The 144179-nt window shown below is 48.0% G+C and overlaps 1 protein-coding gene across 1 annotated transcript; it reads right to left on the reverse strand.

The window, feature by feature from the left end:
- Positions 1–61093: 61093 nt before the first annotated feature.
- On the reverse strand, positions 61094–105358 carry LOC115081397 (cilia- and flagella-associated protein 20). The gene is made up of 6 exons (XM_029585854.1): positions 105014–105358; positions 101832–101911; positions 79341–79452; positions 72795–72983; positions 72270–72380; positions 61094–61257 (listed from the first exon to the last, which is right to left on the reverse strand). The coding sequence occupies exons 1-6, from the start codon at positions 105095–105097 to the stop codon at positions 61252–61254; spliced, it is 582 nt and encodes a 193-aa protein (XP_029441714.1). The 5' UTR covers positions 105098–105358; the 3' UTR covers positions 61094–61251.
- Positions 105359–144179: the final 38821 nt, after the last annotated feature.

The raw sequence follows: 144179 nt of genomic DNA on the forward strand, positions 1-144179 counted from the left end.
TCTTCTCTGACCTCTGATCCGTGTTTCTCTTTCTTTTAATTCAGAGAGGAGGATGGATCCTGGCAGATATGCAGGTAACTACCTCTGATATAACTAATTATACAAATGATCCAGTCTATGAATGAGAGCTGCTACAGGGTCTCCTCCAGCCTCAGCCTTCCCCTCCTGCCCCCTGCCTGCTTCCTGGGAGGAGAGGGGTTGGGGCAGGAAGCAGAGGGCAGTTCTCTCTTACCTGAGATTCAGGGCACGGGGGCAGAGCCCTGGGTGCTCATGCAATGGGTCCCCTGCTGGGCAGAGTCAGAACATAGGTAACCCCAGCACTCTCCTCCCTCATACACCAGCAGTATCTTTACCCTCTTCCTCCCTCTCCCCTCCAAACCTGATCTAAACATTCTCCTCCTCTTCCACTTCCAACCTCAGCAGTCTCTTTTCCACAGACTCCCACTCTCAGCTGTGAAGCTGCCGCCCCTACAGCCTCCTGAGCTCCCCTGGCTCTTCCTCCATCACTATCACCGTCCCTCCATTCCCTGCCCCTCACCCACCTTCTGCCTGAAATCATCCTCCCCCTCCCCTCTGCATCCCCAGCCCTCTCCCCTTCCCCCTCTCAGCTGTGAATCTGCTGCCCCTGCAGCCTTCACTCTCCTCTGCCCCTTGCTCTGTGCTGGCCCCGCTCTTTCCTCTCTCTGCGTCTCCTTCCCGCCTGCGTGGCCGGTGCAGCTTCTCCCAGTGCAGACCCCAGCACCAGCACCACTCCCTCCTGCCACACGGTGCAATTACTGCACTTCCTGCCCCCGGAGCGCATGCAGGGAGTGACACAGACCCCGCCCCTTATACTAAGGACTTCCCCCTGGCTTTATTGTGGGGGGGGGAGGGTCATGGGGGGAAGGGGGTTCAGGGAAGGGAAATATAAATGGGAAGAGGAGGCCAATGGGGCTGTGAGTTATAGGAAGCCCGGCAGTGAATTAGCCAATTAGAAACTCCCTGTCACTGATGATGTCAGGAGAATCAGTCCAATGGGAGATACTGGAGTGCAGTAAATCAATAGGATCGCTGGTATGGCTGAGCCCTGTCAGTGAGTGACAGCCAATAACAGAGCTCCTCTCATAGACTAAGTAACTGACTCAGGGAGCAGCCAATGAGGTTTACTTTTATTTTATTTTGTCAGTTTTATATACCGAAGTTTGGTTTTTTAGACCTTCACCACGGTTTACAAGAATAAAATAGAACATGCATTAAAAATACAACCAACATAAATTACAAAGTATAAAATTATAAACTATAAAATAATTTAAATCCTTAGAAAAAAATATTAATAAAATAACTCATTCAACACCCTAATCCACATGGTTACAGTTCCTCGTATCATTCCACATTGGCTCTGTCTACGCTATATTGTTACAGTCATGTAAAAAGTCCAAATAATATAATGCCTACAGTAGTTTGCTCTACTTTACACTGTTGATATAGCGCCTACATTAGTATAATCCTTGTAAAAATGTTTATGTGTATCTATACCACTCCTTACTGCAATTATACCATTTCATTTTAATGTTAAATATTAAGACCTAGAAACATACTATATGTCATTGTATATTTATGTATAAGTAACTGCTCAATGTTTTTATAGAATTGTGTGGCCTATAAACACACTATTTAGCCTTGCATTCTGTGAACCGATGTGATGCCCACGGTGAATGTCAGTATATAAAAGCAAATAAATAAATAAATAAACAACAATTAGAATCCTTAAAATCCATAAAAGCAAAATAAAAGTATAAATCACTGGCTTGTGGCCATACTGTATGCTTTGTTAAAAAGCCATGTTTTTAACGCCTTCTTAAACAGTTTCAAATCTTTTTGAAGTCTCAAATCAGGAGGCACGATGTTCCATAGTTTTGGGCCCGCTAACGAGACAGCTCTTTCCCTGACCGATGTAGGTTTGGCACTTGCCACAGAGGCAACAAGAAGGAGCCCTTTATTGGCAGACCGTAAGTTACGTTGAGGGGTATGGATACGTAACATTGCATTGAGCCAGTCAATAGCTTTGTGAATTAAACATAGCGTCTTGTATTTCATTCTTGCCTCTACTGGAAGACAGTGTAATGCGATAAGTAGGGATGTGAATCATTTTTTGACGATTTAAAATATCGTCGGATATATTTTAAATCGTCAAAAAATCGTTAGGGCCACGATACAATACCAATTCCCCCGATTTATCGTTAAAAAATCGTAAATCGGGGGAAGGGGGAGGGCAGGAAAACCGGCACACTAAAACCCCCTAAAACCCACCCCCGACCCTTTAAATTAAATCCCCCACCCTCCCGAACCCTCCCCCCAATGCTTTAAATTACCTGGGGATCCGGCGGTGGTCCAGAACGGCGGAGGTCCGGAACGGCCCCCTCAATAGAATCGTGTTGTCTTCAGCCGGCGCCATTTTTCAAAATGGCCGCTGCAAAATGGCGGCAGCCATAGACAAAAACGATTCGACGGAGGAGGTCGTTCCGGACCCCCGCTGGACTTTTGGCAAGTCTTGTGGGGGTCAGGAGGCCCCCCCAAGCTGGCCAAAAGTTTCCTGGGAGTCCAGCGGGGTTCCGGGAGCGATTTCTTGCCGCGAATCGTTTTCGTACGGAAAATGGCGCCGGCAGGAGATCGACTGCAGGAGGTCGTTCAGCGGGGGTTCCGGACCGCCGCTGAACGACCTCCTGCACTCAATCTCCTGCCGGCGCCATTTTCCGTACGAAAACGATTCGCGGCAAGAAATCGCTCCCGGAACCCCGCTGGACTCCCAGGAAACTTTTGGCCAGCTTGGGGGGGCCTCCTGACCCCCACAAGACTTGCCAAAAGTCCAGCGGGGGTCCGGAACGACCTCCTCCGTCGAATCGTTTTTGTCTATGGCCGCCGCCATTTTGCGGCGGCCATTTTGAAAAATGGCGCCGGCTGAAGACAACACGATTCTATTGAGGGGGCCGTTCCGGACCGCCGCCGTTCTGGACCACCGCCGGATCCCCAGGTAATTTAAAGCATTTGGGGGGGGGTTCGGGAGGGTGGGGGATTTAATTTAAAGGGTCGGGGTGGGTTTTAGGGGGGTTTAGTGTGCCGGCTCACGATTTTAACGATTTTTCACGATAGTTTACACACCCAAACGGCAACAATACGATTCCCTCCCCCTCCCAGCCGAAATCGATCGTTAAGACGATCGAGGACACGATTCACATCTCTAGCGATAAGTACAGGGGTGATTTGTTCTCTTTTACTTATTCCTGTCAAAACTCTCGCTGCCGCGTTCTGCAAGATTTGGTGTGGCCTTAATGTTGTTTGTGGAAGGCCTAAATATAAGGAATTGCCGTAATCTATGATAGTAAACAAAAGAGCTTGGAGCACTGTTCTAAATTCAGCTTGGTTGAGGAGGGGTTTGAGCCATCTGAGAACCAATAACTTATAGTATCCTTCTTGAATTTTTACTGAGATATGTTGTTGAATGTTGAGTTCCGGATCTAGTCAAAAACCTAGATCACGTACTTTTCTTCCCAGGACAAGTACGGAGTTTTCCATGGTCATACTTTTGACTTGGTCAGTAGGTAATTGTTTAAGTTCAAGTAACATTATTTCTGTTTTTACCACATTCAGACAGAGCTTCATTTGATTTAATGCTTGTTTTATAATGTTTAAATACAGTATGGTGATCTTAAAGGTTTTTTCATCTGTATCAGAAATTGGGATGATTAACTGGATATCGTCAGCATAGATATAATAATTTAGCTGCAGACCAGATAGCTATTGACAGATAGGTAAACATAGCCGAAAGAGATGATCCCTGTGGGACTCCTGTTTCTAATGGGAAAATTTCAGACATTGTATTATTAATGGCTACCTGATAGATACGATGTTTCAAATAAGATGAAAATTATGTCAGTGTTTTATTTTGGAGAGTCTATTTAAAAGTATATTATGATTCACGGTATCAAAAGCTGCTGACAAATCAAGAAGGACTAAAAGATAACGCTGGCGATTATCAAACCCTTTTAACACTGTGTCAGTAAGTGACAACAAAACAGTCTCAGTAGTGCAATGCCTGCGAAATCCAAATTGTGTTGGATATAAGATATCATTCTTGTCAAGGTGCTCCATCAATTGCTTTAGCACCACTTTCTCTGTTAGTTTAGCAACACAGGAGAGATTAGAAATTGGACAATAATTATTCAGTGTTAAGGGATCAAGATTCTTTTTTTTTAAATATCGGTTTGATTATCGCTTGCTTTAATTGCTCTGGGAAAGACCCTTCATATAATGATTTATTGATTAAATTGGCTAAAAAAGGTGCAATTAATGAGGAAATTTATTTAAGTGCTGAAATCGGAATTACATCAGTCGGATGTTTCGCAGGATTACGTTTTTGAGTAATGTTTCTATTTCAACAGCTATAGATATAAAATCTGACCAGACACAGTCTTTTGAAATTAATTTAATTTCTTGAATAGGAATGTTATCAAGTTCATTGTTTAACTTGGTAATTTTGTTCCTAAAATAAAGGGCCAATTTTTTACTTAATTCTGGATCAGAATCATTGTTTGTTACTGAGGGATCATTCGTAAGTTGTTTTACTAATTCAAACAGGACCTTTAGATTTTGAACAAAAGTAGATATTTTCTTGCTATAATAATCTTTTTTAGATTTATTAATCAATCTCTAGTAAAATTCCAAATGTTTTCTATAAGAGGTAAGGGCTTCTACAGTCTTTAGTTTTCTCCATTTTGTTATGAACCCTCCTGTAGCGGTGCTATGGGAGGCTCCTTACCTCTTCCTGGAGGCCGCTCCGAAGCTGGGGTCTCGCCTACGAACTATCCAGTATTTGCTCCAGGGCCTGGGAGGCCTCGATGTCCTTGGGGCCTGCCTGGGGCTTGCTTGTGTCTGCGTGAACTTCCTGGTTTGGCCACGCCCTTCTCCTAGGGGCCGGCCACAGCACTTCTCCGTAGTTATAGGGCCAGCTAGGTGTGGGCCTTCCAAACTCCTCCCAGGGAGTCGCCTGTCTGCAGCCCTATAAAAGGACTTCAACTTCCAGTCAGCCTTGCATCGGAGTTACTTCACTCTGGAGGCTCCTGCCTGCCAGAACTCCGTCAAGCCTTCTTCGTGGAGCTCCTCTTCGTTTGTCTTCTCGTCATGTCATGTCATAGAAACTTAGAAACATAGAAATGACGGCAGAAGAAAACCAAACGGCCCATCCAGTCTGCCCAGCAAGTTCCGCACTTTTTTTTTCCCTCATACTTATCTGTTACTCTTGGCTCTTAGTAACCTTTTGGTTCTATTTCCCTTCCACCCCCACCATTAATACAGAGAGCAGTGTTGGAGCTGCATCTAAGTGAAATATCTAGCTTAATTAGTTAGGGGTAGTAACTGCCGCAATAAGCAAGCTACACCCATGCTTATTTGTTTACCCAGACTATGTAATTCAGTCCTTGTTGGTTGTTTGTATATAGATCCACTTTTCTTCATTCCCCTTGCCGTTGAAGCAGAGAGTTATGCTGGATATTCATTGAAAGTGAAGTATCAGTCTTTCTCCCCTGCCGTTGAAGCAGAGAGCTATGCTGGATATGCGTGAAGTATCAGACTTTCTCCCCTGCCGTTGAAGCAGAGAGCTATGCTGGATATGTGTGAAGTATAAGTCTTTCTCCCCTGCCGTTGAAGCAGAGAGCTGTGCTGGATATGCGTGAAGTATCAGTCTTTCTCACCTGCTGTTGAAGCAGAGAGCTGTGCTGGATATGCGTGAAGTATCAGTCTTTCTCCCCTACCATTGAAGAAGAGAACTATGCTGGATATGCGTCATGTCAAGTCAAGTCTTTGTGCCTGAGGTCCTCGTCCAGGTGTCCTGGTGTTTCGTCTTGATCCTCTGCTTCCTGATGTTCCAGGTTCCTTGGTGTCCTGCCCTTCTTGGTGTTCACATCTGCGCTCCTGAGCCTTCTGGTACCTGTCAGACACGACGTCCTCGGATGATGTCTTTCCTGGGCTGGAGTGGCCTGCAGGTGGACTGGTGTCCTGTGCTCCTGAGCAGTCATGTCCTGCCAGCCTTTGTGGTGCTTCGGAAGACTTATGGCTCCGTCGTCGAAGTGCTGCCTCAGCTGGATCCTTCCCTGCGCTTATCCTGTTCTCAGCGTGGTCCGTGACCAGCCTCCTCGGGCTGTGTAGGGCACGCAGTGGGACAGGGTGGTCCGCGACCAGCCCATTGGGTCCGCCCGTGAAGGTGGGCTGAGGAGGACGCCCTGAGAGACAGTGCCAATGTCCTTCCGCCCAATCTCTCGTCTTGTCTGGACTTCAAGTTCCTCGTCTCGTCCCGGATGCCGTTGCATCAGTCTTGGTATCATGTCAACATCTTGTTCCTGATGTCGTTGCATCGACCATTGGTCCATGATGTCTTCGCATCAGGCTTGGTGTCATGTCGCATCAGGCTTGATGTTATGTCTTTTGCCAGCCCTCGTCTCTGATGCCGTCCACATAAGCCTTGGTGTCATGTCTTCGTCTGCGATGCCGTAGCATCGACCTTGGTGTTATGTCTTCATGTCAAGGCCCGTCTGCCCTCGACCTCAGGCCAGGCCTGCTGCTCCATGTCGATCCAAGTGGCAGGTCCGAAAGGGCTCGGAATGGTCGGAGGACCATTCACATTCCAACATCATCCTGTTGTTGGTCTTTTGAGCTTGCAGGCCTGGCGGAGGGTAAGACCGTCTGCCATAGTGGAACACGCCGTCAACCCTCGGTTCGGTCCTGGATCCGTCTGGGGTCGAGCTGAGGCCCAAGGGCAAACTAAAACCCCCGTTCGTAACACATTTTCTTTCCTTTGAACTAAGAGAGGATTTTACTTCACTGATTTCTTTATTAAACCATGGGTTGGGTTTCCTGATCTTTTTTGAGGGAAATTTAGCTTTTTCAGGATTAATTCTATTAGCAATTTCAATTGTGATATTTATCCATTGAATCTAAACAGTCCACTTTATTAGTATTATTTAATTTGGTATTAATTGCTTCTTCAAGTTTCTCTATGTTAAAAGGAGTATGAAAGGTAAAAGTTTTTTGTTCTCTTATTTTTTTATTTATCTTATTTGTTTGATTTTATATAACGACATTCGATTGAAATATCACATCGGTTTACATGTAACTGAACATAAATAAGGCAGTAGCTGCTTATTTTTTACATTGTAACATTGTCACTTAAATAATAATTTAGAAAGGAGGATTTACATAGTAACTTAGAAGGTAAATGATATAATAATTTTGAGAAATAACAGTTGACATGTGACTTGGAGAAGATAAGGGTGGCATGGGGTAACATAGAGGATTAGATATGTACAGTTATTTTACAAGTAGTTTGTTGTGGAGCTAAGAATGTAACTTTAGACTCAGTTAAAAAATGATCAGACCAAGGAACCTGCTGAAATTTTAAATCTGAAGAATGTAACGATAGTTGATTTACAAATATCAAATCCAAAATATGCCCGGCCTTATGGGTTGCATGATTGGTTAGAAGACAATAACAAAGGACATTCATGGCATCATTTCAAATTTGACAAGTGGATGAAAAAGGTAGAATGTCCATATGTAAATTAAAATCCCCAAGTATGATTTTTTTTTTTAAATTTAAATTAGTTGTAAAAAATTCTATTAATGGAACAGCCTTGCAGGAAGGGAAGCAGCGCGGTTGAGCTGCTTCAAAGGCATTGAGCCGAGTCCGTCAGGCAGGCAGCAGTGTAGAGACAGCAAGAGCCTCAGTTGACAATCAAGGCAAGCTAGAAACTGATGTTAACAGGTCAGGGGCCTTTAGAAGTGAGAGCATAAGGAGCAAATGAGAGTTAGAGCCGGGTGTACAGGGAACCAATGGGGGTTAGAGTTGTGTGAGGAGCCAATGAGGAGAGTGTGCTCATGTTTATTAATGTCTCCTCCTCTCTGCAGTGCGTGTGACTCTGGATCCTGAAACTGCGCATCCCGGGCTCCTCCTGTCTCAGGATGGGAAAAGAGTCAGATGGGGAGGGACAGGGAATGGCCACTCCCACAGTCCCCGGAGATTTGATCGTTATCCCTGTGTGCTGGGGCGTCAGGACTTCAACTCGGGGAGACATTACTGGGAGGTGGAGGTGGAGCTGGAGGAGGAGGAGGGTTCCTGTGAGCTGGGGGTGTGCAGAGACTCTGTGAGGAGGAAGGGGTGGATCTCACGAACACCAGAGGACGGATTCTGGGGAATGGAGCTGGAGTATGGAGGTAAATGCTGGGCCCTCACCTCCCCCAAGACCAAGCTCCACCTGAGAAGGAGCCCCCGGGCAGTGGGGATTCTCCTGGACCAGGAGGAAAGGGAAGTTTCATTTTACAATGCAGAGAATAATTCTCATCTCTACACCTTCTCCCACATCCACAATGACACTCTCCAGCCTTTCTTCTGTACTTCTAATGCAGCTCTGAGGATCCTCCCAGTGCGAGGCTGGGAGTGAGAGACCCCGGGCAGTGGGGATTCTCCTGGACTATGAGGCAGGGGAAGTTTCATTTTACATTGCAGAGAATAAATCTCATCTCTGCACCTTCTCCCACACCCTCACTCCCTCTCTCCTGCCTTTCTTCTGTACTTCTAATGCAGCTCTGAGGATCCTCCCAGTCCCAGGCTGGGAGTGAGAGATCCTGGGCAGTGGGGATTCTCCTGGACTATGAGGCAGGGGAAGTTTCATTTTACAATGCAGAGAATAAATCTCATCTCTACACCTTCTCTCACACCTTCATTGGCTCTCTCCTGCCTTTCTTCTGTACTTATAGAGCAGCTCTGAGGATCCTCCCAGTGCCAGGCTGGGAGTGAGAGACCCCGGGCAGTGGGGATTCTCCTGGACTATGAGGCAGGGGAAGTTTCATTTTACAATGCAGAGAATAAATCTCATCTCTACACCTTCTCCCACACCCTCACTGGCTCTCTCCTGCCTTTCTTCTGTACTTATAAAGCAGCTCTAAGGATGCACCCAGTGCCAGGCTGGGAGTGAGAGACCCCGGGCAGTGGGGATTCTCCTGGACTATGAGGCAGGGGAAGTTTCATTTTACATTGCAGAGAATAAATCTCATCTCTACACCTTCTCCCACACCCTCACTGGCACTCTCCTGCCTTTCTTCTGTACTTATAAAGCAGCTCTGAGGATGCACCCAATGCCAGGCTGGGAGTGAGAGACCCCGGGCAGTGGGGATTTTCCTGGACTATGAGGCACGGGAAGTTTCATTTTACAATGTAGAGAATAAATCTCATCTCTACACCTTCTCCCACACCCTCACTCTCTCTCTCCTGCCTTTCTTCTGTGCTTATAAAGCAGCTCTGAGGATGCCAGGCTGGGAGTGAAACCGCTGGCCTTGGTGTTTTGAGCTGCATTCTCTGGGGGATTGTGGGATTTGTGTTAATGGCGTAAAAGGAAATCACTGCACAGCAATATGAGAGGATTTTATTTATCCCCCTGTATACAGATTAATTTCTTTCTTTCCATCCCAGTGTTAGTGTTTTTTACAGGAATTTACTGGATCCTAAGAGACTATAAATAATATATTTGTGGGCTCTCTCACTTAGCATATTTCCCCTCTCTGCTTGTCTCAAAGTGTGGGTCCTTTCTGTGGGGGGGAAGGATGTCCTGCCTGGCCCTGTCGCTGGTGAGATTTTCCTTCCTGTGTGTGTGGCTGACCTTGTCTCTCTCCCTTTAAATCTGTGATGGTGCTGCAGGGAGCATATGGCACAGTATTGCTTGTTCAAAATTAAAGTTTACTGTGATTCTCTTCAATGTAAATAAAGTTCAATCAATCAGGAATGCCTGGCCCACTGTACAGCTGTATTTACATCTGGGTTACAGCTGGCGTCTGTCACTGCAGTCTCTCCACGCTGTGTATGTGTCGTCGGTCTCAGGTCCCGGGGTAGAGCTTATTCCTCAGACAGTGAGAGACTAAGATATCCCAGTTGGGCAGAGAAATTCCTAAGTGTGAGGGGATCTCTGAGGTCCACCAGAGTCCAATTACTCCCAGCCTGTGTCCTGCGTCCCAAAGGGTGGAGATCCAGTTGAGGGTCTCCCTACAGCTTGTCTCTTCTCTCTGGACTCCTTCTGGTAGGGCCCCTCTGGAGGAAAGTTCTGATGCTGATAGGAACCAGGCTATTACAGTCCAGCACCAGTGTAAGGAGGGGTGGGATGAAAATCTCCTCACCAGCCAAAAAGGAAAATTGGTTCTTAGCTGCTAATTTTCTTTCCTGTAGTACCACAGATCAGTCCAGACAAGTGGGTTTATTCATCCCTACCAGCAGATGGAGGAAGAGGACAAAAGCTTTGGGCACCGCTACATATCTGAAAGTGCCACCTGCAGTCCCTCAGAGTCAGTTGGACCGTTAGATGATCGAGGAGTTAAAGGGGCACTTAGAGAAGATAAGGCCATCGCAGAAAGATTAAATGATTTCTTTGCTTCAGTGTTTACTGAAGAGGATGTTGGGGAGGTACCTGTAATGGAGAAGGTTTTCATGGGTAATGATTCAGATGGACTGAATCAAATCACGGTGAACCTAGAAGATGTGGTAGGCCTGATTGACAAACTGAAGAGTAGTAAATCACCTGGACCGGATGGTATACACCCCAGAGTTCTGAAGGAACTAAAAAATGAAATTTCAGACCTATTAGTAAAAATTTATAATCTATCATTAAAATCATCCATTGTACCTGAAGGCTGGAGGATAGCAAATGTAACCCCAATATTTAAAAAGGGCTCCAGGGGATATCCAGGAAACTACAGACTGGTTAGCCTGACTTCAGTGCCAGGAAAAATAGTGGAAAGGGTTCTAAACATCAAAATCACAGAACATATAGAAAGACATGGTTTAATGGAACAAAGTCAGCATGGCTTTACCCAGGGCAAGTCTTGCCTCACAAATCTGCTTCACTTTTTTGAAGGAGTTAATAAACATGTGGATAAAGGTGAACCGGTAGATATAGTATACTTGGATTTTCAGAAGGCGTTTGACAAAGTTCCTCATGAGAGGCTTCTAGGAAAAGTAAAAAGTCATGGGATAGGTGGTGATGTCCTTTCGTGGATTGCAAACTGGCTAAAAGACAGGAAAGAGTAGGATTAAATGGACAATGGAGTGCCTCAGGGATCTGTACTGGGACCCTCACTTTTCAATATATTTATAAATGATCTGGAAAGAAATACGATAAGTGAGATAATCAAATTTGCAGATGACACAAAATTGTTCAGAGTAGTTAAATCACAAGCAGATTGTTATAAATTGCAGGAAGACCTTGTGAGACTGGAAAATTGGGCATCCAAATGGCAGATGAAATTTAATGTGGATAAGTGCAAGGTGATGCATATTGGGAAAAATAACCCATGCTATAGTTACACAATGTTGGGTTCCATATTAGATGCTACAACCCAAGAAAGAGATCTAGGCATCATAGTGGATAACACATTGAAATCGTCGGTTCAGTGTGGCTGCGGCAGTCAAAAAAGCAAACAGAATATTGGGAATTATTAGAAAGGGAATGGTGAATAAAACGGAAAATGTCATAATGCCTCTGTATCGCTCCATGGTGAGACCGCACCTTGAATACTGTGTACAATTCTGGTCGCCGCATCTCAAAAAAGATATTATTGCGATGGAGAAGGTACAGAGAAGGGCTACCAAAATGATAAGGGGAATGGAACAGCTCCCCTATGAGGAAAGACTAAAGAGGTTAGGACTTTTCACCTTGGAGAAGAGACAGCTGAGGGGGATATGATAGAGGTGTTTAACATCATGAGAGGTCTAGAACGGGTAGATGTGAATCGGTTATTTACTCTTTCAGATAATAGAAAGACTAGGGGGCACTCCATGAAGTTAGCATGGGGCACATTTAAAACTAATCGGAGAAAGTTCTTTTTCACTCAAAGCACAATTAAACTCTGGAATTTGTTGCCAGAGGATGTGGTTAGTGCAGTTAGTATAGCTGTGTTTAAAAAAGGATTGGATAAGTTTCTTGGAGGAGAAGTCCATTACCTGCTATTAAGTTCACCTAGAGAATAGCCACTGCCATTAGCAATGGTTACATGGAATAGACTTAGTTTTTGGGTACTTGCCAGGTTCTTATGGCCTGGATTGGCCACTGTTGGAAACAGGATGCTGGGCTTGATGGACCCTTGGTCTGACCCAGAATGGCAAATTCTTATGTTCTTAGTATTGACCTGTACCCAAGCCAAGATCTTTTTTTTTTTCAAAATAATTTTTATTAATCTTTCCGGGGGTTCACAATCAGTAACAGCAGCCCCAGCAGAGCTGGGTCCATGCATAACTCTTCCATGAAAAATAATTCAATCATCTAAATATAAAGTACAGTAGATTCAACACGATGGAAGGCATTCCAGAAGTACAGTAATATGCACTGTTCCCAACGTGAGTCCCCAGTTTTTATACCTAAACAGTCACCTCACTCATCCACCCCCCTAGAAACTCACACTCATAACCATGCACTCTTCCCCCTCCAATCCTCACGAATCCCCACCCCCGTACCCTACCCAGGAGACCAAGGCAAGTCCCATGTCCCGGGAACTCAGTGGAAGAAAAAATGTTTAGGTCTAATACGACTACCAGTCCATAGTATATCCAGCAGTACGTAGGCTCTTTTGCATGTTCTGAGGTAACAGACCAAAAAAGGCAGTCCAGCAGGCACAATAGACTTTGTCCGGTTTACAATGGCCGGCAACAAAGTCCAGCCTTTCAAGTTGCATGAGCGATGCCATCCTCTGGTGCCAGGCTGCAAGAGACAGTTGTATGGTCAGTTCCACACAAACCGATAGTATGGTAAGACAGGCCAGCAATATAGCACATCTACCAAAGCGATCCAGAGCAGAGCGGTGCAGGTGAGATCCATGAAGGAGAATCATGCCCACTTTTTTAACCGGCGCCCCCGTGCATTTGCTGACAACCTCCAACACTAAGGACCAGAACCCAGCCAGGATCGTGCAGTCTAATTTATTTTATTTATTTAAGGTTTTTTTATACCGGCATTCATGATAGCGTTCACATCATGTCGGTTTACATAAAAACAGGGGTGTGATGAATACAACCAAGAACATAAATAAACGTGATGAAGAGATGCAGTTACAGTTAACAAGGGCTGATGAACTGGGGTGGAGGAAATAAAAGAGAGATAGAGGAGGTAATTATATACAAGTGTACAGTATATATACAAAGTCCAATATATACAGCTGCTGTGTAGAGTATTTATTGGTGGGGCGTGTTAGGTGGAGTTCGGTATAGCAGATGCCCATCCTGGGATGCACACTTGATGCAAGTTGGGGAGGATAAGCGTTTCGGATGGAACCGCCGGACGTCATCACAGATAGTACGATGTAAAATATGAAATTGTAACTCCCTCAGGCCAGGGTTTGAAATCCGAGAGTACATGGTACTTACTGATAAAGGCAGAAGAGATCACATCACTCAAACACTTGCAGATTTACACTGGCTCCCAATAGAACAAAGAATGCAATTTAAAACACTATGCACAGTTCATAAACTAATAAATGACGAAAATGCCGACTGGCTTAACGCCACACTACGACTACACGTCCCCCAAAGAAATCTCAGATCGGCCAACAAAGCTCTGCTAACCATACCCTCAGTCAAAACAGCAAAGTTGACCCAAGTTAGAGAGAGAGCACTATCTTTGGCAGGACCATTTATTTTGGAACACATTACCACTGGAACTAAGACTAATGAAAATTAAAACTCTTCAAAAAAAGGCTTAAAAACATGGCTCTTCAAGAAGCATTTCACAGTGAGGTAGCTGAATAACAACACATACATACAGCTGAAAGTCACCTATAAAAAGCAGAATTGCTCATTTTTATTATTTTTCTCATAATTAAGTATGAAATTAGAAAGACAGTATAAACACATGATTATCTTAACAATCATAATGGTAACCTCAACTCATTCCCCATGTAGAGTATATTATTGAACTATGTAACCATACAACACTGGCACCCTATGGATAAGTTAGAAACCAAACCATACCTATCTGTCCCTAATTGTAAACCGTTGTGATGGTGCTCTACTAAATGACGGTATAGAAAAGTTTAAATAAATAAATAAATAAATAAGTTGAAAGTGCTTGGGTCATCATCGGATAGCCCAACAACTGTGTCCAGTATGTGGCCAGCATATTTGCCCAGGTTACTCCAGCCAACAATCGAACGAGGGTAAGTCAGTAAGTCACAAACATACATGGGATTAATATTCATGAAATTTATTTAAATGCAAAAGATGAATTATTTACTGTGAAATATACAGAATATAGTCACAAACAGTTTTTCTGGAAAAACCAACTACTTTTCAACGTAATCGCCGTGAACATTTATACATTTGTCCCAGCGTTTGAAAAGTCCGTCAAAACCTTCTGCGTAAAAGTCTTTTGGCTGGCATCGTAACCAGTGCTTCACCTCTTATTCCCCTTCTTCATCGCTGGTGAAATGTTTACCACCGAGATGGCTTTTCAGTTTGCCAAACAAGTGAAAATCGCTGGGTGCCAAATCCGGACTGTATGGTGGATGTTCAAGAACTTCCCAGTGCAGGTTCGCAATTGTCTGACGAGTCTCATTCGAAGTGTGTGGTCTGGCATTATCGTGAAGAATCAGCATTCCTCTTTTTTCCAGATCTGGGCGTTTTCTACGAATAGCTCCTTTAAGCTTTAATAGAGTAGCACAGTAGGAAGCCGAATTAACAAATTCACCACGCTTCTGAAAACTGGTTAAGAGTATCCCATCTCGGTCCCAAAACACAATCAACATCACCTTTCCTGCAGAAGGCACAAGCTTGAACTTTCTCGGTGTCGGTGATAGTGGATGCTTCCACTGCATGGAATCACGTTTCGCTTCTGGTTGATAGTGGTGCACCCACGACTTGTCACCAGTAACAATAAGTGCCATCATTGATTCACTTTCGTTTGCATAACGGCAGAGATTTTCCAAACAGACACCCATCCGGTTGTTCTTATTGTCTTCGGTCAGCTGTTTGGGAACCCATCTTGCACAGACTTTGCGAAAGTTCAATGCATCTTGCACTAAGGAATATGCTAATCCATGAGAACACCCAATTTCTTTGGCAACTTCATCAATTGTTACCCTCCGGTTAGCGCGAACCATCTCTTCAACCTGCTTCACAGTTGCCTCTGTCGCAATCTCTACAGGTCGACCAGGTCTGGTTTCGTCATTCACGTTGGCATGTCCTTGTGCAAATGTATCGGTCCAGTTATAAATTGCTTTACACGAGAGACATTTCTCTCCATATACTGGATACATTTCTTTATGAATGTCTTTTGCCACTAAGCCCTTAGCCCATAAAAATCGGATAACAGCACGATGTTCTTCGACCGTACAATCTGTCAACACGGCAGCCATTTTCCTTGTGTACACAGCCCCTGCACATGCACAGTTTAAATAACTATTTATGTACATAAGCACTTCTAAGGTGCTGCAATCTATGGAATATGACAACATTATAGATATATGTTTTATTACCTCGTATTAGCAACATAGGCAGTATTGAACAAGAGGTTTGCAAATGAATGTTCCGAGACAAAGATGTTGGTAGTCCAGTGAACCCCCTGCAAATAGTGCCGAGCTTGTAGATAGGCGAAGAAGTGCCGGGGAGATATCTGGAAAGTATGCAGCAGGGATTGAAAAGCTCGTATGGCTTGGACTTCCTTGTCATACAAATGAAATAAGAGGACAACTTGTTGGGCCCATTTCCTGAAGATAAGACTACAATCCCGTCCCAGTGGGAAGTCAGCATTGCCCAATTGTTGCACTCGGGGGTGGACCCCTGTCCTGTGGCAGAACAGGGACTGTCCACAGGGGGCTGAGCATGGAAGGAGACAGAGGCAGTGTAGGTCTTCACCACTGGAAGCCCGAGGTCCCCCCGGGAGGAGCCCGTAGGGACCCGGGCCACTTGGACTTAGGTGGGCCTCGCAGGGTCTCCTGGGAGAGTATGAGTCCGGAGTGACACAGGAAGAGCGTTATTGGGTTCAAGGCTGGAAACAGATTGGAGGACAGCGAACCAGAATAGAGATGGTGTTACGATTTAGTGAATCCTTGATGGTTAACAGTCTTACCTTAGGCCACGAGGAAGGATACTGGGTGGTAGGTAAGATGGTGTCCACTCAGCCAGCTAAAGCACCCCAGGAAGGTCCAAGTCTGGTCCTGGGTAGGCTGGTAACTGGCCAGAGAAGTCCAAGTCCGGTCCGGGTTGAGGCAGTAGCAAGGCAAGAGTAATCAAAGTCTGGTCAGAGTAATCAAAGTCTGGTCCGGGTCGAGGCAGGTAACAAGGCAAAAGAACAAAACGGAGAGGCAAACCAAGTCAGGCAGGAAGACAACAGAATCCGAGCAGAGCACCAGCACAAGATAGCCTGTAGCTGAGGCGAAGCTATGCTGGAGTCGAGGCTTTAAATAATGAAGTTCTCCCACGCAATTTGCCGTACTTCTGGGAGTGACGCGCTTAAAGGGGCGGGGCCTCAGCCCAAAGCGCGTAGTGTGATGCCGCTGCCTGCCGATGGCGCCGCATGCTGGAAACGCCGAGAGCCCAGGACCCTGCAGATCGTGAGTGGTAACAGTACCTCCCCCGCAAGGCTCTCTCCTCCAGTTCCCCGGACCAGGTTTATAAGGAAATCGTTGGTGAAATCGTTGAAGTAAATGAGATGCCTGGATATTCTCACATGGCTCCCAAGAATTCTCCTCAGGACAAAAATTTTTCCATGATATTAAATATTGTATTCTTCCTCTGATTCTCCTGGAGTCCAATATTTCTTTAATCTCATATTGTGTATCGTCTTACATCAGAGGGGGAGTTATTTTCTTGATTGTCTTGGAGGGCCAGGACAATATTGCCGGTTTATGTAAAGAGAAGTGAAACACATTGTGGATACGAAGAGTGGGAAGCAACTGGAGTTTAAAGGCGACTTCATTAATCTGTTTAATAACAGGAAACGGTCCTACATACTTAGGTGCAAATTTTAGAGATGGGGTACATAACTTGAGGTTCTTAGTGCTTAACCACACCAAATCTCCTGGCTGAAGGGGAGGTCCTTTTTTCCTCCTTTTATCAGCTTGTTTCTTGGTTTTACTGGAGGCTTGTAGCAACAGTTTTCGAGTCTCCCCCCAGAGTTTGGTCATCGATTGCACCGTGTTCTCCACGGCCGGACAGGATGAGGGTGTAGCAATGGGGAGAGGAATGCGCGGGTGTCTCCCAAGACTAAACAGAAAGGTGATGTTTCACTTGCTTTGGTATCCACAACAACAATAGTGGTTCAACTGGTCCAACTTAATTGAATACAATTCCTTAGCCAACTATATATATGTGGGCCCCTTACTCTAAGGGTCTGTATTTAGCACAGACTGATACTGTATAGGGTCACCTTACTTTAATTACAACTCCTTTTTTTTAGCCCATTTTTTGTTCATATGTTAAAATAATTATCTCTGTCTCTGAAATTTCAATAGAGTACTTAATAATTTATCCCCGCCTCTGGCGCAAAAATACAAGATACGAGAGGAAAATTAATACTCATCCAATCCAGCCTTGGTTAGCATCCCGACACGATCGCGTTTCAGACAGAGTCCTGCCTCAGGGGATTTTCTTCAGTATCTGTATTCCAATCATACAAGAACACCATCCATCTTCCGGTGCTGTAACATCTTCAACTTCCTTTTATTCTTGGCTACCCGTGTTCTTTGTTCTTGCGCGAGCTCACCTGAGCCGCACCCGCTCCTCACTTGCTTGGGTAACATGATTGTTATATGATCACTCTGCCCAAGGTAAAAGGGATGCCCAGTCATCGTGTCTTTGATTCACATAACATCGTAAGAAGGTCTTAAGAGACTGATTGGTGCGTTCAGTTAATCTGTTGGACTGAGGATGATAAGCTGATGAAAATTCTAACTTAATCTGAAATTTCTTGCACAACCTTCTCCAAAATTTAGCCGTAAATTGCACCCCTCTGTCTGACACAATGCTTGAAGGTAAACCATGAATACAGAAAATGTGTCGTATGAAGAGTTGGGCCAATTCTGAGGCAGAGGGTAGTCCAGGAAGTGGGATAAAATGGGCCATTCTAGGAAATCAATCAATAACCACCCAAATTTTATTGTTCTATTCGCAGTTTATTGTTTATGTTATGCTGTACGCTTTAGTTCAATACTCTGTTTTATTGTTTAATGTAACGCCTTACTTGCGAAAGTTTTGTTTTATGGAAACCGACCTGATTCGATTATGTATATCGAGAAGGTCGGTATATAAAAACTCTAAATAAATAAATAAATAAATAAATTACGGTATTCCCTTCAGACAGAGGAAGGTTGGTTATAAAGTCCGTGGCGATCTGTGACCAGGGTTTCTTTGGAATTGTCAGAGGCTGCAATAGTCCAGCCGGGCATTGTCGTGGAATCTTTTGGACAGCGCATATAGAACAGAATTCCATGTAACTCTTCACATCAGATCTCCATCGTGGCCACCAATAAGAACGGGAGACAAGGTTTCCAGTCCTGCTAATGCCAGGATGTCCCACGTACTGGGAGTCGTGGGCCCTTTGAAAAACTTTTTGTCTAAGCCGCTTAGGTACCAGCGTTTTCCCCACTGGAACTGTAAAGGTGGCTGCCACCATTATCTTAGCTGGATCAATTATATGGCGACATGGTTCCAGAGTATCCTCCGGAATGAATCGGCGAGACAATGCATCTGCTCTTACATTCTTCTTTGCGGCCCGAAAATGTATTTTGAAGTCAAACCAACTGAAAAACAACGCCCAACGAGCTTGTCTAGGATTTAAACGCTGAGCCTGTGATAGGTAGGCGACATTCTTGTGATCCGTGAAAATATTAACAATGTATTTGGTCCCCTCTAGAAGATGTCTCCATTTCTCCACTGCTGCCTTGACTGCCAATAATTCCCTTTCTCCTATGGCATAATTCCTCTCCACTGGAGAAAATGTTTTGGAAAAATAGGCACAGATAAGTAATGTCCCAGAGTCAGAGGGTTGTAACAGAATGGCTCCAACACCTACGGCTGAAGCGTCCACCTCCACAATGAAAGGCTTTGCTGGATCAGGTCGTATGAGGCATGGAGTTTTAGTAAATTCTTGTTTTAGCTGTTGAAAAGCCTGGATGGCTTCCATGGGCCAATTATGAATTGGGGCCTTTTTTTTTTGTTAAGGCAGTAAGGGGGGCTACCAAGGTGGAGAAATCAGAAATGAATTGTCGATAATAGTTAGAAAACCCCCAAAATCTTTGTAAGGCCTTCAGCCCAGAGGGTTGAGACCAATCCAAAATGGCCTTAAGTTTCTCCAGATCCATGCGTAGGCCTTCTTTCAAAACAATATACCCCAGAAATCGTATCTCCTCCTGATGAAAAAGACATTTGTCTAATTTAACAAATAATTTGTTGTCTCAGAGGCGTTGTAAAACTTGCTTGACATGAAGTTGGTGTTGTTGTTGATCTTTAAAGAAAATTAGGATATCATCCAGATAAACAATGACATGGGAATATAGCAAATCTCGAAAAATGTCATTAATCATATTCTGGAAAACTGCCGGAGCATTACATAGTCCAAACGGCATGACCCGATACTCGTAGAGTCCATCATGCATGTTAAAGGCAGTTTTCCATTCATCCTGTTCCCGAATTCAGACTAAGTTATAGGCTCCCCGCAGATCGAGCTTAGTAAAAATTTTGGCTCCTTTTAGATGATCAAAAAGTTCTGATATTAAAGGAATCGGATACCAGTTTTTCTTAGTTATGGCATTTAGTCCTCTTATAGTCAATACACGGCCGTAATGAGCCGTGTAATGAATCCTCTCGCAAGATTTTCTTGGACATATTGTGTCATGGCTCTCGATTCTGGTTCTGATAAGGTGTAAACCCTCCCCCTGGGAGGCTCTTTAACAGGAAGTAACTCAATCTCACAATCATAGGAACGATGTAGTAGTAGCGTCTGGCTTGCCTGCCGCCTGCCAAAGACCTCAGCTTGTTCCTGCCTGCCTGCCACCTGCCAAAGACCTCAGCTTGTTCCTGCCACCTGCCAAAGACCTCAGCTTGTTCCTGCCTGCCGAGGGGTTATAAGAGGTTGCTGAAAGGTTGGGGCCAACCGAACGGGTCGTTGCAGCGTGCCCCTTTCTCAAGAGCGTTCCTGGACACGTAGATCTAATCGAATGGCCAGACAAATTAACTCTTCCAAGGTGTAGGGTATATCACAGCTTGCCAGTTGATCTTTAATGATTTCAGAAAGTCCTTGTTGGAGGAATTCGAGCAGAGAAACCTCTCCGTTGAGAGGAGAGGCCAGAAGGGACTTAGTCTATGTGCTTTGTTCAACATCAAAAGCTGGTAACACCCGGACTATCCCAAGGCCACGCCCCTCTAGTGATGTCATCCAGGGGAGCCGGAACGCCGGATAAATTCGGGCCAGGTGCAGCCCTGAACTGGAGGAATTCGAGCGGAGAAACCTCTCCGTTGAGAGGAGAGGAGAGGCCAGAAGGGACTTAGTCTATGCGCTTTGTTCAACATCAAAAGCTGGTAACACCTGGACTATCCCAAGGCCACGCCCCTCTAGTGACGTCATCCAGGGGAGCTGGAACGCCGGATAAATTCGGGCCAGGTGCGGCGCACAGCCGCCAGCGCGCTGCCGAAGCCGCGCGCCCCTTGGTAAGAACTTTTGCATATAATTTTGTTCCTATATGGGTAGGAAAAGGAAGACTAAATTGTGGACTTCTTCGCCGGCTGTACAAGTGGCAAGGGGTCCCATAGACTCTCATGTAATAAGACGAGTGAGTCAATCTGCTCGCGAATCTATTCCTGATATATCTTTCTCTTCTGGTGCATCAGACAGCCCCGGCCAAGTGCAGCAACTTCAATCTTTGATGGAATCCCCCACCCAATCACTCCCAAATATCTCACAAGCAGTTGTAAACCCAACTGCGAGTGAGATTTCTAACCCCATACGGGGTAGTGAGATAGAATTAGATGGGGATTTGGTGAGCTCTGGACTACAGAGTGTAGTTCCAGAGCCCATAGACCCACAAAATATTACATTGGGAGATGTTTGGAGGGCAATAACTGAACTTCCGAAGATAGTTTCTAATGCCATAAGTCAGAATAATAAAACTTCTGTGGAATTTAAAAATGCTTTAGAAATACATGATGGTCGTTTAAAACAATTAGAAGAGATGGGTAAAATAACAACAGCGCAAGTCTCTTCTTTACAAGCTGTTAATAATTCTCATATTAAAGATAGTTTGGTAACTCACAGGCAAATGGAGAATCTGGAAAACGAATTAAGAGTTAGAAATTTAAGATTCTTGAATTTTCCTATTACCAGACTCTTATCTGCGACTGAGTTACTTAAAAAATACCTAATGGAAGTTTTGTCAATTTCGACAATAGATGATAAAAGTATATCAAAAGTTTATTATGTCATGAATTCCAGATTAAGGAACCAGGTGGAAGGGGAAGGAATGGACCTTGTCCAGCAGCAGTCACCTAATTTAACATCTTTTTTGGAATCATCAGTGGATGATATTCCACAAAGAGCTATACTTTTGGTAACCTTGTGTAGAGAAAATGATAAAAGCTTAATAATGCAAAAATATTTTAAGAACAAGGATTTCTTATTTTGCGGACAAAGGGTCCAGATATTTCCTGATGTGTCACGGAACACACAATTAAGGAGAAAACAATTTCTGAACATGAAGCCCAGAGTATTAACTCTGGGAGCCACGTTCTTTTTAAAATTTCCCTGTAAATGTGTGGTTGTCCTTCATAAGAATAAATTTATCTTCCAAGACCCCACACACCTGGAAACCTTTCTGGATGATAAAGAAAAAGATTGAGATATAGTCTGCTCAGTAAAATATTCTCCCGTATGTAACTTGATGTTACAGAATATTGTGTTTATTTTTTCTTTTTGAAGTTCCTCCCATGATGTGGACTAGGAGTTTTGATGCAAATAAGAATGTTAAGGGATAGTGGAGATATTGTTTTTCCTGCATACAAAATTTGTTCTTTTGATTTTACAAGTGTATTGTTTAAAATCTTTAATAAAGTATAAATTTAAAAAAAAAAGAAAGTCCTTGTCGAAAAATGGCCTTGAGACTGTCCTCTCTCCAACGTAATTCTGCAGCCAACGTACAGAATTGAACAGCGTATTCCCCCCACTGTCTTATTTGGAGTAATTCTGCCGATGCCGAAGCAGAACGACCAGGTTCATCAAAGATTAAACGAAAGTCTCTCAAAAATTGAGTCTCTCAAAAATTGAGTTAAATTGTCCAAAAGCGGATCCTCTCGCTCCCAAAAAGGAGAGGCCCAGGCCAAAGCCGGTCCCTCCAAGAGAGACAGAATAAATGTGACCTTGAATACCGCCGGCTGGAGAGAGAAACGCATACGGTACTGGTTGATAAAACCTCGACACAGCTGCGGGTTCCGTTGAATCGTGGCGGTGGTGTTAAACGTACTATAGGAGGAGGTGTAGGAGCAGCCGGGTTCGAGACTGACAGCGCATCCATTCTTGCCACCAGTCTCTCCAATACTCCTGTGACTTGATTAAGTTCCCTCTGCTGCTGCTGGATGCGGGAAGCTAGCCCGGGAATGGCCAGTAGTGCTATTAAATCCATGGGATCCATGGCCTCAGCTAACTGTTACGATTTTGTGAATCCTTGATGGTTAACAGTCTTACCTCAGGCCAAGAAGATGGATACCGGTCAGTAGGTAAGATGGTGTCCACTCAGCCAGCTAAAGCATCCCAGGAAGGTCCAAGTCTGGTCCTGGGTAGGATGGTAACCGGCCAGAGTAGTCCAAGTCCGGTCCGGGTCGAGGCAGGTAGCAAGGCAAGAGAACAAACGAAGAGGCAAACCAAGTCAGGCAGGAAGACAACAGAATCCGAGCAGAGCACCAGCACAAGATAGCCTGTAGCTGAGGCGAAGCTTTAAATAATGAAGTTCTCTCACGCAATTTGCCGGAATTCCGGGAGTGACGCGCTTAAAGGGGGCGGGGCCTCAGCCCGAAGCACGTAGTGTGATGCCGCTGCCTGCCGATGGCGCCGCGCACTGGAAACGCTGAGAGCCTAGGACCCTGCCGATCGTGAGTGGTATCAGATGGTGAGGACAAGGATAAGGACAGAGCCAGAATCAAGCAAGGTCATGCAAACAAGGTCAAAGTCCAGAATCAGTCCGAGGAGTGGTCAACGAAGCAAGGGTCAAGATCCAGAGCTCAGGAGAGGTCGAAGAGCAGACTGGGCTGGCGCAGGCAGGCAGGCAAGTCAGGAACAAGCTGAGGTCTATGGCAGGCGGCAGGCAAGCAGGCAGGTCAGGAACAAGCTGAGGTCTTTGGCAGGCGGCAGGCATGTCAGGAACAAACTGAGGTCTTTGGCAGGCGGCAGGCAGGCAGGCATGTCAGGAACAAGCTGAGGTCTTTACCAGAAAGTCAGTCCAAGGTAAGACCAGGGAGACGAACAACGAACATTGGAACAAGCAGGGCAAGGAAGCAGGTACAAGCAGGAACGGAACTGGAATGAGACTAGGAGCAAGCAAGCAGGAACACAAGCAAGGGCAATCTCAGGAACAAACCGACCCGATTGCCAAGGCAAGGAAGTGAGGTCAGGAACTTCCTTTTAACAAGAGTTCAATCAGGGTGCGCCACAGAACTAGGCCCCACCCTGGAACCTACTTCAGAGTGGCTGGTCCGCGCGCGTATGTGCGAGGCTAACTACTGAGATGGTGAGGCCTGGCGTGTGACAGAGGGCCTGGCAACCACCACTGCGGGACGCCGGGGTCTAGCAGAGCTCACGAGGGAGACAAGATCGAGACCCGCTGTGTGACCTTGAAGGTGAGCGGTCCCATGCACGGGATGACCGCAGGTGGGGCACGTAACAGTACCCCCCTTCGCGGCTGGGGTTTCTCAGGATTCTGTCTATGGCAGGTCTTCAAGAGATCCTTGTCCAGGATATTCTGAGAGGGTTCCCACGAGTTTTCCTCAGCCCCATAGCCCTCCCAAGTGAGGAGATACTCTCATTTGCCTCGACGTCGTCGGACATCAAGGACTTATCTTACCTGCAGAGAAGTATTAGTTTCTGCCGAGACGCGTGGAGTTGGAGGGTCTTTGTGAGAGGGCCAAGACAAGACAAGAGGCTTTAACAATGACACGTGGAATGTGTTGTGGATGCCCATGGACCGGGGTCGCTGGAGTTGATAGGGAACAGCTCCCACTCTTCTGAGTATTGGAAAAGGACCGACATACTTCAGGGCTAGCCGATGGGATGGAAGTCGTAGACAAATATGGCGGGCACTCAGCCAAACTTTCTGGCCAGATCGGAAGAGTGGAGCAGGTCATCAATGAAGATCCAAGGTGCGTTTAGCACATTCAGCAGCCTGCGAGAGACATTCTCTTACTTGGGTCCAGGCTTGGCAGATGGTTTGAGCCATGGATTGTGCTGCAGGAGACGGAACCGTAACAGGAACAGGAAGAGGCAGACGGGGCTGCCTTCCAAAGACCACTGAGAAGGGAGACACATTGGTGGCTGCTGCGAGATGCGTATTATGTGACAGCTCGGCCCAAGGGAGAAGATCTGACCAATCATTCTGTTGATAACTGACGTATGAACTTAGGAAAGTTTTCAAGGTCCGATTTGTTCTCTTGGTCTGCCCATTGGTCTGAGGGCGATAGGCTGAGGAATAGCTCAAGGAAATACTGAATTTCTGATATAGGGAGCGCCAGTACTTGGCGGCAAAATGTGATCCCTGATCGGAGACAATCTCCTTGGGGAGCCCGAGAAGTTGAATGATGTTCTTCAAAAAGAGTTTCGCTAATTCTGGGGCTGATGGAAGACCCAGCAATGGGATGAAGTGCCCCATCTTCGAGAAGCAGTTGATAACGACCCAGATCACCGTGTTGCCTTGTGATGGGGGAAGATCCGTGATGAAATCTGTTGAAATACTGGACCAGGGTTCTGTAGGCACAGGGAATGGCTGTAGCAAGCCCCAGGGCTTTCCTGTTGGCGGCTTTTGTTGTGCACACGTGGGACAAGAGTCCAAGTAACTCTGAGAGTCCTGTACCATGGTGGGCCACCAATAATGTCGGCACAGCATCTCGAGCGTCCTGGCATGGCCAGGGTGACCTGCCAGTTTTGAATCATAGGCCCATTTTAAGACCTGCTCTCATAGTCGGCGAATGACGACAGTCTTCCTGACTGGATCAGTAGTGGTTGCTGTGATTGATATACAGGCAGGATCGATAATGTAACTAGGGACTTCTGGGAGATCCTCGGGTTCAAAGGATCGAGACAGCGCGTCAGCTCGCTGATTCTTAGAACCAGGACAGAAGCAGAGATTGAAGTCGAATCTCTCAAAAAACAAAGCCCAGCAGGCCTGCTGGGGATTTAGAAGCTGAGCCTCCTTGAGGTGCTCTAAGTTCTTGTGATCCGTGAAAATAGTGAATTTGTACTGTGCTCCTTCCAACCAGGGATACCATTCCTGAAGCGCTAACTTCACTGCCAGCAGTTCACGATCACCAACTGTGTAGCGTTGTTCTGTGGGAGTGAACTAGTGTGAATAGAAAGAACACGGGATTAACTTGCTCGTGGACGAGTGTTGGCTTAAAACAGCCCCGGCTCCAATAGATGAGGCGTCTACCTCGATTATAAACAGATGTTTGGGATCCGGGTGATGGAGACACAGACTGGAGCTGAAGGCATCCTTGATCCTCTGGAAGGCGGCAATGGCTCTATCTTTCCAGACTCAGGTATTGGCCCCCTTCTTAGTCATTGATGTAAGTGGGGTGACCATGGAGGAATAGTTGGCAATGAAGCTTTGATAATAGTTAGTGAAGCCTAGGAACCGTTGCAAGGCTCGAAGCCCAACTGGCTGGGGCCAGTCATGGATTCCTTGGACTTTCTCCGGGTCCATGGAAAAGCCACGGTCAGATATTATATATCCTAGGAAAGGTAGACGAGTGCTTTCAGACAAAAATTTTTCTAGTTTAGTGTAGAGATGATTCTCTCAATCGTTGGAGGCCAGTACGAACATGTTCACGATGACTTTCGATGTCCTTGGAGAATATCAGAATGTCGTCAAGGTAGATGACAACAAACTTATACAGGAGGTCCCTGAAGATCTCATTCATGAGACGCTGAAAGACAGCTGGGGCATTACATAGCCCAAAGGGCATGACCACGTATTCATAATGGCCATCCCTAGTATTAAATGCTGTCTTCCAGATGTCCTCAGGTTGGATGCATACTAGATTATACGCACCTCTCAAATCTAACTTGGAAAACACTCTAGTGCCTTCAAGGCGATCAAATAGTTTATTTTATTTATTTTATTTAAAGGCTTTTCTATACCGGAGTTCATGTACTAGTACATACCACTTCGGTTTACACAGAACCGAGATTAGAAATTACATCAAACAATTGAACAATTAAACAATTACATCCAACAGTTCGGTATAAATATCAAGGCTAACTTTGTAGGAACTTAGAGTTTGAGGTAAGGAGAGAATAGGACCAAGTGGTAACAGAACATTGTAAATAGCTAGATAATAAATACAAATTCCTATAATAAATACAAATGTTTACAGATAACAGATAGTTTACAGATAAATAGTTCACTGATAAGGGGTAGTGGGTAACTGTCCTTGCGCGTTATGGCGTTGAGACCCCAATAGTCGATGCAAGGGCAAAGTCCACCATCTTTTTTCTTCACAAAGAAGCAGCCCGCTCCTGCGGGTGAATCGGATGGTCTAATAAACCCTTTCTCCAAATTTTCTTTTATGTAAAGGATACTTGCGATACTCCTTTACTTAGTAAATACCATAAATATGTAAATTTGTTCCTTCTGTTAATTTCCTATTGACTTTTCACTGCTCCCAGTTGAGTATTTCCCTGTTTTATTGTAACTGCTATGTTTATTGTAACTGCAATGTTTTTCGTTTCTGCACCTGTTATTGTTCTTATTGTTTATTCTTCTTACACCCCTTTGTTAATTGTAAACCGGCATGATGTGATACCTTTCGCAAATGCCGGTATAGAAAAACACTAAATAAATAAATAAATGCTCTCTCTCATACAACAATTCATACACACAGTCTCTCACTGGCACGTGCTGTCTGACTCTCACACACACAGGCTCTTTCTCACTCCCACATGCTGTCTTGCTCAAGCACAGGCTCTAGAACGGATAGAGCACAGGGTCTAGAACGGGTAGATGTGAATCGGTTATTTACTCTTTCAGATAGTAGAAAGACTAGGGAGCACTCCATGAAGTTAGCATGGGGCACATTTAAAACTAATCGGAGAAAGTTCTTTTTTACTCAACGCACAATTAAATTCTGGAATTTGTTGCCAGAGGATGTGGTTAGTGCAGTTAGTATAGCTGTGTTTAAAAAAGGATTGGATAAGTTCTTGGAGGAGAAGTCCATTACCTGCTATTAAGTTCACTTAGAGAATAGCCACTGCCATTAGCAATGGGAACATGGAATAGACTTAGTTTTTGGGTACTTGTCAGGTTCTTATGGCCTGGATTGGCCACTGTTGGAAACAGGATACTGGGCTTAATGGACCCTTGGTCTGACCCAGTATGGCATTTTCTTATGTTCTTATGATCGATCCTTCCGGCAAGCGAGATCAGGTCCTCTAGAGACATGGGAGTCTCACGGATGGAAAGCTCATCCTTTAGAGCAGACAAGAATCCATCTAGGAAGATGGCTTGTAGGCAATCCTCTTGCCAGCCAAGTTCTGTGGTTAAGGTTCGGAACTCCACTGAGTATTCAGAGAGGGTCCTTTACCACTGATGAAGATGGAGTAGGTTGTGACTGGCGATAGCATCCGACCAAGATCTCCAAATGTCTGCTTGAAGAGAGCAATGAAGTCCGACATATTGGAGAGGATGGGATCAGAGCGTTCCCATAAGGGAGAGGCCCATGCCAGAGCCTTCTCTTCCAACCGGGACAGGATGAAGGTGACCTTTGTGATCTCCTTCAAAAACAAGGAGGGCTGGAGAGCAAAATGCATAAAGCACTGATTAAGGAAGCCATGACAGGAGCGTAGATCCCCATTGAATCTAGGAGGTGCAGGAAGTGCCAATGTTGCTCTAGGAAGCATAGTGGCCAGGAGGCCCACAGGGTTAGCCACAGCAGTCTCTTGTAGCTGGGACCGTAGCTCCTCCACGGAAGAAGCCAGCATCTCCAATGCTTGGTGATGTTGCTTTACTGTAGCGGCCAGTCCTGGTAGGGCCCTGGAGGCAGGACACTCCGCCGAGTCCATGGCCTTGGCAACCTGTTGTGTTCGGGGGTGGACCCCTGTCCTGTGGCTACAACCAGTAGCAATTGTATAAGCACGGAAGGAGACAGAGGCAGTATAGGTCTTTACCACTGGAAGCCCGAGGTCCCCCTGGGAGGAGCCCATAGGGACCTGGGCCGCTTGGACTTAGGTGGGCCTCGCAGGGTCTCCTGGGAGAGTATGAGTCCTGCATGCTCACAGACACAGGAAGAGCACTATCGGGTTCGAGGCTGGAAACAGGTTGGAGGAAAGTGAACCAGAATAGAGATGGTGAGAATAAGGCTAGAGACAGAGCCAGAATCAAGCAAGGTCAAGCGAACAATGTCAAAGTCCAGAATCAGTCCAGGGAGTGGTCAATGAAGCAAGGGTCAAGATCCAGAGGTCAGGCGACGTCGAAGAGCAGACCGGGGTCTAGGCTGGGGGCAGGCAAGTCAGGAACAAGCTGAGGTCTTTGGCAGGTGGCAGGCAGGCAGGAACAAGCTGAGGTCTTTGGCAGGCGGCAGGCAAGTCAGGAACAAGCTGAGGTCTTTGGCAGGCGGCAGGCAGGTCAGGAACAAGCTGAGGTCTTTACCAGAAAGTCAGTCCAAGGTAAGACCAGGGAGACGAACAACGAACATTGGAACAAGCAGGGCAAGGAAGCAGGAACAAGCAGGAACGGAACTGGAACAGAAGGATCCTGGAACGAGTCTAGGAACAAGCAAGCAGGGACACGAGCAAGGGCAATCTCAGGAACAAACCGACCCGATTGCCAAGGCAAGGAAGTGAGGCCAGGAACTTCCTTTTAACAAGAGTTCAATCAGGGTGCGCTGCGGAACTAGGCCCCACCCTGGAACCTACATCAGGGCGGCTGGTCCGCGGGCCTCAGCTTGTTCCTGACTTGCCTTTGGCTAGCTGCTGAAACGCCGAGGCCTGGCGTGCGACCAAGGGCCTGGTGACCACTGCTGTGGGGCGCCGGGGTTTAGCGAGGGTCGCAAGGGAGAAAGGACCAGGACCCACTGTGTGACCCCAAAGGTGAGCGGGACGACCACGGGTAGGGCACGTAACACCAATAGAGGAATTAGCAAAGACGCCGTGCCCCATAGGCCACAGGCAGCGCGCATCCAATGCCAAGCTCTGATGCACGGGGATAGCAGTATCCTGGGAAAGTCCAGAGTGCGCAGTACGGCGGGATGTGCCTGTAAAAGGAACAAGGGCGACCAGAGAACTGTCAGAGTCAAGCAGGCCAGTTTCACAGTACACATAAGCATCAGTGAGCCACTCCCCCACGAACCGAGATTGGAGTGAGGCCAATGTCTCTTGGATATTCAATGCATATAAACACTTTAAATCCCTGGGAACCCACACCCCCAAATACTTAATTTTCCCCGGGGGCCTATGCAAATGGAAAAGTACCTCCCCGTGTATTTTGGAGCTGTGGGTCCATGGCTAAAGCCTCAGATTTAGAAAAATTAACCGTGAGCCCCGGAATATCCCTAAACAGTGAATAGATGGATGATTACTGGGACACTGATACGAGATTTCCACACAAGCAATAAAATATCGTCCGCAAACATGGCCAATTTCATCAAGTGGCCCCCAATGCTGAGACCCCAAAAATCACCTTCCCAATGCAAGCGGGTTGCCAGAGGCTCGATTGCCAAAATAAACAAGAGAAGGGGAAAGAGGACACCTCTGGCGGACCCCATAGTGTAGAGAAAAGGGATCTGTTAACATGCCATTAATCAACACACAGGCACTGGGCATACTATATAGGGCCGACAACCAATGCAGAAGAGGACAGAGAGTTAAACGCTTTCTCGCAGGGGCGGATTCCGGATGAAGATCAGCCCGGGAGTCTGCTGCCCAGGCTGGCCCAGCAGATACCATGTGATCTGCCGAGCGCGGCTCTGTCACGGCCGCGCTTGGCAGACCAGGTGATTAGAGCAACCGGCCCACCGGGGGATGCCCGATCTCCCGATAGGCCAATCCGCCCCTGCTTTCTCGGCATCCAGGCTTAAAATCAGGGCTTCAGCAGAAGATTGAGATCTCAAAGCCGCGATAAGACGCGGACATTGCAAACTCCCTGGCGACCCTTGACCAAACCAGTCTGATCCGGGTGAATAAGCCCCAGAAGTATAGGATTGAGCCTAGCAGCTAATACTGCTATGAATATTTTTATATCCGCATTAATAAGAGATATGGGCCAATAGGACGCCACATCCAAAAGGTCTTTACCCGTTTTTGGGAGAACCACAATCGAGGACTGATTCATGCTGGGGGTGATCTGGCTCACCATAGCCAAATTATTATAGAAGGAGGCCAAGGTCGGAAGAATAGGAAATTTCAGTATTCTATAAAACTCAGCCCCCAAACCATCCTGTCCTGCAGCTTTCCCCAAAATAAGGCCCTGTATCACCGAATAAATTTCTCCATCTGTAATTCGGGGCTTTTAGCTGAGGTAGTTGTCCAGACAGCACTTTTGGCCACGGAAAAGCAGAGAAACATTGCTCAGTCAATTCGGGATTTTGAGGGTGGGGGGCAATATAGGGCACTATAGTATTCCAGAAAGCAGGCCGAGATATCCTTGTGTGCAACCTGATGGACATTGTCCTTGTCTCTAATGCCAGTATTAATAGCTTTATGCCTCTGGCCCCGCACCAAATTGGCGAACAGCTTGCTGGGCCAATTACCATGCTTATGCAATTGATACTGGTTGTAGCGCAGATTTAGTAGCCTGTTGATGTAACAAAGCATTAAGGGCTTCGCGACATATGCAACAATATGTCCTCGGAGCACAGTCTTCCCAGCCTCCCACAATGTAGCTACAGGAATATCGGGCGTAGTGTTGACTTTAATGTACTCCCCCCAACAATTGGCCAGGTAGGTATGGAATACTTTGCCATGAATCAAATCGTGGCGCATGCACCAGGAGAAGGGGGCATGGGGCGAGAAATAGACCTCCACACTCATTGACGTGGGAGCATGGTCCGAGACATAGATAGTGCCTATACTAGCGCATTCCACCCTGGGGAACAGAACATGGGAGATCAAGAGATAATCCAATCTGGAATACACCTGATGGGGGTTGGAGAAAAAGATAAAGTCTTGTTCCCCTGGGTGCAGCATCCTCCACACATTGAGCAGGTTGAGCTCTCGTGCCAGAAACCCCACCCCCGTGGAAGTGTCCTTGGGACCCCCCCCCCAGGGGGCTTGCAATCTAGAGCTTTATCCATTACTGTATTAAAATCACCCCCCACCACCAACTGATAATCACTAAATTCAGTGAGGCGCGTAACTAAAGTGAGAAAAAAATGAGTGAGAGTACATGTTAGGTGCGTACACGTTACAAAACGCCAACATCCCGGCCGCTATGACATATCATCCCTCAGGGTCATGACATACCAGGTCTATTTGAAAAGGCAAGTGCTTGTGGAAAAGAATAGCCACTCCATGTTTCCGAGAAGAACAAGAGGAGTATACCCACTGTCCGACCCAATCCCTCTGCAGCTTTCCATGTTCTTTATCAGACAGGTGGGTTTCCTGGAGAAGCACCACCGTAGCTCGCATACGTCTGAAAGTAGAGAGCAATTTCCCCTTTTTATTGGCGAATGAATCCCATCAACATTTAAGGAAGTAATTTTAAGCTTAGCCATAAACTCCTACATGGTAAACTGAAAAGAAACGGGTCCACAGTAGACCCCAAAAGAACAATTAGGCATTTAAATTCTTAGGGCCTGCCAACCTAAGCCCCAAGAATACCAATTCTCCCATTTCCCTGCAATGACCTTGTGGCATATAGAACTCCCCCGGTCTCCGTTCCCTACCATCCCCTCCCAATCCACCCCCCCCCCCCCCCTCTTCCTCTCACACACACTCCCCATCACATTCACACACATACAACATACCCAATAAAGAACGAACATCCGTACTTAGCTCCTGGAGGCTCAGAGTATCTCCATCTACCACCCAACCAATATGAGAGCAGGCAGGGACACCCCCCCCCCCCAGACCCCTCCCCTTTTCCAGGTTACATTTGAATTTTACGCTCCTGGCACCCTGACCAACGTAAATATATTCTCTAGTGCAGGGGTACCTGAAATAGTAAGAACATAATATAATACAGGCATGAAACATTAATCAATGCCAACCCAATATAAGATCTGCAACAGAAACTTGAGAACGCAGACAAATAACAGGTCCTAACGCCCAGGGACACGCTGGACAAGGACCCAGCCATAGATACCATGGCAGGCAGCTTTCGCTAACAGTCACTGTACAAACAAAACCAGGGCCAAACACAGCCTTAGCTCCGGCTCATGGTGCAGCATTCTCGGGCAGCGATGTCAAAAACTGTGCCGCTTGGTCTTTAGTAGTGAAGAAAAGCACTTGCGAGACCTGCAATTTTGCCAGATATAAAAGGGCAAAGCGAATGCCCCTTTTATGAAGCTCCGTACAGGTGGGAGACATCTCTCTCCTTTGCGTCACTGTGCTGGCAGAGAAATCATTAAAAATGAGAATACGCTGTCCCTGATACTCCACTTCTTGTTGCTGCCTGTAGGCCCGAAGGATCAGGGTTTTTTGATTCCAGTTTCGAACTCGTGCCATCACCGGACACGGCCTGGCAGCATGTTCTCATGGTGGGCCCACTCTATGAACCCTCTCACAGCGGAGATGATCATTGGGAATCACGAGTTTGAGTTGCTTCGGGAGCCACTGCTCAATAAAGGCGTACACAGAGCCTCTTCTTTCATGGAATCCGGGAGCCCAATAATTTTTATATTGTTACGGCGATTCCGGTTTTCCTGATCTTCTATCCGGTCTAAGAGTGTTATTTGCTGGGCCTGTAGCTCCCGCAAGTGGTTTTCAGCCTCAGACAGCCGGTCCCCGTGGTCAGAAAGGTGCTGCTCCGCTTAATCTAGGCCGCGGTAATGCTGGCCGAAATCTGGCTAGGCGCTTCAGTAGAGATGCTCGCTAGCATCTTTGTTGTCTCGGGGACCGCCACCATTTTGTGCGTGCTGGGCCTTCTCTCTACCACGCTGCACGAGCTCCGTTGGCACATCCTGCGGCATCCCGCTGCCCCAGGCTCCCCGATAGCTTACTCTTCTTCGAAGTTACAAAACGGAGCGATGAAGTGGGTAAAGAACAGCTAATTGCAGCGAGGGGTCTGCGGAGCTCTGTCCCTGAATGTCTGACTCCACCTACGTCATCACCGGAAGTCCCAAGACAATTTAATAACAGAGCGAACCAAACCCCCGGGAAGGATATCACTGAACTGGATAGCAACCAACCAAACAGGCCGATACAGTACAGTGCGCTCCTTCAACCAGCGAGCAATGGTAGTCTTGGAAGCAGCATTACCACGACGAGGTCCACTCCAAAGCACGAAGAGATGGTCTGATACTCGGAAGGAGTTAGTAACTTCTAGGTAACGCAACAATGTCCGTCGGACATCCAACTGGCGCAAGTCCCCTATGAGGAAAGACTAAAGAGGTTAGGACTTTTCAGCTTGGAGAAGAGACGGCTGAGGGGGGACATGATAGTTTAAAATTATGAGAGCTCTAGAACGGGTAGATGTGAATCGGTTATTTACTCTTTCGGATAGTAGAAAGACTAGGGGGCACTCCATGAAGTTAGCATGGGGCACATTTAAAACTAATCGGAGAAAGTTCTTTTTTACTCAACGCACAATTAAACTCTGGAATTTGTTGCCAGAGGATGTGGTTAGTGCAGTTAGTATAGCTGTGTTTAAAAAAGGATTGGATAAGTTCTTGGAGGAGAAGTCCATTACCTGCTATTAAGTTCACTTAGAGAATAGCCACTGCCATTAGCAACGGTAACATGGAATAGACTTAGTTTTGGGGTACTTGCCAGGTTCTTATGGCCTGGATTGGCCACTGTTGGAAACAGGATGCTGGGCTTGATGGACCCTTGGTCTGACCCAGTATGGCATATTCTTATGTTCTTAAGTCCTTGGACAAGGGATCTGCTCTGTCCAAATCTGAAAACGAAGGCAGTTCTACTGTCTGATTTAAATGAAAAGCAGATACAACCTTAGGTAGAAAGGAAGGAACTGTACGAAGTGACACCCCATCTCCAATATTCATAAGAAGGGCTCCTGACAAGACAGAGCTTGCAACTCAGAAACCCGCCGTGCCGAGACAACAGCCACCAAGAACACCACCTTCAGCGTCAAATCTTTTAAGGTAGTCTTACGAAGAGGCTCAAAGGGAGCGCCGCACAAAGCCTTCAATACCAAATTCAGATTCCAGGAAGGACAAGGACTTCGTAACAGTGGATATAAATGCTTAGCACCCCTAAGAAATTGAACCACATCTGGGTGCAATGCCAAGGACACACCATGGACCTGACCGCGCAACAACGCCAGGGCCGCCACCTGAACACACAAGAAACTATACAAGAGCCCCTTTGCCAAACCATCCTGGAGAAAAAGTAAGACCTCGGGCACGGATGCACGAGTAGGCACCACATCTCAAATACAGTCCAGACCCGCACATAAGATAATGAAATAGAAACTTTGCAGGATCTTAGGAGGGTGATTACTACCGCATCCGAATACCCTCTGGACTTCAGCCTTCGCCTCTCAAAAGCCATGCCGCTAGACAAAAGCATTCGACCTGGTCGAAACAAACTTATCCTTGATGGAGAAGATCCGGTACATACGGAAACCGAATGGGCTCCTCTAAGGCCAGGTTTCGGAGATCCACAAACCAAGGGCGTCGTGGCCATTCGGGAGCTATGAGTACCACAGCCGTCGGGTGCAACTCTATGCACCGCAGAGTCCTGCCGATGAGGGGCCACGGAGGGAAGACAAAGTAGAACATCCGGCCATGGCAACACCAGTGCATCCACGCCCTCCGCTCCAATTTCCCTGCGACAAGCAAAGAAGCGCAGAGCTTTGGGATTCTTGAATGTCGCCATGAGGTCCAGAGCGGGCGTACCCCACCGTGTGCAGATGAGTCGAAACGCGTTGTCTGCGAGTTCCCACTCTCTGGTGTCTAGGCGATTGCAACTGAGAAAGTCTGCCTGAATGTTCTCTATCCCAGCAATATGCAAGGCCGCAATACTGCCCAGATGCCGTTCCGCCCATGCTATCAATTGTCGGGCTTCGCATGCTACTGGTTGACTCTTGGTTCCTCCCTGATGATTGATGAAGGCTACCGTGGTCACATTGTCTGACAGAATTCTGACCGACTTGCCCCGAATCAGCGGAAGGAAGGCCTGGAGGGCCAGGCGGATCGCCCTGGTCTCTAAACGATTGATGGACCAACCAGCTTCCTGCGGTGACCATATCCCCTGTACTGACTTTCGGAGGCAAACTGCTCCCCAACCGGACAAGCTGGCATCCGTGGTGACCACTGTCCACGAGGGAACCACCAATAGCACTATGTCCAGGCTCAAGTTGCCTGGACATAGCCACCAATCCATGCTGGACCGAGCCGACTGTGTTAGAGGTAAAGGTAGATGAAATTGTTCTGACACCGGATTCCACCGGGAAAGCAACGCTGACTGTAAGAGTCGCATATGAGCGAAAGCCCAGGGAACCAATTCCAACATTGAAGTCATTGACCCTACCATCTGAAGTTAATCCCAGACTATTGGCATGGGCTTGGCTAACAAGCGCCGAGCTTGACTCTGTAATTTGATCATGCGTTCCCGCATGAGAAACACCATTCCCCGATGAGTGTTGAACAAAGTTCCCAAAAACTCCAGAGATTGAGACGGAACCAGGTGACTTTTGGCCGTATTGATCACCCAGCTGAGCTTTTGCAACAAGTGAATCACCTGTTGAACCACTTCCTGACAGAGCTGCTCCGACTTTGCACGAATCAGCCAATCGTCCAGATACAGGTGTACCAGGAAACCTTCCCTGCGAAGATGCGCTGCTACCACCACCATAATCTTGGTGAATGTGCGAGGCGCAGTGGCAAGGCCAAACGGCAACGCCTGGAACTGGTAATGTTGTCCCATCATGGCGAACTTTAGGAATCGTTGGTGCTCTGCACGGAATCCGATATGAAGATACGCTTCCGTGAGATCCAGAGATGATAGAAACTCTCCCTCCCTCCCCGAAGCAATCACGGACCTTAGGGTCTCCACACGAAAATGAGGTATTCGCAGACACTTGTTGATGCTCTTTAGGTCGAGAATCAGTCGAAAGGTTCCTTCTTTCTTTGGTACCATGAAATAAATGGGATACTGGCCTCTGCGAAGATTGTGCGGCAGAACTGGCACAATCGCGCTGAGGTCGCGAAGTCATCTCAGCGTCTCCCATACCGCTCGGCGTTTTTCTGAAAAACCACAAGGCGATACCAGGAAACCTGGCGGGGCTGCCGTGCAAAATCTAATGCGTAACCTTGACTTATCACCTCTATGACCCACTGATCCGAGGTGATCCTGGTCCACTCCTCGTAAAACCGAGACAATCTGCCTCCGACCACTGGTACCGAGGAGTGGACCAGCTGTACATCATTGCGAAGGCTTACCACTCTGTGTAATCGGACCGGCCCCTGCGAGAACGTCTGCTGTCGGTTGGAACTATGACGAAAAGAGGAGACTGACCCTCGTGAATTCCGAGGCCTCCGCCCTCCCCGAAAATGGGCACGTGACGGAGGAACCCCACTAGACCTCGGTCTGTCCTCCGGCAAGCGATGTACCTTGTTCTCGCCTAGAGACTAAATCAAATCCTCTAGTTCTTTTCCAAACAGCATCTTGCCCTTAAATGGCAGCGAACCTAACCGGGTTTTAGATGACACATCCGCCGCCTAATGGCATAGCCACAACAAACGTCGCGCTGATACCGCCGAAACCATGGATCGAGTCGATGTGCGAGGTAAATCATAAAACGCATCCGCACTATAGGCAATCACCGCTTCTAAACGCCCTGCCTGTGAAAGAGATTCATTGGCCAACAATTGTTGAACCCACCGAAGTCCCGCTCGCAAAGAGAAATTACTGCATATGGCTGCACGAATCCCTAGTGCGGAGACTTCGAATATCTTTTTAAGCTGTATCTCCAGCTTTTGATCTTGTAAATCCTTGAGAGCCGTTCCCCTGGGAACCGGGCTGGTGATCTTCTTTGTGACTGCCGCCACCGCCGAATCTATCTTTGGGACCTTCAACAGCTCCAACGCGTCCTCAGGCAGAGGGTAGAGCTTACCCATCGCTTTAGCCACTTTAAGTCCCAAATCTGGGATATCCCATTCCTTGAAGAGTAAATCCGATGCTGAAAAATGCAACAGAAAGATGGATGGAGGACCTCTCAGGCCCAAGACCACCGGATCTGTCGCCCCTAGTCTGGAATCTGCCTGTGGTAACTGTATGCCTAACTCACCAAGAATTGCCGGGATAAGGGGCCCCTACTCATCTCGGTGAAAAAGACGTACTACTTTGGGGTCATCCCCGTCTGCCCCATGGGTACCACTCAGGCCACCTGTTAACCGCTCACGTCCCCCTCAATCCCCCTCGGGAGCTGAGAAGGCGGGACCTGGTCCCCCTGTTGCTCCTCTGGGTCATCGGTGTCTGTAGAGGTATCAGGATCCCCCCGCGGGGCCCTTAGTCTGAAGGGCCGGGGCCCCTCAGTGGGATCCGATGCCTGGGCGGGCCTAGCCCACTTCCCCGACTCTGTCGAAGGGTCTGATTCATAAGACCCCTGTGGCCTTTTTCTTGCTAATCTACGCGCCCTAAATGCCTTGTGCATTAATAAAACAAACTCTGATGAAAATGAAGAATCAGATGACCAATCCACGGGATCCCCTTCAGGGGCCTCTGAATCACTGGTACCGCGTGGCCTCGCAGGTTTGTCCCCCTCAGGGACCCTGCTTTGGGGTGATAAATGCGGCAGCGAGTCCTCCTCCCCCTGATCCTACAGGGGTGCGGGAACCGCGGGACCCGAAGAAAACAAAATGGTGGACATTCCCGCCGACGCTGCATCCCTAGAGCCCAAAATGGCGCCCGTTCCCACGCTCCGCGGGAACGGGCCTGATCCGGGCTTGCTCCCCAGAGCTACGGCTCTTAATGGCGCTCGACCCCGTGCTCCCTCCCGGGAGCGAAGACGCCCCTTTGCCCCCCGAAACACAGCTGGAGCACAGGCTGTCTCAGAAGAGGTGCCGCGCAACGCCGCAAGCGTGGCAAGCCGCCGTCGCGGCATGCCCCTCACTTAAAACTGCGAGCGAACAAGAGAAAAAAAAAACCAACCCGTGAAACTCGTTGACCCCCAGCGCACTGCCCCCAAACACAGCTGGGACACAAAGAGAAGGAACTTTGGCGCAAACGAGCAATACAAGATAAATGCAAACTTTTTTTTTTTTTTTTTAAATACCATTACCGCTCGCCGCTGGCTCCGGGACCACCTGGGGGGAGTGAGCCGGGCTCCCCGGTGTCACCACTAGTGAGGAAAAACAGATGCTGGCAAGGGAGATAAGCCCACACTTCAGCAGCCTCTGAAACCAGGGGGGATGGTCCCCTCAGGACCTCACAACCCCCTGGGAGGCGGGAGACTGTGACCTGCAGGCAAGCCATTAGGGATGTGAATCGTGTCCTCGATCGTCTTAACGATCGATTTCGGCTGGGAGGGGGAGGGAATCGTATTGTTGCCGTTTGGGGGGGTAAAATATCGTGAAAAATCGTGAAAAATCTAAAAATCGCAAAACCGGCACATTAAAACCCCCTAAAACCCACCCCCGACCCTTTAAATTAAATCCCCCACCCTCCCGAACCCCCCCCAAATGAGTTAAATAACCTGCGGGTCCAGCGGCGGTCCGGAACGGCAGCGGTCCGGAACGGGCTCCTGAATCTTGTTGTCTTCAGCCGGCGCCATTTTCCAAAATGGCGCCGAAAAATGGCGGCGGCCATAGACGAACACGATTGGACGGCAGGAGGTCCTTCCGGACCCCCGCTGGACTTTTGGCAAGTCTCGTGGGGGTCAGGAGGCCCCCCACAAGCTGGCCAAAAGTTCCTGGAGGTCCAGCGGGGGTCAGGGAGCGATTTCCCGCCGCGAATCGTTTTCGTACGGAAAATGGCGCCGGCAGGAGATCGACTGCAGGAGGTCGTTCAGCGAGGGTTCCGGCGCCTCGCTGAACGACCTCCTGCAGTCGATCTCCTGCCGGCGCCATTTTCCGTACGAAAACGATTCGCGGCGGGAAATCGCTCCCTGACCCCCGCTGGACCTCCAGGAACTTTTGGCCAGCTTGTGGGGGGCCTCCTGACCCCCACGAGACTTGCCAAAAGTCCAGCGGGGGTCCGGAAGGACCTCCTGCCGTCCAATCGTGTTCGTCTATGGCCGCCGCCATTTTTCGGCGCCATTTTGGAAAATGGCGCCGGCTGAAGACAACAAGATTCAGGAGCAGGAGCCCGTTCCGGACCGCCGCTGGACCCGCAGGTTATTTAACTCATTTGGGGGGGGTTCGGGAGGGTGGGGGATTTAATTTAAAGGGTCGGGGGTGGGTTTTAGGGGGTTTTAGTGTGCCGGCTCACGATTCTAACGATTTATAACGATAAATCGTTAGAATCTCTATTGTATTGTGTTCCATAACGGTTTAAGACGATATTAAAATTATCGGACGATAATTTTAATCGTCCTAAAACGATTCACATCCCTACAAGCCATTGCGGTCTCAATACTAACCTAACTAGACTTTCTTTCTATTATTATTATTTTTTTTTTTAAACTAACTAGGCCTCAGCTCAGACTGTAGGTTTTGCACCCTCTCCACCTGCTAGGAGACAGAAGAATACTGCAGGACTGTAGGTGGCACCAGCCTAGATAAGGCGGAGTTTTTGTTTGTAAACTTCTGTCTCCATCTGCTAGAGGGGGGGCAAAACCCAGGAGTCTGGACTGATCTGGGTACCTACAGGGAATAAGGATTAAACAGTAGAAACTAATTAAACACTTCTCACTATCTTACTAGTGCCTGGGGAGGTCGAGGAAAAGGCTGTGCACGGGATTGAACAGGGTCTCAGTTCAAAAGGTCGGTTCTCTCCGCACTACCAGCTGAGGCTGGAGAATTCCAGAACCCTCAGGGCGAGTTCTCTGCCTCCAAGGCCAATCAGGGCACACAGTATTAACAGTGAGCTTTCTGGCCAATGGCACGGCAGAGTGTTTCAGAGTCACATGTACTCGGGGCTTCTGGGATGTGTATGCTGGTTCAAGGCAGCATCTAAAGCCTCTGCTTGAACCACAGGCAGAGGTCAAACAGCACCTGCAGGTCAGCACACAGGAAATGAGCTCCTTGGGAAAACGTGTCACAGGGCAGGAAAATAAACTACAAAGCTTGAAAAATCCCGGTTTCACCACAACATAGTAATACGGACCAAAAGATTTTTACAGCCTATAATACCTACCAGTGAGGCTGGTGACAAGAACAGTCCTACACACATAACTGTTATGGCTATTTGAATACAGATGAAAGACTACCAGGACAGCTATTTCTTTAAATATTTGATATGGTGTTTCCCAGGTATCTGGGTTTTTCTTGGGCAGTTTCTGTGTGCTAATGTAATTCTGGCACTAGTCCATCTGGTTGGATGAGTCAAAATCTTTGGCTGCTTATCCTGTACAAAGATGGAAAAACACCATCAATTTGCAATATCCTACTCGGAATATTCTGATAGCAGCCTAACAACTTCCTTTAAATGCAGTGGTGAGGAAGAAAATTTGCTGGTGACATCCCTCAGCTCTTGCAGTGCAATCAGCTCCAGGCACTGCAATGAATTTGTGACAATGTTCTGAAGATGGCTGTTCCCAAAAGTGAGGGGAGAAGCTCAAATAATTTAAAAAATATTATTTGAAATGCTTTTTGATCAATATAAGATAGGTATTACTAATTTTGCAAACTTTTACTGGACAGTGCACAGTATGTAGGGACTTTCTCACAAAGCAAAATCACATGAGGCCTACTAATGAAGGGGTCTGAACGCTTCAACCTGACAAAGGACTTCATGTACCAGAATTCCCTGCTTCATGACGGGTTTACTTACAGTCTGCAATACAGCTGTAATTAGGACATTGAGAAACTCTCTGTCAGCACATTGCACATTTTCATTTTTTGGCTTCGCTGTTCTTATTCTCTGATAAGCTTTCACTGCTGTAACCTAGATTAGAACAATGGATGTATTATGTGATGGGCTGTATTACTGCAGACTCGCGAATTCCTTTCCAGAACTGCAAGTCCCAGCAGCCTCTCCTGCAGAACATGGGAGAAGTTTCACGAAAGTTCCAGGGTGTCTAGGGAGGGGGTCAGTAGCCCCTTCAGCCGGAATATGCTCGCTCAGCAATGCTTAGAACGCATGTGTAAAAGATAAGAACTGTAAAGTGCATAAGAGTCTGCTCCTGGAGGGGAGGGGCATGCAGTTGTACTGAGCCTTTGTCTTAGCTGCATCTTGCTGGCAATAAAAGTCTATCTTTACGGATCAGTTGTCTGGACCTCCTTACTGACTAAAAAGAGACGGTTACATTTGGCGAGCCTCAGCCAGGAGGTACCGGGGACGCTATTTTAGCCCCCCAGTTGGTCCAGGGGATTTTGTGGCGGAGTGATCCCCCAGACTTGCCTGGTGAGTGGCCACCGCTGAGTTCAGTGATCAGGTATCTGAGGGGGTCATTCCACGGAGATCCTCTGAGACCTTTGGGCTGGTGATCCGGGAAGAAGGCTTTCATGACGTTCGGAAGAACCCTGCAGGCGAGTATTATGGGAATGATGGGAAAAGTGAAGAATAGCTAAAAGAGTAGCAAATAACCGGTCCATCCGTGAGGGGACCGAGGGGGCTTTGATCACACCCCAAGCGGTGGTTTGGTAGGAATTGCATTCCGAAAGCCACGCGCATAAAAAGAGGAAAAAGAAGTAACGCGTACGATAGTGGGAATAGGTTTCTTGTTGTGTGAAAGAGAGTGAATGGCCTCGCAGTTCTAGGCCGGGCTGACCGCGTCCTAGTCGGGGCGATTGTGACCCTTTTGTGTCTGACGGGTACGGACCCCTTACCTATCCATCTTCCCTTCCCTCCTCTGTCTGTGAATTCTATCCTGATGGGAGGGGGCGGTTCGACTCCATTAAAAGTCATGACGGAGCACTATAGGGAAGTGTTCGATAGGCATAAATGTACTAAACCCGGAATGATTCAACGATGCACCCATAGGTGGCCCAGTTTGTGTGTAAATTGGCCTCCGGTAGGAACTTTCGATTTCCAAACGGCCACGAGGGTCCAGAAAATAGTTAGTGAAGAAGGGAATCCGGGTTGCCCTGAGGATATACCGTACATAACTGCTTGGATTGCAGTTATTGAGAATCCTCCGTCGTGGGCAAAGAAGTTAGTGGAGGGAGCCGCCCTCGTAATGGTGGCTCAGGCGCACAAAATGGGGAACTGGAAGTCCCCATTATTAATTAAGGATTGTAATGTATGTAACTGCTATCTGTGAATTGCAAGCACATGTACCAGGGATTCTTTGTTTTTAATTGTTTTAAACCCTAATAAGAAGAGATTTTGGTTTACAGATGCTGCACAAGACTACTATACAACAAATTAATGTACAGTGTTAAGTTAAAATACTGATTTGATTGCTGGAGAATGCATTTACTGGTGTTGAAGTTTAGAACTTGATGGCAGTTAAGGGTTAACGGCAGAGATAATTACAGGAGAGAGGAGGGAATCGAGCCAGAGGAAAAAAAAAAAAAAAAGACGTTGAGCCAGTGCGTAGTGCATTCAATATGGCTGTGCGTTTCAATGCTTGTCTCCTATATATTATCTGTTATTTAAAAGTTACATTGGAACGCATGATAAAGTATGAACTCCCTTTTGCTGACGCAGTTTATTTTGAAGCTGTCTCTGGGAAATTTAGAGAAATGATTAAGAATGGGTTCTTTGTTAAAGTTTTTCTTGTTGCTTCTTTGGCTAGCAGTAGTTAAATATGCAGAGCTACTCCCTGTTTTAAGGAACTGGCAAGATAAGACAGCCAAGCATGTGCAGCGCTGACTGTGGGAATTACAGGATGCCGTTTGTAAAAAAAAAAAAAAAAAAAAAAAACGGAGAAAACAAAGACTTAATATTAAAAATTTTGATTCAGTGGCAGGCGCAAGATAAGGATTATTGGAAGTTGTGGGCAAGAGAAAGGGCCACTATGCAAGATTAGGAACAAGAGCAAATATGAGTCGGCCCAAATGATAAAGTAGTAGCCCCCCCACACACACATATATATATATATATATATTGCAATTATGTTCTTTGACCACTGGTGGGGGCTGGGCTCTGGCTATTACCATATGTTCTTAGTGTTTGCAATGTAATTGATACAAGGCTTCCAAGGGTTTGATCATCACTCCTGCACACCTAAAGCGCCCCCCCTGGATCCTTGCCTGCAGATCCAGGTTGACTTTATTGAATTAACCCAATGCCAAACTTACAAGTATGAAGGAAGCAATGTTTTGCAGCTTCTCAGCCTCGTCAGAACTGATTTGCCTCCAGGCGCAAGTCACCTATTCAATTTCCAGATGGACTGTGATCTTTTCATCGTATTTTGAGATGTATGGGAACAGGGATCAGGAAGAGAAGAAAAGGGCCCGTCCCTGCAACCAGGAACTTAATAATAGAGACCCGACATCCGAAAGAAGCTGCAGAAGGCCGAAGGCTTTGAGGGCATGAGCCTCAGCCAGTTAAAAGCTATAGCAGACCAGGTATGTGGAAATAGAGAAGTGGAAGAGAAAAGAGAGAAGCAAGTAGAGACATGAAGGAGAAAGTGACTGTTAGCCGCCGCTCTCGAGGACACGCGGACGGGAAGGAGCCAAGACAATGGCAGACCGCGAAGAGGAGGGGGAACAAGACCCCCCCTTTGGGAAAGAATCAGTGTGCGTACTGCAAAAATGAAGGCCATTGGAAGAGAGACTGTGAAGAATGGCAAAAGAAATACGGGAGCCCTGCAGTGAATACTAACGACAAAAATGGACCTGCACCGACACAAAAGGGCCGAGGAGGAAGGAGATCGGACAACCCCCACTGGCAGATGGCGGGGGAGGCGACAAGGAGCATACAGCCTGAAGAGACCGGGAGGGAAGAATCCCCACTGACCCTCTGGTGGAGATCCACGAGGTAACACAACAAAAATCAGGGGCCTGTTGGACTCAGAGGCCAACGATCTGTCATGACTGCACCAATCGGCCCCCCCGACGAAAGAGACTGTTTCTATAGTGGGTGCCTCAGGTCAGGTACTCACTGCCCCTCTGCAGAAAGAATGAACTATACAAGTAGGCGGGACCATGGTATCCCTTATCGGATGGAACCTGCTGTGTAAGCCTCAGACCACATTGAGATTTCAACCAACAGGGGAAGTTAAAGCCTCCTTCGGGGACCATCCAGTGATACTCATCTGTCCCCTCCAAGAAGAATGGAGACTACATCTTCCCATAGTCGAACGAACCATCGAACATCGATATGAAAACAACACCCCCCTCAACAAAAACGAAGACAACTGATGGATAGTGTACCCCAAGTATGGTTCGAACAGAACCCGGGAGGAATAGCTATCGACGCTACCCCCATATGGATAGAGATGAAACAGAATGCACAGGTGATTAATCAACCTCAATACCCCATTCCATATATGGCCAGACAAGGAATCCAGATACACCTGCAAAGACTGTATGATTTGGGCATTCTTCGGCGAATCCGATCTGCTTGGAACACCCCTTTGTTGCCAGTAAAGAAGCCTGGATCTAATGACTATCGACCAGTACAAGACTTAAGAAAAGTGAATAGTCAAGTAGCAGATCTAGTAGCCCTCGTCCCAAATCCGTATTCAATCTTGGCTCAAGTCTCTCCTGCATCAAAGTGGTACAGTGTCATTGATCTCAAAGATGCCTTCTTCTCCGTCCCGGTGGCGGAGGAATGTCAGAAGATTTTTGCTTTCACATGGGAAGATGCAGATACTGGAGTAAAGCAGCAGTACACATGGACTCGGTTGCCTCAAGGGTTTAGGCACTCACCTACGCTGTTCGGTGAGCAACTGGCAAAAGACTTAAAGATGTATCAAGTAAAGTATGGGCCAGTCATACAATACGTGGATGACCTTCTGTTGTTTCGAGAGACGTACCTCGAATGTGCGGTATCCACTCTTCAGCTGCTAAAGACGTTGTACTCAAAAGGGTATCGTGCAAGTAAAAAGAAAGCGCAAATCTGTGAATTGGAAGTAGAGTATTTAGGCTTCCAAATACGTGGAGGAACCCGATGTCTGGGGATTTCTCGCACCAGTTCTATAAGAGATCAACCTGTACCCACTTGCAAGAAAGAGCTCCGGGTGTTCCTTGGAGCTGCAGGATACTGTAGGCTGTGGATTGCTAACTATGCAGTTATTGCCCAACCCCTGTACGACAAGCTGCGGGGTAAAGAGGCAGAATCTCAACCCTTCCAATGGGAAGGAAACGAACTGGCAAGCTTACGTCAATTAAAAGAAGCCTTAATTGAACCACCTGCCTTAGGATTGCCAGATGTGATGAAACCATTCCATCTATTCGTCGACGAGAAAAAAGGCATGGCCATAGGGGTATTGACTCAAACCTTAGGCTCATGGGAGCGACCTGTCGCATATCTCTCAAAAGGAATGGACAATGTTGCAAAAGGATGGCCTGGTTGCCTTCAAAGCATTGCGGCTGCATGCTTACTAATTCCAGAAGCAGTCAAATTAACTTTTGGTCAAACTCTGAACGTAACAACTCCCCACACCATTCAAGGACTGCTAGAGACCCATGGACCAAAATGGATGACTAATTCACGTCTTGTAAAGTATCAAGCTCTGTTATGTGAAACTCCTGAAATTCAAATACAAGACAGCAAAAACATGAACCCGGCCACTCTTATGCCGGCACCTGAACCAGTTGCCCATGATTGTGAAGAAGTCATGACTACAATACATTCCAGTAGACCAGACCTGAGGGATCAACCCTGGCAAGGAGCTTGGACTTTATTAACTGATGGGAGCAGCCAAATCATTCATGAGATACGTTCTGCTGGATATGCTGTTGTATCCGAAGATGAAATCGTTGAGGCTCAACCTCTTCCCCCAGGAACGTCTGCACAAAAAGCTGAACTAATTGCCCTTACTCGAGCACTGCAGTTGGCAGAAGGAAAACTGTAAATATCTATACAGACTCTAAATATGCCTTTCTTACAATTCAAGTGCATGGAGCATTATAGAGGGAAAACAATTGAACAATGCATCAGAAGTACGTGAATTACTAGACGCAGTTTGGCTACCTCGCAAGGTGGCTGTAATGCATTGCAAAGCACACACCAGGAAATCAAACCCTATTGTCAAGGAAATCAGAGAGCAGATGAAGCAGCAAAAAGGGGCAACTCGGGAACCCTTCCAAGCAGTATTAATTGCATCGAATCATCAGGCTTCAGGCAGTCCTGGAGCTCATCACCAACGACTGCTTTCGCTCTTAAACTCTGGGCAAAACAAAATACCAAAATTATGACTGCAGTGTACCAGAATAGATTGGTTTTAGATTATCCTCTGGCCCAGGAAGGAGGGTTTGTGGAACATTTAACCTCTCCAATTGTTGTTTACAGGTAGATGACCAAAACAAGGTTATCCAAGACATCACTGATCGCATGGTCAAGATGGCACACGTCCCTGTCCAGCAATGGAATAGTGCTTGGGACTGGACCAATGGATTCCGTGGTTGGTTTTCCATGATCGGTGGATTTAAGAGCTTGTTTGTTATCCCAGCCAGTTTAATTCTGTTTTGTTTTTTAGGACCCTGAATTATTCCTTTCTTGCTCAAACCGCCTTCGTCAGGTGATGAAGGACATTGCTGAATGCAAAACCGCCACGCAGCTTCTGTCACTGTACATGTATTCCTCTGAGCCTATAGAACCTGTTTAACCATCCTCATGTTTTATCCTGGGCCATCTTCCCATACATGACAAGTTCGGGCTACAAAGGGGGGTGGAGCCATTAGGGCCCATCCGTCTCAAACCCGTGAAGAAACCATCGGACTGTTTGGGAAATTAGGGCCCCCTGAGAACTCAAATTGCTAATTTTTCTTGTTTCTGTTTCTTTCAGCTCCACAGTTGCGTTGTGATGGTGTGATACTTTTCATAAATAATGATAAGTATCAAAGGGGGGAATGAAGGGGTCTGAACGCTTCAACCTGACAAAGGACTTCATGTACCAGAATTCCCTGCTTCATGACGGGTTTACTTACAGTCTGCAATACAGCTGTAATTAGGACATTGAGAAACTCTCTGTCAGCACATTGCACATTTTCATTTTTTGGCTTCGCTGTTCTTATTCTCTGATAAGCTTTCACTGCTGTAACCTAGATTAGAACAATGGATGTATTATGTGATGGGCTGTATTACTGCAGACTCGCGAATTCCTTTCCAGAACTGCAAGTCCCAGCAGCCTCTCCTGCAGAACATGGGAGAAGTTTCACGAAAGTTCCAGGGTGTCTAGGGAGGGGGTCAGTAGCCCCTTCAGCCGGAATATGCTCGCTCAGCAATGCTTAGAACGCATGTGTAAAAGATAAGAACTGTAAAGTGCATAAGAGTCTGCTCCTGGATGGGAGGGGCATGCAGTTGTACTGAGCCTTTGTCTTAGCTGCATCTTGCTGGCAATAAAAGTCTATCTTTACGGATCAGTTGTCTGGACCTCCTTACTGACTAAAAAGAGACGGTTACACTAACACTGTCAGGCCGATACAGTAAGGACGCGTAAGAAAGAGTGCGGCAGTGCCGGGCGCACCCTCGTTTGCCGCACGCACAGTTTGGATCACATACCGCTCGATACAGTATTCAAATGAGACGCAAATGCAAGCCACGTCCAAAGCGCATCCATGCAGCAGTAGGCGTGCGCAATCCATTTTACTATATAGAGCGGTATACAGCGCCTATACATTATCCTGGGTGCGCTGGTACCTGTCATTCCACCAGGAAAGTGAATGGTTCTCCTACAGACCCCGCTGCCTTGAGCGCCCGGCGTCAGGCAAGCCCCAGTAGCCGGCGATCGGCGGCAGGGAGCGCAACAAAGCACCTGTGCGCCCAGCTCCGATTTTCCGCCTCCTTCGGATGGGCAAGAGAGAGACGAAATTTCACAGGCAAACTTTCCCCCAAGCCCCTGCTCACCTGCCCTGGCCGCGGCCACGCAAGCCTCCAACAGCAGAAGGGCGTCCATGGGTACCGGTCTCCCGTGCGGGCACGCTGACAGATCCGGAGCAGCCCCAGTCCTCTCTCCCCTCCTCCCGAGGCACGCACCGCGGCTCCCCTGCCTCCCGTGGGCAGCCGGCGACGAGAGCGGCTTCAGCAGCCCGGGGCGGATCGGGCGCTCCCCATGCGAGGCGGCTTCCAGCAGCTCCCGCCGGCGAAGGTGCATGAACGCACGCCATGACCTCTGACGTCCAGCCGGGCGCTCAGGTCGCGGCGTGCGTTCATGCACCTTCGCTGCCTTGAGCGCCCAAATTGGACGTACAGGCGGGCGCTCAAGGCAGCGGGAAGGTGTTCTGTTTTGGTGCTGTGTTTCAGTACCTACAGTTTGATAGATTTTTTTTGTTTATTTCTTCATAGTTTCTTATATAGAAACATAGAAATGACGGCAGAAGAAGACCGAATGGCCCATCCAGTCTGCCCAGCAAGCTACGCACTTTATCCTTTTTTTTTTTTTTTATCTTTTTCTATCACCCAACTGTTACTATTGGCTTCCAGTACCCTCCAGCCCTAATTCCCCTCCACCCCATTACCAATGTAGAGAGCAGCGCCGGATCTGCATCCAAGTGAACATCCAGCTCAATTAGGGGTAGCAACCACTGCAACAAGCAGGCCACACCCCTGCCCCATACTCTTACCCACCCCGGTTTTTTTTTGGAGATGGCAGCCCCTCCATCCTTCCGCTCCGTGAAGGTGGAACACCAACCACTGGCCACTGGCATCCCGCTCCGTGAATGCCTCTGTGGCTACTGCCGCTCCGTGCAGTGTTTTGCTGCCTTTTTATTCACGTCCTCTAGACTTGATGGGCCCACAGTGTTTATCCCATGCCCCTTTGAAGTCCTTCACAGTTTTAGACTTCACCACTTCTTCCGGAAGGGCATTCCAGGCATCCACCACCCTTTCCATGAAGAAATACTTCCTGATATTGGTTCTTAGTCTTCCTCCCTGGAGCCTCAGCTCTTGACCTCTGGTTCTGCTGATTTTTTTCTGATGGAAAAGGTTTGTCGTAGTCTTTGGATCATTAAAGTTTTTCAAGTATCTGAAAGCCTGAATCATATCACCCCTGCTCCTCCTTTCCTCCAGGGTGTACATATTTAGATTCTTCAATCTCTCCTCGTACGTCATCCGATGAAGATCCTCCACCTTCCTGGTCGCCCTTCTCTGTACCGCTTCCATCTTGTCTTTATCTCTTTGTAGATACGGTCTCCAGAACTGAACACAGTACTCCAGGTGAGGCCTCACCAAGGACCTGTACAAGGGGATAATCACTTCCCTTTTCTTACTCGATATTCCTCTCTCTATGCAGCCCAGCATTCTTCTGGCTTTTGCTATCGCCTTGTCGCATTGTTTCGCAGACTTCATATCATTAGACACTATCACCCCAAGGTCTCTCTCCTGCTCCGTGCACATCAGCCTTTCCCCCCATCAAATACAGTTCATTCGGATTTCCACTCCCCTTATGCATGACTTTGCACTTCTTGGCATTGAATCTCAGCTGCCATATCTTCGACCACTCTTCCAGTTTCCTTAAATCCCGTCTCATTCTCTCCACTCCTTCCGGCGTGTCCACTCTGTTGCAGATCTTAGAGTCATCCGCAAAAAGACAAACCTTACTTTCTATTCCGTCCGCAATGTCGCTCACAAAGATATTGAACAGGACCGGTCCCAACACCGATCCTTGCGGTACACCACTTAAAACCGCTCTCTCTTCAGAGAGAGTTCCATTTACCATCACACATTGTCTTCTGTCCGACAACCAGTTTGCAATCCAGGTCACCACCTCGGCACTCACTCCTAAGCTTCTCGTTTTATTCACCAGTCTCCTGTGCCGAACCGTATCAAAAGCTTTTCTGAAATCCAAGTAGATGACATCGAGCGCTCTTCCTTGATCCAATTCCTTGGTTACCCAGTCACAATGTCAATCAGATTTGTCTGACAGGATCTTCCCCTGGTGAATCCATGCTGCCTCTGGACCAGCAATTCTTCCGACTGTAGATAGTTCACTATTCTCTCTTTCAACAGTGACTCCATTACTTTTCCCACCACCGAAGTGAGGCTAACCGGTCTGTAGTTACCAGCCTCCTCTCTGTTCCCACTCTTGTGAATCGGGACCACCACCGCTCTTCTCCAATCACTCGGCACCACTCCCGTTTCTAGGGATCTATTGAACAGGTCACACAGCGGACCCGTTCGGTACCTTCCCGCTACTGGAAGCCGCCTCACATGGGGAGCGCCCGATCCGCCCCGGGCTGCTGAAGCCGCTCTCGCCGCCGGCTGCCCCCGGGAGGCAGGGGAGACGCGGTGCGCACCTCGGGAGGAGGGGAGAGGGGACTGGGGCTACTCTGGAGCTGTCAGCGCGCCCGCACGGGAGACCGGCACCCATGGACGCCCTTCTGCTGCTGCTGGGGGCTTGCGTGGCCACGGCAGGTGAGCGGGGGCTGGGGGAAAGTTTGCCCGTGAAATTTCGTCTCTCTCTTGCCCATCCGAAGGAGGTGGAAAATCGGAGCTGCGCGCACAGGTGCTTTGTTGTGCTTCCTGCCGCCGATCGCCGGCTGCTGGGGCTTGCCTGATGCTTGTCAAGCTGGCAATCCCCGATGCCCGAGCGTAAAACAGAAATGATTTTCGCCCTGCGCCCTTGATTTATTTTTTGTAATAATTTTTCCCCCTTGTGCGAGAAGCATTTTTTTTCTTTGGATTGGGTTAGTTTGGGACTGGGCAGCTAAGTTCACCACACTAACGCCAGGGTCAGGGTAGGCAGTAAATTTGCAGGTTAAAGACGCGATAATCTGGGCACACGTTACTGTATTGGAGGGAATAGCTAATCCAATCATTAACATATCATATACATGCCGCGGGCGGAAAGGGATATGCGTCGATTTCAAGAAGCGGTAAGGACGCGTAAAACCGGTTACTCAATCGTGGGTTAGACATACACGTCCAAATTGTGGGTACAAAGCGGGTTAGAAACAGGTTAGCCGCGGCCACGCTTTACTGTATCAGCCTGTGTGTAAGGAACAGAAGGATTCTGCAGGTTCGACACCTTAAGCTCATTTCGGATGTGCTCAAGATAGGTCAAACCCCCAAGTAAAAAAATAAATAAATAAAAACTTGAAAAGAATCTAGTTTTTTTTGGGTACCAAAGTCACTGAACCAGTGGACTACCTATAGGAGAAAATGGCATGGAACCACTTTTTAAAGGATTCAGGTTTTATGGGTATTACAGTACTGAACCAGGGTATTACTTATTGGAAAAATTACTTACCTGATAATTTCGTTTTCCTTAGTGTAGACAGATGGACTCAGGACCAATGGGTATAGTGTACTCCTGATAGAAGTTGGAGACGGATCAGATTTCAAGCTGACGTCAGCCCCTAGTACATATACCCCTGCAGGAAGTGCAGCTCTTCAGTATTCTCCTCAAAAAGCCTTGTGGAAATATGTGTGACTGACTGATTTGAATAACTTGAATAACTTCATAACTTGATTAACTTGAACCGGTTGAATTGGCTATAGCTGGAGACCGCCAGTGCCCTTAACGGGGAAACGTCGACATCCGGTATGATGGGTGTTCTAGGTGAAAGGAAGGATGGCTTACCCTTGAATCTCTCGCTCCGGGGGATGTCCCCCGAGAATTCCATGAGTAACAGCAGCCGTGAGTGGGATGCTGAGTCCATCTGTCGACACTAAGGAAAACGAAATTATCAGGTAAGTTATTTCTCCATTTCCTAGTATGTAGCAGATGGACTCAGGACCAATGGGATGTATAAAAGCTACTCCCAAACCGGGTGGGAGGCTGGCCGTGACCCACTTAGTACTGCCCTTGCAAATGCAGTGTCCTCCCACGCCTGAACATCCAGGCGGTAGAACCTGGAGAAGGTGTGGATGGAGGACCATGTCGCCGCCGTGCAGATCTCGGCGGGTGACAGCATCTTGGTTTCCGCCCAGGACACTGCCTAGGCTCTAGTAGAATGGACTTTGACTTGCAGAGGCGGCGGATTGCCTGCTTCTACGTAGGCCGCCTTGATGACTTCTTTGATCCAGCGGGCTATGGTTGCCCGCAAGGCCGCTTCCCCTTGCCTCTTCCCGCTGTGAAGGACGAATAGGTGGACCGTTTTTCGTACGGGTTCCGACATTTCCAGGTATCTGGAATTCTTATGCTCATGAGATGGAAGTGAGACACCACTTTGGGGAGGAATGAGGGGACCGTGTGTAGCTGGATGGTTCCCGGAGTGAGCTTGAGGAATGGCTCACGGCAGGACAGTGCTTGTAGCTCTGAAATACAACAGGCTGAACACACTGCCAGCAGGAATGCTGTCTTCAAGGTCAATAGTCAGAGAGACAGGCCGCGGAGGGGTCTGAAAGAGGCTCCTGCTAGGAAATCCAGGACCAAGTTGAGGTTCCAAAGAGGTACCGGCCACTTTAGGGGTGGTCAGATGTGCTTGACTCCTTTCAGGAAGCGTGAAACATCCGAGTGAGAGGCTATGCTGTCGCTCTCGCGCTTGGTTCCGTAGCATGACAATGCGGCCACCTGTACCTTGATGGAGTTGAAGGACAATCCCTTCTGTAGGGCGTTCTGAAGGAATTCCAAGACCGCAGGAATTTTGATTGAGCGTGGTATGATATCGTGGTCCTCGCACCAGGCCTCAAATACTGACCAAATCCTTATGTATGTTAGAGACGTGGAAAACTTGCGTGCTCGGAGTAGGGTTTCAATCACAGCCCCCGAGTATCCGCTCTCTCAGGAGCACCCTCTCAATGGCCAGACCGTAAGAGAGAATCGAGCTGGGTCCTCGTGGAGGATCGGCCCTTGTTGGAGCAAGTCTCTGTGTGGAGATAGTGGCAGGGGGGTCCCTGTCAGGAGTCTTCGCATGTCTGCGTACCACGCTCTTCTTGGCCAGTCCAGGGCCACAAGAAGTACTGGTCCCCTGTGTAGTTCTATCTTGTGAATGATTGCGCCCAATAGGGGCCACGACGGGAAGGCATATAAGAGTCTCCTGTGGCCAGGTCTGTACCAGGGTATCTATCCCCTGGGACTGAGGTTCCCGCCTGCGGGTGAAGTAACTGGGTACTTGGGCATTGGACTGGTTTGCCAGAAGGTCCATGGTTGGTGTTCCCCAACGGTTCACTATCAGTTGGAACGCTGCGGTCGACAGCTTCCATTCTCCTGGGTCTAGACTTTCTCTACTGAGGTAATCCACCGTGATGTTGTCTTTCCCGGCGATGTGGATGGCCGAGATCTCCTGGAGATTCACTTCCGCCCACGACATTAGGGGGTTTATTTCCAGAGACACCTGTTGGCTTCTGGTTCCTCCCTGATGGTTGATGTAGGCCACTGTTGTGGCATTGCTCGATATTACTCTGACCGCTTTGTTTCGGAGTCTGTGACTGAACCGTAGGCAGGCTAGTCTGACTGCCTGGGCTTCTAGGCAATTGATGTTCCATCCCGACTCTTCTGCGTTCCACTGTCATTGGGCAGTTAGCTCCTCGCAGTGTGCTCCCCATCCCTGTAAGCTGGCATCCGTGGTGAGCAGGATCCAGATCGGTGAGGATAGTCTTGTTCCCTGGCTCAGGTGGCCATCTTGTAGCCACCATCGTAGTTGGGTCCGAACTCTGCCCGGGAGCTGTAGACATACGACGTAATTCTGGGACGGTGGATTCCATCGCGACAGGAATGAGCGCTGTAGGGGTCTCATGTGAGCTCGTGCCCATGGCACTACCTCCAGTGTGGATGCCATGAGATAGAGGACCTGTAAGTAATCCCATGCTGTGGAGCGAGGTTCGCTCAGCAGGGTTTGTAATTGGTTCATCAGTTTTGATCTCCTTGTCTGTGTCAGGATGACCTTGTCTTCTTTGGTGTTGAATCGGACTCCTAAGTATTCTAGAGACTGTGAGGGTTGCAGACAGCTCTTGTTTATATTGACCACCCATCTGAGGCTCTCCAGTAGAGTTTTGACTCTGTTGGTCACCTGGTGACTTTCCTCTGGGGATTTCGCCCTGATCAGCCAATCGTCGAGGTAAGGGCCAATAATCTGCTCAGAGTAGCTTCCACTGCCACCCTCTTGGAGGGGTCGTGGCAGAGGGATTCCACAAACTTGTCCGGAGGGGTTCGGAGGAAATCCAGATAGTACCCCTCTCGAATGATGGTTAGGACCCACTTGTCCGAAGTTCTCTCGACCCATCTTTGGTAGAATAGGGCAAGTCTGCCCCCTATGGCTTCTTACTTTGGACGGGTTGGCTGAATCTCATTGTGGGGTGCGGCTGGGGCCTGGACCCGAGCTAGTTCCCCTTTTGTTGTGCTTGTTCTGAAAGGACTGGTTCCTGCCTGTAGGACAAGGCGCTTGGTGAGTGTTTCTGTATGGATTGAAGCGCTGTGAGCCTCTTCCCCTGGAAGATCGGGGGAAGGGTCGCTGGTTTCTCTTGTTCCTGTCCTCCGGTAGCAGCGGTAGTAGGGACTCGCCTCATTTGTCAGCCAGTTTCTCTAGTTCGCTGCCGAACACGAGGGATCCCTTGAAGGGCATCCTTGTGAGTCTTGTTTTGGAAGACGCGTCGGCCGACCAGCTTCGGAGCCAGAGTAGCCTCCTGGCCGCCACCGCTGATGACACTCCTCTAGCTGCGGTGCGCACCAGATTGGAAGCAGCATCTGCGAGGAAGGATACTGTTGGTTCCATGGCTTCGCCAGGGGTGTTGCTCCTGGTCTGTGAGAGGTATGCACGTGTCACAATGGTGCAGCAGGCCGCTATTTGCAGCTGGAGACGGATCAGATTTCAATCTGAAGTCAGCCCCTAGTACATATACCCCTGCAGGAAGTGCAGCTCTTCAATATTCTCCTCAAAAAGCATTGTGGATATATGTGAGACTGACTGATTAACTTAATTTGTTTAACTTGAATAACTTGGTTAAACGTTAAAACTTGATTAACTTGAACTGGTTGATTGACTATAGCTGGAGACCGCCAGTGTACTCAACCGGAAAGCGTCGACACCTGGCAGGGTGGATGCCCTAGGTAAGTGAAAACGTGGCTTACCCTTGAATCATTTGAAAGATAATGCGTAACGGCAGCCAAGGGTGGGATGCTGAGTCCATCTGTCTACACTAAGGAAAGTGAAATTATCAGGTAAGTAATTTCTCCATTTCCTAGCGTGTAGCAGATGGACTCAGGACCAATGGGATGTATAAAAGCTACTCCCGAACCGGGTGGGAGGCTGCCCGTAATCCACTTAGTACTGCCCTTGCGAATGCCATGTCCTCTCGAGCCTGAACATCCATACGGTAGAATCTGGAGAAGGTATGGATGGAGGACCATTTCGCCGCCCTGCAGATCTCGGCGGGTGACAGCATTCTAGTTTCTGCCCAGGATACTGATTGGGCTCTGGTAGAATGGGCCTTGGCCTGTAGAGGCGGCGGCTTGCCTGCTTCTATGTAGGCCACCTTGATAACTTCCTTGATCCAGCGGACTATGGTTGCCCGCAAGGCCGCTTCCCCTTGTTTCTTTCCACTGTGAAGGACGAAAAGGTGGTCCGTTTTTCGTACGGATTCCGACATTTCCAGGTATCTGGATAGATGTCTGCCGATATTGAGGTGGCGTAGACTACGGGCTTCTTCCGAATCCTTCAAGTCATCTGCTGCTGGCAGCGAGATGGCCTGGTTGAGGTGGAAGTGTGAGACCACTTTGGGTAGGAAGGAGGGAACCGTGCGTAGTTGGATGGATCCTGGGGTGAGCCTGAGGAACGGTTCGCGGCAGGACAGTGCTTGTAGTTCCGAGATGCGACGGGCTGATCAGACTGCCAGCAAAAACACCGTCTTTAAGGTTAACAGGCGAAGAGACAGGCCTCGGAGGGGTCTGAAGGCGGTTCCCGCTAGGAAATCCAAAAAGAGATTGAGATTCCACAGAGGTACCGGCCACTTTAGTGTGTTTGACTCCTTTCAGGAAGCGTGACACATCCGGGTGAGAAGCTATGCTGTCGCCCTCGCTCTTGGAGCCGTAGCATGATAATGCGGCCACCTGTACCTTGATGGAGTTAAGGGAAAGCCCCTTCTGTAGACTGTTCTATAGGATTTCCAGGATCACGGGAACTTTAAATGAGCGTGGCTTGATGTTGTGGTCTTCGCACCAGGCTTCAAATACTCTCCAAATCCTTATGTATGTCAATGAAGTGGAGAACTTGCGTGCTCGGAGGAGGGTGTCGATTATAGCCCCCGAGTATCCGCTCTCTCTCAGGCGGGTCCTCTCAATGGCCAGACCGTAAGAGAGAATTGAGCTGGGTCCTCGTGGAGGATCGGACCTTGTTGTAGTAGGTCCCTGTGTGGGGGCAGGGGTAGGGGGTTCCCTGCCAGTAGTCTTCTCATGTCTGCATATCACGGTCTTCTTGGCCAATCCGGAGCCACCAGAGGAACTAGTCCCCTGGGTAGCTGTATTTTGTGGATGATTGCGCCCAGTAAGGGCCACGGTGGAAAGGCGTATAGTAGGTCCCCTGGTGGCCAGGTCTGTACCAAGGCATTGATCCCTTGGGACTGCGGTTCTCGCCTGCGGCTGAAGTATCTGGGTACTTGAGCGTTGGATCTGTTTGCCAGAAGGTCCATGTCCAGTGTCCCCCACCGATTCACTATCATTTGGAAGGCTGCGGACGACAGCCTCCATTCTCCTGGGTCTAGACTTTCCCTGCTGAGGAAGTCCACCGTGATGTTGTCTTTCCTGCCGATGTGTACGGCGGAGATCTCCTGGAGATTTGCTTCCGCCCACACCATCAGGGGGTCTATTTTTAGGGACACCTGTTGGCTTCTGGTTCCCCCCTGTCAGTTGATGTAGGCCACTGTTGTGGCATTGTCCGACATTACTCTGACCGCTTTGTCTCGAAGTCTGTGAGCGAACCGTAGGCAGGCTAGTCAGACTGCCCGGGCTTCTAGGCAGTTGATGTTCCATCCCGCCTCTACTGCATTCCACTGCCCTTGGGAGGTTAACTCCTCGCAGTGTGCTCCCCATCCTCTTAGACTGGCATCTGTGGTGAGTAGGGTCCAGGTTGGGGAGGACAATCTTGATCCCCGGCTCATGTGACTGGCCTGCAGCCACCACCGTAGCTGGGTCCGGACTCTGCCCGTGAGTGATAGATGTACGGTGTAGTTCTGGGACCGTGGGCTCCACCATGATAGGAGTGAGCGCTGTAGGGGCCTCATGCGGGCTCGCGCCCATGGCACAACTTCCAGTGTGGATGCCATCAGCCCGAGGACTTGCAGGTAACCCCATGCTGTGGGGCGAGGGTCGTTCAAGTAAGATTTGCAACCGGTTCCACAGTTTTGATCTCCTTGTGGGGGTCAGGCTGACCTTCTCCTCTTTGGTGTAGAATCGGACTCCTAGGTATTCCAACGACTGTGAGGGCTCTAGGAAACTTTTGTTTGTGTTGACCACCCATTCTAGGCTCTCCAGTAGAGTTATGACTCTGTTGGCTGCTTGGTGGCTTTCTTCCGGTGACTTTGCCCTGATCAGCCAATCGTCCAGGTAAGGGTGAACGAGGATTCCTTCCTTCCTCAGTGTTGCCGCCACCACTACTATTACCTTGGTGAACGTCCGGGGTGCTGTGGCTAACCCGAAGGGTAGTGCCCGGAACTGGTAGTGATGGTCCAGGATTTTGAAGTGTAGGTAGCGCTGCTGTTCTTGATGTATTGGGATGTGAAGGTAGGCCTCTGAAAGATCCAGGGATGTGAGAAACTCTCCCGGCTGTATCGCCCTTATTACGGATCATAGAGTTTCCATGCGGAAGCGGGGAACTCTCAGGTGGCGGTTGACAAACCTGAGGTCCAGGATGGGTCTGAATGTTCCCTCTTTCTTGGCGACGATAAAATAAATGGAATAATGCCCAGTATTTATCTCCTGAGGAGGTACAGGGGTTATGGCCTCGAGGGCCAGTAGTCTGGTCAGTGTAGCTTCCACTGCCGCTCTTCTTGGAGGGGTCGTGGCAGGAGGACTCCACGAACTTGTCCGGAGGAGTTCGTAGGAAGTCCAGGTAGTACCCCTCTTGGATGATGGCTAGGACCCACATGTCCGAAGTTATCGACCCATCTGCGGTAGAATAGGGCTAGTCTGCCCCCTATGGCTTCTTCCCTTGGACAGGTCGGCTGAATCTCATTGTGGGGTGTGGCTGGGGCCTGTACCAGAGCTGGATCCCCTCTTGTTGTGCTTGTTCCGAAAGGACTGGTTCCTGCCCGTAGGGCGGGGCGCTTGATAGCTGCTCCTGTAAGGATTGAAGCGCTGAGAACTCCTGCCCCTGGAGGACCAGGGAAAGGGCCGCTGGCTTCTCTTCATCTTATCCTCCGGCAGGCGCGGCAATGGGGACTCGCCCCATTTGTCAGCCAGTTTCTCTAGTTCGCTGCCGAACAGGAGGGATCCTTTGAAGGGCATCCTTATGAGGCGCATCTTGGAAGATGCATCAGCCAACCAGCTTCGTAGCCAGAGTTGCCTCCTGGCCGCTACCGCAGACACTCCTCTGGCCGCTGTGCACACTAGTTCGGAGGCAGCGTCCGCGAGGAATGATACTGCTGGTTCCATGTCTTCTCCCGGGGTGTTGTTCCTGGTTTGGGATAAGCAGGCACGTGTCATCACGGTGCAGCAGGCCGCAATTTGTAGAGAAATAGCGGCTACATCAAATGATTGTTTGAGGATGGGTTCCAGACGTCTGTCATGGCATCCTTGAGCGCTGCTCCTCCCTTCACTGGGATAGTAGTGCGCTTAGAGACCACGCAGACCATGGCATCAACTCTTGGGCATGTAAGTAGCTCTTTGGTTGCCGGGTCCAGGGGGTACATGGCTGCTTGAGCTCGTCCCCCTTTGAATATGGACTCAGGCGCATTCCATTCCAGGTCAATCAGCTGTTGTGCCGCTTGTAACAGAGGGAAATGGCGAGAGGTCTGGCGTAGACCTTCTAGCAGGGAGTTCGGTTTAGGCTCCCTCGAAGTACCCGGGCCCGGGATAGCGAGTTCCGTCAGGCATTGGGTGACCAGGTACGGGAGCTCGTCCTTTGTGAAGAAGCGTCTCATGGATCGGTGCGATTCTGTTCCTGTAAGGAGCTCCCCCTCTTCTAGGGGCTCTGTTTCCTCTTCGGAGATATCAGAGACCCCATAGGTGGGGCTTCCGGGTATTGGAATCTTGTGCCTAGGTCTTGAAGGGCCAGGGGCATGAGGTTCTTCAGGTGGAGCATGTGGTTGGACAGGCAGAGGTTAAGCTCGTATTTGAACAAAGGCGTGAATCCCTTTGAAAAACTCCACCCATGATATCGATGCTGGATCCAAGCTGAGGGGAGCTGGGTCCCTGGGGGTCCCCGTATGTGGGGGGGTCCCGCTGGGATCTGCTAGGTCCGGTGTGCCCCCGGAGGACCTAGTGCTCTGTCCTGGGTGGGACTGGCCCTGATCTGGATCTCCCAGGGCCTCCTCATACTGAGTGCCCAGGGCGTCGGCCTCATCGCTTTGTGCGGCTCTGATGTGGCATGCTGGGCAGAGGCCTTGAGCCTTTATCCTTGTTTCGGGTGGTGCCATGGCTGTCAGTGCGTAAACTTTTATACGCTCTGAATCGCTTAAGGTGAGCGTGTGAGTTGTGCGCCTAGCTGTGCGTCCAGCCGTAGATATGCCCCCAGTTCTGTGCATGCAACTTACACGCACAAGGATTATGTGCGTGTAAGTCTATGTGCACATGTGCTTTGTGCACCTAGATCAGAGTTGTGCGCTTGGGTTGAACGGCGCAGCGAATGGGCCAAGATGGCGACGGCAAGCACATGGGCAATATGGCGACCCCCTCGGAGGGTCTCCATATGGGTAGACTCTTGGAAACAGCCGGGGCCTGGCCCTGCTAGGGCGGATCAACCCGGTGGCACTGGTCCTGGCCGGCAAACTGTGCTCCTCCTCGATCCTCGGAGACCGGATTGAAGTAGAAGATTTCTACCTTACCTAGTCTTCGGCGCTTCCCGGTTTTGTCCTGGGCGGTCTCCGGCTGTGGGGGGAGATGGCCAATACCTTCACTGCCGCGCTCAAGGGTGCACCCACTGCCTCTCAGCCGCGCCTGAGGATCGGGGGCTAGGTCCACGCCGCGATTCGGCCGCCAGACCGAGGCTTACCTCCGAGGCACCATGGAAATCACCTCGAGAATCTCAACTGGGGGAGGGACCCGAGGGTATCACCGCAGGAGAGCGGGGCTCGTCTTCAGGTTTTCTCCTTTTAAATTTGGTTTCTTCTTTGAATTTGGTTCTAATGCTGCGAGAGCGTGCAGAAGTCCATGACTGCTATGGAGACGGAAAATACTGAAGAGCTGCAGCTGCAGGGGTATATGTACTAGGGGCTGATGTCAGATTGAAATCTGATCCATCTCCAACTGCTATCAGGAGTACACTATACCCATTGGTCCTGAGTCCATATGCTACACGCTAGGAAACCACTTTTTCAAGGATCCAGGTTTTGTGGGTATCACAGTCACTGAACCAGGGTACTACTTATAGAAGGAAATGGCAAGGAATCACCTTTTTAAAGAAGCAGCTCTCTTTCCAACTAGACACACTCGCAATGGAGCCTCTCACACTACAGGAAAACCCAAGGCACACAGTAGAGATCATAAGGAGAGGGAAGATTTATTACAAAAACAAAACCAAGGAAATACAGAGTTACTTCTGCAAATACACTCTCCGCAAATCAGGAAATAGGATGCACAGAGACCAGTCGTTATTGCAAGTTATCACCGATGTCAGAGGGCATTCAGGGCCTCTTCTCACTGCTACAAGAGAGAATAGAACAAGTCAGTAAAAGTCTACAGACAGAGGCAGAACTACGCTTCTAAATGCAACCTGGAATTGATAATCACTTATTGCTGAGGGCTCTGGAAATAATTTGGCTTCTCTTATTCCCAAAGCTCACTTGTTTGTAGACACGAAGAAAGTCAAAGTTCATCTAAGTCTTCCAATTCCTAATGCAAAAACACAGAGCCTCCCCAGTTTCAGGCTTTACCATCACTTTGTAGCATCTATTGGTTCTCTGGGTCCCGTAACTGCTCACTCCCCCACAGTTAAGGATCCTCTGTGCTTATCCCAGGCTTTACCCCTCACTCCCCCACAGCTAAGGATCCTCTGTGCTTATCCCAGGCTTTACCCCTCACTCCCCCACAGCTAAGGATCCTCTGTGCTTATCCCAGGCTTTACCCCTCACTCCCTCACAGCTAAGGATCCTCTGTGCTTATCCCAGGCTTTACCCCTCACTCCCTCACAGCTAAGGATCCTCTGTGCTTATCCCAGGCTTTACCCCTCACTCCCCCACAGCTAAGGATCCTCTGTGCTTATCCCAGGCTTTACCCCTCACAGCTAAGGATCCTCTGTGCTTATCCCGGGCTTTACCTCTCACTCCCTCACAGCTAAGGATCCTCTGTGCTTATCCCAGGCTTTACCTCTCACTCCCTCACAGCTAAGGATCCTCTGTGCTTATCCCAGGCTTTACCCCTCACAGCTAAGGATCCTCTGTGCTTATCCCAGGTTTTACCTCTCACTCCCTCACAGCTAAGGATCCTCTGTGCTTATCCCGGGCTTTACCTCTCACTCTCCCACAGCTAAGGATCCTCTGTGCTTATCCCAGGCTTTACCCCTCACAGCTAAGGATCCTCTGTGCTTATCCCAGGTTTTACCTCTCACTCCCTCACAGCTAAGGATCCTCTGTGCTTATCCCAGGCTTTACCCCTCACAGCTAAGGATCCTCTGTGCTTATCCCAGGTTTTACCTCTCACTCCCTCACAGCTAAGGATCCTGTGTGCTCATCCCAGGCTTTACCCCTCACTCCCTCACAGCTAAGTATCCTCTGTGCTTATCCCAGGCTTACCCCTCACTCCCTCACAGCTAAGGATCCTCTGTGCTTATCCCAGGCTTTACCCCTCACTCCCCCACAGCTAAGGATCCTCTGTGCTTATCCCAGGCTTTAACTCTCACTCCCTCACAGCTAAGGATCCTCTGTGCTTATCCCAGGCTTTACCTCTCACTCCCTCACAGCTAAGGATCCTCTGTGCTTATCCCAGTCTTTACCCCTCACTCCCTCACGGATAAGGATCCTCTGTGCTTATCCCAGGCTTTACCTCTCACTCCCCCACAGCTAAGGATCCTCTGTGTTTATCCCAGGCTTTAACTCTCACTCCCCCACAGCTAAGGATCCTCTGTGCTTATCCCAGGCTTTACCCCTCACTCCCCCACAGCTAAGGATCCTCTGTGTTTATCCCAGGCTTTAACTCTCACTCCCTCACAGCTAAGGATCCTCTGTGCTTATCCCAGGCTTTACCTCTCACTCCCTCACAGCTAAGGATCCTCTGTGCTTATCCCAGGCTTTACCTCTCATAGCTCAGGATCCTCTGTGCTTATCCAAGGCTTTACCCCCTCACTCCCCCACAGCTAAGGATCCTCTGTGCTTATCCCAGGCTTTACCTCTCACTCCCTCACAGCTAAGGATCCTCTGTGCTTATCCCAGGCTTTACCCCTCACTCCCTCACAGCTAAGGATCCTCTGTGCTTATCCCAGGCTTTACCTCTCACTCCCCCACAGCTAAGGATCCTCTGTGCTTATCCCAGGCTTTACCTCTCACTCCCCCACAGCTAAGGATGATCTGTGCTTATCCCAGGCTTTACCCCTCACAGCTAAGGATCCTCTGTGCTTATCCCAGGCTTTACCTCTCACTCCCTCACAGCTAAGGATCCTCTGTGCTTATCCCAGGCTTTACCTCTCACTCCCTCACAGCTAAGGATCCTCTGTGCTTATCCCAGGCTTTACCTCTCACTCCCCCACAGCTAAGGATCCTCTGTGCTTATCCCAGGCTTTACCCCTCACGGATAAGGATCCTCTGTGCTTATCCCAGGCTTTACCTCTCACTCCCCCACAGCTAAGGATCCTCTGTGTTTATCCCAGGCTTTAACTCTCACTCCCCCACAGCTAAGGATCCTCTGTGCTTATCCCAGGCTTTACCCCTCACTCCCCCACAGCTAAGGATCCTCTGTGCTTATCCCAGGCTTTACCTCTCATAGCTCAGGATCCTCTGTGCTTATCCAAGGCTTTACCCCTCACAGCTAAGGATCCTCTGTGCTTATCCCAGGCTTTACCCCTCACTCCCCCACAGCTAAGGATCCTCTGTGCTTATCCCAGGCTTTACCTCTCACTCCCTCACAGCTAAGGATCCTCTGTGCTTATCCCAGGCTTTACCCCTCACTCCCCCACAGCTAAGGATCCTCTGTGCTTACCCCAGGCTTTACCCTCTCATAGCTAAGGATCCTCTGTGCTTATCCCAGGCTTTACCCCTCACTCCCCCACAGCTAAGGATCCTCTGTGCTTATCCCAGGCTTTACCCCTCACTCCCCCACAGCTAAGGATCCTCTGTGCTTATCCCAGGCTTTACCCCTCACTCCCTCACAGCTAAGGATCTTCTGTGCTTATCCCAGGCTTTACCCCTCACAGCTAAGGATCCTCTGTGCTTATCCCAGGCTTTACCTCTCACAGCTCAGGATCCTCTGTGCTTATCCAAGGCTTTACCCCTCACAGCTAAGGATCCTCTGTGCTTATCCCAGGCTTTACCCCTCACAGCTAAGGATCCTCTGTGCTTATCCCAGGCTTTACCCCTCACAGCTAAGGATCCTCTGTGCTTATCCCAGGCTTTACCTCTCACTCCCCCACAGCTAAGGATCCTCTGTGCTTATCCCAGGCTTTACCCCTCACTCCCCCACAGCTAAGGATCCTCTGTGCTTATCCCAGGCTTTACCTCTCACTGCCTCACAGCTAAGGATCCTCTGTGCTTATCCCAGGCTTTACCCCTCACAGCTAAGGATCCTCTGTGCTTATCCCAGGCTTTACCTCTCACTCCCCCACAGCTAAGGATCCTCTGTGCTTATCCCAGGCTTTACCACTCACAGCTAAGGATCCTCTGTGCTTATCCCAGGCTTTACCCCTCCCAGTTAAGGATCCTCTGTGCTTATCCCAGGCTCTATCCTTCACTCCATAAGAAGTGCCATGCTTGGTTAGACCATAGATATACACAGTAATGACAGCAGAAAAAGACCAAATGTTCCATCCAGTCTGCCCAGCAAGCTTCCCACGGCATTAAATGCCACTCCGTGCAGGTTACCCCCAGGCCCACTAGCCATATGCTTTTTTTCATTCTTTCCCATCCTCTAGTCTTTAGTGATCTACAGTGTTTATCCCATGCCCCTTTGAAATCCTTCACGGTTTTAGTCTTCACCACTTCCTCCGAAAGGTCATTCCAGGCATCCATCACCCTCTCCGTGAAAAAATATTTTCTGACATTGGTTCTAAGTCTCCCTCCCTGGAGTTTCAAATCATGACCCCTAATTCTTCTAAATTGTTTCATATGGAAAATGTCTGTTGTGGACCATGGATCATTAAAATGTTTCAAGTACCTGAAGGTCTGTGTCATATCACCTGCTCCTCCTCTCCTCCAGGGTGTACATATTCAGAATCTACAACCTCTCCTCTTAGGCATTCAATGGAGACCACCCACCATTTTGTTAACTCTTCTCTGTACCACCTCCATCCTTTCTCTGTCCTTTTTGAGATACTGTCTCCAGAACTGAACACAATACTCCAGGTGAGGCCTCACCAAGGACCTGTACAAGGGGATCATCACTTCCTTTCTCTTACTAGATATTCCTCTCTCTACACAGCCCAGCATTCTTCTGGCTTTAGCTATCCCCCTGCCACACTACTTCACAGACTTCAGGTCGATAGACACTATCACCCCAAGGTCTCTCCTGTTCCGTGCACATCAGCCCTTCACCCAACGCATAGAGTTCCTTTATATTGCCACACCCCAGATGCAGGACTCTGCACTTCTTGGCATTGAATCTCAGCTGCCATATCTTTGACCACTGTACAAGCTTCCTTAAATCTCGTCTCATTCTCTCTACTCCTTCCGGCGTGTTCACTCTGTTGCAGATCTTAGTATCATCCGCAAATAGACAAACTTTACCTTCTATCCCTTCCGCAATGTCGCTCACAAAGATGTTGAACAGAACCGGTCCCAACACCGATCCCTGTGGCACTCCACTTAACACCATTCTCTCTTCAGAGTAGGTTCCATTTACCATCACACATTGTCTTCTGTCCGTCAACCAGTTTGTAATCCTTGTCACCACCTTGGGGCTCACTCCCAAGCTTCTCATTTTGTTGATGAGTCTTCTATATGGGACTGTATCCAAAGCTTTACTAAAATCCAAGTAAATTACATCGAACGCTCTTCCCTGATCCAGCTCTCGTCACCCAATCAAAGAAATCAGATTTGTCTGACAGACCTTCCCTTGGTGAAACCATGCTGTGTCAGGTCCAGCAAGCCTTCTGACTGTAGATAATTCACTATTCTTTTCTCCAGGATATTCTTTAGTGAACACTGAAGTATTGGTTTAGTATTTCTGCCATTTCTTCACCTCTCTCCGCCCATTGATCCTTATCACCTTTCAATTTCACTATAGCACTATGGATCTTTCTCCTTTCTCTGATGTATCTGAAAAATGTTTTGTCAGCTCGCTTTACCTCCTTGGCAATCCTTTCCTTTGCTTGTCTTTTTGCTTTTTTGATTACTTTTTCGTCTCCCTCAGTTTCACCAGATAATCCTCCCTGTGTTCCATTATACTTCTTAAAATCTGCTTCTTTTGCTTTTAATTATATCAGCCACCTCCTTTGTGAACCAGATTGGTTTCTTATTTCTCTTACTTTTGTTTACTTTAACATATAGATTTGTTGCTTTTGTAATTGCTCCTTTTAGTTTGGCCCACTGTTACACCTCCCCCATTTTCTCCCAGTCTTCAAGTTCCACCTCCAGGAATTTGACATTTCTGCAAAGTCTGCATTTTTGAACTGCAAAACTCAGGTCTTCGTGAGACGTCTCCGTAAGCTATTTGTGATATTAAACCATACCGTTTGATGATCACTGGTGCCGAGATGGGCACCCACCTGGACATCAGAGACATTATCCCTGTTAGTGAGCACTAAGTCGAGTATAGCTCACTATAATGGGTAATGGTAATGGGTTCCATTACCATTTGTTTGAACAGAGCCCCTCTACTACTGTTAGATTCTGCAGAAGGGATTCTGCAGTCCATGTCCGGCAGGTTAAAATCTCCAACAATCAACACATCTCCCTTCATTCCCACCATTTGTATGTCTTTCATCAGTTGTCTGTCTAGTTCTTCTATTTGAGTAGAAGGCCTGTAAACCACTCCGGTAAAAATGGATGCACCAGCCTCTTTTTTTTTTTTTTTTTTTATGACAGCCCATAATGCTTCTTCTCTCCCCTCCCCCCCCCCCCCCCCCCTTGCAGTTCAGTTGCTTGGATATTGTTTTTGACATAAAGAGCCACTCCTCCCCCTTTTCTATCCTCTCTGTCCTTCCTTAAGTTATAGCCCGGGATGTCTGTCTCCCAATCATGAGAATCCATGAACCACGTCTCTGTAACAGCAACGATGTCCAAGTCCGCTTTCACCATTAGGGCTTGCAGGTCTGGCATTTTATTACCCAAACTGCGAGCATTAGTGCTCATAGCACTTCAGTTTTGATTGATCTGATTAGTGCTTTTCGCCTTATTCAGCTGACCTTTGTTATCTCCTTCATCCTTCTTTGTTATTGTATTTGTTTTTGTTGTTCGAGGGCGACGCTCCTCTCTCCTCCTGCCACTCCTGTTTAGTTTAAATACCTTTTGGCATAGGATTTGAATTTTTCCCTTAGTATCCTTTTTCCTGCCACAGACAGATGTAAGCCATCTTGGACATAAGAGACCTTTTCTGTTCCATAAACTGCCCCAGCCTCCAATATATCCAAAACACTTTGCTCCTTACACCAAGTTTTGAGCCATGGATTGAAGTTATCCATATGGCTTAGCCTCTCCTTCACCTTTCCATGAACAGGTAACCCTTCTGAAAAAGCAATGGTTGTCGCCATGTGACCAATCTGCTTCGCCAGAGACTGGAAATCTCTCTGTACCACTTGGAAGCTGTTTCTAGCAAGGTCGTTGGTTCCCAGATGGATGATAATATCAACTTCAAAGTCTTTGCCTTCTTCTTTGATTGCACTAAATGACTATCTGAATAGCATTTTTATCGGCCAAAGATCCTGGAAAGCTTTTGAGTACGGTGTTCCTCTCGAAAAGAGTTCCCAAATTGGTGCCTCTGATAATTGAGTCTCCTAGCACAATGAGCTTGGTCTGATGGTTATTGTTTGTATTTTGGAATTTTTGCGTGAACAGGGTTTCTTCCTTCTTGTCAAATGCCTCTTCAATCTCCCTCACTTTAGCTTCTTCATTATGTAGTACAGAGAAGGCATTTTGAATTTGAGTCACTTGAAAGGGCATGTATCTCCTCATCGCAGGTCTTACTGTACCAGAGCCCACAGTAATCCATTTGTCCCTGGGTTGCTGTATACTACTTGTAAGTAGGGGGGGACACATATGGGCTTCGGACTTGTGAAGGATGAGTGTCCATGGGTCATGTCTTCTCCTACTTGTGCCCTCTGTAAACCACTTTTTCATGGGTTTTTGAGTTCTCCTTGGTAATGGTGAAACAGTTCCTGAATTATACTGTAGAGTGGGTGTGGATTTCTGGCTATTTTCTGATATTCTCTTTATTGCAGCTAATTCAGCTTTATGGTGAGCCAATTCCTCTTTCATGGAAGAGAGTTCTCAACAAATGGGGCAAGCCCTAAGTTTCCAGATGGTTTACTGTAAAATAAAGGCTTCACAATTGTTACATTGGATAGTCCTCATTTTGTTCAACTGATGTGATGGAGAGCCTAAGGAATTGCTAAATTTCTAAATTATCTTGTTTCTAGTTCTTTATCCAGGTGGACTATATTAGAACAAGGGAGGGAAATTAAACAGTGGACGCTTTGGTTTCAAGTTACTTTCAACAGCTCCCCCAATTTCTAGTAGAACCAATATTCTGAGTTCCTCAGTTCAGTAACAGATTTGGAAATTAAAAAAAATAACTTGCTTATCTGCTGCTGAGCTCTCTTAAAAAGCCTCTGGTCCATCTTGCATCCAGGACCACATGTGCTTAGAGAACCTGTCTCCAATACAGGGAGCTGTACACCCCCCCCCCCCCCCCCAATTAACTAGATGGAACCAGGTTTTATGGCACCCAGTGACTACGTTTTGATTTTAAAAATGTAAAGCCAATGTCAGTTTACTCAGCCAGCCAACACTAAATTCAAACAGTAAACCAGAGAAAAGACTGCAAAGAAAGAACAGTATTTAAATAAAAGCTTTTCTCTCAATATAGTTTTTTTTTTGTAAAGCTTATTCAATCAGACCTACAGCTTACAGCACAACACAAACTTGTAAACTAATGAAAACTAAAAACAATCCTTCCAATCTTACAATGAGAAGAGCAAGCAGAGAGTTCGAAGATAGATTAATTATGTGTTCTTAAAACTTCTCTGCTGCATCCAGGACAAGCAAGGTCATTTGAATCCAGCATCTTGTATCAGGCAGTGGCTGCTCCAGGTTGCAAGTACCCAGCAGATCCCCAGTAGTTATCTCTCACTCCCAGGGACAAGAACCTGGCTAATAACTGTTTATGGGCTTTTCCTTCACAAATTTCTCCAACCATCTTTTGAACCCCACTCTGTTGGTCGCCTTGACCACATCCTCTGGCAACAGATTCCATAGTTGTATAGCGCTCGGAGGGATAGAAACGCTTCTTATGATTTCTTTTAAATATGCAGATTGCTAATTTCATGGGGCGTCCCCTAGTCCCAGTGTTGTTTGAAAGGGTAAACTGTTCCTTGTTTCATTTCACTCGTGATTTTATAAATCTCAAACATATCCTCTCGTCATCTCTTTTCCAAGCTAAACCGCAGAAATCTCCATAAGGAAGCTCAGCCACGCTCTTTATCTGCTATGTCTGTTTGGAGACGGGGAGCCCAGAATTGGGCGGTCACACCATGGATCTATAAAGGGGCATTAGAACAGGCTCAGTTTTGTTCTCAATTTCTTTCCAAATAAGTCTTACCATTCTATTTTTCTTTTTGACGGCCGCTGCACACTGAGCCAAACCATCAGGACGCTGAGATCCTTCTCCTAACACAGAACTCAGGATCGTATACTTATAGTTGGGATTATTTTCCCTTCTTGCATTACTTTGCATTTTTCCAAATCAAACTGCATCTGCCATGTAGATGCCCAGTCTCGTAGTCTCATAGTAACCTAGAAATGATGGCAGAAAAGGACCAAATGGTCCGTCCAGTCTGCCCAGCAAGCATCTTAGGGTAGTATCTGCTACTCCATGCAGTTATTCCCAAGATCCTTCTGCAGTTCCTCCCTATCCAATGCTATTTTAACGACTCGAAACAATTTTGTGTCATCTGCAAATTTGTGAGGAGCTGCAGGAGGACTCTATGAGACTGAGGAACTGGGCATCTAAATGGCAAATGAAATCTGATGCGGACAAGTGCAAAATGACGCAGATATGGAAACATAATCTTAACTGCTTCACCAACCCGGCGTCATCCAGGAAGGGAAAAAAAGATTTTCCCTTCCTTCGAAGCTGAGCAGCTCCTACAGACAGACATTTTGTGAAAACCCTTGGGGCTGGTGAAAGCCCAAAAGGTAGCAAATTCCTTTTCCTCGGTATCGGAGATAAATCAATATGTAAGTGTGCACTTCTCTGAGATCCAGGGAGCATAACCAATCTTTCGTATCCAGGAGAGAAACTTGAACCTTTCCTGAAACAAAAATTGGTTGAGTTTTCTCATAAGCGCCCGATTTCTCTGGAATTCAGAAATCCCTGTTGGTCTCTTCTCCCAGGACTTCCTCCTGGAGCGTGCCACTTTGAGAGAAGTCACGTTGGTATCCTTTGGCTTACTGATTTCAGGACCCCGCTGGGTTTGATCCCTCTTACAGGGTAAATCCTGCAAAGGCTGGTTATGCTGCCTAGGCCCAAAATCCAGTGGAAGGCTTGGATTGTGCCGCAGCTTGAGGGTTGGGCTGCCTTTGCGTCAGAATTGCCGTGGTGGGCAAAGGTATGGAGACCAGAGCAGTGATCCTTCCTTAGGTCAATGTCTCCTTCATGTATGGGATCGTGCACATCCTCATAGAGGCCTTTTGCCCTGAGACATGCCAAGCTCTTTGATGCCTAATGCCTCGTGGAAATTCAATTCTTGCTTCTTACTTTAGTATTATAAACCAAATTGATTATCTCAAACTCTTGTATTCAATCTATTCACACGCCAATTATATTTTCTATCCAAATCAAATGTCTCCGATTCGCTTAGAAAATTTTAAATTATCGGGCGCAACACTGGATTTTTAAACTCCAAACAGTTACCCCTCTGAGGTTAAATGAAGAAATCGATTGGGCATCATTAGTATAAACAAGCCAAGAGGGTAAATCCTCATTGGTTGAGCATATACCATCTGATCTTTAGGTCGGCTATTGGATTAAGACGGGATGACGAGTATTTGAAGCAACCGTCCATTGGTGTAGAGCTGTTCAGTTGACCAGCATAAAAAGACAATGGGAGCAACTATCAACTAAGCGAATCGGGGACATTTGATTTGGATAGAAAATATAACTGGCGTGTGAATAGATTGAACACAAGAGTTTGAGACAACCAATTTGGTTTATAATACTAAAGTAAGGAGTAAGATTTTAATTTTCACGAGGCATTAGGCATGCACAGAAAATAAAACAATAAAATAACAAAAAATTAATTTACTTAAAGAGTTATTGAGAATAATAAAAATAGGAGGATGGGAAGGAGGTAGGTTCACGATTACATGTACGAGAGATCTGTGAGCAAGGCTGTGGAGGCAAGCAACAGACTATGTATGAAACCTACACCATCCTGCATTACAATTTATTACATTGATCATCGAGTGTGAGTGGGGGTACATGGTGTATTGGATTAGGTACTTTCAAGTGACATGGAAAGGTCACTATCAAGTGACAGGATGCTGGGCTCAGTGGACCATTGGTCTAACCCAGCACTGGAACTTCTTATATAAATGCCCTTGGCCCTGTAACAGCCCCGCGACCAGCCACACTCACTCCGGACACCGCCTGATGCCGACGCTCCCTCCACGTGGCATTAACACCGCCCTTGCAGTGGCCTCACCCTGGCCAGCTTTAATAGGCCCCATGCCAGGAAACCAGCATCGTCGCAGAAGAATGAGATCACCAAGGGTTGGGGATTTAAACTCCAGCTATGCTCCCAGAACCCAACTCAGCAACCGGGCTCCTGCCTTGCCTGCAGTGCACTACTTTTGTTCCTGTGCTCGTCTTGCTTCCTGTGTCTCCTTGCCGTGCCTTCCATTCTATGCTGTCTTGTGCCTTCTGCCTCCCTTTGCCTTGTCCTGGTCCACCCTTGTCTTGGTTCTCCTTGTCCATTGCCCACCTGGTATTGACCTCCGCTACGGATCTTGACCACTACTCTTTGGATCACTGCTTGCCCTAACTCTCAGTCTGGACCTGGCTATTGTCTGCTCCCTGCCAGCCCTAACCTCAGCCCATACCTGGACTCCCTCTCTCCGACTGCTCTTAAAGGACATTCGCCTAAGTCCTGCTGGTCCCTGGGATCCAGGGCTGGTACAGGCGAAGCTCCCGCTCAGTCCCAGTAAGGGCGCTTTCGCCATGGGCCTGGTAAGTTCACGTACAAGCCTACATCAACCACGCCGCAGCCCACAGGCTCCCAGTTTTGGGACCGAAGGAACAATGCCAGGAGAGCAGGTTTGCAGGCAGAAGGCATAGGCAGGAGTTCCTGTGCTCACCTTGGCCTTGCTCTGCACAGGGAGGTAGAGTTTGAACTCTGCCGGGAGCTCATCTTCAGAGTAGAGCCTGTCGGAGAAATACACTCTGCGAATCCGGCAGTTTGCATGGATCTAGGAGAAGGAAGAAAGGGTCACCACTCTCAGCCAAGCACCATGAACAATATCCTCCAGTCCCTAGACTTTGCAAGGCTCTATTGCCATATATTCCAGATATCTTCCTCCACTCTATTCCCTCCCCCTCCTCATTATCCCCTGTATTCCCCCTACACATGTACTGCTAGCCCCTGCCCTTCCTCCCTTCCCCTAGCATAAGGCATCCTCATCACCTCTTTCTTCCTTCCTCCTATCCCTCACCCGCTCCCCTTCCCTCTTAAAAACAAGCCAAGCATCCCTTCCCTTCTCCCCATCTGCAAAGCTGCCTGACCCCTTGCTTCTCACCTTAGGCCCAGAGATTGCCACACATGGACAGGACCTTATCCCCCAAACCACCACTCTCCCCACAAGCACCAGTCCTCGCAGCCTGACCTGTACACGCAGGGTCTCTATGTAGTTTGTGCCATAGGCTCGACGGGTGAAGTCAGACAGATTAAATTGGATCTGGTTCCAGCCGTCATCCAACCGCATGGGCATAGTGCAGATAAAGGGCCTCACGCGGGTCGTGCTCTGATAGTTACTTGCGCGGAACCGCCGTCGTACATTCTTATCATCCAGAACCTGCAGTGACAGATTGGGGGAGAATAGCAGCAGTCCAGGCACCAAGACAGGAGAGAGTAACCGGAAAGGGAGGGGGGTCAGGAGGAGGGAAAAAGAGAGAGAGAGAATATCACTTCTTCCCTCTAAGTCCCAGGTTAGTAAAAGGATCGCACACACTCACCCTGAGTCTCAGCCTCTCAGCAGGGATTCTCCATAGACAGCAGGATAATCAGCCATACAAACGCCAACACCACGTGGAGCATTCTTTAAAGCTCTAGAAAAGCCTAGAAAGCGTGAAGGTACCTGCACAGCCACTGCACTCCTATATAAAGCTTAAGAAAGTCAACTCTGAAAGGGAAGGGGAGTTTGTGTGGCTAATTATCCTGCATTTGTGAGCACCCATTACAAGTAGGCAACTTATGTTTGCTCTGTCAACAATCAAGATGTAACAAGCCACACAAGTGGGAATCCCAAGCTAAGGACGGCCTTCAAACACAAAAAAAAAAAAGAGAAAAAACTGGCAGAACATTTATTTTGTGGAACAAGCTCTTTTTTCAGTTTTATGCTTTAAAAAAAAACAAAAAACCAAGTCCATAGACTAACGGCCTGTCCTCTGCTTGTCCAGAGGCATCAGAACTAGGACTTCCAGCCTGCGAAGGCGGCAGATGGCATCTCGGACAGCCAACGGCTTTGCTTCATAAGTGCAGGGGGAAACCAGGAATAAGTCTCTTAGCGGTTGAGCCAATTCTAAAGCGTAGCCTTGTTTGAATACACTTAACACCCACTGGTCTGACGTGATTTTGGTCCACTCCTTGTGAAATAGAGTCAACCAGCTTCCTACGACTGGCTCCGAGGAGTGAGTCAGCCTGGCACCATCGGGAAGATTTGGAATCACCTTGGGAGGAACCAGCTCTTCCCGATCTTCTCCCCCGAAAGGATTGGTTCCAAGTCAACTGCCTTCAAGAGGGCTGCCCTCGGGAAGCTCCCGAAGCCCGGTTAGACAAACCATAAGAACATAAGAAGTGGCCATGCTGGGGCCATCAAGCCCAGCATCCTGTTTCCAACAGTGGCCAATCCAGGCCATAAGAACCTGGCAAGTACCCAAACACTAAGTCTATTTAATTAATAGCAGGTAATGGACTTCTCCTCCAAGAACGTATCCAATCCTTTTTTAAACCCAGCTATACTAACTGCACTAACCACATCCTCTGGCAACAAATTCCAGAGTAAAAAAGAACTTTCTCCGATTATTTTTAAACTTCATGGAGTGTCCCCTAGTCTTTCTATTATCCAAAAGAGTAAATAACTGAGTCACATCTACCTGTTCTAGACCTCTCATGATCTTAAACACCTCTATCATATCCCCCCTCAGTCGTCTCTTCTCCAAGCTGAACAACCCTAACCTCTTCAGTCTTTCCTCATAGGGGAGCTGTTCCATTCCCCTTATCATTTTGGTTGCCCTTCTCTGTACCTTCTCCATCGCAATTATATCTTTTTTGAGATGTGGCGACCAGAATTGTACACAGTATTCAAGGTGCGGTCTCACCATGGAGCGATACAGAGGCATTATGACATTTTCCGTTTTATTCACCATTCCCTTCCTAATAATTCCTAACATCCTGTTTGCTTTTTTGACTGCCGCAGCACACTGAGCCGACGATTTCAATGTGTTATCCACTATGACACCTAGATCTCTTTCTTGGGTTGTAGCACTTAATATGGAACCTAACATCGTGTAACTACAGCTAGGGTTATTTTTCCCTATATGCATCACCTTGCACTTATCCACATTAAATTTCATCTGCCATTTGGATGCCCAATCTTCCAGTCTCACAAGGTCCTCCTGTAATGTATCACAGTCCGCTTGTGATTTAACTACTCTGAATAATTTTGTATCATCCGCAAATTTGATCATCTCACTCGTCATTCCCCTTTCCAGATCATTTATATATATATTGAAAAGCACCGGTCCAAGTACAGATCCCTGAGGCACTCCACTGTCCACTCCCTTCCACTGAGAAAATTGACCATTTAATCCTACTCTCTGTTTCCTGTCTTTTAACCAGTTTGTAATCCACGAAAGGACATCGCCTCCTATCCCATGACTTTTTACTTTTCGTAGAAGCCTCTCATGAGGAACTTTGTCAAACGCCTTCTGAAAATCCAAGTATACTACATCTACCGGTTCACCTTTATCCACATGTTTATTAACCCCTTCAAAAAAGTGAAGCAGATTTGTGAGGCAAGACTTGCCCTGGGTAAATCCATGCTGACTTTGTTCCATTAAACCATGTCCCTCTATATGTTCTGTGATTTTGTTCTTGAGAATAGTTTCCACTATTTTTCCCGGCACTGAAGTCAGGCTCACTGGTCTTAGTTACCCGGATCACCCCTGAAGCCCTTTTTAAATATTGCCTCAAGGACAAAAACGAATAGGAAAGGAGGTCTTCCCCCTGGGAGGCACGCTTGAATCCTGTCAAACTTTTTTTTTTTTTTAGTCAGACTGCAGGCGTTGCACTTCCACCATTTGCTGGAGACAGAGAAATACTGAGGGACTGCAGGTGGCAGCGCTTCAGTAAAACTTTCTGCCTCCATCTGCTGGAGGGGAGGCAAAACCCAGGAGTCTGGACTGATCCGGGTACGTACAGGGAAAGTGCTGTCATTACTTTAACTTGGGCCCTAATGAAAAACTGCTGACAGCTGACTTTGCACACCCAGCTTTTTGGGAATCTTGCATACTCTGGAGAACAGACATGAAGTTGGTTGGTTGGTAAAACGCCCAGTAACAGCAATGGTAACTGTTTCAGGGGGATGGGGGTGAGATAGAGGGGACTTTCTGAGGAGTTGTTAGAAAAGAAAGAACAATAACAGTGTTAGAACTGCATCGATCAACAATTTGGTAGAACAAAACAATGTATAGACACCGAGATTAGGGACTTAGTCTGTGGGAAAGTTGTCTGGTTTGGCTATGTGGAGCAGCCTATCAGAAAAGCTCTCCCCAGGAAAAGAATTGCCTATCAATTGATTGCCTGTTATTGCTTTTCATACTATTACTGCATAAAAGAATAACAGACTAAGTTTAAGACAGTTTGGATATTGTTCTTCTCTTCCTTGTGATTAGCCTAGGGAGACGCACCTTGAAGGTTTAGCTACAGACAGGCAGCCTCTGTGATGTACAGAAAATCAGCTGAACACCGGCAGCCCAAGAAGAGAGGCCCTGTCACAGGTCCGCAGCGGACACGCTAGCAAGAGGAGGAAGAGGTCCGCAAGGCCACCAGAAGATCCCCATCCCACTGTGGCCGAGAAGAGCAGACGGCCCGCGATTCCCGGCGGTCAAAGAAAAAAAAAACACACTTCACCGGAAGGTGCCCGTTCTCCTGCTCCTCCACATGTCCCCTTCATAATTATCCATCCTAAGATTTATGGGTGGTGGGGCTTTAATCAAACTATGCCCTCTCCCCAATACCTCTGTTCTTGATTTCTTTCAAATCAGCTTTCCAACACCCAAGTGGAAATTTCAACCGGCGCATAGTTCATCCAGATCTCGTTCTACCGGCAACAAGAACTGGATACTGTCAGCATATAAATAGCCATTCATACCCAGCTCTTGACAAAGCACCATGAAAACATGCATAAAAATATTAAAAAGCAAGGGAGATAAACAGGAGCTTGAGACACCCCTCTCTGAAACCGAACAACCTGCAAACACGGCTTACCTATTGGATCACAAAGAACCCTTCAACTCGATTTGATAGCATGTATCCACTAAAGTCTGATGACTTACTAAAACAAAGGCATGTGACAAATCTAATAATACAAGCACACACGATTTATCGTCCACCACTATTCCTTGCGTGCTATGACTGGGCCTAAACTATGCTTGAACTCTAGCCAAACCCCCAGAATTCTCCAAAAACTGCAAGATCTGACCCACAACTATTTTTTCAAACAATTTTGATACAAAACTGTACATGCACGACCGCTCTGCACATGCAACCATCACACGGCGAGAATGTGCGCACCTGCCTACCCTCGCGGGAAAAGAACTGCAGCCGCGGCCTACCACATGGCTAAGCAAAGCCTGCCTGCAGCTTCAGCGTGTTTAGGACCGGATCCGTCCAACCTCCAGCACCGAAAGTCACTGAAGGCCTGAAGAGCTTCTCAACAGCTCAGGCCTCTTGACTGGCCGATAATCCATGGAGACCGGGGCGGAGAGACAGCATCCCCCGCTGCTTGTTCCACTAAACAAGCTTTGCGCAGAAGCACATTAAAACCAGAAGACCTCTACTAGAACCAAAGATGCCTCCTCAGTGCAAGTGCCTCTCTGTACCTCCGCAGGACAGGGAACTGCTGGTGATAGTTGAAGGGATTCCCCTGCCTCTCCCACCAATGCTGCTGGGGAATACAAAATTGCCGCCGATTCCTCACTGATGAGGAAAACTCAGCGCTAGACCCCATCACCTGCGAGGCTCATCCTACAGGTGTAGCCATGCTCGATGCAGACCCCCAAATGCCATGCTGCTCCTCCTCACTACCACGGCACCACCAGCACCTCAACGGCAAGCAGGGGAACAGTCCCTCAGTACCACGGAGCCGACATCCAGTCTCCTCCGCAGGCAGAGGAGCTGCTGAAAAACCCCTCACTGAGCTCCCCGAGCTGCTAAGGTAGCTTCCCCTCCACCGGAACCTAGTTACTGCACAGATTATTCGAACTAGTTCCTTGGGGGTTTTTTTTGTTTCTCTGTAAGAACAAATAAAAATACATAGAAACCAATATTTTCCTTTGGTGCGGAGGTTCCGGTTCCAGGAGCGCAGGTCGCGTGGAAGATCAAAAGAGCCAGACCACTGGCTATATCAGTTTCCTTTCGTCCAACTTTAGTGACCCAGCCCAGGATACTTCCCTGCTCCACTGGGCTTGCAGTGCAGAACTGCCAGCAGATTCCACCACTGTCTCGTGGAGGATGAGGGATCTGGACCACCAGATGTCCACCCACGGACCTCTGTGCCGAGCTATCAGAACGGTCTCCAACCCTCTACTTGTCCACCTCAAACCCCCTGGGAGCATCCAGAAGTTTTGTCTTTTAATCTTCTTGTTTTTCTCACTCTCCAGACTACAGGTTTAACATCATCTACCATGTGCTGGGGACAGAGAAATACTGAAGGATTGCAGGTTGCACACTGTCACATGTACAGTGTCAGTGAGGCTCTCTCTGTCTCCATCTACTGGCAGGGAGGTAAAAACCCAGGAATCTGGACTGATCTGGGTACATAGGGGGAACACAACATTTACCTTCATAATTGATAAAACAAACAAGAGAATACAATACACACAATTTCGAAAAATGTTCTACTCACTCCAATATTATTGTTCAGCTCCTCCTCAAAAATTGCTCAGAACAAAAGTGGAAACATGATAGGTAAAGACAGAGCCCCCAGGTGATCTTGAGAGGAAGTCCCAATAAGTGGGACGTGGACCCCCTGGAAACCAGTGCAGTTTTGTTCACCTCAGGATGCAGCCCCTTGGGAATGGGTAGTGCTACCACCTTATTCTCCCTGCTCTCGGCAGCAAGCATTGGAGAATAACTCCAGCACTCCGATGCCTTCACATGATGCTTGGGGTCGTGTCTCCTCCAGCCCACTGCTGATGCCAGCAAATCTCTCTCGTACATCAAATGGGAACAGGAAAATGTCCTATTCCTGGACCTCTTCCTGGGTTTCCGCTCAGAGGATGCCAATCAACCCCTTGTGGTACTGAAGGACTGCCAGCAGACAGTGTGGATCCTGGGTCCTTCGATGCAGATACCTCCAATGCCTATGAAGGTGCATTCTTCTTCCATGTACAGCCAAAGATCTTTGGAGCTTGACAATGCTAGGTGGCATCTTAGCAGGGCTGCCACAATTAGGGACATCATGCTCAAGGCCCAAGCATCTGATGCAATCCCTGTGCTGATCCATCTTGGACATCATGCAGTTGTGCAAGATGGTCACCACTTGAGGTCAATGGCATTTTTATCTGACGCAGTGAAACGGTCAGATGACATTGCTCACTTATCTGACTGGTCACATCCTGCTGGTGGATGGAGAAGGAGAGCTACTCACAGGATTAGTAGAGAGACTCTACACTCTCACCCCCAACCCTCAGCCTTAGAGCAGGAAGCAAGAGCTAATCCAGACAGTAACCTCCAACCCTCAGCTTTTCAGCAGCTCACAGGATTAGTAAAAGGGATTCTACACACTCACACCCAGTTCTGTTCTCTCTTTACAGATTATTTCGGCGCAGAAGGCCTGTTGAGAGGGGACATGATGTTTGCAGACCTCCCCCACCACTAAGTACCAGTTCTTTTCTCCCTCCCCCTTGCTTCCTCAGATCTTCCATACCTGCACCTCGAAGGTAAAATACTTCTTCAAGTTCTTGATAATCATCACTAGGAAAGGAAGTTTGATCCCCAGGGTCTTCTTGGGATCTGCCGGACAAGTGATGTATGTGGTGCTGGAAAAAGAAGAAACAAACAATCCCTGAGACTCATCTGGTATCTCGCCTTCTGTCCGGCAGAACGCCCCCTGTCTCTGCCAGTAGCTGGCACAGGAAAATTTATTTATTTAACACTTTTTTATACCGACCTTCATAGTAATAACCATATCGGATCGGTTTACATAGAACAAGGGTATAACTGAAGCAATAAATAAAGTAATTAACAACAGAAGTGAATAAGGCAAAGTTACATTTAACAAGGAGTAAAAAACTTGGAAGCTTAAATAGCTGGAAGAAAGATAAAGGCAGGAGGTAATTGTAACATAATACAATAAAGAATATGGGTTAAAGCTTAAGGTGCTTTAACCTGGAAGTGCCAGAGTCCATCGTTCGAGAGGATAGAAGACCATAAGTCCAGGCGAGGATAATGACGACTATTAGTGCTCCCTAACCCAGTCCTCATAGTATTATAATCTCGCTCCGGTTTTCTTTCAAATACGTAATAATAAATCTGGAACCTGACAAATTATAAACAACTGCAAACGATAAGATGCACGTCAGAGTCACACCAGGCCTTGCTCTAAAGCCTATAGGCAAGATAATTAAAATCATGACAGCAATAATGGAACAGGTCAGAGGATGAGCCACAACAGAGAAGATGAACACAGTAAATGCAAGGAAAGCAATGTTTTCGGGTATTCAGCCAAACCCACTACAAGCACAGGCTCCATCCAGAGCTAAAGGATGGGAAGGAGGCAGGCTCTGAAGGGACCAAGCTTTTATCCCTTAACTGATGGGTGAAATCCCCCTTGCACAAATCTGCCAAATGTTGGAGAACTCGGCCAAATCTGATGGATAGTGGCACTTCCAACTTAAAAAAACTTGTGCCACCCTGTCCTAGGTGAGAGAGAGGAAGTCCAGCATCTCCAGTTTGTATGAAGAGGCAAGATCACTAATGGCCGTCAGTGAGCATGTCCTCCAGCAAGCAGCGGAAGCACAGGGGGCAGGGAACCACGGAAAGGAGACATTCCAAGGGCAATTTACTTTTTGGTTTGGAAAGTAGAAAAAGAGGCTGCTATGGGAAGGGAAGGAAGTTTTATACATCTTTTGTTATTTACTTAATTTATATTCCACCTGTCAGACACCTCAGAGGTTCGCATTCATAAAACACAAGAGATCGCAGAAAGAGGGAGACAGGCGACAATATCTGGGAAAGCTAAGAAAAAATGTCTTACCTGATCATTTTCTCTTCTAGTCCTGCTACACCAGTCCAGAAGGATTGGGTTCATCTCACTTCCAGCTAATGGAGGCTGAGGTTGGTTTGTTTTTTTTAATGGCATCCTTTATTACCATTAAAGTCACCCAAAGCTTTTGCTACAGCAAACAAACAAGACAGGAAAAAGGTTTAACTTAAATGGAGTTAAATAGAGAGACCATCATACCAAGCACTACGGGTCCGAAAACCTTCATTACCTGTTAACTAATCATCGGTCTTCCAAGCTCATAACCTTTTTTTGGTATTTTGTATGCGGATGATGTATACGAGATTTTGTGATGTACAATCAGTGTGTCCCGTTAAATGGAAATTCCAGCCCGAGGTGCCATGAGGAAAGAGGAAACAGAGGGGCACACTGTACAGTTATAGCAAGGACCATGTCCATAGGGTTGCACGCCTACTGTGTAATTGTGTGCAGTATGCATCGATTTAACCAACATAGCCTTTAAATTTCTTCCTCTCGTACATGCAATCAAAGACTGTTCTTGGAAGATGGAATGTATTTATAACACATGCCAATGCCTTCGTATTATTGATATTATTTATTTAGATTTATATTCCACTTGTCACTTTTTTTCAGTGCTTCAAATAATGAGAGTTGCTGGAATAACAAATCACACACACCAAGCGGTCCCTGTAATCTTCTATATATTGGACGTACAAAACGGATGATCAGGACACGTCTTTCAGAACACAAAAAATTGCAACCTCCTATGGTCGCTCATTGTATTGAAAAAAAAACATTCTTTTCTGGATTTAAAATGGTGGATTATAGAGCAAATTACATCTACAGGCCATGATTTGAATTTGGAGCATAAACTTAATTTCAGAGAACAATTTTGGATTTTTACATTAAATACAGTTTCCCCGCATTGTTTTAAGTGCTGACATTGACTGGTACTCTTCAATTTGAAGTGTGTTTCGCTATTCAAAACATTTTTTTCTGCTTATAGTAACTAGTGCCGTCATGGACCTTTTTTAATTAACTAATTAACAGTCTCATCTAAAAAACAGAGGAGGATAAATTCTGGAGTGCTTCCGGGGTGCGTATGCTGTGTTACTTGTGCTACAGGCTAGTATTCTCTTTCTAGTTCAGCATTGATGTGTGATAACTTAATCCGCTGAAGCAGAGCTTCACTTCCTATCACGGCGCGTGTCAGCATTGGTGGATTTTCATTCCAAAAGACGAAAAAAAAAAAAAAGACAAAGATAAGTGTTGCTCACTCATTTTATTGTGCATACAAAATACCACACAAATGTTATGAGCTTGGAAGACAGATGATTAGTTAAAAGGCAATGAAGGTTTTCGGACCCGTAGTGCTTGGTGTGATGGTCTCTCTATGGTAACTCCGTTTAAGTTAAACAGTTTTCCTGTATCACTACTACTACTTACACTACGTGTGCAACCTGAAAAGCCTGTATTCTTCTGCCAAAGCCTATGGTTAAAAATTCTAACCTTCATGTTCATTATTTAGAAACGAGAAATCCTATGAATAAAAACGGAGTAAGAAGTAGTTCTCTTGAACTTTCGTTTTTGGGGAGAGGGGTTCTAGGTGGGTGTAGCAGAAATAAAGGAAAGAAAATGATCATCAGATTACTTTAATTTTTAGTTCCTTGTCTTTCTGCCACACCAGTCCAGAACGATTGAGAAGTTCCAAAGTCCAACTATACTGGGTGGGAGGCTGATAAACCCGCTTTCAAGGTGCTTGCTCCGTACCCAGCATCTTCTTTTGCAAATACATCCAACCTATATTCTGCCCATGAAGATGACTGTGCTCTTATTGATTGCGCCTTTATATCTGGCGCCTGCTTTCCTTTCAACACGTATGTGGAAGAAATCGTCTCTTTCAGCCATCTTGCAATTGTTGCCCTGGATGCAACAATTGTGCATCCTCTGTGTTGTCTGTTTTCCAAAATGAATTTTTAACTTCCAAGTATTTGATTGGAGTTCAGCAAACATCTGGACACTTTAAGGATTTTTCTTCATGCCTAATGTGAAGCTTGTGCCCGTCCATCCGTCTGTGACCTCATTTCAGCAGATGAGCCACAGATCACACGGATGTGAAATTCAAGCTTGCACACGTGGGATGGCAGCACAGTCGAATGCAATGGCAACAAGCCCTGCAGTTAATGGGAGATTTCATCGGATGGAGCCCGGCACGGAACAAAAACTTATGTCAAGGTTTCTAGAACTTTTACTGAGCCTCACTGAGCATGCCCAGCATGCGTTATACCAGACGTCCACACAGGCTCCCCTCAGTCTTATAGCAAAGAATTTAAAAGAATAAAATAATCAAGGAGAAAAACCCATGTAGCGGAAACAACTCCGCGGGGTGGCAGGAGGGTTTTGGGAGAACATCCTGCTATCTTCTGAGAACACCTGTTACAGGAAAGCAACTCTGCTTTCTCGGAGGACAAGCAGGATGGCAGCCCGCACACATGGGGGAACCCCTAGCTACAGGCTGCCCCCCAACATAAAAGGGGACCAATAAAACTCCAAAATAAGTGCCAGCGGGCACAAACAACAAAGGAAAATTAGTTTCTTACCTGATAATTTTCGTTCCTGTAGTACCAAGGATCAGTCCAGGACACCTGGGTTGTGACTCCGCACCAGTAGATGGAGACAGACTAAAACTTGTGGGCGGAGCCATATATGCCCCTGTGCCAGTCACAGCCCCTCAGTCTTACGGAATGTCAAAGTAGAACACAACCAGAGAAGTGAACAAAACTAGATACCGCTAACTAACGGGGAAGAAACACCCCTTCTGGAACCGGGCTCTCCAACCGAGAGAGCGAACAAGCGAAACAGAGCAAATCAAAAACACAGAGCGGACTCTCCATTACTTCAGCGCAGCACTGCGGGCGGGATCCTGGACTGATCCTTGGTACTACAGGAACGAAAATTATCAGGTAAGAAACTAATTTTCCTTTCCCTGTACGTACCAGGATCAGTCCAGGACACCTGGGATGTACCAGAGCAACCTACTGAGGGTGGGAAGCAGAGAGTCCCGCTCGGAGAACCCTCTCTCCAAAACCCCCGGAATCGGTAGCCCGGACATCCAGCCGGTAATGCCGGATAAAAGTATGCAACGACTTCCAGGTGGCCGCCCTACAAATCTCTTGAGGCGACACCTGAGAAGCTTCCGCCCAAGACGCTGCTTGAGATCGAGTCGAGTGAGCCCGCAGCCCCACAGGAAGAGGTTTTCCCCTCACCAAGTACGCTGAACCAATGGCCTCCTTGAGCCAACGAGCGATCGTTGTGCGGGACGCTGCAGCTCCTTTCTTTGGTCCAGAGAACAGGACAAACAGATGATCTGTGACCCGAAACGGATTAGTGACCTCCAGATATCGGAGAAGGGATCTCCGCACGTCAAGCTTCCGTAACTCCCTCTCTTCTGTAACAGAGGAGCCTCCGCACGCAAAAGCGGGCAACTCCACCGATTGATTCACATGAAACGACGAGACCACTTTCGGAAGAAAGGAAGGAACCGTCCGTAAGGAAACCCCCGAATCGGAGATACGCAAGAAAGGTTCCCTACAAGACAGGGCCTGTAACTCGGAAACCCGCCGTGCCGAGGCAATCGCCACCAAGAATGCCGTCTTTAAAGTGAGATCCTTAAGAGTTGCGCGTTTCAAGGGCTCAAACGGCGCCGTGCATAGAGCGGAAAGAACCCAATTGAGGTTCCAAGCCGGACAAGGAAGACGTAACGGGGGGCGAAGGTGCTTAGCACCCCGAAGGAAACGAACAATATCCGGGTGAAGCGCCAGAGACTTACCTCGCAAACACCCAAGCGCCGCCACTTGGACCCGTAGGGAACTGCACGCCAGACCTTTGGCCAGACCCGCCTGGAGGAACGCCAGAACATCAGAGACGGAAGCCGAAGTGGGGACCACCCCGCGCTGCACGCACCAGTCCTCAAAGACTACCCAGACACGGACGTAAGCCAAAGACGTCGACTGCTTCCTGGAACGCAGCAGCGTGGCCACCACCGCATCTGAATAACCTTTTCTCTTCAGTCGATTCCTCTCAAAAGCCATGCCGCGAGACAGAAGTGATCCGCATCCTCCAAACAGACGGGGCCCTGATGGAGTAGGGCCGCCATTCCCTGGAACCGAAGGGGTGCCGCTACTGCCAGTTGTACGAGGTCTGCGAACCACGGCCGGCGAGGCCACTCCGGTGCCACCAAGATCACGTTGGCCGGATGCAACTCTATGCGCCGTAGAATCTTGCCGATCATCGGCCACGGGGGAAACACGTAGAGCAGCACATCCGTAGGCCAGGGAAGCACCAACGCATCGACGCCTTCTGCCCCCCGCTCTCGACGTCGACTGTAAAATCGCGGGGCCTTCGCGTTGTGCCACGTGGCCATCAGATCCATGTGGGGCACCCCCCACGTTTCGCAAATGAGAAGAAATGCTTCGTCCCCCAGCTCCCACTCTCCGGGATCCAGACGATGACGGCTGAGATAGTCCGCCTGCACGTTGTCGACTCCCGCTATGTGAGACGCTGCGAGGTTGCTGAGATGTAGCTCCGACCAGGCCATCAAACGCTGAGCTTCTTCTGCCACCTGGGGGCTCCGTGTCCCCCCCTGCCGGTTGATGTATGCCACGGTGGTCGCATTGTCCGACAACACTCGGACTGCCTTTCCCCGCAGCAATGGTAGAAAAGCCTGCAGAGCCAGACGGACCGCCCTGGTCTCTAGGCGATTGATAGACCACTGGGCTTGCGACACTGACCATAGGCCTTGAACTGAGCTCCCTAGGCAGACCGCTCCCCAACCGGAGAGGCTGGCATCCGTGGTCACCACTGTCCAACTGGGCACCAGGAGAGAGACTCCGGCGGAAAGATGACTGGGATCCAGCCACCACCGCAGGCTGGACCTCGCGTGTCCCACTAGAGGAAGCGGTAAATGGAAGTCCTCCGAGACCGGCTTCCAGCGGGAAAGCAAGGATGACTGTAAGGGTCGCAGATGAGCGAACGCCCAGGGAACCAGCGCCAGCGTGGAAGCCATAGACCCCAGGACCGTAAGGTAGTCGCAGACCCGCGGCTGGCGAAGAGACAACAAGCGGTGCACCTGAGTTTGCAGTTTGCCCCTCCTTTCGAGCGACAGAAACACCTTGCCCTGCTTCGTGTCGAAAAGAGCTCCCAGATATTCCAAGGACTGCGTGGGTGTCAGATGACTCTTGCTGAAGTTGACCACCCATCCCAGGGACTGCAACAGATGGAGGACCCTGGCCACCGCCATCCGACATTGATCCTCGGACTTCGCCCGAATCAACCAATCGTCCAGATAAGGATGGACCAGAAGACCTTCTCGGCGCAGTTGCGCCGCCACCCACGACCATCACCTTCGTGAATGTACGAGGGGCCGTTGCGAGCCCAAACGGGAGCGCCCGAAACTGGTAATGCCGGCCCAGAATGCAGAATCTGAGGAAGCGTTGGAACGACGGCTGAATGCCTATGTGAAGATACGCCTCCGTGAGGTCCAGGGAGGCCAGGAACTCGCCTGGCCGGACCGCGGCGATGACTGACCGGATCGTCTCCATTTTGAAGCGAGGAACGCGAAGGCATCGGTTCACCCCTTTGAGATCCAGAATTGGTCGGAACGTGCCGTCCTTCTTTGGTACGATGAAGTAAATGGAGTAACGGCCTTTGCCGTGCTGGCCGACCGGAACGGGGGAGATGGCTCCCAAGTCCTCTAGGCGGCGGATGGTGTCTAGCACCGCCGCCTTCTTCTCGGGAGCCTTGCAGGGTGACACAAGGAACTTGTCCACTGGAGTGCGAGCAAAATCTAACGCGTAGCCGTGTCTTATCACGGTGAGGACCCACTGGTCCGACGTTATTCCGGCCCATCTCTCGTAGAACGACAGCAACCGCGCCCCGACGTTGGGAACGGCGTGCTGAGGCTGCGGCGGGAGAAGGGCCGACCCCCTTTCATTGTGAAGATTTGGGCGCCATGATGGCCAGGGCACCCCCTGGTCTACCATAGCGCCTCCCACGAAAGGACTGCTGGTGAAAAGACTGCTGCTGCTGCCGCCACTGTGGAGTACGGGAGGAGGAAGACCTGTACGATTGCCCCGACGACCTTTGAGGGCGCGCCTTCCTGGGCCCACGAAAACGGGACCTGGATGCAAAGGAAGACCGCGACCTGGATCTATCTTCAGGCAACCTGAAAGCCCTATTTTCCCCCAGGGAAGCCATTAAATCATCTAATTCCTTGCCAAACAGTAACTTACCCTTGAAAGGCAGCGCCCCGAGGTGAGCCTTAGAAGAGCCATCCGCCGCCCAGTTGCGGAGCCACAGGAGGCGGCGCGCCGAGACAGCCGCCACCAGGGATCTAGACGAAGTGCGCAGTAGATCGTGGAGTGCATCTGCACCATATGCTATTGCCGCTTCCAACTTATCCGCTTGTGCTGCCTCCTCCGCCGAAAGATCCGCATTGGCTTGGAGGACCTGAGCCCAGCGCAAGCTAGCTCTCAAAGCGAAATTCGTACACATGGCGGCCCGAATTCCTAGCGCTGAAACCTCAAAAATCTTCTTGAGCTGTACTTCCAGCTTCCTGTCCTGAAGATCCCGAAGGGCTGTCGCTCCCGTAACTGGAATAGTAGATCTCTTCGTTACCGCCGAAACCGCTGAATCCACCTTGGGGAACTTGAGAAGGTCCAGCGCATCCTCCGGGAGAGGGTAAAGCTTGTCCATGGCCTTGCTGACCTTCAAACCTAACTCCGGAGTGTCCCATTCCCGGAACATGATGTCCGTTGAAGAAAAATGGAACGGAAAAGCCACTGCCGGACCCGTGAGGCCCAACAGGACCGGATCCATGTTCGCTTCTTGACGAACCACCGCCGGAGGAGGGGGGTCTATTCCCAGTTCCTGGAGAATGGCTGGAATTAGAGGTGGCAATTCTTCCCTACGGAATAGCCGGACCACCTTGGGATCGTCGCCCTCCGCTGCCTGTGACGCCTTTCCCGCTGCAGCTGGAGCGGATCCGTCCCCTGCCACGTCATCGGTCCCTTTTTGTGGCTCTTCAGAGGCATCAGTGTCTGCCCCCGTGGAGGAATCCGGGTCCGCCTCCTGTGGGACGCCACGCGGAGGACGTTTCCCCCTGGAAGCACTCGGGGCCCCACTGTTGGACTTCTTCAGCGGCGGAGCCCTGCGGGACTCCCTCCGGCCGCGCTTGCCCTTACTTTTCCTACATTTCAGGACTTTGCGCAGCAAAAGCGCAAAGTCCTCTGAAAAAGAGCTGGAACCCGAATCAGCCTCCGCTGGGCTCCCCGGGGACCCCGGGTCCCCCGAGGGACCCCCCCCCGCCGGGTCCCGCTGAGGAGACAGCGCCGGAGGCAAGGCCGCAGGCCCTGCCGCTTCCCGCGCCATTTCGCGGCCCGTGGCTAAAATGGCCGCCACTCCCGCGCTGAGCGGGAACAAATCCTGGGGCTTCTCCAACGCTCCCCCCCCGCTCGGCGGTGGTCGCGCGCGCCGCACACGAGCCCCCCGAGACGCCCCGGACGACCCTTCATCGCCCGGGATGCAGGAAGCGCAAAGACCGTCGCGAGAGAGACGCGCGCGCGCCGAGCCGCAGGCTCGGCAAGCGGAGCCACGAGGCATGCCGGTGAAACGGCGCGAAGAGGGCCGCAACAGAAATCAAAATGAAGAAAAGAAAATAAAAGTCGCGCGAACAGCCTCCCCCCTGTCAGCGGCGCCCCCCCGAGAGCGGCGACGCAAGGAGCAGCCTCCCCCCTGTCAGCGGCGCCCCCCCCGAGAGCGGCGACGCAAGGAACAGAGAGCCGGAACAAAAAACAGACAAAACTTTTTTTTTTTTTTTTTACAAAAACAAGGCCTGTCGCTGTCCGCGGTCCTGGAGCCCTAGTCCAGCAGGGGTGAGTGAACCGGGCTCCCCGGTGTCACCCCTGACACTGCTAAATAGCAAAACTGGGTCCTCGACCCTAGCAGTGGCCTCAACCGGGGGGGGTTAGTCCCCTCAGGACCTCTCAACCCCCCTGGGAGGCAGGGCAAACGGACGTCAGTGACAATTTGGCAAAAATTCCAATTACAAAACCAAAAGCCTAACCTGGCCTAACCCAAAGGAAAGAAAAACCAACCCTGACGGAGTACCAGAATCAGGGCAGGGAGGAGCTGTGACCGGACCTGCACCATCTACTGGAGACAGAGTAAGACTGAGGGGCTGTGACTGGCACAGGGGCATATATGGCTCCGCCCACAAGTTTTAGTCTGTCTCCATCTACTGGTGCGGAGTCACAACCCAGGTGTCCTGGACTGATCCTGGTACGTACAGGGAACTCGTTTTGTTAGTAACAGGGGAGGCAGCGTGAAAAGAAAGAACAAGCCCTAAACAGGAACAGAGATGGGTTCTACACCTCAAACAAGTTCTGAAGGACAGATTGGCCAAATCTGCTGACAAGTTGGCCATCCCTATCCAAACAGTAATGCGATGTGAATGAGTGGATGGAACGTCACGTCGCAGCTCTGACGTTCTCCTCCATGGGAACTGCACACACGTGGGCCATCAACGCTGCCATGGTTCGAACAGAGTGAGCCTTGACATGGGCCACAAGCTGCAGTCCCGCCTGGGTATAGCAGAAGGAGGTGCAGTCTATTAGCCAATTAGAAAGCACCTGTTTGGCAATGGCGCTCCCCAACTTATTCCTATCAAAAGAAACAAAACGTTGGGTGGATTGTCTATGGGCTTCTGTCCGCTCCAGACAGAAGGCTAAGGCTCTTCTGCAGCCCAAACTGTACAGGGCGTGTTCGCCTTGGTGCGAATAGAGCCTGGGAAAGAATATTGGAAGGACAATGAACTAGTTAAGATGGGTGTCTGACACCACCTTACCTAGGTGTATACATAAGACCACCCAATCGTAGAAAAACTCAAGTGTAAGGTGGATAAGTCACTAAGGCCTGGAGCTCATTAACCCTGTGAGCTGAAGTGACTGCCACCAGGTCAGGTACTTCCAGTCACAGGTGCACAGCGGCTCAAAAGGAGCTTTCATCAGCAGAGCTAACACCACATTGAGGTCCCAAGACACAGCAGGAGGCCTTAGAGAAGGCTTCAACTGAAGCAGGACTTGCATGAAACGTACAACTATAGGATGTTCAGAGATGGGTGTATCATCTATTCTACCTCACAGTGATATGTGCCAATTGCACTTAGATGAACTCTAATGGAGTTGGTCTTCAAACCAGCTTCTGATAGGTGTAGAAAATAGGCAAGCAGTTTTTGTGTGGAGCAGGAGAAAGGATCTAGGGCCTTCTGCTCACATCACATGGAAAACCTCCTCCACCTTCAGTCTGTAAGACTTTCTAGTGGAATATTTTCTGGAAGTCATTAGGACCTGAGACACATCTTCCAAGAGATTGAATGGTTCCTATATCTATCTTTAATTCAAATTAATCGCCTAATAAAACCTAGGCGATGTACAGGATAAAACATACATAAAATAATAGTTATACATAACATACTGTTCTGTCCCCAGCAGAGGGTACATGTTTGTATCTGTATATATTGTAGTTTAACTGTGTTTAGTGCAGTCCTCCCTTCTGAGGATTCTTAATACTGAAGCACTGTTTGTAATCTATGATTAAAATCTGTGAGCCTTTGCCTTTAAGAGACGCTCCCTCCCACTTTCTCTCACCATCGGGAGAGCTTGAATCCCATTCAATCTAACTTAAGTTTTCCTGGGTGCCTTATAGGTTCAAAGGACTGCCCTTCATGCTCCCCCTGTGTCACATGGTTCTTAGGCTCGCTGCCATTTGACCCTGTTCCCTGCCTCTAGCTTGTGGAGGCGGTTCCTTTAGCAGCTCTCGACGAGAGTTCAGTTTGGCTCCATGCTTGCTTCCGAATAGCAGCGCTCTGTGATACCCCCTGAAACGGATCGGGTTTTACCTTCACTTTATCGCCTTCTAAGGACTAAATCAGCCTCATATTCCTCAACCTTCCTACCTCTACCTTAAACCAACTCCTGCAACACAAGAGACTCTCTTCTCCTACCTTGTCTCCAGTTACCAAAGATTCTTGCCTAGGGCTCGCGTTTGAAATGCAACAATTGTAAGTAGAATTTACCTGTACAATAAATAAATTTCAGACTTACAGAATCTTTGTCTTGCGGACTGATTGGAGGGAAAGTTTAGCTGCCTGGATAATAAAACACAGATGTTTTACCTGATCCAGAACACATACATTATCATCAAATATACTTGAACATGGACAGACAATGGCCAGATTAGGAAATGCTTGTAACAGTGCCACAGCTTAATAGAAGGCCTGCTTAAACAACCATGTTTTTAATAAGGATTTGAAGGTTTTTGAACTGTTGGCTAGGTGCAGTTCCTTTGGAAATGAGTTCCACAAAATAGGTGTAGCAACAGAGAAGACACAATCCCTGGTAGTACATAGCTGGCATGGGATGGTGAAGGTATATCAAGAAGACCGCGTTGCGAGGAATGAAGTTGCCGAGTGGGGCAATATAGATGTAATAAGGCATTGTCCCATGGAGTAACAGAGTCAAAGATCAATTTGTAGGTGATGACTGCAACTTTGTATTTGATACCTTCGCTGATAGGTAACCAATAAGTCCATTAAGAAGGGTGTGATATGATCCCGTCTTTTGATGCCAGAAATGAATACATGGCTGTATTGAGCAGTTTTAGAGTTACTGCAGCAAACCCAGGAAGACAGAGTTACAATAATGTACTGTGCGAAGAATTGAAGCTTGAACTGCTATTAGAAAATCAGCTTTTTCCAAAAGCAACAGGCTGTGAGCAACAGGGCCTGGAGGTTGGGATGGCGCATCCTGCCTCTATCCTGGGTGATAAGATTGGTTTCCGGATGGACATCTGCCTGAAGAGTGGAATCCAAATCTGTCTCAGCCAATGAGGGGCTATGAGAAACATAACCCCTGTTTCCTCGTGAAGCTTCGAGAGATTCTTCGATACCAGTAGAAGTGGAGGATATGCATATAGGAGGCCCTCGCCCCAATGGTGGGCGAAGTCATCTTGGGCTGGTTTGCCATGTCTCCTGTACAGGCAGCAGAACAGAGGAATCTGCTCTCAAGAAAGCCAAGAGTTCTTGGATCCATTCTTTGGCGCCCCCGGGAAGGGTCACAGAAAGATGGATGCTTTTGGGAGAAAGGTATTCTTTAAAAAAGCACTGAAAAGTTAGTTCAAAAAGTTGAGGCTCACCCGGACACGAGGCTCCACGGAATAGAAGAGTCTGAGGGGACCTCATGTAGATGCGTGATATATTGCATGTGTGAGCATGCTCAGTGAGGCTCAGTTGCAGTTCTAGAAATTTTGACATAAGTTTTCCGTGCTGGGCTCCATCTGATGTTGTCACCCATGTGTAAGGACTGCCATCCTGCTTGTCCCCTTTGATAAAAAAGAATGAAGCAATCTACTATGTCCTTCTGCTTGAAGTGCATATCTCCAACACAGGTAGTGAATTTAGGATGTGCCTCTATCAGAGCTGCATTACAGAGATTCTGTCCTCATTCACTTCAAGTCTCAGTTTAGGAAAGAGCTGATCTTCCCTCTTGGATTTATTACCTAGTGGGTGATTTCCAGTTCTGGGTTTAATGCCCCTCCCAATGCATTCTGGAAGAGAGCATCTGCCTGAATTGTGGGCAATAGAAAACCTGGATTGGGCCAGCATCTCATGACAACATGGAATTTAGTCAGCAACTCAGAAGGGTGTCCATACTTAACAAGGATGTCCATCTCCAGTCCTCAAGGGCCACAAACAGATTGGTTTTCAGGATCTCTCTCCTGAACAAGCATGACATATTTGAACATATCTAAGGCAAATACATCTCATGCATATCCATAACGGGTATCCTGATAAGCAGCATGATTTATTGCCCTTAAGAAGTGGAATTGGACACCACCATAACCACGGTGCTGCTTCTCAGCAGGATTTAAATCCTGTAATCAAATCACTGCTTTCTCTGCCTGTACCTAACAATCATACGTAACTCCTCTGAGCACTGACATCTTCACCAAAATGTACCTTGGGAGCTTTACGTCATGTCACATTGCTCAGGTATCACATAAGACATTAAAAAAGGAGATGTGGGAATATTCATAAGAGCATAAGGCTCGCCATACTGGGTCAGGCCAAAGGCCCATCAAGCTCAGTATCCTGATTCCAACAGTGGCCAATCCAGGATACAGGTACCTGGCAGGATCCCAAGAGGTCAATAGATTCCATGCTGCTCATCCCATGGGATTTTTGCAATTCCATCTTAATAACAGTTTATGGACTTTTCTTCCAGGAGTTTAGTAAATGTTTTTTTAAACACAGCTACACTAACAGTTTTCACCTTATCATCGGGCAAGAAATCCCAGAGCTTAATTATGTGTTAAGTATAAAAGTATTTTCTCCTATTTGTCTTAAATGTATCAGCTAGTAACTTCACCTTTGCACTTTTTGAAAGAGTAAACAACTGATTTGTGTTTACCCATTCCACTCCACTCAAGATTTTATAGCGCTCTTATCATATCTGCCCTCAGCTGTCTCTTTAGCCTTTCCTCCTAGGGGAATCGTTCCAGCCCATTTATCCTTCTTTGTACCTTTTCTAATTCCACTATATCTTTTTGGAGATATGATGAGCAGAATGTCACACAAGACTCAAGGTGTCTTGCGCTATGGTGCGATACAGAGGCATTAGGATAGCCTATGTTTTAGATTCAATTCCTTTTCTAAGGAAAACTGATGCAGCTGCACAAGGAGCAGAGAATGTCAACATATTATCCACGATGACCCCTAGATACTTTTCCCGATGGTGATTCCCAAAGTTGAACTTTGCATTATAAGAAAATGCCATACTGGGTCAGACCAAGGGTCCATCAAGCCCAGCATCCTGTTTCCAACAGTGGCCAATCCAGGCCATAAGAACCTGGCAAGTACCCAAAAACTAAGTCTATTCCATGTAACCATTGCTAATGGCAGTGGCTATTCTCTAAGTGAACTTTTATTTATTTATTTATTTATTTATTTAAATTTCTTATATACCGGCATTCGCGATGGGAGTCGCATCATGCCGGTTTACAAATAACAAGGTGTGACAACAGAATAAATACTTAATAACTTAAAAACATTAACATGTGATAGAAGAATAAGGTAGCAGTTACAATAAAACAGGGATAAAATGCAACTTGGAATGAAGAGAAGGCAAAAGAGAGATTAACACTGAGATAACAAAAGAATGACCAAGGTAAATAGAACCAAGGTAAATAAACCTGCCTCATTAAAAAAGAGAGAACATTATTGAGTTGTCAAAGGTTGTTGATTACTCTGACGGGAGTTCTTAGTTGCTTAAGTTGAGAGTGGGTTCAGTTGGTGTCTGGAAAGGCTTTCAAGAATAGCCAGGTTTTAAGTCTTTTTCTGAAAGTGGGGAGGCAAGGTTCCTGTCTCAGTTCTGGTGGGATAGAATTCCACAAGGTAGGTCCTGCTGTAGAGAAGGCCCTGTCTCTGAGAGTCCTCTGGTTAAAGGTTTTTGCAGGAGGCACCTGTAATGAGTCTCTGTAGGACTCTCTGATAGGTCTGATGGAGGTATGTTTTTTAAATGGGATTTGGAGGTTAAGCGGAGAGAGTTGATGGAATGCTTTGTAGATGGTAGTAATGGATTTATATAAGATTCTATAGTGCACTGGCAGCCAATGTAAGTCTTTGAGAATCGGAGATATGTGGTCTCTTCTTCTTGTGTTTGTCAAAATTCTGGCCGCCGTGTTCTGAACCATCTGAAGAGGTTTAGTATGAGAAGACGGGAGACCTAATAGAATAGAATTGCAATAATCTAACTTAGAGAAGATTATTGATTGCAAAACTGTTCTGTAATCGTGGAAATGGAAAAGTGGTTTGATTCTTTTTAAGACGTGTAATTTATAAAAGCAGTCCTTCGTGGTTTGATTAATAAAAGATTTTAGATTTAGCCGATTGTCGATAATGGCTCCTAGGTCTCTTACATGTGAAGTTTGAAAGCCGGTTGGAGGATTTGAGGTGAGGTTATTGTTTTCAGGGGAAATTATGAGGACTTCGGTTTTAGCGGAATTTAAGATTAGATTTAGGCTGGAGAGGAGGTTGTCAATATTTTGAAGACAGTTTTCCCAGATTTTGATAGTTTTTGTAAGGGATTCTTTGATAGGGATGACAATCTGGATGTCATCTGCGTATAGAAAGTATTTGAGGTTAAGATTAGTTAATAGTTGACATAGGGGTAGGAGGTAAATGTTAAAAAGCGTGGGGGAGAGAGAGGAGCCCTGTGGAACACCTAGCGAAGAAGGGTAAAACTGTGATTCTTTGTTATGTATTTTGACTTTATATCCTCTGTTTCCCAAGAATGATTTGAACCAGGCAAGAGCAGAGCCTGTAATTCCGATGTTCGCTAGTTGATTTAGGAGAAGGGAGTGATTCACGGTGTCAAAGGCCGCCGATAGGTCGAGGAGTATCAGCAAGTATGCGTGACCTTTATCGAGGCCCATGATGAGGTAATCTGTCAGAGATATGAGAAGTGATTCTGTACTTAAAGATTTTCGGAAGCCGTATTGAGTGGGGAATAACATGTTGTTGTCTTCGAGGTATTCTGATAATCTGGTGTTGACTAATTTTTCTGTAACCTTGGCTATAAAAGGAAGGTTGGATATTGGGCGGAAGTTGGATGGATCTTTAGGATTAAGGTTCGGTTTTTTTAATAGGGGTTTGATAGAAGCAACTTTCAGGTCGTCTGGATAAATTCCTTGGGCTAAGGAACAATTGATAATGTCAGTTAGGGTTTTGGAGATGGTATCTGGAATTAGCAGCAGTAGTTTGGGAGGGATCTGGTCAAATGGGTGGGATGATGGTTTCATTCTCTTCAATACTAACTTGGTCTCTGATATTGCAATGGGTTCGAAGGCTTGTATAGCAATGTCATTGCAGTGATGGCGGAGTGTGCTGGGTGGGGCTAGAGTATTCGTTTTTAGTTGAGATTGCAGGTTGGAAATTTTGTTACTGAAGAAGATGGCCAGCTCCTCAGCTTTTTCGTGCGCTTGGTTGAGTGGGATGTCCGGAGAATTGGGTTGAGTTAAGTTCGAGACGTAAGTAAAGAGGGCTTTTGAATCGAAGATGAGGTGATGTATCTTGTGAGCGTAGTAGTCCCTTTTTGTTTTTAGTGTGGCGCTCTTGTAGATGTGAAGAGCAAGTTTGTAAGCTGAGAGGGAGGTCGGTGATGGTGCTTTACGCCATTTATTTTCTTTTTGTCTCAGTGAAAGCTTGAGTTTTTGTAGTTGGTCATTAAACCAGGGTTGTCTTCTGGCGGCATTATGTTTAGGTTTTTTTGTTGCCAGTGGGCAGAGTTTATTAGCTGCCGATTCTGTGATGTTGGACCATGAGTGGAGAGCCGTGTTGGGAGTGGAGATGTCTATGTGGGGCAAGGTGTTCGTGAAGTTCATCTGATGAACATAGGTTTCTGTAAGTAAATTGAGGTTGAAGATCTTGTTTGATGTTAGATTGTGCCAGCGAAAAAGTGGTAGAAATTAAAGCATGGTCTGACCAGGGGACTATTTTGCATATGGGGGGTGCTGAGTACGCGATGCCTGAGTTTACAAAAATGAGATCCAAAGTGTGTCCTGCTCTGTGAGTAGGGTTGTTGATTATCTGCTTGAATCCCATGGCGGTCATTGCATTTAGGAAAGTTTCACAGTTTGTAGATGGAGAGGGGTCATCAACATGTAAGTTGAAGTCTCCCAAAATGATGGCTGGAACCGCAAGATTTAGGTTAGTAGCTATTATTTCTAGAATGGGGGAGGCATCTGATTCCAGCAGTCCCGGAGGGGCGTAGACTAGAATGATTTGTAGCTGGTCAGATTTGAAAAATCCGGCTTCAATTTTTGTGGGAGAATGAATTGGGAATTGAGTAAGTCTCAGCTCTTTTTTGGCTGCAAGGAGAATACCCCCACCCTTTCTTTTCTGTCTGGGAATAGAGAAGAAGTCATGGGATTCCGTAGGAAGTTGGTTTATTAGTGCGGTGTCCGTCTGTTTAAGCCAAGTTTCAGTAATTGCACAGAGGTCGGGTTTGGTGTCCAGTAGAAGGTCATTAAGTATTAGTGTTTTTTTGGTAAGGGATTGAGCGTTGAATAAAATCAGAGAGAAAAGAGCCAGGCCTAGTGTCTGTGTAAGGGGGGAAATCATGATAGGGATGAGTGATTTATAGGTAGTTGGCCGTGAAAACACTGATGGGTTTCTAATGAGAAATGACCTTTGTTGGAGAATTGGAATAGGGAGACCAGTATGCATTGAGGCTTGGAGGGGTGAGCGCTGGATGCTTGCTGGAGTGGAAGGAAGAGCGCTGGATGCTTGCTGGAGTGGAAGGAAGAGCGCTGGATGCTTGCTGGAGTGGAAGGAAGAGCGCTGGATGCTTGCTGGAGTGGAAGGAAGAGCGCTGGATGCTTGCTGGAGTGGAAGGAAGAGCGCTGGATGCTTGCTGGAGTGGAAGGAAGAGCGCTGGATGATTGCGTTGGTCTCAGGGCTATTTGAACAGAATGTAAAAGGTCCTCATTGAGCCTAGGCTTCAAGATGTGGTTGTAGATTGGTGGAGTTTCACGTAGCTGTAGTTGTTCGCAGGTGGGTGGTGTCGTCTGCAAGAGGCCTTTGTTTGTTTGTTGGGCTTCCCTGGGTGGAGAAAGGGGCTCCTCGGGGCTGCAACGAAGGGGCGAGACAAAGGGGCTGGCCCCTTTGTCGTGCTCCTTAGGCGTGCGACGCACGGCGTGCGACGCCTAGGCGCTGTGGTCGATTTAAAGGGCTCCTGGCCCTGCTGCTATTGGCGGCTTGTGCGGGTTCGGATTGGCCGCTTCACGGCCCGGAGGAGGGCTGTGGGTGGCGCCTCGGTTCGCGGCTCTGCGCCTCTGCGCCTCGTGGCCGGCGCTGGGGGCTGCCGGGGGCAAGGGTGCGAATCAGGGCCTTACCCCGGTGGGTCTCGGCGCCGGCTGCGCAGGCCTCGCACGCTGGATCGGAGACGCTGGAGCAGGTAATAGCAGGTAATGGACTTCTCCTCCAAGAACTTATCCAATCCTTTTTTAAACACAGCTATACTAACTGCACGAACCACCTCCTCTGGCAACAAATTCCAGAGCTTAATTGTGCGTTGAGTAAAAAAGAACTTTCTCCGATTAGTTTTAAATGTGCCCCATGATAACTTCATGGAGTGCCCCCTAGTCTTTCTACTATCCGAAAGAGTAAATAACCGATTCACATCTACCCGTTCTAGACCTCTCATGATTTTAAACACCTCTATCATATCCCCCCTCAGCCGTCTCTTCTCCAAGCTGAAAAGTCCTAACCTCTTTAGTCTTTCCTCATAGGGAAGCTGTTCCATCCCCTTTATCATTTTGGTTGCCCTTCTCTTTACCTTCTCCATCGCAATTATATCTTTTTTGAGATGCGGCGACCAGAATTGTACACAGTATTCTCACAGGACAAGCAGGATGGTAGTCCTCACATATGGGTGACGTCACAGGACGGAGCCCAATCACGGAAAACTTCTATCAAAGTTTCCAGAACTTTGACTGGCCCCTACTGGGCATGCCCAGCATGGCACTAACCCTGCAGCCAGCAGGGGTCCCCCTTCAGCCTTCTTTTTTCTGTGCAGCAGTAGCCTCGCGGTTAAGGAGCTCTGACCACATTCCTGACAGGAATTTCTTCACGGACTTCTTTAAGGTTAAAGTTGCCCCACAGGGGTCCCTCCTCTTTCTTTACTCACCCGCGGTACTTCAGTAAGTTTTTTGCCGTTTTTTCGATTACCGTCGAGTTTGGCCCTCGTGGCCTACTGGCCGTCGACCGTACTGCGACTCAATTTTTTCCTATGGCCATGGCGTCGGGTTTCCATCGGTGCCCAGATTGTAACCGCACCATGTCTATTACAGACCCTCATAGAGTCTGTGTAATGTGTTTAGGTAGTGAGCATGATGTCCTGACTTGCACCAAATGTGCCCTTATGACACCAAAAGGTCGCAAAGCCAGAATGGAGAAGATGGGACTCCTTTTCCATGCTCACACCCCGACGCCGTCCATCGCATCGACGTCATCGGAACCGGCACCATCGAAGTCGCACCACCATCGACAACCGTCCGGTGACCACCCGCCATCAACGTCTTCACGCCCATCGACTCCCGTCCCTTCCCCCGAAGATCGAGGGGATCGGAGGGAGAAACATCGCCATCAGCATCGCAAGTCTCGGACCCTCGAGGAACCGAAGCCATCGACCTCAATACCATCTGAACCTCCATTGAAGAAGCCAAGGCCAGGAGCGGCACCGTCCACTCCTGAGACCGAGACATCGAGGCAACCCTCACCCGATCGGGGTTTGGGAGTCGCGATTCCGCCTGTAAAGGTGGTCCCTCCGGCTCTGCCTCAGCCTCCGTCTTCAGTTACGGAACCAGGTCTTGTTACCTCAGGTCTCTGGGAAGAACTGGACCGGCTGGTCCACTATGACACCTAGATCTCTTTCTTGGGTTGTAGCACCTAATATGGAACCCAACATTGTGTAATTATAGCATGGGTTATTTTTCCCTATATGCATCACCTTGCACTTATCCACATTAAATTTCATCTGCCATTTTGATGCCCAATTTTCTAGTCTCACAAGGTCTTCCTGCAATTTATCACAATCTGCTTGTGATTTAACTACTCTGAATAATTTTGTGTCATCTGCAAATTTGATTATCTCACTCGTCGTATTTCTTTCCAGATCATTTATGAATATATTGAACAGTAAGGGTCCCAATACATTACTGAAGAGGATGTTGGGGAGGTACCCGTAATGGAGAAGGTTTTCATGGGTAATGATTCAGATGGACCGAATCAAATCACGGTGAACCTAGAAGCTGCAACGTTACTGGAGTGAACCGGAGGAACGGTTCCCGACATGACAGCACCTGTGGTTCAGAGATGTGACCAGCCGAACATACCACCACCAAGAATACAATCTTCAGTGTTAATAGGCATAGAGACAGACTGCGCCTTGGCCTAATGGAAGGCCCTGCTAGAAAGGGCCAATACTAGAGTGGTATTTAGTATTTATTAAAATGTATTAAATCGTTTAACACAAAATAGGCCTAAGTGGTTTACAGTAAAACAAGCATAAAATTAAAAAATTGGTGACAAAACATCTATAGAAATGTAAATGTTTGTTTGTTCAAAATCTTAAATCTCCGAAAGTTCTTCACCGATTGCTTTGAAATTTTGACACAACATTGCATTCGAATACGGGCGTATTTTTATACACCTATATTATATAGATGTCCCACCTGTGACAGGTAACAACATGCCTTTTGGGAAAAACAGCGCCATCTGCTGGACGTAAAAGTAACACACGCTATCTACAATATAAATGGGCTCTGACCGACGGCCCGCAAATGCGCGGTACAGAGCAGCTCTACCGCGCCTGTGCGGACCAGAGACCTTTGCGCTACGTGCTGGGTGTCACAGAGGGGAGGAGGAAAGGGCAGACGAGTCGCCGCTCCGAGAAACAGCTCAGCCCGTTCCTCCGCCGCTGGGGAAGGGGGGAGGGAGTAGGGAATGCCGGACACTTACACACAGGAGGAGGAAAGGGTAGAAGAGTCGCCGAGCCAGTCCGTCCACCCCCGGGGAAGGCGGGGGTGGGGAGGGAGTTGGGACGGCCGGAGCACAGCAAATGCACATTGTGAAATTACACCAGACTGAGCCACGACAACGCGTGGACGGGTACAGCTAGTACACAATAAAAAGACATAAAAATATGAGCCAACCAAAGCACAGAATAAACATGGGCGTGGTACAATGGAGGGTTTTTCAGAAGGAGTCTGTGATTTCTTTTTTTTAGAATCGACATATTGAGATTCCATAGGGAGACCGGCCACTTTAAGGGTGGTCGGAGGTGTTTAATCCCATTTAGGAAACGGGTCAAGCTCGGACGTGTCAACAGGCGGGCTCTGTTCACCTCTCCCCCGAAACAGGAGAGCGCCACCACCTAAACCTTCCAGGAGTTGAGGGACAATCCTTCGGTCAGGCCATCCTGTAAAAATTCCAGATTCATGGGGATCTTGGTCGTTCGCGGGGGCACCCACGGTCCACGCACCAGGCCTCAAATATTCTCCAGATCCATACCTATGCCAGGGATGTCGAGAGCTTCCACGCGTGGAGCAAAGTGGCGATTAGGGCCAGCGAATATCCCCGCTTTGTCAGATGAGCCCTCTCAAGGGCCAGACCGTTAGACAGAATCGAGTCGGGTCCTCGTGAAGGTCCCTGTGCGGAGGGAGGTATAGGGGGTTCTCCATCAGAAGTCTCTGCATGTCTACGTGCCATGGGCGTCTGGGCCAATCACCCCCGAGCTGCTGCACCGGTGCTGGAGACAAAAAGTACTGGGTTCCTGCTGCGATACCACACAGGAAATCAATGCTGTCTGCCGCTATCTGCTGGTAGGGGACCGGACTGGTGTAGCAAGATGAGAAGGAAATGTGTTTTTCCAAACGCCGTGGAAGTAATCAGCAACTGAGAGTTATACATAAGCTAGGAAAGCACACGGACGGAGATCAGCAAGAGCTCACATACACAGTAATTCCAGCTCTCTCTATCAAAGGCACAGAACCATCCTCTCTCTCTCACGTCTCACTCTCGCTCACCAATGCACACACATTTTGGAAGTTTGCGCTCTCTGTTAAGAACCACGTTGGGATATTCTGTGCAGCTTTCTTATGTTATTGGGTACTTAAAGGCCGCAACCAAGGGCAGGCAACTCAGTGGTATCACACGCAAACTATCCTGAGGGGACGTGAAAGTGTGAGCCGAGGCTGCAGGGAGCTCTACTCTGTGGGGCAGAAATCTGACTGAAACTGCAGGAGCCATTCAGATGTTATTGTGGGGGTAGAAGAGAAGTGAGGAAGAGACAGACAGACAGACATAATGATCTCTCAGAAGGCCAGCAGAAGACTAGGCTGAAAACCCCGAGCTGCCCAAAACCAAGGGAAAGGATCTCAGTTTTCTGCTCGCAGCTGAATGAGAGTTCATTCGGAGCTGAAGAAGCTGCTCCTCGAGTACCCTCTGGTTTCAGGGAGGATTAGTGCTTCAGAAGCTCCTCCGCTGCTTTGCCACCTCACCTGACATTCGTGCCTTCCACCTCCAGCACCAAGGACTGGATGTCGTTGTCTGTGATCCTCTTGATGTGGCCATTCCTGACCTGTAGGAGAGAGGAGGCAGAGAAAAAGGCCAGGAAAGCTTAGACAGCACTGAAATGCCACCCCAGAAAACACAGTGGGCAGATGGGGCCTACCCCCAAGGATTCAGTTAAGAAACATTTCTACCCCTCTCTACACATACATAAGATATCTAGAGTGAGCTAGAAAGGCATAAGGTGCCAGACGGCTGAGCAACCCGACTACCACTTGCAAGTTTCAAAATTCACGTGGTGTCAATTTGTGATGGCGGCCACAGCTACCCCCCCATCCTCTCAGAAGGGAAGGAGGGCTCAGGGCTGCAGGGGACGCCGATTCCATTCAAATGGACCGAAAAATGCAGCTTTGGAGCTTAGCATCACCTCTGCTGGTTCCACAGGGCTGATATAGGAATCGAGGTGCTACTCAATATAGGTTGGGGGCGTGCGAGACGGGACGGCTTTTAGTGATGCGGTGCATTTCCGCTGACTTATCTGAAAACAGCCACCAGAGCTTCTTGTACATCCAATATACATTTTAACTATTTTAAAGCGTGGCATACTGCCTCCTGCCCCCAAGCTCGCAGCTCCTGTCATCTTCCTGCCTAAAATTTGCAGAACTTTAGTGACCATCTCCCTGCCATACTACCCTCGTCCCATATATGGAGGATCAGTGACTCACCACCCAAGCTCCTTTCAAGGGAGTGGAGGAGTAACCTAGTGGGTAGAGCAGTGGGCTACGGACTGGGGAGACCAGGGTTCAAATGCCACTGTTGCTCCTTGTGACCTTGGGCAAGTCACTTTACCCTCAGGTACAAACTCACGGGCCGATTCAGTAAAGTCCGCAAGAGAGTGGACGAACGCCCGCTCTCCCGGCGCGCGCACCGGCCACTCGCCGGTGCGCACGATTCAGTATTCAAATTAGGTGCTGCGGTAGAAACGGGGAAAAGGAGGCGCTAGGGACACTGGCGCCTCCTTTTAGCCCGGAGCGGCGGCTGTCAGCGGGTTTGACAGCCGACGCTCAATTTAGCCGGCGTCGGTTCTCGAGCCCGCTGACAGCCACGGGCTTGGAAACCGGACGCCGGCAAAATTGAGCGTCCGGTTTTCGGCCCGACAACCGCGGGGCTGAATTCAAATTTTTATTTTTATTTTTTTTTTCACTTTTTCACTTTTTTTTTTACTCTTTGGGACCTCCGACTTAATATCGCCATGATATTAAGTCAGAGGGTGCACAGAAAAGCAGTTTTTACTGCTTTTCTGTGCACTTTCTCGGTGCCGGAAGAAATTAGCGCCAACCTTTGGGTTGGCGCTAATTTCCTAAAGTTAAATGTGCGGCTTGGCTGCACATTTTACTTACTGTATCCCGTGCGCATACCTAATAGGGCCATCAACGTGCATTTGCATGTTGAGGGCGCTATTAGGTGCCGCGGGTTGGACGAGCATTTTCCTCCCCTTACTGAATAAGGGGTAAGGGAAAACGCGCGTCCAAGAGCAGGCTGACAGTGCACTGTACTGTATCGGCCTGTTAGATTGTAAGCCCTCTGGGGATTGGGAAGCACCTCCAGTACCAGAATGTAAATCTACTCTGAAGTGCTGAAATGCAGGAAAAAACCCAAAAAAAACCTTCTTATTCCAGAATTGGAGGTTTAGCAGATCCCCCAACCTCCTTGGACCTTCCTGTCCCAGATCTGAAGGGGTTTAGTGATTTTCCCCTCCTCCCCAGTCATCCCGCTCCTTCTTGTCCCAGATCTGTAGTAATTAATTGATCTTCCAGCCTGGCCCCTCTCACCATTTTGTATCAGATGAGGAGGGGTTTGGTGACCCCCAATCACAGCCCCCTTCATCTTCTGCCGCAGTGAAGCGACTCCCCGCCCCACACATCTGGAGGGGTTTAGTCACCTTCCACCCCGGCCCCTTTTACCCATAAATGAGGGATTTAGTGAGTCTCCCTCGCTCTGACCCAAACCCACAGTCCCGCTCATCTGGTGCCTCTCCCCCAACCCCTCACCTTCTACTCCCATATATAGAAGTTTGCTGCTTCTTTCTGCTGCCCAACCCCCTCTCTCACTTTCTTGCCACTAATGTGGAGATCTAGTGGCTGCTTCCCCTCCCCCCAGGACCTCTCACCTCCTTGTCCCATATACAGAGAATTCAGCAACTCTCCCCAGCCTCCCACCTTCTTCCCCTTATATGGAGATCTAGTGGCATTATTTCCTCCCATCCGGGCCTCTCACCTCCTTGTCCCACATACGGAGGATTCAGTGACTCTTCCCCAGCCTCTCAGCTCCTTGTCCCACATACGGAGGATTCAGTGACTCTTCCCCAGCCTCTCAGCTCCTTGTCCCACATACGGAGGATTCAGTGACTCTTCCCCAGCCTCCCAGCTCCTTGTCCCACATACGGAGGATTCAGTGACTCTTCCCCAGCCTCCCAGCTCCTTGTCCCACATACGGAGGATTCAGTGACTCTCCCCAGCCTCTCAGCTCCTTGTCCCACATACGGAGGATTCAGTGACTCTTCCCCAGCCTCCCAGCTCCTTGTCCCACATACGGAGGATTCAGTGACTCTTCCCCAGCCTCCCAGCTCCTTGTCCCACATACGGAGGATTCAGTGACTCTTCCCCAGCCTCCCAGCTCCTTGTCCCACATACGGAGGATTCAGTGACTCTTCCCCAGCCTCCCAGCTCCTTGTCCCACATACGGAGGATTCAGTGACTCTTCCCCAGCCTCTCAGCTCCTTGTCCCACATACGGAGGATTCAGTGACTCTTCCCCAGCCTCTCAGCTCCTTGTCCCACATACGGAGAATTCAGTGACTCTCCCCAGCCTCTCAGCTCCTTGTCCCACATACGGAGAATTCAGTGACTCTCCCCAGCCTCTCAGCTCCTTGTCCCACATACGGAGGATTCAGTTACTCTTCCCCAGCCTCTCAGCCCCTTGTCCCACATACGGAGAATTCAGTGACTCTCCCCAGCCTCTCAGCTCCTTGTCCCACATACGGAGAATTCGGTGACTCTTCCCCAACCTCTCAGCTCCTTGTCCCACATACGGAGAATTCAGTGACTCTTCCCCAGCCTCTCAGCTCCTTGTCCCACATACGGAGGATTCAGTGACTCTCCCCAGCCGCTCACCTTTTTGTCCCAGATCTGCAGCGGTTTGCTGCCGATGCTGTACAGGATGGACAGGAAACCGCTCTGGAAGGTGTTTTTGAACATAGCGCGGCTCTCCGCCGACCCTCGGCCCCCGTCTCGGCCTCCTCGCCGGGTCCGCGCGGCTGTTGCTCCGCCTCGTTTGGTCCCTCAGCTCCCGGAGCCGCGCGAACCTCAGGCCTTCTCCAAGGCCCTCCTACTCCAACTGACACCGCCTCTGAAACGCGGCGCCTCAGCCAATCAGCGCCTGGAGACAGAGACCGAGTAACGAAAGGGCTCCGCCTTCCATCCAGCGCGGGCCTATCACCTCCCTACGTCACCATAGGTGAGCCCCCACCCCTGTAACGTCTCGCGCTATTTCTCGCCTTAATGCCGGATGTTTCCGGGCTTTTGCCTCCGCCCCTGGTAAGTGGTTCCCTAGCAACAGCAGGGACGCGGTTTGTTTCGAAAGCTGTGAAGTAAGTTCCGTCTCTGGACTGTTGCATGCTGGGAGTTTGTAGTTTTCCCTGCGTCCTGGCGCTGATCGTGGGCTGCCAGGTGAGCACTTCCGGTTGTGGGTAGAACGGTCGGCTCCTGATAGTAATGAAGGCTCCAGGGATAAATATTCAGTGCCACGCACCCAGCTAAATGGCGCTGTATACAGATCTGGGTGCCCTGAGGCAGATCAGCTCCGATGTTCAGCCTCATGCGGCTTAGTTAGATGGATAAGGCCAGGGCTGCTATTCCGCCGGATTAATTGAATATCTCATCCAAGTTAGACGGTAAATTCGTTTGACTATGGACCTCTCTGTGTCCACAGAAACTCCGCTAATAGCACGTGCACATTATTAGGGGACTTTCTGAGGACGTGCAGTGTTACAGAGCTGGGGGTGCAGGGTGTGGTGTTGTGTCACAGAGTGCTGGTAGTGCAGGGAGTTTGTGTCTCTGTTACTGAGGTGACACCAGAATGGGAATATTCTAATTCTGCTTTGCACCCAGTATAAATTCTGCTTTGCACCCAGTATAAGGGGAGTTTCTGAGGACAGGGAGTGTTACAGAGCTGGGGGTGCAGGGAGTTTGTGTCTCTGTTACTGAGGTGACACCAGAATGTGAATATTCTTTGTTGCATGGTGAGTAATAAGGTGAAGCTCCTAATTCTGCTCTGCACCCATTATTTCTGAGGACGTGCAGTGTTACAGAGCTGGGGGTGCAGGGTGTGGTGTTGTGTCACACAGTGCTGGTAGTGCAGGGAGTTTATGTCTCTGTTACTGAGGTTAGAATAATAACTGCCGGTATATGATGAATTCGTATGTACTTAGTTTCTAGACATCATCATATTTATGCAACAGAGATAGCAAAATGTATAGTTTATATTTTTTGTCTTTTTTTGGAGTTAACCTCATATAAAATGGCGGGCTTTGTTCAGTTCAAACAGCCCTGTCAGCCATACAGTACTTGTGCGGTCACTTCGATACCAATTTGATACCAAACCGTCACTATTATAATCATAGGTTACTCCAGTATGTATTTTTTATATAGTTTTAGCTTATTATCACCTAATGTAAGGCAGAAATATAAGGTATCATATATCATATATAGTCGGTGCAGCGGAAATATCTGGCTGACTGGCGATGGCCCGACACGGCTCGTGTTTTTGACAGCTTCTTCAGGGGCCCAGGACGTGCCAGTTTATTTCTCCGGTCTGCCCAGGAACAATTCTGCTACCCAGCTGCAATGTTACATGGTGACAGTCAGCCAGTTCCCTGTACCTACCAGGATCAGTCCAGACAGCTGGGTTATGCCTCCCCTCCAGCAGATGGAGTCAGAGAGAAAACTGAAACACCCCCTAGATATACTAGTGTGCCACCTGCGATCCATCAGTATATTCTCTGACTCCAGCAGATTGAGAGGCATAACCTGCGGTCCTGGTCTGGTCAGTTTGTTGGTACTGTAGAAAAAAAAAAAAAAGGGGAATTCTTGATAGAGGGACAAGATCATTTGGTATCTTTCTGTTCTCTATCCTGTCTGTTCGTGTTGCTGTTTTTTCTGGCAGCGCAGCGCGGTTTCAGCTCAGTGTGGGGCAGGCACATAGGGCTCTGCCCTGTGACAGTTCCCGGGTTAGCAGTCCTTGAGGCAGGGGGAGAGATTACCGGTGGGCCGGTCACCCTCCCCCCCAATTCCAGGGATCCCGACCCTGAAGGGGGTTCTCAATTTAATAAAAAAAAAAAAGTAAAAGTAGATTTGGCAGGGAATTGGATTTGCTATACCCCGGCCTGCCAGAGCCTCTTCGGACCCCGGAGGGGGTGGTTCAGCCACCCGACGAGCTGTGCGGGTGAGAAGTTACTCACCTCAGTTTTGGCGCCATTTTTTCCTTCTCTGCTCGTGGTCCTGCGATGCCTCGATCTTCGGCCTGTGTGGCCTGTGCTGGTACGGGGGCGCGACTCTCGCGGGAGGGCCTTTGTCCCCGATGTCTTCCCGGGGACAAGGGACCCTCCCGGGGGCCGTGCGCTGCCCGCAGCGATTCGGGGCTGCCTTCTTCGCCGCGGCATCGCGGCGCTTCTGCGAGCCGTTTTCCGGCCCCTCCTCCCTCGGGGAGCAGTGCGGCGGCCATTTTGGCCACGCGGCAGTCGGACCCGGAGGCTTCGGGAGATGATGCGTCCCTCCCCCCCTCTCCTGGCGAGCGAAACGCGCGGTTCTCGGCCGATCTGGATAGCCCTCAGGCCCCTCCTCCCTCGGGATCCTTTCAAAAAAATTTAAAAAGGTCAGTTCCTTTTTCTTCTGATTTTGTGCTTCTTATGCACAAAGCCTTTTTGCAGGCTGAAGCCGGTTGGGAGGCAGAGGTCCCTTCTCCCCCTAAGGTTCCTAAACCTTCCTTGCCCCAGGGAAAGCCGATGGGCGTGGGGTCCGCAGGGGCCAGTGTTCCCCGCCCACGGGGAGTGCTTGAGGACACGGGGACCGCGGATCCTGCTTTGCCTCCTCTGGATCCGCCGGACTTGCTTGCGGCAGACGAACAGTTGCCTGTGGAGGGGGATGACCCCCAGGTCCTGCGTTTATTCGGCAAGGAGGAATTAAGCTCCCTTATTCTTCACGTCCTCCAGGAGCTTGAGATTACGGCGCCCCCCCAGGACGCTGACACCTCGACGGGGGATATCGCTATGGCGGGGCTTAAGGCCCCCCCTCAAACTTTCCCGTTCCATCATAAGGTTTTACAAATAGTTTCAAAGGAGTGGGAGCTGCCTGAGTCTTCTCTGAGGGTCACTCGGGCTATGGAAAAGCTATATCCTTTACCTAAGGATTCTTTGGAACTCCTAAAGACACCGGCGGTGGATTCGGCGGTTACGGCAGTGGTTAAACATACTACTATCCCTGTTACGGGTGGGATAGCTTTGAAAGATCTCCAGGATCGTAAGCTGGAGATCTTACTGAAGCGTATTTTTGATGTGGCGGCCCTTGGTGTCAGGGCAGCGGCGTGCAGCAGCCTCGTACAGAGGGCCAACCTGCGTTGGGTCCAGCAGTTGCTGACCACGCAGGAGCTTCCTCCGGGGGAGGCTGAGCAGGCCAATTGTGTGGAGGCTGCGGTCGCTTATACCGCGGATGCTTTATATGATTTATTGCGCACTTCGGCCCGCATCATGTCCTCGGCTGTTTCGGCTCGGAGGTTGCTGTGGCTCCGTCGTTGGTCGGCGGATGCCACCTCAAAGGCGAGATTAGGTTCCTTTCCTTTTAAGGGCAAGTTGCTTTTTGGGGAGGAGCTGGATCAGCTTATTAAGGACCTGGGCGACAACAAGGTGTATAAGTTGCCGGAGGATAAGCCGCGTCAACCGCGGACGTTTGGCAATGCTAGGACTCGCTTTCGGGGTCAACGGCGTTTTCGTGCGGGACGAGGTGGTACTTTTTCCCAGAGACAACAGGCTACGAGAACCCAGTCTTGGTCTCCTTCCTTTCGGGGCAGGAGGCCTCAACGTGGAGGCTCCTCACAAAGCTTTGCTGCCATTAAGCCAGCGCAATGAAGGTGCGCAGGCCCATTCCTCCGTTCCCGTTATCGGGGGCCGGTTGTCCCGGTTTTGGGAGGAATGGGTCAAGATAACTTCGGATCAATGGGTCCTCGACGTGGTCCGGTACGGCTACGAGTTGGATTTTGTGCGGCCCCTCCGGGATCTTTTTCTGGTGTCGCCGTGCGGTCCGCTGGAAAAGAGGCTGGCTATAGCCCAAACGCTCGATCACTTACAGGCTCTGGGGGCGGTGACTCCGGTACCGCCGGACCAGCTGCGGACAGGTCGGTATTCCATTTATTTTCTGGTTCCCAAAAAGGAGGGTACCTTTCGACCAATCCTGGATCTCAAAGGGATAAACAAGGCCCTGCGAGTGCCTCGCTTTCGGATGGAGACTCTACGGTCTGTTATTGCGGCCGTCCACAAGGGAGAATATTTGGCTTCTTTGGACCTGACGGAGGCTTATCTCCATATAGGTATCCGAGAGCGTCATCAACGGTTTCTACGCTTCATGGTGCTAGGGTCCCACTACCAGTTCTGTGCCCTCCCTTTCGGTCTGGCCACCGCGCCGCGCGTGTTCACCAAGGTGCTCGTCGTGGTCGCGGCTTCTCTTCGTCGGCAGGGGGTACTTGTGCACCCTTACCTCGACGATTGGCTCATCAGAGCGAAGTCGCATGCGGCTTGCAAACGAGCAGTTTCCCTGGTAGTGAGCCAACTTCAGTCGTTGGGTTGGGTAGTCAACTTCGCGAAAAGCAGACTCGAACCGACGCAACAACTGGAGTTTTTGGGCGCGCGCTTCGATACCTCGGTGGGCAAGGTTTTTCTTCCTCATCAGCGCATGTTCAATCTCATGGCCTTGGTCCGACGTTTGCTGGATCTCCCATCTCCCACGGTGTGGGATCATTTACAGCTTATTGGTCATATGGTATCTACTATGGAGATGGTACAATGGGCCTTCGCGCATATGCGGCCCTTACAGAGATCTCTGCTTTCTCGATGGGATCCCAGATCAGAGGATTTCGGTTTGGAACTCCCTCTACTGGAGGAGGCCCGCTCCAGTTTCGCCTGGTGGCTCAATCCGAACAACCTGCTCCAAGGAGTGACCCTAGAACCCCCATCGTGGCTGGTGGTGACTACGGATGCCAGTCTGTCTGGTTGGGGGGCGGTCTGCCAATCCCGAGCTGTTCAGGGCGCCTGGACAGCACGCCAGTCCACTTGGTCCATCAACCGCTTGGAAACCAGGGCGGTGCGTCTCGCCTTGCGTCGCCTCCTTCCCATGGTAAGCGGCCGGGCGGTACGAATTCTGTCGGACAACGCGACTACAGTGGCGTACATAAATCGACAAGGCGGCACAAAAAGTCGTGCGGTAGCCATAGAGGCCGCACTGCTGATGGCCTGGGCGGAACGCCACCTGTTGCGTCTAGCGGCCTCCCACATTGCCGGCGTAGACAACGTGCAGGCGGACTACCTCAGTCGTCGGCATCTGGATCCCGGCGAATGGGAGCTTTCGCCGGAGGCAATGAGGCTCATCGTTCGGCGGTGGGGGATTCCGCGCCTCGATCTCATGGCGACTCGGGCGAATGCGAAGGCGGCGCGGTTTTTCAGTCGCAGAAGAGAGCACGCGTCGGAGGGCGTGGATGTGCTGGTACTGCCGTGGCCCCGTCACATCCTTCTGTACGTCTTTCCACCCTGGCCCCTGGTGGGGAAGGTGTTACGCCGCATAGAGTCCCATCAAGGTCCGGTGGTTCTCGTGGCTCCGGAATGGCCACGTCGCCTGTGGTTCGCGGATCTCGTCAACCTGGCGGTGGACGGCCCTCTACGGTTAGGTCATCTTCCCAACCTACTGAGTCAGGGTCCGGTAGTTTTCGAACTGGCGGATCGCTTTTGTCTGGCGGCCTGGCTTATGAGCGGAAACAGTTGAGGAAAAGAGGTTACTCGGACGCGGTGGTGTCTACCCTGCTTCGAGCGCGTCGGTCTTCTACTACTCTCACTTACGCTAGGGTTTGGAAGATCTTCCATGCTTGGTGCGCCGGTTTGGGTATCTCGCCTAAGCGTTCGACGGTTCCTCAGATCCTCATGTTCTTGCAGGAGGGCCTGACAAAGGGGTTGGCGTATAATTCGCTGCGTGTCCAGGTGGCGGCTCTGGGATGCTTGAGAGGTCAGCTGGACGGGTCTTCCCTTGCGTGTCATCCAGATGTAGCTCGGTTCTTGCGGGGAGTTAGGAACTTGCGTCCTCCTCTTCGGCTTCCCTGTCCTTCCTGGAACTTGAATTTGGTACTACGTGGTTTGTGTGGGGCTCCGTTTGAACCGCTACAGTCGGCTTCGTTGAAGGATCTGACCCTCAAGACGGTTTTTCTTGTGGCTATTTCCTCGGCGCGGAGAGTGTCGGAGCTTCAGGCTCTTTCTTGCAGAGAACCGTTCTTGCGTATTTCTGATTCGGGTGTTTCCTTACGAACCGTACCGTCCTTTCTACCTAAGGTGGTCTCGGCGTTTCATGTCAACCAGACGGTTGAGCTACCCTCCTTTTCGGCGGAGGATTTGAGGTCTTCTCAAGGTAAGGACTTGAGACGTCTGGACGTTCGGCGAATTCTCCTGCGATATTTGGAGGTTACCAACGATTTTCGAAAGTCTGATCATCTCTTCGTGTTGTGGCATGGGTCCAAGAAGGGGCTTCAGGCATCTAAGGCTACGATTGCACGGTGGTTGAAGGGGGCCATTGCATCCACATACATTGGCTGTGGTAAATCTGTTCCGGATGGGCTTAAGGCTCATTCGTTGCGTGCTCAGGCGACTTCGTGGGCGGAGAATCGATTGGTCTCTTCCCAGGAGATATGTAGGGCGGCCACTTGGACATCTCGGCATACGTTTGCCAGGCATTATCGCTTGGATGTCCGGGGTCCGTCCAAACAGTCGTTTGGCAGCAGTGTGATTCGAGCGGGACTCTCAGGGTCCCACCCCAGTTGAGGCGGCTTGGGTACATCCCAGCTGTCTGGACTGATCCTGGTACGTACAGGGAAAGGAAAATTAGGTTCTTACCTTTGCTAATTTTCGTTCCTGTAGTACCATGGATCAGTCCAGACGCCCGCCCGTTTCTTTCTGGGAGTCCGCTCGTCTATTATTATTATTATTATTCTCTTTTTCAGATTTCTACGCCACAGTTGCAGCGTTTTCTTCGCTCTACCATTGTTTGTTGTTTTTGGTGGCTTGTTGCCATACCACTTGCTGTTATGTTTGTTTGTCTGTTTCTTCTGAAGGTTACTGTTTGATCTGGCCTCTACGATGCACTATGCTCAGTTTGAGTTTGGAAATTTTGGGGGTGGCATTTGTGATGCTTGGATTCTGTATTCTGCTTTGATATCTCATATACTGATGGATCGCAGGTGGCACACTAGTATATCTAGGGGGTGTTTCAGTTTTCTCTCTGACTCCATCTGCTGGAGGGGAGGCATAACCCAGCTGTCTGGACTGATCCATGGTACTACAGGAACGAAAATTAGCAAAGGTAAGAACCTAATTTTCCTATATTTCCGCTGCACCGACTATATATGATAAGTGCTACCTTATATTTCTGCCTTACATTAGGTGATAATAAGCTAAAACTATATAAAAAATACATACTGGAGTAACCTATGATTATAATAGTGACGGTTTGGTATCAAATTGGTATCGAAGTGACCGCACAAGTACTGTATGGCTGACAGGGCTGTTTGAATTGAACAAAGCCCGCCATTTTATATGAGGTTAACTCCAAAAAAAGACAAAAAATATAAACTATACATTTTGCTATCTCTGTTGCATAAATATGATGATGTCTGTTACTGAGGTGACACCAGAATGTGAATATTCTTTATGCATGGTGAGTAGTAAGGGGAAGTTCATAATTCTGCTCTGCACCCAGTATTAGGGGAGTTTCTGAGCACGTGCAGGGTGTGTTGTTGTGTCACAGAGTGCTGGTAGTGCAGGGAGTTTGTGTTTCTGTTACTGAGGTGACACCAGAATCTGAATATTCTTTGTTGCATGGTGAGTAGTAAGGGGAAGCTCCTAATTCTGCTCTGCACCCAGTATTAGGGGAGTTTCTGAGGACGTGCAGTGTTACAGAGCTGGGGGTGCAGGGTGTGATGTGTCACAGAGTGCTGGTAGTGCAGGGAGTTTGTGTCTCTGTTACTGAGGTGACACCAGAATGGGAATATTCTTTGTTGCATGGTGAGTAGTAAGGAGAAGCTCCTAATTCTGCTCTGCACCCATTCAGGCTGATACAATACCATGTGTTCAGGCTAGCGCACAAGTTGATGCTTGTCCATAACCCATTATGCAATAAGGAGATTAGCACATCCAAAACACACATCCAAACCAGCGCGTAGCTAACAGCGTTCATCACATGTAAATGCCATGTTGATGAGGCTATTATAATTTATTTTATTTTGACATTTTATATACCGTCGTTCCATATCAAGATCACAATGGTTTACAAAATGAACATTCATAATTTTAGAACAGAATTAACACTCATCAAATGAGATCATCTATTACACGTTCACTTACTAAAAAACAAATAAATGATTCAGGAAACTGATATATCAACTTAACACGTTATAGTAATCAGCACATTGTAAGTCATGGTTTGTTGCATCTGTCCTTCATGGTTCCAGTCTAACGTGCTCTCTTCATTTTTAGTATTGAAATTCCCTCGCTCACTCGTTACTTTTTATTCCTCATGCTTCAAATTAAATTAAAAACCATCGTCTTTCTTGATACAGTAGTGCTCTTATTGATGATTTTAAGTAAAATTGGGGCGGATTTTAAGAGCCCTGCTCACCTAAATCCGCCCAAATCCGGGCGGATTTAGGCGAGCAGGGCCCTGCGCGCCGGTGAGCCTATTTTACATAGGCTCACCGGCGCGCACAGACCCCGGGACTCGCGTAAGTCCCGGGTTTTCTGAGGGGGGCGTGTCGGGGGCGGGCCCGAACCGCGCGGCGTTTTCGGGGCGTGTCAGGAGCGTTCCGGGGGCGTGCACGGGGGCGTGGCTACAGCCCGGGGCGGTCCGGGGACGTGGCTGCGCCCTCCGGACCCGCCCCCAGGTCGCGTCCCGGCGCGCTAGCGGCCCGCTGGCGCGCGGGGATTTACGTCTCCCTCCGGGAGGCGTAAATCCCCCGACAAAGGTAAAGGGAGGGTTTAGACAGGGCCGGGCGGGTGGGTTAGGTAGGGGAAGGTGAGGGGAGGGCAAAAGAAAGTTCCCTCCGAGGCCGCTCCGATTTCGGAGCGGCCTCGGAGGGAACTGGGGTAGGCTGCGCGGCTCGGCGTGCGCCGGCTATACAGAATTGATAGCCTTGCGCGCGCCGATCCAGGATTTTAGCGTACTTTTGCTGGCGCCTGATGCGCCAGCAAAAGTACGCCAAATCGCGCCGTTTGAAAATCTACCCCATTATGTGCATTTTTAAACAGCCATGTTTTTAGCACACATTTAAATCTCTTTCTATCTGATATTATTTATTTATTTATTTATTTATTTAACATTTTTCTATACCGACCTTCATGGTTAAATACCATATCAGGACGGTTTACATCGAACAGGGGTAAAAATAACTAGGTAAAGGAAGAAACAAAGTTACATTAAACGAGGACCGTGAACTTGGAAGCTTAGGTAGCTGGAAGAAAAAAGATAAAGTTAAGTTAAAAGGAGAAATAACAAATTCCGGACTAGAGATAGTTCGGATTAGAGTTAGTCCACATGTTAGAGTTGGTATCCATGCTGTCCAGGTAATCAGAGGAGTAGATAACGTCTAATGTGTATCCCAGGGTTCTGGGAAGGCTTGGCGGAACAGCCACGTTTTGAGTTTTTTCTTAAAAGTTAGCAGGCAAGGTTCCAGCCTGAGTTCAGCAGGGAGGTTGTTCCAGATGGCTGGGCCTGCTGTCGAAAATGCTCGGTCCCTGGATGCAATGAGTCGCGTGGCTTTGGTTGGAGGGGCTTGTAGCGTTCCTTTGGATATTTCTCTCATTGGTCTATTAGAAGTATGGAGTTTTAATGGAATTTCAAGGTCGAGATAAAGGAGATCGTAGATGGATTTGTGTAGTAATGATAAAGATTTGTGAAGAACTCTGTGGTTGATTGGTAACCAGTGTAGATTTCGGAGGATGGGTGTAATATTATCACTCCGATTGGTGCTTGTTAGGATTCTGGCAGCAGCATTTTGTATCATCTGAAGTGGCTTAATGGTTGAACTGGGTAGTCCTGTGAGGAGCGCGCTGCAGTAGTCTATTTTGGCAAATATCAAGGATTGAAGAACTGTCCTAAAGTCGTGGAAATATAAGAGAGGTTTGAGTCTTTTTAATACCTGTAGTCTGAAGAAGCAGTCTTTGGTAATAGTGTTAATCATACTTTTTAGGTTAAGACGGTTATCAAGTATTACCCCAAGGTCTCTAACCTGAGTATGAGTGAGGGCGTGGTTATGTTGGGTCTGTGACTGGTAGTTGTCTTGGTTGGCGGAAATGAGGAGGAGTTCAGTCTTGTTAGCATTGAGGACCAAATTTAAACTGTTGAGGAGACTAGTGATAGATTGTAGGCAGTTGTTCCAGATCGAGAGTGATTTGGTAATGGATTCCGTTATGGGGATCAGGATCTGCACATCATCTGCGTAAATGTAGTGAATAAGGTTGAGACTTGTTAACAGTTGGCACAGGGGGAGGAGGTAGATATTGAAAAGGGTGGGGGACAGGGAGGATCCTTGAGGTACTCCTAGTGATGAATTTGTTGGTGGTGATTCTTTATTATTTATTCTGACCTTGAAGCTTCTATCGCTAAGGAAAGAATTGAACCAGTTGTAGACTTGTCCTGAGATGCCTATGTCTAATAGACGATTCAGGAGAATGGCGTGGTTGACAGTATCGAACGCCGCTGATATGTCTAAGAGGATTAGAAGAAAAGAGTGTCCTTTGTCCAGTCCCATAATAATATGGTCAGTTAGGGAGATGAGCAGGGTTTCTGTGCTGCGTGATTTGCGGAAACCATACTGTGAAGGATATAGTATATTGTAATCTTCTAAATACTCTGAGAGCTGGGTGTTAACCACCTTTTCTGTGATTTTGGCTAAGAATGGAAGATTCGATATAGGGCGAAAATTAGCTAGTTCACTAGGGTCTAAGTTGTGTTTCTTAAGGAGGGGTTTGAGAGAGGTGTTTTTTAGGATGTTTGGGTACAAACCTTGGGTTAAGCAGCAGTTTATGATGTTGGCCAGTGGTCCGGAGATTGTGTTTGGTATGAGTAGGAGTATGAAATGTAACATCACTGATAGTGAATTCCAAAGCTTTGACCCTCTATAGAAAACACCCGGTCTCTTATTTGGGTCAGTAGTCCTTTATTTTGGGATCTTAGTGCTCGCAGAGGTGTGTGTATTGTAATTTCACACCAATCAGACCAGTGTCACTTGAATGAATTATTCTGAGTATCAGCGTTAATACTTTGTAATAGATTCGGGATTGTACTGGTAGCCAGTGCAGTGAGATCAAATGTCTTACTTCCTAATAAGAGTCTAGCTGAGGTGTTTTGTAATAATTGTAAAGGTATTAAAAGACATGCAGGAAGACCCAGCAATAGTTACAGTAGTCTAGGATTTATTTATTTATTTAGTTGTTTTGGATACCGTCGTTCCAAACGTAGATCACAACTATTTACAAATTCTGGGTCGACATTCACATACTAGATGAGCATTCATGTTAACACTACAGCAACTACTTATTCTAGGTCATATTCCATATTCTAGGGCGTATTCACACATATTCTCAGTCAACATAACAAATACATATTCTAGGTCAATACCTCAACATCAAGTACCAGTTCACTCAGGTGTTATAGTGGATTGTAATCCATGTTTTCCATTTCTTTATCCTTCACATAATTATCAGTCTGACATCATGATATACTTTGAGGTTTGAGAAAATAAAAGTTTGTAGTACAGTACGAAAATCCTCAAAAGTTAATAAAGTTTCAGCCATTGCAATATACGCAGCTTGCCATAACCTATATTGGCTAGTTTATTGATTGTGCTTTTTCACAGTAAGATTTTCATCTGACTGGATTCCTAAATCATATACTTGATTTGAGGGGGGTATTTTGAAAAGTCCAGAACCGGTGATTTAACAATTAGACAAATTTCTACTTAACTAGATTATTTCAGTCTTACTAGGGTTTAATGTTAGTTTAAGTTGATTCAGGGCTTGCTGAATAGCTTTGATATAGGCTGATAGTGTCAACACTGTATGTTCAAATGATTTAGAAAATGGAATGTAAAATTGTATGTCATCAGCACACAAGAAGAATGAAATCCCTAAACCCGCCAGTAATTTACAAAGAGGAAGCATGTAGATATTGAATAGAATTGCTGATAGTGATGAACCTTGAGGGGCAGCTTTATCTATGTGGAAAGTATCAGATATGTGATTGCCCAATTTAACTTGAAATGACCTATTAGATAGGAAGGAAGAGAACTAAGTGAGAACATTCCCATCAACCCCAGTGTTGATCAACTGATAACATAACAGGGTATGATCCACACTATCAAAGGCTCCTGTTAAATCAATTAGCAGAAGAAAATAAGATTCACCAGAGTCAAATCCTCGTAATACAGAGTCCATTAAGCAGAGGAGTAGAGTCTCAGTTAAATGATGTTTCCTAAATCCAAATTGATTTGGAAAAAGAATATCTTGGTCTTCAAAATGATTCACCAGTTGGGAGAACACAACTTTTGAAAGAGAAGATTTTTATTGGATATGGGACAATAGTTCTCCCAGTCGTCAATTCTACCGGTTTTATTTTTTGGAATCGGCTTTATCACAGCTTGTTTTTAAACCAGATGGAACGAGTCCTTCAGAAAGAGAGAGACTGATGAAGGTAGTGATTTTTAGGAGTAATAACACAGAGTACTTCTTTCAAAGAATTGGCTGGGATTGGGTCACGTGGATGACTTGACTAATTTCAAGCTCGGTTACTCTGTCAAATGTAGTCCATTTAACCATGGCATGGGAATTCTCAGGGGTTCTTGTAAGAGAACATACAGGGAACTGATTTTTCAACCTATTAATTTTATCTAAAAAAGATGCGGCATATTCCATTACAAGCAGCCTTTGAAAAGTTATAATTTCTCAAAAATGAAGATGGGTCCTTAATTAAATTTTTAACAGCATCAAAGAGTAATTTAGAATTAAATATTACTCCATGGATCTGCTTAGCATAGAAATCCTTTTTTCTGCTTTATTAGTTAATGCACTGTATTTAGTTAGGAGAGATCTGTATTTTACAAGTGATTCTGAAGGACATTTCCGCCAGTGTTTCTTAATTTAAGATGTACTAAACAGACCCTTAGAAAATGTATCATTGTACCATGGCTTTTTTGGATTGGAAGTCATATTTTAAAATTGACGAACTGCAACCTAAAACACAGAAATATTATTATTAGCCTTAAATGATACTGTTTTAAGAAGATTTGATAATGGACGTAGGTAGTTATTGATTCTACTTGATCTATCCGCTGCGTTCGATACTATTTTTATTTATTTTATTTATTTATTTAAATGCTTTTAAAATATACCGACATTCATAGGACATATCATGCCGGTTCACAATCAACATTGTAAAGGAGGAAGAGGAAATTACAAATAACAGGGAGGGGGGAGGTGGAGCAGTGAAGGAAAAAGGAGAGGATGGGGGTCAGGTGACAGTAAGCGCAGAAGTTGCGGGAAGGAGAAAGGTAGTGAAGTGCTAGGGGAGAGAGAAATTGATAGGAACTGTGTTAAAAAACTGAGAATAAAAAATTAACAAATTTACAAAATCAGCAATTCCCTAGGATGCATCAACGGATTAGAAGGGGTAAGGGAATTGGAAGTGGCAGTGGAGGGGGTTTAGGTCTGATTGGAGTCAGGGTATGCTTGTAAGAAGAGCCAGGTTTTGATGCCTTTTTTGAAGTTGGGTAAGGAAGGTTCAAGGCGGAGATACGTGGGAAGAGAGTTCCAGAGGGAGGGGCCGGCTATGGTAAAGGCTCTCTCTCTGGTAGTTGAGTGGTGTGCTATTTTGAGGGGTGGGATGTGTACAGTGCCCGCCGTGGAGGCTCTGGATGGACGATTGGATGTACGGAAACGTGGTGTTTCCTTGAGCCATTCGTGGTCATTTTTGTGAAGCATGTTATGGAGTATTGTAAGGGTTTTGTATTTTATACGGAAAGGGATGGGGAGCCAATGCAGTTCTTTTAAAATGGGTGTGATGTGTTCTCTCTTACGAGTGTCTGTGATGATTCGTGCCATGGAGTTCTGCAAGATTTGTAGTGGTTTAATTGTGGCGTAGGGCAGGCCTAGGAGAAGTGAATTGCAGTAGTCTAATTTTGATAGGATTGTGGACTGCAATACAAGGCGAAAGTCTTGGAGGTGGAGGAGGGGTTTGAGCTTTTTGAGGATGTGGAGTTTATAGAAGCCGGTTTTTAGAAGGGATTTGATGTGTGGATGAAAATTAAGGTGTTTGTCTAATACAACACCTAGGTCTCTTACAGATGGCAGGATGGGGAGGGTTGTGGGGGTAGTTTTAGTAGAGGCCTGTGAGGTAACCTTGAGTTTGTTGGAAATGAGGATGATTTCAGTTTTTGCTGTGTTAAGAGCGAGTTGGAGGCTGTCTAAGAGAGAGTTAATGGAGGCAAGACAGGATTCCCAGAAGTTTAGAGTTTCTTGTAGGGTTTTTTGCATGGGGATGAGGATCTGTACATCATCCGCATACATGAAGAAATTGAGACCGAGGTTAGAAAGTAGATAGCAGAGGGGAAGAAGATATATGTTAAAGAGGGTGGAGGATAAGGAGGATCCTTGGGGGACACCCTGGAGGAGGGGTATGCGTGGGGACTCAGAGTTGTCAATGTTGACCAGGTATTCTCTATGGGTGAGATATGAGGTAAACCATGATAGTACAGTGCCAGAGATGCCGATTTCTGATAGCCGGGATAGGAGTATTTGGTGGTTGACAGTGTCGAAAGCAGCAGAGATATCTAGTATAGCGAGTAAGAATGAGGTTCCTTGGTCCATGCCTATATATATGGTGTTGGTGACTGCCAGAAGGAGGTTTTCCGTATTGCGACCTTTACGGAAGCCGAATTGTGCGGGGTGCAGAATGTTGTGGTTTTCGAGGTAGTCAGAGAGCTGGGTATTGACAACCTTTTCAAGTATTTTAGATACAAAAGGGAGGTTGGATATAGGCCGGTAGTTAGAGGGGTCTTTGGGGTCTAAGGTGGGCTTTTTTAGGAGGGGCTTGACTATTGCAAGTTTGAGTGGGTCTGGGACCTTGCCATATGTAAGAGAGCAGTTGATCAAGTCAGATAGGAGTCTGGATATGGATGTGGGAGAAGATAGGAGGGTCTTAGAGGGGATGGTGTCAGCAGAATGGGAAGCAGGTTTCATTCTTTTTAGAATGGTTTCAATTTCAAGGGTAGATGTTTGTTCGAACGTTTGCAGATTGGTTCTGGATGTTTTGGTAGGTAGGTGGAAAGTGGTGGGGGGCTTGGTGGTGAAGCGAAGGAGAATGTTGTCAATTTTATTCTTGAAGAAATTAGCAATTTCTGTGCATTTCTCTTTGGCATTTTGTTCTGGGGAGAAGGGGCGTGGGGGGGCAGTGAGATTAGCAACAAACGTGAAAAGGGCATTTGCATCGAATTATTATTACTATTAATTACTATAATTATATTAATATATATATTAATATATATATATTATATATATATTAATATATATTAATATAATTATTATATTATTATTATATTATATTATTATATTATATTATATTATTATATTGTTATTATAATATATATTAATATATATATATATATATATATATATATATTAATATATATTATATATTAATATATATATATATTAATATATATATATATAATTATATTAATTAATTACTATAATTACTATTAATCGCACTATTCCTCTTGCTAGGTTAGCAGAAATTGGACTCTCAGACACAACACTACAATGGTTCTCCTCATATCTGTCAAATCACTTTTTTCAGGTACAAATCAATAATTCCATCTCCGATGAAATAAATCTTGATACTGGTGTACCACAAGGCACCTCAGTCTCTGCTACCTTATTTAACATATACATGCTCCCGCTTTGTCACCTCCTTGACCCATTATATCTATGCCGATGATATACAGATTCTCATTCCAGTCAATAAATCTCTTGACGCCACTTACAAACTAACAGCTATGTATCTATCAATTATTAAACAACTTTTAACCACATGAAACTCATTTTGAATGTCAATAAAACTGAAGTATTACTGCTAGAGAGGAAATCTAGTCCATCTAACCCCTCTCCTTTAAAGCTAGAAGATCAATCAATAGAGATAAATCTAGTAACTCATACTCGTGATCTAGGTATAATTATTGACTCTGAATTCAATTTCAAAAAACATATTTCCATCAAAATTAAAGATGGATACCATAAACATTTGTAATTTTGAAACTATTCAGATATATTTTAAAAAGTTTTTACTGTGAGTTTTTGCCTCTACAGCCAACTTCTTTTCAAATTCTCTCTTAGCCTGTCTTATCAATGTCTTACATTTAACTTGCCAATGTTTATGCTTTATTCTATTTTCTTCTGTAAGATCTTTCTTCCAATTTTTGAATGAAGATCTTTTGACTAAAACAGCTTCTTTCACCTCCCCTTTTAACCATGCCGGTAATCGTTTTGCCTTCTTTCCACCTTTCTTAATGTGTGGAATACATCTGGACTGTGCTTCTAGAATGGTATTTTTTAACAATGACCACGCCTCTTGGACATTTTTTACCTTTGTAGCTGCTCCTTTCAGTTTTTTTTCTAACTATTTTTCTCATTTTATCAAAGTTTCCCTTTTGAAAGTTTAGCACGAGAGCCTTGGATTTGCACACTGTTCCTTTTCCAGTCATTAAATCAAATTTGATCATATTATGATCACTATTGCCAAGCGGCCCCACCACCGTTACCTCTCTCACCAAGTCCTGTGCTCCACTGAGAATTAGATCTAAAATTGCTCCCTCTCTCGTCGGTTCCTGAACCAATTGCTCCATAAAGCTATCATTTATTCCATTCAGGAACGTTATCTCTCTAGCGTGACCCGATGATACATTTACCCAGTCTATATTGGGGTAACTGAAATCTCCCATTATTACTGCACTACCAATTTGGTTAGCTTCCCTAATTTCTCTTAGCATTTCACTGTCCGTCTCACCATCTTGACCAGGTGGACGGTAGTATACCCCTATCACTATAGTCTTCCCTGACACACAAGGGATTTCTACCCATAAAGATTCAATTGTGCATTTAGTCTCATGCAGGCTGTTTATCCTGTTGGACTCTATGCCATCCCGGACATAAAGCGCCACACCTCCTCCCGGATGCTCCCCTCTGTCATTGCGTTATAATTTGTACCCCGGTACAGCACTGTCCCATTGGTTATTCTCTTTCCACCATGTCTCTGAGATGCCAATTAAGTCTATGTCATCATTCACTGCTATACACTCCAATTCTCCCATCTTAATTCTTAGACTTCTGGCATTAGCATACAAACATTTCATAGTTTGTTTTTTGTTTGTATTTTCATTCTGCTTTTTAATTGATAGGGATAAGTTAGAATTTTTTAGCTCAGGTGAGTTTTTAGTTACAGGCACTTGGACTACTTTTCTAATTATTGGAACCTCACTGTCGGGATGCCCTAATTCTAATGCATCATTAGTATCCTTTATTTATTTATTTATTTATTTATTTATTTCGGATTTTTATATACCGACATTCTCAATACAAGTATCGAATCAGGTCGGTTTACAAAGAACAAAACTGTCGCAATAAAGGCGTTACATTAAACAGCGTTTCTTAACATATGAGTAACATATAACATATCATATAAAAAAATAAATAATACAAATTAAATATTACATAGACTATAATAATAATAATAATAACTCGTCAACAGGACGTGGATAAATACAAAGGATGTTTAAGGCATGAGTATATATCTTGAATAATTAGAGGGGTAGTCTAAATTGTGATATGTGGATACATTTAAAGATACATCTCTCCGAACCATGCGCTGCTGAGCGACTGTCGGCTTTCCCCTTTGTTCTAGTTTAAAAGCTGCTCTATCTCCTTTTTAAAGGTTAGTGCCAGCAGCTTGGTTCCACTCTGGTTAAGGTGGAGACCATCCCTTCGGAAGAGACTCCCCCTTCCCTAAAAGGTTCCCCAGTTCCTAACAAAACTGAATCCCTCTTCCTTGCACCATCGTCTCATCCACGCATTGAGACTCCGGAGCTCTGCCTGCCTCTGGTGACCTGCGCGTGGAACAGGGAGCATTTCAGAGAATGCTACCCTGGAGGTTCTGGATTTAAGCTTTCTACCTGAGTCTAAATTTGGCTTCCAGAACCTCCCTCCCACATTTTCCTATGTCGTTGGTGCCCACATGTACCACGACAGCCGACTCCTCCCCAGCACTGTCTAAAATCCTATCTAGGTGATGCATGGAATAGCGATTGCATATCCCTGAAGCAGATGTTCTTTGACAACATTGAGAAAAAATATTTGCTAGTTGACAAATTGTATGAGTTCAAAGATAGTTATGTGAGATGTTTACTAAAAATTATGCGCTTTATTAATCAAAAGTGCTTTTTGTATTTTATCTTTTTTATAAAAAAGTTATTAAATTTTGTTGAAGGGAAGACCTCAGCATTGGCACCAATCTGATGATACAGAAATCTGTCAGCCAATAGTTGCAATCACTGGCCTTTATCCCTTATTTTTACTTACATTGTTCCATCAAAATGTTTTTCAGAAAATGTGATCAAGAAGACGTTAAGTTATTTTCTATGACGTTAGCTCTCTCTAGGAGCTGTATTCTGACTTGCTGTTCTGAATCAATTCACATGCAATATCACATTTGACTCCAATCTATATTATCTGGTAATTACCAGTATTGCTTAGGAGTAGCCCATTTTATCTTGTATTTTTCAACGGGAAAACCTCGTAAATCATAACAGTGGATTGTCCCGACATAGAAAAGCAAGATAAACTTATCTCAGAGCATGGAATTCTTTTTATTGTCTTTTGCCGGATTCTTGCTTATAATAACCAGATTTTGATGTAAACCACTGCCGCCAACGTTGTCAACGTTTCGCTTCAAATGCTGCTTCAGGGCGGGCTGGTTATTGTATGAACTTTTCGTTTCAGAAGTCGGGCTTAGTTTTGGGAATATTTTGAGCCAAGGTATCTTCTGGTCTTAATATTTGTGTGCCCCAGTTAGAATTCATTATTGACCACAGATAAAAATCAAGTACAGGTGATTTTTTTTCAGATTGAGAGAATTTACAATTGTAATCACCTGCTTTGTCTGGACTGTAGAGTTGTGGTTGTTTTTATCAGAGCAAAACCAAAGCCATGAAGTTGAAGGAATTGTCTGTAGACCTCCAGGACAGGATTGTGTCGAGGCACAGATCTGGGGAAGAGTACAAATAATTGCTGCAACATTGAAGGTTCGGCAGAACACAGTGCCCTCCATCATTCTTATATGATAGAAGTTCGGAACCATCAGGATTCTTCCTGGACCTGGCCACCTGCCGAAACTGAGCAATTGGGGAGAAGGATCTTGGTCAGGGAGGTGTTCAAGAACCTGATGGTCATTCCGACAGAGTTCTGTGTGGAGGTAGGAGAACCTTCCAGAAGGACAACATCTCTGCAGCACTAACCAGTAAGGCCTTTAGAGTAGAGTGGCCAGATGGAAGCCACTCCTCAGCAAATGTCACGTGACAGCCCACTTGGAGTTTGCCAAAAGATACTTAAAGGTCTCTCCGAGCATGAGAAACAAGATTCTCTGGTCTGATGAAACCAAGATTGAACTCTTTGGCCCGCATTGCAAGTGTTATGTCTGCAGGAAACCAGGCACCTACCACGTACTGTCCCTACGGTGAAGCATTATGCAGTGGGGATGTTTTTCGGTTGCAGGAAGTGGGAGACTAGTCAGGATCGAGGGAAAGATGAACGGAGGAAAGTTTAGAGAGATCCTTGATGAAAACTTGCTGCAGATCGCTCTGAACCTCAGACCTGGGTGACGATTCACCTTCCAACAGGACAACGACCCTAAGCCCACAGCCAGGACAGCACAGGAGGGGCTTTGGCACAGGTTTGTGAATGTCCTTGAGTGGCCCAGCCAGAGCCCGGAATTGAACGTCTCTGGAGAGACCCGAAAATAGCTGCGCATCGACGCTCCCCATCCAATCTGAGAGAGCTTGAGAGACGATCCCCGGATCCAGCTGTGCCAAGACTGTAGCGTCCTACCCAAGAAGGCTTGAGGCTGTGATCGCTGCACAAGGAGCCGGAGCAGAGTAAACAGTCTGAATACTTGGGGAAATGTGGTATTTCAGGGTTTGAGGCTTTTTCAAATTAATTTGCACAAATTGCTACAGACATGATTTTACCTTGTCATCGTGGGGTATTGTGTGATGAGGGAAAAATGCATATTATCCATTTTAGAAGGAGGCTGTAACGTAACAAAATGTGGAACATGTGAGGGGGTCTGAATACTTTCTGAATGCGCTGTAATTTTAGTGCTGGAGCTGGGGAGGTTGAGGATGGGGCTCAGGTTACATCCCTGCCTCTCTCCTTTATCTACAGGTTGCTTAGTTTTACCTTACAGCCCCTGGGTTTCATTATAATCATAGATCTTTCTCCAGTCCCAGTGTGTAGTAGTTTAAAGTTGAGGCCAGGGTGCCAGATAGTCAAAGGCTTTTGTGAAGTCAATAAAAGATGCAAACGTTTTTCCCGCAGAGGTGCCCTTCTCGTGTTTGTTGATCCATAAGGGAAAGAGGTGGGCAGTGGTTCCGTGTTTTGACAGGAACCCAACAGTAAAACTCTTAAACCTGATCCTACATCCCGGCCACTTCCCTGAGCCGCGGTCAGGAAGGTTAATTACACCCATGGACAACCACAGAGCGACCACTAATCCAGAGAACGACAGAGGGGTCTGCGTCAACAGGGACCCGAACAAACTCTTCTGCAGGAAGAGCTGGGAGATGGAATCTGAAATCAAGGGAGGAGGGATCCGAATTGTGGGGGAGGAGGGAGGTGTTTCTACCATGCTCCAGTCCCGCTCCCCCCCCCTTGCATCTCCCATCTCCTCTCCTACCTCCCACCCAATACCAGGTCCTTCTCTCACACACTGCCCTCCCCTGCAGTGGATCCCCTCTCATCCCCCAGTTCTTCTCCTCAGCCCACCCCTCCTAACCTCCTGAATGTGATCCCCCGGGGAGCAGACTTGGCTCTTCTTCATTCTGCTAGGTCTGCTCCAGGTTCAGCCCCCTCCTCCTCTTCACTGCAGGCTGACTGGGAAGCAGAGGTCGTCTTTGTGGAGTGAGACTGGGATTCATTGAATGGCAGCAAATCTTCAGCTGGTCTGCTGCCACCCTAGGCCCAGGCCTAGTGGCAAATCCAGGCCTGTCTTTGCTCTCTCCTTCCTCCTACATTATATTCCAGTGTCCCCCATACCCCCAACAAAATCCAGGGTCCTCTCTCTTTCAACCACCTTCCACCCACATCCCTTTCTCCTTCACTCTTCACCCTATCCAGGGTACTCTCTCCCCTTTTTCCCTGGGCCCTGCTCCTCCATCCCTTCTCTCTTCCTCTCTCTGCATCTCCTCCCTCCCTTTTTGACATCTCTCCCATCTCTAGCTCTCCCCTTTTTACCAGGCCCAGTGGTGGGAGCAGCAACAGCAAAATAAAATCAGCGTAGGGCACTGAGCCTGTGTGCACGTCCCTAAAGATCCAGCAGCTTAAAGCCCGTGCCCTAGGAGGAGTGTGGCCCCTGCAGAACCTTTCCCCAAGCACGCCCCAGCTTCCGGCTCTGCACCGTGCCCTTCAGGCTGCTCTCGGTGCCCCTCCTGGTAAGAAGGGGAGGGCTGGGCGGCAGGCACGTGGACTTTTCACTTTCGCTTCGGGTGGGCCAGCCACGCCCTTGCTCCTTCCCCCTTCCCCAGGCCAGCAGCAGGCGGGGGAGGTGCTTATCCAGTGTGCGGGTCCCGGTGCCGGCCCGGGGAAGGGGAAGAGTCAACAGTAAACTGGGCTCGGTGCTGCCCACGCCTCCTGCTGCTGGGGTTTGCAGGGTGCTGGCTCCGGCCATTGCCACAGCATGCACAGTGGGTCGCGCCAGCCCTGGGGGGGAACGCACGTAAAATTGCCGAGCCAACAAAGTTCTCTCAGTCTGGGAGACTTAATAGTCCACATGCGTTCATTGCTAAGAAACAAGGAAGAAACAAAGATCCCATTTTATTGGACCAACTTAATACTTTTCTTGACTATTTCAATCATTGTCCTTCTTTCCCTCTCCACTCATAGGCCAATTCCTCTTTCCTCCCTCCCCAGTCAATCGACCTTTGCTGTCCTTCACCTCCCCCATCCCAAACGTGATTCTGGCTTTTCTCCCTCTTCCCTACCGCGATCACCGGACCATTGCATTTCTTTCCCAGAACAAACTCCATCCACTGATGGGAGGAGATCGGATAGCGGAAAAGGTCGCTCCCTGGCCCAGACAGCAATGGGTTAGAGTTCCCCTCCTCTGTATCACCTCCGCGGGTATGGAAAGGGGAGGGACCTGCACTGGTGAGACTCCATCTTTCTCCCTGCCTGTTGTGTGTGTGCCCCAGCAGCATGAGCACCTGTACAGAACTATGTAACTGTGTATTTAATGTTTTATTGTTTTTTCTATCCTAGGCTCCAAGTAAAGAATCCTTTCATGCTGCCACAGAAGACTGGCGTTTCCTCCTGGAGGCGTGAGGGTCCCTGCTGCGCACACACACGAGCAGTTCTGACCCTAAGCAAGCAGACTGGGTCATGGCAGAAACCAGAGAAAAGACAAATTGTACAAACAGCACTTCCAAAGCATGCCTGTTCCGCTCTGCCACCGAGCCTCTGCTGCAGCAGGAACCGCACAGCACATAAAGATCTCACAGGGTTTCGCAAGGTCTCGGAGACATTTTGTGCCCCGTGCAGTTTATTTATTTATTTACAATGCTTATATACCGCACAAAGGGTAGGGAACTATCCGTCTAGGCGGTTTACAAAAGGGTACATACATAAGCAAAATTACACATTAACAGAGCAAATCGTAAAAACATATACAGACAGATCAAAGTTTATAAAAATCAAACAAAATACCAAGGACATATGATATTTAAGCTTAATATAAATTATATGCTTTAGTAAAAAGATGAGTTTTTAATAGTTTCTTAAATTCTGTACGGCTAGCTGTCAAACGGATATGTTCGGGCAATGAGTTCCAGAGTAGTGGACCAGCAACGGAGAAAGCTCGTTTACGGGTTAGTGCTAAGCTTACGGATTTTATTGTAGGTACTTCAAGAATACATTTGTCGAGGGAGCGGAGTTGTCTGGAAGGCCTGTAGATTCGTAGTAATGAACATAACCAGATGGAATTAGCATTATAAAGTAGATTGTGTATTGTAGTCAGGATCTTGTAAATGATACGATATGTAATGGGTAGCCAATGCAAGTGTTGTAAAACTGGGGTAATGTGTTCAGACCAGGGTGTGTTGTATAACATACGGGCAGCTGCATTTTGTATTAGTTGTAGGGGTCGAGTTGTTGCTTGAGGTAAACCAAGGTAGAGGGCATTACAGTAATCTAATGAAGATAGGATTAAAGCCTGGGTAAATAGTTTATATTGCATTAGTGACTCTGCAGCAGAGCCAAGCCAGGCGCATTTCAGAAGTGCCACGGGCGGATGGAGTTTCACCCCAGACAGCGATTGAACTGGCCTGGGAAAGGTGAACAAAAGCAGGGATCAAGGTGGCCTGAAAGGATTTTAAACAATACAGCTAACCCAATAGGAGGATCAGCTTGGTGGGGGGTGTGGCACTTTATGTGCAGGAGGGCAGAGAGTCTATCAGGCTAAAGATCCTGCAAGAGACTAAATGCTCAGTAGAATTGACATGGAGTCTAGGTCCCCTGTACCTCAAAAACACAGAAGTATGACAATCAGTAACCTCTGCAATGACCTGTGCTGTACTGCCATTTCTAGTTTCATTTTATTTATTTTTTTTCTCTTTTCCTTATCTCTCCCATGGCCCACGTGCAGCTGTCAGAACTGTGAACATAGCCAGTGCTTTAAGATAAGAAGCAAAGAATGAGCTTCATTATTGATGATTTCTAACTTGGCAAAGCTCCCAGAGTTTGTGTCTTAATTAGCACCAAACTCTAGATTAAATGATGTCTTTTTTGACTTTTATAATTAGTATAAACAAATGTGAAATACTACATGCAATAGGCATATGTGGTCATTAGGAGTATTAGATGTTCAATGCCTGTTACTTTGACATTTCTTTACTTATGTATTGAAGTTATATGTAATCAGGTGCTCGTCTGTCAATTAAATAGATTGATGGAAGCAAGAACAAAGCACCCAGGTGGCTTGACAAAGCACATCTGATGTAAAGATCAAAGAATTTTTAAAGCTAAATTCTCCTGGTCATGGAACCTGACTTTATATATGTAATTTTTTAGTAATTAAAATACATCAGGCCAGGTGCCTCTGAGATAGTTTAACTTGACTTATATTGAAATAAAATTAATATTTAACTTCTTGGGCCATGAGTCCATGCATGGTCAACAAGAAAAAGAATATATATACCATGAAGTCCAGAAGCTCGAGGCTGCTCTGCTATCCAGAGTATGGCATGCCCAATATCCTGCCAGATTTAACTCATTGGTAAGGACCCACTTTGTTTTATTTTTCCTGTATCTATTATGACTTGATCAATTAAATACTTTTCTCATGTCAAATAATCATATTCTTTATTTAGATATATATCTCTGAGTTATTGAGTGGCTCTGATCTAATAAATAATTAACTGAGTTCAAAATGAAGCATCAACTCTAAGGAGTGTTTATTTGACACAGCATTCTAAGGTAAAGAGAGTAATCTTTAAGGGAACACTTTACTAATGACTTTCTTACTTAGAATTACCTATCAGAGCAGAACAGAGACAACCTATATGGGTAGAAATCCCATGTGTGTTGGGTAAGTGTTGCGACCGTCGCTGCCCGAGGTCTCCACTCTGCCCACCTTACCTCTTTGGCGATTCCCTCTTTGCTTGATGGAAGTTTGGCTGCCGCGGCGTCATCTTGCCAACCTCCTCCGGCGTCCCCGGACCGGCTAGACGCTGCTCTCCGCCATGTTCTCCTGAAGCCTAAGGGCGCGCGCGGCCTCGACTCAAGTACCAGCAGTGGCGCGAACCTCAGGGGCGTCCCCCTGAGATGACATCATCTTCCCCTGATACTTAAGGTCTCTTGTTTCGCTAATCGAGTTAGCAAGGATTCGCTTCCTCCAGGTATCACTGTGGATGGGATTCACTCTCCGTATACCTTGCTACTCTGCCTCCTCGGACTTTACCAGGGGTACCCGCTCCTCGGGGGCCTCGCTCTCTCTTTTGATTTTCAGGTCGCAGTCTGGAACTGGTACTCGCTCCTCGAGGGCCCACGTTCCCGGACCTGCTTCCAAATGCCACTTCTGCCAGGAAGTCATCGCTGCCTACAACACCAGTGAGTTACCATCTCTCTCTCAGAGCTTTCCCTGGAACCAGGTACTCAGTCCTCGAGGGCCTACTTCATTCCAGCTCCTGGGCTGCTTCAAGAGACTATTGTGTGAGTGTTACCATCAAGGTTCTGTTCCTGAACTCTGCATACCCTGCCTGCTTACTATATTCAGTTTCTCTACAGCTCAGTTATCCTGGGATCGCTGTTCCAGTGCCTGAGGGACTACAGCCCAGCTGGGCGCTTCCAGCTCACTACTGCCACCTCTGGTGGTTCAATATACTGTTTAATAAAAGAACTAGTGTGTGTCTGTCTCCAAACTCTGAGCTTGAGCGGTGGTCCCTCTTGGGATCTGCCCCTGGGGGCGGGGTCATCTGCCACCAGCCCAAGGATCCACCCACAATTATCCCAAATAATAACAGTAAGAGTATAGTGATAGGACTATACTACCATCCACCTGGCCAAAAGGATGAGACAGACAATTAAATGCTAAGAGAAATCAGGGAAGCTAACCAATTTGGCAGTGCAGTAATAATGGGAGACTTCAATTACCCCAATATGTCTGGGTAAATGTAACATCAGGACATGCTAGAGAGAGAAAGTTCCTGGATGGGATAAATGACTGCTTCATGGAGCAATTTGTTCAGGAACTGATGAGAGAGGAAGCTATCACAGAATTAATTTTTAGTGGAATGCAGGATTTGGTGAGAGAAGTAAAGGTGGTGGGGCCAGTTGGCAACAGTGATCATAACATGATCAAATTTGAACTAATAACTGGAAGGGAGACAATATGTAAATCTGCAGTTGTAACACTAAATTTTCTTTTTTTTTTTAAATTTATGATTTGCACAATTCATTTCAAGAAAATACTTGAATTTGCAAGCAGAGAAAGGTAACAGGGAATGGTAGAAAATAACAAAATTGATACAAACATCTCTGCATATCTAGTCCTCAGATGGTGGATCCAAACATAACCACAGGAATAATATATACAATGAAATATAGGATCTGATACAGGTGCCAATATTAAATGATCGATTAAGGTTGCAGATAAATAGTGCTTAAATGTCAGCTATAGGAGAAGAAGAAATTACAGTCATCAATAAGGTGAGAGGGCACATAGAAAACGTAAGACAAATTCTGATATTTAACCACACATTTGCATGGGTATTTTAGTGGAAAGAGGACTCCCAGTTGTAATACTTGGGGCCTCAATTGAATAAATTGTCTCCTCTTCAACTGGGTAGGTCTTGCAAGATCTGGAAAGGTACTGATTTTCATCTCTAGAAACGTCTCTGTACGATGTCGGAAAAACGTCTTCAAGATCCATTCCTTGTCAGATTCTAATAAGAAGGAAACTATTAAGGTAGAAGGTTTGACTTGATCCCACTAGAATGTTTCCAAAATGTTGGTAATGTCCAAATCAGGAATAACCGGAGTTAACACCTGAAATTCTTTTTGAAGAGAGACCTTTTTAAAGAGGGTAATGTAGCACACTCTAGAGACTATTGGCAGAGCTTGCTCAGATATTTTCAATATTTGTATAAGGTATTTTTTCCACATATCTTTAGGTGGAGTCACTAGATCTTTTGGGAAATTTATAAACCTTAAGTTCTTTCCACTTATTTGAATTCCAAAGAGTTCAATCTTATTAGAAATTATCTAGTTTTCTCTAATAACATTTTGGGTTAAATTAGAAGATTCCTTAACCACTTCTCTCAGGGAAAGACCAGATGCTTTGTTTTCAGTCACGGATTGTTCAACTATTTTTAATCTCTGATCCATATTTTTAATAATTTCCACAACTGGTCTTAATTGTTGGAAAATATTATCATGTAGAATTTGAATGGCGTCCCATAGTGTATCTAATGAGATAGTTGCAGGCCTTACCAGTTCTTTTTTTCAAGGGTGAGGGAATATCCATTTCCTCTCATTGTAGGTGGTACAAAACTGCACAATCTGTGACCTCCCCGGAACAAGCAGAGGTGCCACTCAGCTCTGGTAAATCTCCCAGAGCGCTCTTACTCTCCAAGCTCACGATGGAATCCTCCCCTTCTCCCTGCACAGAGGGTCATGGGGCTGGCTGGAGAAACGGGCTCTGCTGGATTTTCCGGGGCCCTTCGATCCTCCGGAGACCGAGGTTTTTGTAACTCTTGCGGGGCAGCAGGTTCCGCTTCTTCCCGGAGCTTTGGCCTCCCAGACAACGTGAGCGCCCGTCGGTCCTAAAGGTAAGTGAGCCGGTAGAGCTGTTAGTACTCTTTAGCAAGCCGTCGCAGTCTCACGCTCCTGTGCTCGACGTTTCCTTGCAGAGTGTGGCATAAGGAAAAAACAAAAAAAGGCACCGACAGGAGCAAACTCTGCCACGTCTACTCAGATCGCCATCTTGGATTCCCTAACACTAAATTTTCAAAAGGGAAACTTTGATAAAATGAGGAAAACTGAAAAAACTGAAAAATGCAACTGGAAAGGTTAAAAGTGTACAAAATATGTGTACACTGTTTAAAAATCCCATCACAGAAGTGCAGTCCAGATGTATTCCATGCATTAAGAAAGGTGGAAGGAAGGCAAAACGATTACCGTCATGGTTAAAAGGGGAGGTGAAAGAGGCTATTCCCTGTACGTACCTGGATCAGTCCAGACCGTGGGTTATGTCCCCAATCCAGCAGATGGAGTCAGCCAAAACTTTGAGGGGGCGTATCCATATATACTACTACCCCCTCTGCAGGAGTTCAGTATCTTCTGACTCCAGCAGATGCGAGTAGGGAATTTGGAGTGCTCCCAATTCAGCATAAGCTTTTAACTTTGTCTTGGCTGCCCTTTCTTGGGCTATTGCCTATTTCTTTTGAATCAGGTTTGAATCAAGTTTGTTTAAAAAAAAAAAAAAAAGAAGACTCTGATTGAGTTAATTAATTAATTGAGGGGTTCAACTTTGGGGAGGCGTGGCTTACCCTCTGTTTGTGTCTTCCTTGTTTTCTATGCTACAGACGGGGTAAGTTGGTGTTTCTTTTACCTTTCAGCTCCCCAAACTCCCCTGCTACCTCGCGGAGGCCGACAGCACCGGCCTCTCCGCGCTTGCCACATTGCCAGCGGCCATCTTGAGCGCCTCGTGGGCGGCTCGGAAAGGCAGGCAGGCTTTTTCTTCTTGACGGGTAGTGCGGCCAGGAGGGCCCCCCCCGCGCCTTCTTATTCCTCACGTCGGCGGGCAGTGCAGGCCATCGGGCCCCCCCGCGGCGGCGGCGTTTCGGCTCGCGGGACCCCGAGGCTCACTTTTTTATTCTTTTTGAGCACTTTCGTTTTTCGCGGTTTTTTTCGGCACTGCGATGCCGCGGCCGACGCGCTGCGCGGCTTGCGGCGAACCGGGGTCCCGCATCTCCAGGGAGGGCATCTGTGCCCGGTGTCTTCCCGGGGGGGAAGGCACCTCACAGCCCGTTGCCGATTTCTCTTTTCTAGCGCCTCTGCCAGGACGCCGGGGGCGGGCCCCTCCCACAGGCCTGGCGGGAACGGCGGCCATCTTGAGCGCTCGGCGCCCCGCGGCACCTCAGGAGAGAGCGAATGACAGGGAGTCGGAGCCGGACTCGCCCCCGACCTTGCTGCCGGAGCAGGGCCCGCAGGGGCAGGAGAGCGCGGACGTGCCCCCCTCCAGAGCCCCCGCGGCGAGACCGGGGTTTTCCCCGGAGTTCGTCCTTCTTATGCACACGGCATACCTGCAGGGTCTGGATGCACCGGTGGACCCCCCCCCTGCCAAGATATGCCGGACCTCGCCTTCGGCTCAGGCCCCCCCCGTTGCGGCGGGAGCGGGGGCCCCTCGTCTTCCCGCACGTGCTCGGGTTTCGCCAGCGACAGGGGGAGCGGCGCCGGACCCAGTGGACCCTGACCCGGACTTCATGGATCTGGGACAAGGGGACGCCACGACGGAGGGGGACGATCCGCGTACGCTGCGCCTTTTCCAGAGGGAAGAGCTGGACGAGCTCATCCCACGCATCATTCAGGAGCTGGATCTGGATCCGCCGCCTGACCCGCCTGCCCCAGTAGCACCGGCGGTGGTCACATCCTCAAAGAAAGGAGATCCGGTCCTGGCGGCCCTGCGCCCGAGGGCGCGGGCTTTCCCCATTCACGACTCGTTCCTGCAGCTCCTCACGAGGGAATGGGATACCCCCGAAGCGACTCTGAAAGTGGGTCGTGCCATGGAACGGCTGTACCCGCTACCTCAAGATTTCCTGGATCTCATCAAGGTTCCGAGAGTTGACTCTGCAGTCTCGGCGGTCACGAAGAGGACGACAATCCCGGTGACAGGGGGCACGGCCTTGCGGGATACACAAGATCGCAAATTGGAGATCTTCCTGAAAAGAGTCTTCGAGGTCTCCGCGCTGGGTATGAGAGCAGCGATGTGCAGTTCACTCGCCCAGCGGGCAAGCCTCCTGTGGGTTCAACAACTTCTCACCTCCCAGGATCTGCCAGCGGCGGAGGCCGCCCAGGCGGACAGGTTAGAAGCTGCAGTGGCGTACGGGGCGGATGCCTCGTATGACCTGTTCCGCGTCCAGGCAAGAGCTATGGTCTCGGTGGTGGCGGCCAGGCGGCTGCTGTGGCTTCGCAATTGGGCGGCAGATACGACTTCCAAGTCGAGTCTGGGCTCCCTACCCTTCAAGGGTAAGTTCCTCTTTGGGGAGGATCTGGACCAGCTCATCAAGTCGCTGGGGGAAAATGCGGTTCACCGCCTCCCGGAGGATAGATATCGCCCTTCCCGGGCGTTTGCTTCGTCCCGGACTAGAGCCAGGGCGCAGCGGCGTTACAGGAACTACAGGCCGGGGGGCTCCAGGCCGCCCGCTTCCCGGTCCCAACCCTGGTCGCGCTCCTTTCGCGGCCGCAGGCCCGCGCGCCCCGCTCTCGGGACAGGTAACCCCTCCGCCAAGTCTTCACAATGATGCCAGAGTCGCCCACTCCACCGTCCCCAGGATCGGGGGGCGTCTGAAGTTTTTCTACAGGGAGTGGGCGCGGATTACCTCAGACCAGTGGGTCTTGGACACCGTAAAGCTGGGTTACGCGTTGGAATTTGTCCGGCCACCGAAGAGTCGCTTCGTATTTTCCCCTTGTGGCTCGGCCCTCAAGCGGCAGGCGGTGCAGTCAACGCTGAACAGGCTTCAGGAGATAGGCGCTATTGCGCCCGTGCCCTTCGGAGAGGTGGGCTTGGGCCACTATTCAATCTACTTCGTTGTGCCAAAGAAGGACGGGTCGTTTCGGCCCATTCTGGATCTCAAGGAGGTCAACAAGTCCCTCCGAGTGCTCCGTTTTCGCATGGAAACGCTGCGGTCGGTGATCGCAGCGGTGCATCGGGGGGAGTTCCTTGCCTCCTTGGACCTCACGGAGGCTTACTTACACATCCCCATTCGGCCGGATCATCACCGTCTTCTGCGATTCAAGATACTGGACCAGCACTTCCAGTTCATAGCTCTCCCGTTCGGACTGGCGACAGCACCACGCACCTTCACCAAGATTATGATAGTCGTGGCTGCGGCTCTCCGGAGGGAGGGTATCCTGGTTCATCCCTATCTGGACGATTGGCTCATTCGCGCGAAGTCGTTCACCCATGGCCAGGCGGCCGTGTCCAGGGTGCTACAGTTTCTGCATTCCCTGGGATGGGTGGTGAACTTCTCCAAGAGCTCCCTCGTACCCTCACAGCGCTTGGATTTCTTGGGGGCGACCTTCGACACCCGGCTGGGCAAAGTCTTCTTGCGACAGGACAAGGCGCTTTCTTTGCGGGATCACATACGACGATTCTCTGTGTTACCGGAACCCACCTCATGGGATTACCTGCAACTCCTGGGGGTGATGGGATCCACCATAGATATGGTCCCCTGGGCGTTTGCACATTTCCGGCCCTTGCAGTGGGCGCTCCTCTCCCGTTGGAAGCCGGTCTCGCAGGACTACCAGATGATTCTGCCACTTCCTCAGAAGGCCAGGGACAGTCTGGGCTGGTGGTTGGATCCGGCGAACCTAGCCCGAGGCGTGTCCCTCGACTTACCGGATTGGGTGGTGGTAACCACCGATGCCAGTCTAGCGGGCTGGGGCGCGGTCTGCGATCGCAGCGCCACGCAAGGAACGTGGTCGGCGGTGGAGGCGACGTGGTCCATCAACCGTCTGGAGACCAGGGCGGTCAGGCTCGCCCTGCGGCATTTTCTCCCGCTCCTCCGAAACCGCGAGGTCAGAGTGCTATCGGACAATGCGACCACCGTGGCCTACATCAATCGCCAAGGAGGCACGCGCAGTCCACAGGTCGCGCTGGAAGCAGCGCTGCTCATGCAATGGGCGGAGCGTCATCTCGTCCGGCTGGCAGCGTCACACATCGCCGGGGTGGACAATGTTCAAGCGGACTTCCTCAGTCGTCAACGGCTGGATCCCGGGGAGTGGTCTCTGTCCGACGAGGCGACGCAGCTCCTCGTTCGTCGGTGGGGGGCCCCCCCACCTAGATCTGATGGCATCCGCTCTAAACGCCAAGGCTCCCCCGCTTCTTCAGCCGGCGAAGAGAACGCGGGTGCCGAGGGGGTGGACGCCCTGGCACTCCATGGCCGGCACATCTGCTGCTCTACGCTTTTCCGCCGTGGCCCCTAGTAGGACGGATGCTCCGCAGAATAGAAGGACATTCGGGGACTGTGATCTTCGTCGCCCCGGAATGGCCCAGGCGACCCTGGTTCGCGGACCTGCTGCAGCTGGTGGTCGACGGTCCGATCAGGCTGGGGCACCTCCCCTTCCTCCTACACCAGGGCCCGGTATTTTTCGAGCAGGCAGAACTCTTCTGTCTTGCGGCCTGGCTTTTGAGAGGCGACGCCTCCGGCGCAGGGGGTACCTGGAGGCGGTAATATCAACGCTGCTGCGGGCGCGCAAGACGTCCACGTCGGTGGCCTACGTTCGCGTCTGGAAGGTGTTCGAGCGGTGGTGTGCCAGCCAGGACACTAGCCCCACAACGGCTTCGGTCCCTCAGATCCTTCAGTTCCTGCAAGACGGGGTGGACAAGGGACTAGCCTACAACTCGGTGAGAGTCCAAGTTGCCGCTCTTGGTTCGTTGTTGCGTGATGGGGGCTCTCTCTTGCAGCACGCGGACATTGCTCGGTTCCTCAAGGGTGTCAAGCACCTCCGGCCTCCGCTACGGGATCCTTGTCCCTCCTGGAGTCTCAACCTGGTGCTGCGAGCCCTGTCGGGGCCTCCGTTCGAACCTTTGCGCACCGCGACACTCAAGGATCTCACCTTCAAGGCGGTATTTCTGGTGGCAATCTGCTCCGCTCGGCGTATATCAGAGTTACAAGCGCTATCGTGCAGGGAACCCTACCTCCGGTTCTCCGACTCGGGAGTCTCGATCCGCACCGTCCCTTCCTTCCTACCGAAGGTGGTCTCTGCTTTTCATGTGAACCAGACGGTGGAGTTGCCGTCCTTCTCCGCCTCCGAGCCGAAGTCTCTCCGACTCTTGGATGTTCAACGCACACTGCGTATATACCTGGAGGCTACCAACGAGTTCCGGACTTCCGACCATCTATTTGTCCTTTGGTCCGGTCCGAAGAAAGGCTCCCAGGCCTCCAAGACAACCATTGCGAGATGGCTGAAGGCGGGTATTGCCGCTTCCTATGTTGGGGCGGGGCGGACGCCTCCGCCTGGCATTGTAGCGCATTCTACAAGGTCTCAGGCGGCCTCCTGGGCGGAGGCGCGCTCGGTCTCATCCCAGGAGATCTGTCGGGCGGCTACCTGGAAGTCGTTGCACACGTTCGCGAGGCATTACCGCCTACACCTCGCCTCTTCAGTCACGGGACATTTTGGTGAACAGGTTCTCCGAGCAGGCCTCGCAGGACCCCACCCGATTTAGGGAAGCTTGGGTACATCCCACGGTCTGGACTGATCCAGGTACGTACAGGGAAAAGAAAATTATTACTTACCTGCTAATTTTCGTTCCTGTAGTACCATGGATCAGTCCAGACGCCCACCGCTTTTGGGTTTTCTACTCCTGCTTCATCTTGCTCGTGGGAACGGTAAGGGTTTCTGTACTTCACCACTTGTCCATTTTTCACTGTTGTCCCAGCATCAGCGCCTCACAAGTTGACGTGTTGTCTTTGTTGCCTCCTACCCGTTGTAGGACGCCCACTGTTAGTCTGTTATTACAGTTACATGGCTGGTTGTTGCCAATTTTCTATAAACTTGATTCAATGAGGGGGTTCGGGTTTTTTCTACTCGGGCTTTGATATACTCGATACTGAACTCCTGCAGAGGGGGTAGTTCTACTTATGGTGACGCCCCCTCAAAGTTTTGGCTGACTCCATCTGCTGGATTGGGGACATAACCCACGGTCTGGACTGATCCATGGTACTACAGGAACGAAAATTAGCAGGTAAGTAATAATTTTCTTTTTTAGCCAAAAAAAATCTTTCAAAAATTGGAAGAAGAATCCATCTGAAGAAAATAGAAAAAAGCATAAGCTTTGCAAGTAGAGGGTAAAACATTCATAAGGCAGGCTAAGAGAGAATTTGAAAAGAAATTGGCCATAGAGGCAAAAACTCATAATAAAAACTTTTTAAAATATATCCGAAGCAAGAAACCTGTGAAGGAGTCGGTTGGACTGTTAGATGACCGAGGGTTTAAAGGGGCTCTTAGGGAAGATAAAGCCATTGCAGAAAGACTAAATGGATTCTTTGCTTTGTGTTTACTAATGAGGATGGTGGGGCAATACTGGTTCCAGAGATGGTTTTTAAGGGTGATGAGTCAGATGAACTGAACCAAATCAGAGTGAACCTGGAAGATGTAGTAAGCCAGACTGATAAACTAAAGAGTAGCAAATCACCTGGACCAGATGGTATGCATCCCAAGGTTCTGAAGGAATTAAAAAATGAAATCTCAGATATATTAATAAAAATTTGTAACCTATCATTAAAATCATCCATTGTACCTGAAGACTGGAGGGTGGCCAATGTAACCCCAATATTTAAAAAGGGCTCCAGGGGCGATCTGAGAAATTATAGACCAGTGAGTTTGACATCAGTGCCAGGAAAAATAGTGGAAATATTCTAAAAATCAAAATCACAGAGCATATAGAAAGACATGGTTTAATGGAACACAGCATCTATTTACCCAAGGGAAGTCTTGCTTAACAAATCTGCTTCATTTTTTTGAAGGGGTTAATAAACATGTGGATAAAGGTGAACCAGTAGATGTAGTGTATTTGGATTTTCAGAAGGTGTTTGACAAAGTCCCTCATGAGAGGCATCTAAGGGAGGTTAAAAAGTCATGGGATAGGAGGTGATGTCCTTTCATGGATTACAAACTGGTTACAAGACAGGAAACAGAGAGTAGGATTAAATGGTCAATTTTCTCAGTGGAAAAGGGTATACAGTGATGTGCCTCAGGGATCTGTACTTGGACTGGTGCTTTTCAATATATTTATAAATGATCTGGAAAGGAATACGATGAGTGAGGTAATCAGATTTGCAGATAATACAAATTATTCAGAGTAGTTAAATCACAAACAGATTGTGATACATTACAGGAGGACCTTGCAAGACTGGAAGATTGGGCATCCAAATGGCAGATGAAATTTAATGTGGATAAGTGCAAGGTGATGCACATAGGGAAAAATAACCCATGCTATAATTACACAATGTTAGGTTCCATATTAGGTGCTACAACCCAAGAAAGAGATAGAGGCGACATAGTGGATAACACATTGAAATCGTCGGCTCAGTGTGCTGCGGCAGTCAAAAAAGCAAACAGAATGTTAGGAATTATTAGAAAGGGAATGGTGAATAAAACGGAAAATGTCATAATGCCTCTGTATCGCTCCATGGTGAGACCGCACCTTGAATAATGTGTACAGTAATGTAGGCAGCCCGGACAACCTCTTTCCTCTGCCATCGCCCTTTACAAAATTTAACCACTCAAACATTATAGGACAACATTTGGAATCAACAAGGCCGCAGCTTTATTAACAGTCATGCCTGAGTCAAAATGTGCATCATTTCCCCCCCCCCCCCCCCCCCCCCCCCCCCCCCCCCCCCCCCAATGCTTGGATAGTGACCATCCCCCTCGCCCCAGCAAGATGATCTATTGCTAGGTCACCTGCCTAGCCAATCCATTGGTGAAATCGTTTGACCCCTGCCATCACCCAGCAAGGAGCTGAACCTTTGGCTCCAGCCACCGCCCAGCAAAGGAGTCCTGCAGGGACAGCTGCACCCAGCTGTGTCCCTATCAAGATGAACTTGGCACCTGCCAAGCCGAATGATCAATCAGCACAAGCTCCCCCCCCCTTCCCCCCCCCCCCCAAGTAGGCTTGGGCCATCCGCCACAAGGCACAGGATTTGAAACAAACCCTGTGACACCCCAAAGATGCGGCCCTCTGATTCGACTTATAACAGGTCCTCCAAAGCCTCCTGAAATGAGTTGGCCAACATGTCCATGCCTATAAAAGACAGATGAACGCAATCCTGTGCAGAAAAGCCAGGCTCCATTTTCCACGACCATTCATGCCGTATGTGTCAACCCTCCACCCAACTGAGCCAGGAGCCAATCTGTTGATTGGCTTTCGCTCTGCTCCTGCACCATTTTAGCTTACCCATTTCAGCAGGCCTACCTATCATATCGGACCAACAGATTATAGTGCCAGGGGCTAATGCAGAAATTAATATCAAATCCTTGCGGACCATACTGATAAACTTCTGACCTGACACCTTCCCCAAGTCATTGCCCCCCAAATGAACAATTAATATGCTGGGTTGACCAAAATCTTCCAAGGCCCATCGGAAACATGGATGAGATAGTTCCACTTCATCCCCCCACGCCCTAACCAACGCACTCCAACGCTGGTTTCGGCAAAGTCCAAATTAGCCCCGTAGGGCCGGTTGCATGCATGTTGGAAAACTCAAGAAATGAAGGAATGCCCCAAAATCCAAACTTCCGTTCTCGAGTATGCAGCATTTGAAAAGAGAGCAGAATTAATATCTTTCCTGGTCACCACCACTCCCCCGGCGTATATAATCTTTGAAGGCCTCAGAACTCCACCGACCAATGGACAGGATCATTCCCCCACGTAAACTGGAAATGGCAGCCGACGTAGCCGCCCCTATCTGGAACGAATGAGTTCCAAAGTTCTTAGCGTCCAACCCCAATCCTATTAAACTGACTCTTAAAACCGCTGCAAATTGAAATTTTGTCAACGGATGCAAATCCTGATGTATCAGGAAATGGTGTCCTCCTGCTGGCCTTATACATGAATATGCCTTAGTATTCTGTACAGGACACGTAACCAAATCTTCAACTGCCCGGAGCGTCACCGAATTACCTCGGCCAACTTGGTCAGTCTTAGATTTAGATATGTGCAGCATCACATAGTCAGGACCCAAAGTTACATGTTTTTGCAGCAATCCTGAACCTTGCGCCCCTTTGGTGGCTCTGGCCACCAGTTCACTAATTCGAAAAGCCCCGAAAAAGGCTAGTACAAACGCAACCCGGAATAACTCACTCTCATATGAGGATGTACAGACGCTGGGCAGGATCTGCCACAATTGCTTCAAGATATCATGTGTGATAGGCAAACAACAATCACGGCTGGGCTCCAGACGTCTTGTCCAGCCCATGATAACCCGCTGAATCACAAATCTCCCCATTGGCTATCCCCAGCCGTGAGCACGCATGAAGAATGAAAACCCCCGCTAATTGCCTAGTGACCGCAGATTTGGACAATCCTTCAGCCCTGGCCCGTTCGATGAATTGCAACAGCTGTGCATCTGCAACTGAACCCCAACTCCAGCCTATGGACAACAAGAACGACACCACCTTACTAGCACCATTCACATAACGGGTCCATGTGGAAGAGGCTAGCGACGTCTGCAGCAATTTCCATGTTTCCGGAAACCAAATCTCCAAAGGAAAGACGGGACGACTGCTCCAACCGGGTCTGCCTCCGGCGCCAGCTGGTGGAACAAATCCCATTTAGCACGAGAAAGGGAGTCCACCAAATTGTTAGCTTCACCGGGTACGTGTCGTGCCCATATGGTAATGTTGCAAGACATGCATTGCAAAATTAATTCACGCAACAAATCAGATATGAGCATACACTGGGCCGAACACTTACTAATAACTTCTACTACTCCTAAATTATCACACCAGAATATCACCTTTTTATTACCCAGACAAAGACCCCATAGGCAAAGTGCTGCCACAATCGGGGATAACTATAGAAAGGTGATATTCCTGGTGACACCCAGTTCAATCCATCCCTCCGGCCAAGTGTCAGCACACCAGGATCCGTGAAAATAAGCCCCCAAACCCACCGACCCCGCTGCGTCCGTGAACAATTCAAGGTCGTGGCTCAACTGACCCTTCTGCTGCCAGAAAACATGCCCATTAAAGTCTTTTAAAAATCGGTCCCATGTTACCAAATCCTCTTTCATGCCTTTGCTGATCCGAATATGGTAATAACCCCGCTTGACACCCCTCATGGCGAATGAGAACCTTCTGATAAAAGCTCGCCCCATAGGGATAACCCTGCAAGCAAAATTCAAACTTCCCACCAATCCCTGAAGCTCTTTAAGTGTCAATTTAGCCCGCCCTAACAAGCCCGTCACCAACCACCGCAGTTCATCAACCTTGTCCATCATGTTAGAATTTAATTCTATGCACAGGAAAACTATGTTAGTAACTGGTCCAACAGTCTTATTCTCAGCAAGTGGAATGCCAAAATCCTCAGCCACTGTACGGAAACATTGCAGTAGTTCTGCACACTCCCGGGTACCCCGTCTTCCTACTAGAAGAAAGTCATCAAGGTAATGCACAATGGCATGGGATCTCGAACAATGCTCAACAACCCAGTGAACAAAGGAACTAAATGCTTCAAAATATGCACATGCAATTGTGCATCCCATGGGCATACACTTGTCAAAATAATAAGCCCCGTCAAAATGAAATCCAAACAACCAAAAAGAGTCCGGATGAACTGGCAACAACCTAAATGCGGACTCTATATTCCCCTTAGCCATTAACGCACCCCTCCCGCACTCATGCACCAATCTAATGGCAAAGTCAAATGACGCATGTTTTACTGTACAAAGCTCTTTTGGAATAAAATCGTTGACAGACATGCCCTCAGGGTAAGACAAGTTATGAATTTACCTGCTTCCTTTTTGGGGATGACCGCCAACGGGGAAAGAATTAAATCATTGAGAGGAGGCTTGCTATAAGGGCCTGCTATTCTTCCTAAGGATATTTCCCCTGCCAATTTTTGTTTTACCATGTGTGGCAAGCGAAGAACTGAAGGGCAATTCCTATACCCCCCCGAGTGGACTAGGACCTGTGAAAGGAATAAGAAAACCTTCCTGAAAGCCCCTATGCAACAACAACCTGACCTTATGATCTGGGTGTATCTGAAGCCACCCCCAAAGTGCCCCCACCTTCACTGGGGTTGGGGCTTCTACTAACTAACTAATTTACTCGGACCTTTGGCAGGATGTCCACCATAGGGTCCGTCACGCTTGCTACACTTGTTGACAGGGTGAGAGGCACCACAGTGGGAACAGACATGCTTGAATTTGCAGTCTGGAAACAGACAT

Source organism: Rhinatrema bivittatum, unplaced genomic scaffold (genome assembly GCF_901001135.1).
Source record: "Rhinatrema bivittatum unplaced genomic scaffold, aRhiBiv1.1, whole genome shotgun sequence".
Classification (NCBI taxonomy): Eukaryota; Metazoa; Chordata; class Amphibia; order Gymnophiona; family Rhinatrematidae; genus Rhinatrema; species Rhinatrema bivittatum.

Bases quoted from the DNA above. Each gene is read 5' to 3' on its own strand.
- LOC115081397 (XM_029585854.1), bottom strand. From the start codon at position 105,097: ATGTTCAAAAACACCTTCCAGAGCGGTTTCCTGTCCATCCTGTACAGC. The intron at 79,453-101,831 runs GTGAGGTGGCAA...TTCTTTTTCCAG, and splicing joins GTGGAAGGCACGAATGTCAG to CACCACATACATCACTTGTC. The intron at 72,984-79,340 runs GTATGGAAGATC...CTGTCACTGCAG, and splicing joins ATTTTACCTTCGAGGTGCAG to GTTCTGGATGATAAGAATGT.